General features: G+C 38.7%; 11 protein-coding genes and 3 pseudogenes across 14 annotated transcripts in view; 8 read left to right on the top strand and 6 right to left on the bottom strand.

Moving 5' to 3' along the window:
* Positions 1 to 954, bottom strand: part of LOC108866471 — a 4,442-nt gene extending 3,488 nt beyond the window's left edge. The window contains exons 1-3 of the mRNA XM_048566378.1: positions 767 to 954; positions 537 to 604; positions 137 to 200 (exon numbers count right to left, since the gene is read on the bottom strand). Of these exons, the coding sequence (XP_048422335.1) occupies positions 137 to 173 (37 nt within the window). The 5' untranslated portion in view covers positions 174 to 200; positions 537 to 604; positions 767 to 954. The remainder of the gene's footprint in view (positions 1 to 136; positions 201 to 536; positions 605 to 766) is intronic.
* Positions 955 to 8,666: 7,712 nt separating this feature from the next.
* Positions 8,667 to 9,464, bottom strand: LOC125469228. Its single transcript, XM_048566318.1, has 2 exons — positions 9,192 to 9,464; positions 8,667 to 8,837 (listed from the first exon to the last, which is right to left on the bottom strand). The coding sequence occupies exons 1-2, from the start codon at positions 9,462 to 9,464 to the stop codon at positions 8,667 to 8,669; spliced, it is 444 nt and encodes a 147-aa protein (XP_048422275.1).
* Positions 9,465 to 11,272: 1,808 nt separating this feature from the next.
* On the top strand, positions 11,273 to 14,824 carry LOC103933884 (protein DJ-1 homolog D). Its single transcript, XM_048566526.1, has 4 exons — positions 11,273 to 11,557; positions 12,227 to 12,667; positions 13,581 to 13,943; positions 14,475 to 14,824. Exons 1-4 carry the CDS (start codon positions 11,372 to 11,374, stop codon positions 14,661 to 14,663), a joined length of 1,179 nt encoding a protein of 392 aa, XP_048422483.1. The 5' UTR covers positions 11,273 to 11,371; the 3' UTR covers positions 14,664 to 14,824.
* Positions 14,825 to 30,681: 15,857 nt separating this feature from the next.
* On the top strand, positions 30,682 to 35,350 carry LOC103933886 (protein DJ-1 homolog D). The gene is made up of 4 exons (XM_009343588.3): positions 30,682 to 30,996; positions 31,848 to 32,288; positions 33,436 to 33,798; positions 34,984 to 35,350. Exons 1-4 carry the CDS (start codon positions 30,820 to 30,822, stop codon positions 35,170 to 35,172), a joined length of 1,170 nt encoding a protein of 389 aa, XP_009341863.2. The 5' UTR covers positions 30,682 to 30,819; the 3' UTR covers positions 35,173 to 35,350.
* Positions 35,351 to 36,027: 677 nt separating this feature from the next.
* On the top strand, positions 36,028 to 61,913 carry LOC103933893 (annotated as a pseudogene).
* A 1,280-nt stretch (positions 61,914 to 63,193) lies between these two features.
* On the bottom strand, positions 63,194 to 70,662 carry LOC103933885 (cold-responsive protein kinase 1). 3 transcript variants are annotated; one of them, XM_009343587.3, is made up of 7 exons: positions 70,190 to 70,662; positions 65,643 to 66,052; positions 65,271 to 65,521; positions 64,651 to 64,864; positions 64,265 to 64,496; positions 63,881 to 64,031; positions 63,194 to 63,760 (listed from the first exon to the last, which is right to left on the bottom strand). In XM_009343587.3, the coding sequence occupies exons 1-7, from the start codon at positions 70,588 to 70,590 to the stop codon at positions 63,446 to 63,448; spliced, it is 1,974 nt and encodes a 657-aa protein (XP_009341862.2). In that variant the 5' UTR covers positions 70,591 to 70,662; the 3' UTR covers positions 63,194 to 63,445. The 3 variants fall into 3 exon arrangements, with proteins under 3 accessions (XP_009341862.2, XP_048422451.1, XP_048422452.1); XM_048566494.1 differs by having other exon boundaries at positions 65,721 to 66,052; XM_048566495.1 differs by having other exon boundaries at positions 65,739 to 66,052.
* A 10,144-nt stretch (positions 70,663 to 80,806) lies between these two features.
* LOC103933887 (psbQ-like protein 3, chloroplastic) lies at positions 80,807 to 81,726 on the bottom strand. The gene is made up of 2 exons (XM_009343589.3): positions 81,167 to 81,726; positions 80,807 to 80,920 (listed from the first exon to the last, which is right to left on the bottom strand). The coding sequence occupies exons 1-2, from the start codon at positions 81,629 to 81,631 to the stop codon at positions 80,825 to 80,827; spliced, it is 561 nt and encodes a 186-aa protein (XP_009341864.2). The 5' UTR covers positions 81,632 to 81,726; the 3' UTR covers positions 80,807 to 80,824.
* A 3,588-nt stretch (positions 81,727 to 85,314) lies between these two features.
* LOC103933889 (auxin response factor 8) lies at positions 85,315 to 96,518 on the top strand. 2 transcript variants are annotated; one of them, XM_048566407.1, is made up of 13 exons: positions 85,315 to 85,894; positions 86,062 to 86,285; positions 86,416 to 86,472; positions 86,573 to 86,728; positions 86,838 to 86,922; positions 90,259 to 90,349; positions 90,435 to 90,599; positions 90,676 to 90,798; positions 91,190 to 91,265; positions 92,106 to 92,253; positions 94,299 to 95,290; positions 95,387 to 95,577; positions 95,988 to 96,518. In XM_048566407.1, the coding sequence occupies exons 1-13, from the start codon at positions 85,852 to 85,854 to the stop codon at positions 96,160 to 96,162; spliced, it is 2,526 nt and encodes an 841-aa protein (XP_048422364.1). In that variant the 5' UTR covers positions 85,315 to 85,851; the 3' UTR covers positions 96,163 to 96,518. The 2 variants fall into 2 exon arrangements, with proteins under 2 accessions (XP_048422364.1, XP_048422363.1); XM_048566406.1 differs by having other exon boundaries at positions 85,316 to 85,894; positions 86,053 to 86,285.
* A 1,159-nt stretch (positions 96,519 to 97,677) lies between these two features.
* LOC103933894 lies at positions 97,678 to 110,365 on the top strand (annotated as a pseudogene).
* A 749-nt stretch (positions 110,366 to 111,114) lies between these two features.
* On the top strand, positions 111,115 to 115,997 carry LOC125469227 (annotated as a pseudogene).
* A 540-nt stretch (positions 115,998 to 116,537) lies between these two features.
* LOC125469221 (geraniol 8-hydroxylase-like) lies at positions 116,538 to 118,960 on the top strand. Its single transcript, XM_048566308.1, has 3 exons — positions 116,538 to 117,047; positions 117,717 to 118,172; positions 118,346 to 118,960. The coding sequence occupies exons 1-3, from the start codon at positions 116,580 to 116,582 to the stop codon at positions 118,958 to 118,960; spliced, it is 1,539 nt and encodes a 512-aa protein (XP_048422265.1). The 5' UTR covers positions 116,538 to 116,579.
* A 3,802-nt stretch (positions 118,961 to 122,762) lies between these two features.
* LOC125469301 lies at positions 122,763 to 123,691 on the bottom strand. The gene has a single exon (XM_048566496.1). The coding sequence runs from the start codon at positions 123,637 to 123,639 to the stop codon at positions 123,025 to 123,027; it is 615 nt and encodes a 204-aa protein (XP_048422453.1). The 5' UTR covers positions 123,640 to 123,691; the 3' UTR covers positions 122,763 to 123,024.
* A 7,361-nt stretch (positions 123,692 to 131,052) lies between these two features.
* On the top strand, positions 131,053 to 133,227 carry LOC125469292. Its single transcript, XM_048566467.1, has 2 exons — positions 131,053 to 131,288; positions 132,991 to 133,227. The coding sequence occupies exons 1-2, from the start codon at positions 131,064 to 131,066 to the stop codon at positions 133,057 to 133,059; spliced, it is 294 nt and encodes a 97-aa protein (XP_048422424.1). The 5' UTR covers positions 131,053 to 131,063; the 3' UTR covers positions 133,060 to 133,227.
* Positions 133,228 to 133,379: 152 nt separating this feature from the next.
* Positions 133,380 to 135,749, bottom strand: LOC125469291 (protein LEAD-SENSITIVE 1-like). The gene is made up of 2 exons (XM_048566466.1): positions 135,495 to 135,749; positions 133,380 to 134,230 (listed from the first exon to the last, which is right to left on the bottom strand). Exons 1-2 carry the CDS (start codon positions 135,586 to 135,588, stop codon positions 133,560 to 133,562), a joined length of 765 nt encoding a protein of 254 aa, XP_048422423.1. The 5' UTR covers positions 135,589 to 135,749; the 3' UTR covers positions 133,380 to 133,559.
* Positions 135,750 to 143,716: the final 7,967 nt, after the last annotated feature.

The raw sequence follows: 143,716 nt of genomic DNA, 5'->3' as shown, positions 1-143,716 counted from the left end.
CTATCTATCTTTGTGCAAACCCTAAACCAAATCTCCTAAATCCTATCTCGGACACCCCAAAAATAGCCAAGAAGCCAAAGATATTAAAGCAATCTCTACATAATTCTTTGGAACAATGAAGCAAACAGGTACTTACTTGTTCCTTGTCCAAAATTATTGGTGGCGCCGTACATTGTTATCAATTGTGGGTTTATCAAATCCTTCATGGCTTAGACTGCATGAAGAATTAGAAACAAAAAGATGAATATATGCTGTAAAATATCATATAAATGTAACTGCATTTAAAAAAAAAGAAGGGAATGAAAAAATCGAATTCTATTTCAACAGTATGTAACTGCATGAAAAGTTACATTGAATGCAGACTCAATCAATTTCCCCAAAGTCATTGTTAACCGAAAATCAATACCAAACCCATAATTACCACCACTGAATTTGGCAAAACCCAAAAACAAAATACAAAAATTTACTCATATAATCACAGAAAAACATGAAATTTGAGCACCCATTTGGCCAAGTTAAAGGATAAAGGCACTCACATCATCGAAGTACTGTTTGAGAAGACCTTCTAATACTGGTTCTTCCTTTTTCGTGCTCTTCCTCAGAACTGCCATAAAAATAAAAAACTGGAGAAGCATACAAATTCAGAAAAGGAAAGGTCCAAAACTGCCATAAAAAATCCAGAAAGCATACAAATTTATCAGAAAGAAAAGCTCAAATTACAAAAACCAACTGATGTGAGTGAGTAGTGAGAGGTTGTGTTAGGCACCTGAGACACGTTTTGGTTTCAATTGAGAGGGCCATAGCCTTGCATGTGAGGAAGATGACTCTAGGATTCCAGAGACAGGGAAAGGAGGAGTAAGACGACGGAGGCGAGAGGAGGATAGGACGGAGGCGAGACCGTCTGTGTCGTGGGTCTGCGAGACGGAGGAGGCAAGGAGGATTTGAGAAGCAGGTGGAAAAGGCCGGCTTTACAGTCGTTCTTCCCATCCCGCGATCATCAACACGAGTGCATCAAGATCAGCGGCAGAGATAGCCTGTGGCAGACTCGTAAATAAAAATTGAGCCACTGAAATCAGCCCTGTGGCAAACTCGTAAATAAAGTGAAATTGAGGCAAAATTGCACAGTGCCGTTCCCACTCCTAATTCAGTCTAAAGTAATGTATCCGTAAAAATAAGAACTTTAATATAAAAGATAAGAACTTTAATACTATAAGTACTTTAATATGACATAACATTGAGTTTTAAATGGACATGCGTAAATCAGATTTACAAACCATTCATGTTAGAATCTAAAAGATATCTTATTTAAGTTCTAAAATCTAGATATTTTCCCTTTTTCATTAGTGTAGATAATATCGTTTATTCAAAAGATCTAAATACTCCATGTTTTTTAACTAGAGCCCAAAGTTTAAGGGTTTGTATTAAAGAGAAGTAAAGAACTTGTGAAAAGGATGTTGAAAGTCCGAAATAACCCTAGACACAAGTCATGTGCTAGGCATATGATTTATATTGGATGAAAAACTTAACGGAGTTAAAGTAAAATGACAAATTAATGATTTCGAAAAGTTGATACGACAATTGCTTAATGACAAATTAAAAAAAAAATGTAAAATTTCACATAACATTTCTAAAAGTTTTTCATTAAGATTACAGTGTGATAACAAAGTAGAATAAACAAGTATGATCTAACATCCAATTTTTGTGATTGGCTTATTAATTGATTTGCCCTACAAAACTGTCATTTAGTCTAATTTTACCAAAAAATACTTGTGCATAGCATAACTTGCCACTAGATATACCGAGTAGCAATATTATCCACTCAAAGCTTGCCACGTTATGAGTTGTAAGTATAATTTTCACCTTTTCTTTTATATTCAAATTTATCATAATTAATTTTCATCCTATTTAATATAGACCATCAGATTAATCTAACGGCTTTATTTCCTCTCCCCTTTTTCTTCTCAAACTTTCCCTACGGTATGAAAGTGGACATCTCAACTTTAGCTTTTCAAGCATGCTTCCAGATGCAAGTATTTGTGGTATTTGTCAGAGGAAATTAGTGTTAACCAAAATAAAGTGAAAGATAACAAATAGATTGTGAAATTTAACTTCATAATCTCGAGTGAGTATGTACGTTTATATTTATATAGAGACTTTTAGAGTTTACAATTAAAATTCTATGCCTTGTAGGATAAAGATTAACACACAAACTACTAGTCATAAATATATTAGGTGATGAGTCAATTTCATATTGTATATTTTACCTTATTCTTAGTATATTTTGGTAGAGTTTTGATACTTTGTTTTATATTTTTAATATAGGACATTCGACTTCCTCTAGAGCAAAAAGTAGTCAAACGGATGAATTTTGAAGTGATTCTAATTGGAGGAAGTTCGTATGTTCCTTAGCTTGTTCCTATCAAAGTTTCATAATTTTCCACCAAGCGGTTTATTTATGGCGATGAAATAAAGGAGCAGCGTGCAGTGCTGTCAAACTGATGTTTTGAGCTTCTTTGGGCTTTTTGGTGTCCAAAATAATATATTTTGGGTTCGAGGCCTTTTGCAATTATGTTTGGGACATCTCAAGCTTTAATTCAAGTCATTATGGGTCTGTTTTGGAGCCCTGGAAGTCCAAAAACGTGGCTGATTTGTGGCTGGGTAGATTTCTCATATTTCATTAGGATTATGTTTCTTAATTTATTTTAATTTATTTGGTTTCCTAGTATTATTCTAAGACCTTTTCTAGGTAGGGTTTTATTTTCTAGTAGTATAAATAAGGTTTTTTATCCATTAGGGTTTTTAGAGAAAAGGGGGAGAAAACGCACTACTTTGTATTTTCAAGGTGTTTTCTATCTATGTTTTTAATAATATTTTATTTTATGATTAATCGTAACTAGTTTTCGTTTACTAGGGCGAGGCCACGAACCTTAACAAGAATATGTAGTTTCTTTTTAATTTGGTTATGATATTATGCATGCAAATTTTGAATTATTAATCACCGGTTTAAACTATCTAATTTTCTTGATGATTGGCCACCATTAGGATATTTAGAAAAGTAATTTGATGCAATTTTGACGGAGGGTTGTCCCTGAAATTGGCGTTAGCTTCTTGTGGTTAATATGTTTAACTTCTCAGTATGGACGACACGTCTTAAGGGTTATATGGTTTTTCAAAAGGTTTTCACAAAATTAATGAGTCCTGCATGTTCACATTCAATCTGGACGCCACGGATGGGTCGCACGTTAGATATACATTATATGTTGGAGGTTCCAAGTAGGGCATACTTTGGGAAAACCTAACCTTCAAAATATGCATATGTAATTCATAAGTAATTGGAAGAACTACATAGGATTGTTAAGGTGACGGCGGAACTCTAGTGCTCAAATTTATTTTCAAAACTATTTTCTTTTGTTTCTTTACTTTCTTGATCTATTTAATTGATTTTAATTAAATTCGTTTTTAATATTTTAGGTAATAAAATCAATCTTTTTCAAACTTTATTTTCAAATAATTAATTAAGATTTGGTATTTACATAAATTATTCATTCAATCCCTGTAGAGAACGACATTGCTTGAGTTGCTATAATGCGATAATCTTGTACTCTTGCAAGTATTTTTAAGTGTTTTTATCGCTACTTTTGCAGATGGTAAAAATCCCTATCCTTAGGATTGCAACTTCTTATCGATTCTGGATTGGACAGCAAGAAGAGTTGTGCTAGGCATCGACGTATTGACATTCCAGGCAATAAAGATTGTCGGTTTATTACAAAAAAACCAACAATTATAAAATTTTTATTTGTTTTCCCTGTTTCTCGTGAAGAAACTCAAGAAATAATGTGGGTGAGCGAAGAATGCATACGGAAATTTGACCAAAAAAAAAAAAAAAAATCAGCCCTTAGATGAATCTGTGGTGTGTACTTATCAGAAAGAAAATTAATTATGACAAATTCAATAATAGAAGAATGGAACGAAAAAAATATATAATTAAAGCTAGCCACATAGCAAGCTTTGAGTGGATGATAGTGTCACTAAGCAAGATCTAGTTGCAGGTTAAGCTCCACACAAGTTTTTCTCCATTTTCCCCCTGTAACTTGGTTTGTCTCACTTTGCCTTCTGAATATTGTCATTTTCATCTCATTTAGTTAGGTTACCCAACTTTTGTAAATTCCATCAAATAAGCCTTAAATTAAAGGATAGTATGGACATTAGATCGATTTAATTCAAGGATTGAATTTGAAACTCTAAATTCACTTCTCCTCGTTCACTTAACCCTAATTTGTTTCCCCAACTTTTCTCCTCACAAATCACATCGGCTTGGTAAATATGGGGCCTTCAACCAAAGTTTTCACATAAGTTGCATGTCATCAAGCATGGGGCTTATCTCTGCCTGCGTAAAAAATAAAATTTCTTAATTACTTTTTAACTTAACGATTATTTAACAGAATGGACAAAAATAAGATGAACTAAAACTAAATGAAAAGATAATGACACATCAATTAATAAGCCTTTTTTTAGAGAACGTTAATGAAAAGTTATGAATACTGTTACTTTAATAAAAAAATTATATTTTTACACTAAAATGTGAATCCTGGTATTATGCATTTTACCCTTTATTTTATCTTTATATTTAAAACTCAAAGTTTTCAAACATTTTTCATTAGTTTTCCTTTTATTTTATAGATTGACCAAAGTTGAGAAAATGCTTATGGACATGTGTTGTTTCCTTATATTTGAGCAACGAAACTTGTGCATTACTACTTTCGAATATTTTATTTGGCTCAAAATTCAAAATGCAAAAAGATATAAATATTTAAATAGATAGTTCCCCTTATAAGTTGTTATTAGAATTCCAAAAAAATTATTATGCAATCATATATTTAATTCTTGGTGCTGGTAAATTACACAATAGTGATCAAATGGAGGTTGAAATACCTATACGGGTCTTTTTGGTTCCTAAAATGAAGGACTATCGTGGCGAAGTCACCAGCTAATTCTCTTTTATAAATAAATAAATAAATAAAACATTTCCTTTTATAAATTGTTATTAGAATTTAAAAAAAAAAAAAAAAAAAGTTATCATGTAATCCATTCTTTGCTTTATTTTCTTTTCACTATGAGTTGTTTAAAAATGTCCCGCTTCTCTTCAATTGAATAACTCTTTTCAAAAAGGTCTTCGGTACTCATGTTACATGGACATGGTACCCACAAATACAATTGATCTTGAAAAGCAATAATAATATATTTTGGAGACATTTAGATTTGGGTCAAAAAATCAACATGCTATTAGGTTAAGTTCAACATTACCTTTTCTTCACTTTTATTTTTTACACTCATTCTACGTTTATTAATATTAGAGATAATTAAAATCTTCTAGTTTTATTTTATGCATCTTTTTGTTTGTGCTTTTGAATTTTGAATATTTGAAAAGTGGTTTAATTTTAGGAAATATTTATTAGCACTTCAAAAATCTCATTTCGCACTCCAAACTTTCTATAATTAGAAACAAAAATACACTTGGAGCAACTCCACCGTTGCAAAGGCCCCCCTATGCTATTCACTATTTAATCCACCCAGTGAACAGTAATTGTCATTAATGAATAGTAACTACCTTTTGCATCTCCACCCCTACACTGAATAACCCTTGGGCTTCCATCTCCACTTGAGTAGTTCCCAACCGTTGGATTTGCCGTTGGAAATGCAATTCCATCCCTTGAATATCTCCTTGCAGGTATTGTCATACCTCGGAGGGGAATCCGGGTCGTGGATCCATTTTCCGTCGGAGTAGTCACACGACCCGCCTCGATGACTCGGGTTGGATCTGTCAATCTTTTGGAATTCGAAGCTCATGTTATGCGGACGCGGAGGAACGGAGGTCTTTTGAATGAAGGAGAGGACGACGAAGATGGAGACAAAGCAGACGAAGGAGAGGAGAGGGAATATTGGGACTTTCCTTGTCTAGTTTTGCTGTTAAGAGTGTTGCTCTCTAGAGGCCATGCTTTCACTCTCGCCCTCCGTCTCTGAGATATCGGTGTCAACATCGTCAAGATCGACCTCCACGAAGAGCTGTCTAGGCCCGTCCACCACCGCATCAGGGTGTTGCCGTTCTTCGACTCTGTCCAGGCCCGTCCACAACATGGTTGACATCACCCAGACGTCAGCCTTGCATCATATGCCATTCGGGCTCTCGGGCTGGCAACTCTTGCCGGGGGTACTGCCTTTGGTAATTGAAATTGATTTGAAAAGTTTTGTTTCACTCACTCACATTTTCTATTTTTGCACCCCTCCAAGTTCTAGCAACAGAGTTTCGTATCGACGAGGATTCGTGACATTTTTCAGTACATATGTCTTCTTGTTATGGTATAATCATTATCTTACCTTACTGTTCTATACATATGCTCTGTATCACGCGTGAAATGGGTTCAGACCGGCTCATCGCGTACTCGTGTACTTAAGCACTTTTAGGTTTTAATTTATTCACATTTTATACAGTATCACACTTTATGGCTTCGTCACGTTCTAGGTGTCAGTTAGCACTATTCAATTCGGGGTCCTAATGGACATTCCGGGTCGGGTTGTGTCATCGTAAATGTGAAATGTTTGGCTGATGCCCAAACACAAGTTATACTGATGCATATTGGTGGTTGACTATAGTCTTAATCGAACCAATGATGCAGCATGTAAGATGGTATGTTCCCGTGCAGAAACTGGCAATTTTGTTTTCATGAGCAGAGTGCGAGCTATTAACTGAAGCCGCTTGATCAATGCTTCTAAACCATTTTGAGTATGGACATGAGGAACGAGGTGTTTAACATCAATGCCTAATGTCATGTAGTAATCATCAAAAGTTTGAGACGTAAATTCACCAACGTTATCAAGTCAAATTGACTTAATGGGGTAATCTGGGAACTATACTCGCAACTTAATTATATAAGCAAAAAGTCTTGCAAAAGCTACATTCCAAGTAGACAACAGACAAACATGTGACCATCGGACAGATGCATCAATCAAAACCATAATATATCGAAATGGTCCACAAGATGGTTGAATAGGCCCACAAATATCCCTTTGAATTCTTTGTAGAAATGATGGGGATTCAACATCAACATTTAATTGTGATGGTCTAATTACCAACTTCCCTTGAGAACAAGCCTTGCAAGGGTTATCATTTGAGATAGCAATGTGTCTGCTCAATAATGGATGTCCATTAGAGTTGGTAATGATTCTACGCATCATGATAGATCCTGGGTGACCCAGACAGTCATGCCAAAACATGTAAGCTTTTGAATCAATGAACTTCTGGTTCATAACAGTATGTGATTCAACTGTCTTTATATATGTATAATACAATCCACTCATCAAATCACGCAACGTCTCCAATATACGCTTCTAGGTATCATTGGAGGTAATGCATAGATACTCCACATTTTCTGCACTTTTTGTTTCAATGTGGTATCTATTTAAAACTCAACAAATTTCGAGTAGATCGAGTAGCGTACAACGCATTCTGTATAGACAATATTGTTCCATTTGGTAACATAATCTGGGCCTTCCCTGATCCTTTAATCACATCTGATTGCCCTGATATTGTTGTTACCCTTACTTTTGTAAGCATCAATCTTGAGAAATACTTTCGATCTTGAAGTATTGTATGCGTGGTTACGTTGTCTGCAAGACAAATATCTCTGCTATTTCTCATGTTTTGAGAATGACTATAGTTTTTATCCATGCTCTCTGAATAAGGGAACCACAGTTTAAAGTAAGTTATAACAGGAAATTTAAATGTCACTTTTATTGAATCTAAAATGCTAGTTTTGAACTACAAGTTCAGTACATCAAACATAAACGCTTTAGTAGGACCGATATACTTCATTCTCCTTTTCCATAATGAAGTTCGAGACATCTAGGTGGGTTGTGTTCAACTGCCCTGATAAGTCACACACTAGAGGTATATCCATTGGTTTAGCCTGGTCGAGAAAATTGGTCTCGACACCCTTCTCCTTGAGGAAGACTTGATATAGATCCACCAGATATTTTGGGGTATGACAAGTATGTGCTCAGTGCCTATTGTCATCACACATATGGCAGGCTCTTTCAGGATTTCTGGAAGCATTATTCATATGAGCTCTGCCTTGGTGGTGATTTACATTTTTGAAGCTTGGGCCTGAATTAAGCCTTGGAATCTGGTTGTGGAACTGAATACCATGATTCTTTCCTTTCCCGTTCCATCGTCCTCGCTTGTGGCCAAGTCCTCGTTTATGATTATTGCCACTAGAGGATGTGGCGTTCATTTCGAGGGAAGCAACATTCATTTATGGGAATGGTGCAGATCCAGTAGGTCGGGAATGATGATTTTTCAGCAGAAGTTCATTGTTTTGTTCAGCAACCAGGAGCACAGAGATTAGTTGGTTATATTCAGTGAAATCTCGCGCTCTATATTGCTGCTGCAGGAGCACGTTAAAGGCATGAAAGGTGCTGAAAGTCTTTTCTAGCATATCTTCCTCAATGATGGTTTCCCCACAGAGTTTCATCTAGGAACTAATTCTGAACATCGCAGAATTGTACTCAACCATTGACTTGAAATTCTGGATCCTTAGGTGAGTCTACTCATAATGAACTCTTGGAAAAATCATTGATTTCTAGTGATTGTATCTATTTCTTAATGCCTTCTAGAGAGCTAACAGATCTTCAACCGTTAGGTACTCACTTTTTAGTCTTTCATCAAGGTGGCGACGGATAGGGATCATGGCATTCGCCCGATCTTGAGAAGATGCATTGTTCTCCTCCTTGATTGTTTCTGCAAGATTCTCTGCCTCCAGATGAATATTGACATCCACTACCTAGGTAAGGTAGTTTTTCCCAGTAATGTCCATGGCAACAAAATCAAGCTTTGCCAAGTTCACCATTTTCTTTTCTGACAGAAAATTGAGATGTGTAAGAACTTGCAATAATATGTAATCTGGGGATGTAGTGTTAGAACTTCTGGTTCTTACAAATTCTTCATTTTGATCTTCATGCAAAAATGATAAGCACTCGAAACTTTTGGCTTGAGATTTACATGATGAATGAGGAGGGCGATTGTACCGCACCATTCTCATAACATAAGAAGTGCGATTATTCCGCACCACTCTAGTAGTAGGAAAATTTTGGATCCTTAGGTGAGTCTACTCATAATGAGCTCTTGGAAGAATCACCATTTTCTGGTGATTGTATTTGTTTCTTAATGCCTTTAAGAGAGCTAACGGATCCTCAACCGTTAGGTACTCGCTTTTTAGTCTTTTATCAAGGTGGCGACAGATAAGGATCATGGCCTTCGCCCGATCTTGAGAAGATGCATTATTCTCCTCCTTGATTGTTTTTACAAGATTCCCTGCCTCCAGATGAATATCGACATCCACTACCCAAGTGAGGTAGTTTTTTCCAGTAATGTCCAGGACAACAAAATCAAGCTTTGCCAAGTTCACCATTTTCTTTTCTGACAGAAAACTGAGATGTGTAAGAACTTACAATAATATGTAATCTGTGAGATGTAGTGTTAGAATTTCTGGTTCTTACAAATTCTTCATTTTGATCTTCAGGCCAAAATGATATGTACTCGAAACTTTTGACTCGAGATTTACATGATGAATGAGGAGGGCGATTGTACCGCACTATTCTCATGACATAGAATGTGCGATTATTCCGCACCATTCTATTAGCAGGAAAATTGAAATACGCAGAGCAGGTTGGGCAATTATACCGCACCACCTGAAATTGCAATGAAATTAAACAGCAGATAAATTTAAATATGCAGGGTAGGGTAGGTGATTATACCGCTCCACCTAAAATTTGCAGTAAAATTAGATATGCAGTCCAAGATAGGCGATGATGCCGCACCATCTTGGATTGCAGTAAGATTAAATTTGTAGTTCAAGATAGGTGATTGTACCGCACCATCTTGGATTGCAGTAAAATTAACATAAATAAACACTGGGTTAGTAATCAAGATCTACACCAAACAATAAATCAAAGATATATGTAACTGTTAGGTTGAGAACTAAAAACAGGCATGGTGCAAACAGTTATTCGCGATGGTATATTCAGCAGTTGAGGCAAATGAAGAATATGAACAGTAAAATCCTTAAAGGAAACTTTTTTTTTTTTGTTCGGCGAAAAGGAATGATTTCTTTCGGTGAAGAGAAATGAGAAATAGTTATATTTAGAGAGTCGTGCTGATAACGTGTTATAAATAGGTCAAAGTTAGAGAGATAACCTTCACTAGTGATAAGAGTGAAGTAGGGGTAAAATATTACACTGTAACTATAGCACAAGAAGATGACAAATAAAAGAGGTAGGAATAGATAATGATGTTATTGATCTTTCCTTTCTCACTCTGTATGTTGATAGTATACGGAGTGCTCTATTTATAGAGTAACTCCAACACACAACTTTTGAAAAATACGATCTCCTCATTTTCAAAGTCCACATTACTATGTGGGTATTGAAAAACCTACCAATGTTTTCAATATCACTGTGGGCATTCATTAACCCACCAGTATTTTCAACAATGATGGATTTGTATTTGTTGTGAAGTAAATTGTTGTCCCAATGTATCAACTTGTGACCGTTTATAAAAGGGCACAATAACGGAAACCAGACAACTCTTTTTTATCTTTGTAAAAACAATAAATAAGTGTGTTTGTCGTGTTCGTGAAATATGCGTTATCTTAACGGTCGTATCATATCAAATCTATTATCTTAACGAGTTCTTAACATGTGACATAATGGCAACCTAGTTTGTTAATGGGTCGTGTAGTTTCGTCTTGGATTAACGAGTCATGCAAAAATTTGTCATGCCAAATGCCTAAATTTGGTAAACATTAGGTTCTTAGTAATGACCCAATAGCGACTCGACTCATTAATAAATTCTTCATAGGTGACTCAATAACAATCCGACTTATTAATAAGTTCAGGGCTAAAGTAGCTCAAATGCCTAGGAATAAGATCATATTTGTGAGAATTTTGGAGATCACTTTATCGTGTCTGTTCATCTGTTATCTTGCGGTCAGATATCATTTTAAATTTTTTTATTTAAATTTGAATATAAACAATATCTGACAAAAAATAATTGTACGATAAATAGACTCGATGAATGATCCTCAAGATCCTCGTAAAAAGAATCCAAAGAGGATCTCATCCAAATACCCGAACCGGCAAACCCGGGTCGATTCATGCGATGCCAGCAATTTCAGGCCGTCAACAAACGAATAGAAAAAGATACAGTCTAGTCCACTCTAATTTTTATTTATGTTTCAGGACGAATACCTCTCTCTCTCTCTCTCTCTCTCTCTCTCACAACCAAGAATAAGAAAGAAAGGAGTGAAACTTGCAAGAAATGGCGAATGGAGAAGGTGGACGCAGGGTGCTGTTACTATGTGGGGACTACATGGAAGACTACGAGGCCATGGTCCCATTCCAAGCCCTGCAGGCCTACGGAGTCACCGTCGACGCCGTCTGTCCTGCCAAGAAAGCCGGCGACATCTGCCCCACCGCCGTTGAACAATACTCTCCTGTTCACCAGGTGATCAGCTGAACTCAACTAACTCTGCGAACTTTTAAATTCATACACTCAAGTTTTGGTTTAGCCATTTTACATACTTTGATTAGTTGATTGAATCAATTTTTTAGGATTGCTAATCTGTTTTACCGATTATTTCTATTAGTAATCAAAACTTAAATCATCAATGTAATTAAATAGATAATCAATCTGGATAGAGCTTCCCTTTCTACACCCAAGTTCCAGTGCCCCCTTCCCGTAGTTTAGATGAATTTAGTGGAGATTATAGGAAAAGAAAAACTGGATAAAGCACCTCATCTCCCATGATCTTCTAGATTCATGATTCATGTCTTACAAAGACAAGTTTTATACTTTGTAATTGACTAACAATCAATCAGAAGGTGGTTATAATAGTTATAACTAAATAATTGAATGGTACTTCACTTGAATTTTTCCACTCTTACAATGTGCCCTTTCGAAGTTCAGGATCTGTTTTCGGCACTGGAAATCAGTTGCTAATCAATATTTAAGAGTGCCCTCATTGATTGGAGATACTCTAATAATGGACAAGCTTGGTTTTCTGAATCATGATCTGTGTTTCATTTGTACTGTATGCATATTCAACTATTGAGAGCTATGTTCATGTGTTTTAATCCGTTTTGTTTTTGTTATTTGTATTTTTTCCGGTTACAGACTTTTTCTGAATCACGGGGTCACAATTTCATGCTCAATGCAACATTTGACGATGTTGAATTTGAGAAATATGATGGATTAGTAATACCAGGAGGACGAGCTCCTGAATATCTTGCTATGGATGCATCGGTTGTGGAATTGGTGAGAAAATTTTCCGACTCCGGAAAGCCAATTGCTGCTATTTGCCATGGTCCGTTGGTCCTAGCAGCTGCAGACTCAGTTAGAGGGCGCAAGTGTACAGCGTACCCAACTCTGGGACCTGTACTTGCTGCTGCAGGTGCATACTGGGTAAAACCTGAGACCATGTCGGGGTGTGCTGCTGATGGGAATTTAATTACTGGAGCTACATTTGAAGGTCATGCTGAGTACATTGGGCTTTTCGTAAAGGCACTAGGGGGTAACATAACTGGTTCAGATAGGAGGATCCTGTTCCTCTGTGGAGTAAGTGTTCTTTTCCTTTACAATGCAATGAGAAGTATAATATAGTGATTCCCATAAGTATATATAAGATATTAATAATCACTATACTGAAGAAACCCAGCATACACAAATATGTGTAAGGGTGAAAATGGTCTATGAGCCCATGAACCCTTCTTCGCGAACAGATGAATAGTTTATACACTTGGAACACAATACACGCAATGCAATTGTAAAGAATTTTTGTTTGTCCACTGTAGATGCATGAATTGGAATTATAATAATAAACTTAAAAACAAAAGAATTAATGAAGATCGTCCCTTCGAATAAATCACTCTGAAATTTTCTCCCTTGATTTTCTGTTCACCGTTTAATTCTTCTATTTGTTCACCCAACTAAATCTCAAAAACACCAAAGATTTCTCATATGTTAATTTATTAGTTTGCTCTCTAAAGTCCCAACACTGTCCCAAATCGATAAATTAGTTATTGTCAGATTTCATTCAACCTAAATTAAGAATCAAACCAGCACTTTATGTTCCCTTTAAAACCTAATCCTTTGAAGCTTATCTAAACTCGTTTCTCTACACTGCCAAATGTTAACAGTACAAGATGAAAAGCCGTAAATCCTTCCGTACAAGTTTTGTTACCTAGCAGGTTTGTTGGTTATGCTATCCCACGTCAAAATACTTCTTGTACATCTTGTACTGGAGCAAATTTGTTGTTGAACAACAGTGATACGATGGTCAATTAATAAAAAATTGGCTGCTATGTTTGGTTCAGTGCAAATCAAGTAACCTGTTAACAAAAAATTGAATAGGGCTTGTCATATATGTTTGTTAGCTAAGTTTTATCTGCATACAATTTTAGTCCATGCCCAAAATGTTTATGTCACAGTTACTAAGCATCATTCTCTTTCTCTACCTCAAAATTTCTAGGACTTCATGGAAGATTATGAGATAGGCGTGCCTTTTCAAGCCCTTCAAGCCCTAGGATGCCATGTTGATGCAGTTTGTCCGAAGAAGAAAGCTGGTGATATCTGTGCAACTGCTGTCCATGATTTTGAAGGTGATCAAACCTACAGTGAGAAGCTGGGCCATAATTTCACTTTAACAGCTGACTTTGATGCACTTGATATCTCAAGCTACGATGCTCTTGTAATCCCTGGAGGCCGAGCTCCAGAATATTTAGCTTTGGATGAGAAAGTTATTGCAATAGTGAAGCAGATTGTGGATGCTAATAAACCAGTCGCATCCATCTGCCATGGACAGCAAATTTTAGCTGCTGCTGGTGTTCTGCAGGTAAGGCTATTAACATAGTTATTTAAAAGCTGTTTTCAACTTAGTGCCTTTCTTTATAATCTCCTATGCCTGACTACACATCAGGAAAAGCTAAACCAAACCCTCTGTCGCAATGCCTCGTACCAGAAAAAGCTAGATCCTAAAAAAAAAATATAAGGTTATTTTGGGTATTAAAGTACACAAGATGGAAAAGCAATATCCTATGCTAACATTTGAAAACAGAACGTCATCAGATTTTAGTTAGGCAAAGAACTTAACCCTGCGTAAAAGAATGTTATTGTACTATAAGCTGTAAAATAAAATGTTCGTATAAATGTTTGCTGAATTGACAACATTTAACATCCCATTTAGGATTAGGGTGTGCTTAAGGAACATGACTAGAGGTAAGGCTATTATAACTGTTGCAACCACCGGGAAGTTCTAGTCTGTTTGTTTTGCTTCTAATTCTTGTGAATGGTAGGCAAATGACTTATTTGCACTTTAGGAACATTTCACAATGTCCTAATGGTTTTAAACTTGCTACATTTGTAGGGAAAAAAATGTACTGCATACCCAGCAGTGAAGCTTAATGTGGTTTTGGCGGGAGCAACGTGGCTGGAACCTGATCCCATACATCGTTGCTTCACTGATGGAAATTTGGTTACCGGAGCAGCTTGGCCAGGCCACCCAGAGTTCATTTCTCAACTGATGGCATTGCTTGATGTTCGAGTATCATTCTAGTTGCTTCTTACCTGGTCGCACGCTTGCTTGTCATATGTGTAATTCAATAAAGAAAACGGCATGTATGTTAAGGTGACTTGTGTTTTGATGAGGGACCAAGTGATACTTTAATTTTGAACTGCATATGCCATGTTCTATGCAAGTTTTGGTTGCAGATGAAACTCGGTACTGTTAATATAGTTGGTATTGGAAGGACGAATTGACATCGATAGAAGACATCGCCAAAACCTAAATCTAGGGCTAACTTTAACTTTGCAGGGAAATGTGATCTGCCCAGCAAAATTAAATAGCGGATTTCACATGCATGAAAGCTTGGGTAGGAAAACGAGATATGTAAAACCATTCTCTGCATTTTTATCGAGAGAGCGAGCAAAAGAGAGTGAGATTGAGCGAGGAAATGCTGGAAAAGGCGCTTATAAAAGGGGACTTTTCGGTCTTTTCATTCCATAAAAAATTCTATATTAGCTAAGACCATTTTCAACTGGCCGTTTACGATGGTTTAGTGGTATTCCTCTTCACTTGAAAGTGAGAGGTTTTACGTTCGATCCTTGTCAAGGGAGAATTTTCTCAGTGTGAGGCTTAACCCACTCCTTCACCTCTTAGATAATATTGTTTGTTAAAAAAAAATTTAAAAAATAAACATCTCTAAAAAGAAAAAAAAAAAAAAAAAAAAAAAAATCTCTAACTGAAGATTCAATTCCAAGGTGGAGAGTTAAAATAGTTAAAACTAAATAGTATCATTATGATTGCTATTGCTTTCTTAATTTTTCACTAGAAAAGAGGACACACTTTGTGTGTGTAAACAATTTTTCTTAATAAATGCATTTTTTTTTAATATTACATAATTACTGTTTTGTTTTTCTTATGTAAATATTGTGTATCAAAAGTGAGGGTAAAAGTGGAAAAATAAGTATATGATTGTCATTTTCTAAAAAAAATAGAGTAAAATAGGAAAAATAGGGATACGATTGTTATTTTGTCAAAATATTTTGCCCTCCTTTTGTCAATAGTGTGTATCAAAAGTGAGGTCAAAATAGGAAAAAAGGGAAAAAAAAAAGTTGACAAAGAGAGTTTTCTTAATAGAATACATAGATAATCAAATAATATAATTTTTTGCATACTAGGTGGAGAAGAAGAGTAATACATATTTAATGTCAAATTGAAATGTCATCCTCAAAATTAATTTGACAATTTCTTTCGAGATGCTCTAAATAGCTTAAGTTTTTTTATTTTGGCACCACGTCTTTGAAATCGTTCTACAACAACTAATTTTAACTTGTTCTTTTCACAACCATCCTATAGCTGTAAAATAAGGGCCACATCATATGAGATCTTTTTTTCGTTGGATTGACAATATGTAATGCCACGAACAAAACTAGAATTGATAACTGTTGACCCTGAAAATTACAAAACCTACGTGGCGCGCAGGCCGAGTAACTAGTAAGCTAACTACGTCATTCGGTTGAATGCGGGGCGTGCCAACTCGTCGGCCGAGCTCGGCCGAGGAGTAAAATTTGATGATGTCGCTTGGAGTGCGCCGTTGACTTCTCTATCTTGCGATTGCGACCGAGGAAGGAACGCTCTCGGTCTCTGAGTTCTACAGCCTGAAGACAAGGCTGCTAATTCTGCGGAGTTCAATAATCGTCGGAGCCCGATTCGGTCACCGTGATTATATTCGTAAGAGTATAAGCACGTCGAATCGAGACCAAACTGTATGGGCACAGGTACTCGAACGTGATGTATGTCTTGATGGTAAACGTAGTTCGGCCGTCGGAATGCCGAACCCTGAAACCTACTTGCGAGTATCCAATCATATAATAACTCGGCGTCCTGTACACCGAGCAATGCGATTCGTAACACCTGACTATGCCGAAAAGGCTAGCAAGGTGACCTCTGCCAATAAAGGTTCGAAAACCCTTCTCGGCTGAGACTTAGATAGATAACCGGTCGACCTCGACGCAGTGCTGTTTATCCAAACTGAAGGTGCTTCTCGGTCGGCTGATTCTGCGGCAGCAGTGCTGTTTATCCAAACTGAAGATGCTCGCCGGGTGCTTCCACAGTGCTGTTTATCCAAACTGAAGGTGTGTCGGCGGGGAAAAGAAAAGGAAAAATCTCAAGGTGTTTGAGAGGTTTTGCACAGGGCAATTGTATGCTGATTGTGAAGGTCCTTTCTGTTTGCATGATTTCTTGTATTTATAGTGCCCCATTCCTTGAAACCGACTCCGATTTGGATTGGGAGTCCTTGTCCCATTTCGCTTCTTCCTCGAACAAACCTACTCCTACTAGGATTCTGAATTTTCCTTCTTTTCGGGACTTCATTCCTTGCTGGTCGAGAATCCTAGTTGCACCAGGACTTCCTCGACCTTTCTATTTATCTGGACTACTTATGATAGGATTTAGCCGACCCTGTTAGCTGGCCCGGGCCCTATTATTCGGCCCATAGTATTTATCATCTCCTTGGGCCGAGCACATCCTGCTGCTCGGCCCAGCAATAATATTTTGGGCCCAAACATTGCCCCCTCGCTTCTGAGGTCGCCGACCATTAACTCTTGGTTGGGCCTCGACCTTGAAGAAGCGAAAACGTTTATTGCTTTTTTGAACTTTACTTAATGACCGTTATTCCTGCGCATTTATGAGGCATGATTGCACTTTTCTCGTTGCCCCCAAAGCGTGGCCACGTGTCGATCCTCCGCCGCTCTTAAAACTTTCAATCGTGGGCCTCGAAACCGTGCACTAACTGGAACGTCTTATCCTCATTAATGCCTTAAAACTGGCGTCGCACGTAATCGTGCGTCCTGGATTTTCGACTCCTTGATCCCCTCTTCGCAGGTTCCCAAAATATCCGAAATGATTGAGCCTTTCCCGGTTAAATTTCCCCCCAATTTGAACCAATACTTTTCGAATCCCAGACGTTTGATATTCATCCTGAAAGGCCTATAAATACCCATATTTCTGCCATTCGCCTTTTACGCTTTCAGAAATTCTAAAATCTCAATTCCCTCATCCTTGTTCGTTCAAATCAAACCTTCCAGTTCTTCCTTCTGCAATACCTTTTTTTTTCCAGAAACATCTCTTCTCCACAAATGGCCTCCTTCATTTCAAAGCTCTCTGATGAGATCAACAAGTGCAAGGATTTCATCGATCGGAGCGCCGTCAAGACGCTACGATTTGAAGAAGACATGGCCACGACCCACCAAATTCTGGGTCCCCTCTTCAGAGACGCAGTGCCGTCGTCTGTCACTAACCTGCTCAAGGAGCAGTGCTTAACACCCCTGCTGCAGGGGTTCGACTGGTCGAAATGGACTCTGGCGCGGCTTCAGGGAGCCTGGCCCTCGACTACTGCGGCTTGGGCTGCCTGGGTCGACCGAATGAGCACCTTCTTCTCTAAGGAATGAAAGGCTCTCGGTATCTATGATGCCATTGTTCTATCAACCATGGAGATTGCCATGGATAAGGAGTTGCTCCTGGCGGCCCTGAGTTTATGGTGTTCGGCCACCAACACCATGGTCCTGCCTTTCGGCCCCCTCGGCCCCACTATCCTCGACATTTCGGCCATCCTTGGGACTTCCCCGGCCGGCCTTCCTATTGACGCCGCCCTTTCCGGATACCCTTCTCCTCTTGACCTGAAGATACTATTCGACGAAAGGGCCGTCGAGACGCTAAGCCGAGGCGATCGGGAGCCTTCAAGGGAAGAAGTTCAGAAGCTCCACAAGAACTTCTTCAACTACAACACGCTCATCCTTTATTTCGCCGGCCGAGGCGAGGAAGGCCTTAGGAAAGGCGAGCACGAGGCTTTCCTCTTCTACTGGTATAACAAGTTCATCTGTTGTACCAGGTCAAACAAGTGCCTGGTGGAGAACATGCCGGTGGCCCAGGCATTGGCCAATGGTCGCTTGCTGGCGCTCAGTCCAGCCATACTCGCCAACCTCTACCGTTGCCTGGCTGAGGCGACCATTGGCAAAATTGACCCGCACCAGAACGGACCCCTCTGGGTGTTCCAACTCTGGTTGCAGGTCTACTTCTCCACCCTTCGACCGGAGGTTCCTGCCTTTGAACGAACGGCCGCCTTCGGCCTTCAACTGGCTTCTCGACCGGCACCACCTCACCGAGCCGATGAGGTCTTTAAACACTTCCTCAGCCTCGACGTCCTCTCGGATGATGAGTTCCTGGTGTGCCGGCGCCAGAAACACCTTTCCTCGCTCAGGCTTCCCACGGCAGCATGGGCCGAGTCCGAGGATGCGGACATCCGTCGGTGCTGGGGGTCGTTTGTTCTGGCCCGCGACTTTCCTTTGGGTTGCGATGCCCGCCGAGCCGGCTGGGAGGTCTATCACCCCCACTTCCTCGCTAGACAGCTTGGCTATCTTCAAGGCTGTCCCGTCCCTCTGCTTGCCTCTCGGTCTCTCCTGAGTCGGGGGCGTCTTACCGGTTCCTCCGAAAGGGAATGTAAGACGTCGGACCAGGAGTTCCAAGAGAAATGCAGGAAGTTTCGGCTTCGGCCGACGGTTCCTGAATCTCTGGGAACCGATACCTTCGGGGACTGGTGGGAGGAGTATACCGACGACTTCTTTGGCGCCCCGGCCGAAGATCTGGTGAGGAAGATCTTTGGCAACCGTCCCAGGTCAACATCCTCGACTCAACCCAAGGAGTCGGCCCAAGGTATTCTCTCCGTTTTTCACCTCTTTTTGTTTTATTTATTCTCTGTTATTAATTACTTCACTCTTCAGGGGGTCGTGGGTCGAAGACGGTCGAAGTGGTCGCCGCGGTGGCCAGGACGAAGAAGCTGGTGCCCAAGAAGAGGACCCTTGTCACCGAGCGGACGGTCCCTTCCAAGCGCCCCCATCGAGAGGCCGAGCGGGAGGATGATGCCCCTCGCCCTTCTAAGCGCGTCAAGAAATTGGCGAAGAAGGGCGACCGGGAGATTCATATCGTTCCTAGTGATACCACTGGGACCCTGCTCCTGCCGGCTCTCCTTCTGAGACCACGGCCAATCTCATCGCCGCACCAGCCCCTGCTTCGGAGCCGGTCGTGGCGCCTGAAATGGGGAAGTCGGCTGCACCTGCCGAAGCACCCTCGACTCCAACGGTCGTCTTGGAGGTATAATTCGGCTCCACTTATTTCTTTAGGTCTCTGGTCGTAATGCTGACTTTTCTCTTTTTTGTTCAGGATGTCGAGAGCGAGAGTGACGAAGTCCCGCTGCAACGCCGCCGTCGACCAGTCAACTCTCCTCCCGTCCATCCTCCTGTAGTCGAAGCGACCGCTCGACCACGTCCTACTGCGACGGATAGTGGTAAGAGACCCATGGTCGATCTTGAGGCCACGGCCGAGTCACCGATCCACCCGCAGGACGAAGACCCTCCCATTCCTCCACAGGAAGTCTCTTCGGCCTTTGTAAGTCTCGCTTTTTGTTGTGTTGATTTTTTTTGTTACATGTTTTTCTTAAAAAAAAAACTATTAAATGTCAGGTGCCCGAACATTCATTTCACCGGCAGTTTTATGCGCCGAGGGGCGTTGTCTATATTTCCTGCCCGCCGTCGTGGCCATCAAATGTAGATAACCTCCATCGGCCGCGTGAATTGCGTAGCGGTCTAAGGCACTGGGCTCGGCCATTAAGCTCCCTGGGTTCGAGCAATGACCCAGAGGGCATGGCCGAAGTCTCCTCTCAGCAGGTCTAAAACAATCCCTTTTTTCTTTATGCACTATATCACGTCTTACTTTCCCTCACAGTTTTCCTTTTATGTACACAGCCATCGTGGGAAGTGGAGCTCGACGCTCTTCTTCAGAGCACGACCGGTGAGGTCGGCTCCTCTGCAGCTCCGGCCGAATCGGCGGGAGCCACGCCCGCCGAAGTCTTCGTGAAGCTGCACGAAGTCCTGTCTCTGACTGCTTCCCAAGCTCTCCGGTGCAAGGGCCTTGACTCTGTTGGAGAGTGTCTCAATGACCTCGCCAGCGGTGGTCACCTGAGCCCGGATGGCATCTCTTTCCTAACCGACCTCCTGGAGCGGACTCGGCAACACTTTCTTATCTTTGAGCGTGCCCTACAGGCCGAGGACGATTTGAAGGTGGCCAGGGTCGCGCATGAGGCTGGCCGAGTAGAGATAGAGGCTTTCAAGGCAAAGAAAGCAAAGCTGACCGAGTTTGATCTCCAGATCTCTGACTTCCAGCGTCAGATTTCTGACCTTCAACGTCAAAGGTCGGCTGCTGCTTTCGAGCTTGAGAAGGATTTTGAGGCTAACAAGGCTCGGCTGACGGCCTTCGCTGCCGGCACACGGCGTATCCAGCAACTGCAGTGCAACAAGAAGACGCGGCAGGCTGAGATAACTTTGAGCGAGGCGAAGTGGCTGGAGCTGAAAGCTGCCCTTGAGACTTTCCTCCCCTCGACCCCTTAGGAATTTAATCATTGTATTTGTTCTGTTGTAATGATTCTTTTGTTATCAATACAATGGTTATTTTGCTATCAGTACAATGGTCGTTTTGCTGTCAGTATAATGGACTTATTCTTGCATTTCCCATGTAATTGGGTAGTACTTCTTTAAAAACTTTCCATTAATCGGCAATTTGTGAACTGAACCCGTCCGATCTCGTAAATGATATGCCCCCTTGCCGAGTATTTTGTGAACGATGAATGGCCCTTCCCAATTTGGCGACCATTTACCAAATCTGGGGTCTTTAATCCCAACAGGCAACACAGTTTGCCAAACCAATTCTCCTTCGCCGAACGTTTTTTGTCTTACACGCTGATTATACGCTCGCTCGGCAATTTTCTTTTGTGCTATTAACAAATTAACTGCATCGATTCGACTTTCTTCTAAGTCTTCTAACTCTTGTCGCATCGCTTGACTATATTCAATACTGTACAAATCACTCTGCTCGATTACTCGCAACGAATTTATACTCAATTTGACCGGTAACATGGCGTCGTGTCCATAAGTTAGCGCGTAAGGAGTGGTTCCAGTGGCCGACCAAGGTGAAGTTCGGTATGCCCATAATGCTTCACTTAACTTCAAATGCCACAAACCAGGTTTCTCTTTTACCATTTTTTCAAGGATGCCGATCAACACTTTGTTGCTTGCCTCGGTTTGTCCGTTTGCCTGTGGGTAGTACGGCGTAGATTGCTCGAGTCGGATATTCAAACTTACCGCGTATTCCCTAAACCTATCGGCCGTAAATATAGTGCCATTATCAGTTATGATCGTTTCTGGCACGCCGAATCTGGTCACAATATTCTCCTCTACGAAGTTGCATACCTCTTTAGCCGTTAATTCGGCGTATGACCTTGCCTCGACCCACTTAGTTAAATAGTCAGTTGCTACAATTATCCATGCGTGTTTCGCTGCCCCCGATGATGGCGTAATTTTGCCAATTACATCCATTGCCCAACCCCTGAACGGCCACGGTTTAGTAACCGAGTGTAGCAATTCGGCCGGGGCTCTCTGAACGGGTCCATGAATCTGGCATGATACGCATCTCCGCGCATATTCGATGCAATCCTTTAATATATTGGGCCAAAAATAACCGTGTCGTCGGAGCAACCAGCGCATCTTTCGTCCAGATTGGTGCGCTCCGCAAATTCCTTCATGTACCTCGGCCATTACTTGGGCAGCCTCGTGTGGGCCGAGGCACAATAGTAGTAAACCATCTTCGCCCTTGCGATATAATTCATTTTGATACGACACGTAATTCGTCGCGAGCACCTTCGTTCTTCGGTCGTGTTTCCCATTGGGGTTATTGAGGTACCGTAACATCGTCTTTCTCCAATCATCCGGTTCTACTTCGACGGCACATACTTCTATGGGATCTCCTCATTCTAATAGGGATGGGAGCGACATCACCCTTGTACGTATTACGTGTGCGCGTTGGAGAGTTTGCTGATTAATCAAAACGGGGTACGAGCGTTGACCCGTGTTCGCAATTTCCACAATTCGACTTAGTTTGCCCCTCATGAGTTGTGCTCCGGAGGCGATCTGGGCGAGTTCGTCGGCGTCAGTATTGTGGATACGTGAAATGTGTTCAAATGTGATTTGGTCGAACGACTCGGCCAGGTAAGTGGCGACCATGTGATAGGGAGCTAAAGTACAACTCATGCAACGAAACACGCCGTTCAGTTGGTTAATCACAAGTTCGGAATCACCAAGGACGAGAACGCGGGGGGCCCGCAGATCATGTAAAACATGGAGGCCGATAATGAGGGCTTCATACTCGGCCTGATTATTGGTGCAGCTGAAATCTAACTTGAGAGAAAAATACCATCGGTAGTGGTCAGGCGACTGAATTGCGATACCGACACCTGCCGAGGTCGAAGTACTGGAACCATCAAAATGCATAGTCCAATGGTTATCGCGTGTGGTGACGAAACCGATGTCGACGTCGCCCCCCTCAAGACCATAAGGGGATGGGTGTTGTGCCAGGAAGTCGGCGAGGGCTTGCCCCTTGAAGGCCTTTTGTGGTACATACTGAAGGCTGAACTCGGATAAGGCGAGTGTCCATTTCCCAATTCGGCCTTTGACCATAGGCCGAGTTAGCATGTAACGAATTACGTCGGTTTGGGTGATGACCTGCGTAACTGTGGGGAGCATGTAATGCCGAAGCTTGGATGCGGCGAAAAACAACGCTAAGCAAAGTTTTTCGACAGGGGAATAATTAAGTTCTGGTGAATTCAGGTTTCGGCTAAGGTAAAAGATAGCTTGTTCGCGGCCGACGTTGTTATCTTGTGCGAGTAGGCACCCAATGGATTCAGCAGCTGCCGAAATGTACAATTTAAGGGGTTTGTTGCGACAAGGTGGAACGAGCACAGGTGGGGTGGAAAGAGCCACCTTGATTTGCGTAAATGCAGCTTGATGCTCTTCGCGCCATTCAAATCGGTCGGTCTCCTTCAGTTTAAGGAGTGTAGAGAATGCTTTCATTTTACCGGCCGAATTGGCGATGAAACGACGGAGGAAATTGATCTGCCCGAGTAACGACTGGAGCTGTTTCTTTGTCGTCGGCGGTGGGGCGCTAATGATGGCGCGGGCTTTATTTTCGTCGACATCGATGCCGCGATGGTGCACCAAAAATCCTAAGAAATTACCGGCCGAAACACCGAAAGCACACTTGGCCGGGTTCATCTTGAGGTTGTTTTTGCGCATGCGAAGGAACGCTTGCCTCAGGTCGTCCAGGTGTGTTTGACGACGTTTGGATTTTACGACCACATCATCGATATAAACTTCGACGATTGTACCGATTAAGTCGTGGAAGATCATATTCATGGCTCGTTGGTATGTGGCGCCATCATTCTTGAGGCCGAAAGGCATGACTACCCATTCGTAGGTACCAAGTGCCCCCGGGCAACGGAAAGCCGTCTTGTGGACGTCAGCTTCGGCGATGAAAATCTGGTTATAACCCGCATGACCGTCCATAAAAGATAGCAATTCATGATTAGCTGCGGCATCAATTAATAAATCTGAGATCGGCATCGTATATTCATCCTTGGGAGTAGCCAGATTTAGATTACGGAAATCGATGCAAATGCGAAGGGCACCGTTTTTCTTTAATACGGGGACGATATTGGCCAACCATTCGACATACCGAGCGGTCCTAATAAACCCGGCTTTTAGAAGCCCAACTAATTCTTCCTTAATGCCGAGTTGTACTTCGTTTGAAAATCGGCGAGGAGGCTGTCGAAAAGGCTTACACCCCTCCTTGATGCGTAGCTCATGCTCTACAAGGTTTCGGTCGAGGCCTGGCATTTCATGATAACTCCACGCAAAGCAATCTTTAAATTCGTGGAGTAGTTTACGGAGTTCGACCTTCATGGACGGTGGGAGTAACGCACTAATAAGCAGTGTTCGAGGATCCTCGGCCGTACCGACGTTCACTTCCTCTAACGGGTCCTTGACTTGAGGTCGATGGTCTTCGAGTTCGGCCAGCGCAGCCTGAACTTTATCGAAAGATAGAAAAGGGCCGTTATCTGCTTCGGCCAGAAATTCGATTAAATTGACGCCAGAATGTGGTTGCTTGGTAATGGCGTACCAATGGGCCAGCAGACGTTCCATTGTAGATGAAACCGCGGCCTGACGCCGTTCTTGTGTGGTGTGCTCAATCATCGGCATTGATAACCAAGTTCGCCAAGCCAAGTCTCGCCAAATCCTGTTGGACAGTCTCGGCGCCGACCTCAATCACTTTTTGTACTGAAATTCTCGTCGGCCGTCCATCCTCATTAAGGCCTTGGAGGGTGATGTAGCCGACGTGATCATCATAATAGCGAGCCTGAATCATGTTGGTTTCAAATGGTTGGTTATCGGCCGGGTGAACTACGACCGATTTGCCATCCCAAAAGATGAGGACTTGGTATAATGATGAAGGAATGCAACTGGTTTGGTGGATCCAGTCGCGGCCAAGTAATGCGTTATAATCCGTCTTGGAATCAATGACAAAGAATGCCGTCATGTGTTGACGACCGGCAATGCTAACTTCCAACGGGAGCACCCCTTTGGTCTGAGATTTGTCACCAACAAAGCTGCTCATAGTGATCCCTGACGGAATGAGTTCATTATCAGAACGGCGTAAAGCCTTCATGACGGATATTGGCATAATGTTGACTGTGGCTCCACAGTCGACAAATACTTTAGAAATGGGAAATCCTTCGATGTGAGCCGTGACGTACAACGGCTTCAGGTGTTGGAGATTAACCGAGGAGGAGCGGGGAAATAGTTCGGCCAAAGCTACCTTGAGGTTATCTCCGCTCTGGTTTTCTCGGTCGTCGTCGTTTGCGACGAAGTCTACTTGTGTGGCTTCCTCGGCAACTACGTCCCCATCCAAGAAACTTGACTGGTGGGTACTCGGTTGGAATTCAGCTGGTAAAACGTGTACCATACTAATCTCCATCTGTTCGAGGACCAAGGGGCCCATTGGGTCATGGTCATCGTCTTCCGGAGAACTATCCTCTGTAGCAGTCGTCGGAAAATCCTCGATCAAACTTTTGAGTTCCTCAGTAAGAGCCGGTATCCGAGACGTGGGAACCAAATTGAGTGCGGGTGAGCCATTTCCTTCGACGATGTGGACTGCCGAAGATTTACGTTGGTCCTTTGTTACACGGGCTTGTTCTTCATATGCAATACGGGCGTTCCTCGTGTCCAGATAGGTATCCAATCGTGCTATCCGTTTTTCCTCGTCGGCCGTGAGGCCGAAGAGCGATACAGCCGAGAAGACTTCGAAATGATAGTGTAAATGCTGAAGGTCTTCGAGCGAAAAGGGTAATTCGGCGGCGTCGATATCTGTATAAGGATCGACCTCAAAACCAAGGACCCGAGCCTCCCGTATATGTTGAAACCTAGCTTTAATGGCTGGATCAGAAGTTTTCTGGATAATTTGCTCGGCATCAGGGCAAGTTAGCGCTAAGTCGAGGGCTTCCTGACATGCCTTGGGGAGTCCGTACAAGTCATTTGCGGAGTATTTCTTACGAAATTCTCGCATGTATTCCATGGATGCACCAAGGAATGGAGGGTGTAAGTTGCGCCGTATTTTGATAAACGGCTCGCGCGGTGGTAACGGAGAAAGTTTCCTTTCGGCCTCTTGTGTAAAGTACTCAAGACGAGCTCTCGTTTCCCCAGGCCGGAGAAGGACCTTAATACGTTTCTCAGCCTCCTCAATGGTGGTTTCGAAATCAGCATCCGCTACTTTCTTCCCTTCGGCTAACTCGGTCATGATAGTCGGGGTTGGCCGTTCGCTAATATCTTCCATGGCCTTTTTTGGTTGCCATTGGTTGGCCGGGCTAGCCTGCGTTTCTCGTCGCCGAGCCATGCAATCTATCCGTTGGCGGCGATGTTTTTGAGATTTAGATAGCGCCGTATACAAGCCAGTTGGAGAGTTGTAACTGTACCAGCGTTGATCCGATGTCCTGAGTGGCTTGAAAGTTTTGCGATCAACTGGCGAGCCCGAACTGTTGGTATTGCGCGAATAATAATCCTCATTATAGAATGGCGCGTCGAAGTCAAGACGCCGCCTGACCGAGGTCTGTTCTTTCGGCTTTACTTGTGGGCCGAGTCGGTCGAACACTTGACGTCGTGGACCTAATCCCTTTGATGACGCCGTAGGGGCCGTTGGTGGTGTTGAAGATTTCTTCCCAGGTTCAACTGGTGTTTTACAATGGTCACATAAAACCTTCGATCCACAAGTTTCGTCGGAATTTGACCTCGTCATCGGCTCATCGGCGGGTCGCACCGATTGTTCCGTTGGTGGTGCATTTGAAAATATATCAAGCTTTAGTCTTGTTTGACCATTCCGTTTACGGATATGCTGCACCGGGACATATTCGGCCTTCCCTTTGTTTCTGGGAAGGTGAGCATCCACCATACCAATCGTTGTTGAAGGGAAAGGATTAACATCGACCTCCATCTTTTCCGGAAATTTCAACTTTCCTTTTTCGATCCAACTTTGAATTGTGTCCCGGAACACAACACAATTATTGGTTGCATGCTTATTAGAATTATGATACTTGCAGTATATCTTTCCTTTTAATTCATCGGCCTTAGGGATAATATGTCCCGGCCGAAGCTTGATGATTTTTGCTGCCAATAATTGATCGAAAATTGCATCAGCTTTGGTGATATCAAAAGTGTATACTTTTGATGACTTACTCGTTTCCTCGGCGGCCAAACGGGTTTTGGCGTCTTTGGTATTTACTTGCGCCAAAGCCTTGCAAACATAGGGTTTGTCTATTACTATCTCGGCCGCATCCACACTAGCATACTGAGGTTCTTCACCTTCGGCCGATGCATAGCTAACCGTGGGGTTCTTATACAACGTCCCTCGGGATGGTGACTTTGATATTTTTTCTTCTCGGAGTAGATAATCATATTGTTCGACATGTTGAGCAAGTTCGTACATATCTCGAATATTTGCCCCCAGGAACTTCTTTTTGTACTCCACGTCTAATCCGTTGAGGGCGATCCTGACGAATTCCACTTCGGGGAGTGGCACTCGGCACCAATTCCTGGCCGATTTAAACCTTGTTAGGTATTCCATTGGAGATTCGTCAGATGCTTGAGCCATCCTGGCCAACGATAATACGGACATCTCCATCCCTAGCCGATAAAATTGTTCATGGAACTTTTCGACCAACTCTTCCCAACTCTGCACGGAGTTGGGTGGAAGATTAATGTACCAGGCGAAAGCTGAGCCTGTCAGTGAAAAATTAAACAGCCGTAGTTTGTAGAAATCGCTATTGACGTCCCCACACTGCGCTGTGAACCGAGCCACATGTTCTAGTGAGGATAAAGATGATTCCCCGGCGAAGAGGCTGAAATCGGGGATCTTAAATCCTCGTGGGTATTCAAACCTTTCCACATAGGCCGGGTATGGGTGAATGAATTTTGGAAACTTCGGCCCTTTTTTTAGGGCCGAATCTATCATTCTTTGGACTTCGGTCACGTTTATGGAAGCGACTTCTTCTCCCTGGCTTGGTCCCTCGGCTCTATTTCCTGGTCCTCTTCTTTCCAAGGGGACTGGTTGCGGCCGAGCGGACCCTCTCTAGGCTGGTATAGGCACATTCGTCGGGAGCTGCCGAGGCTGGCCGACCTGGCCATCTTCAAAGGCTTTACTAACCAATAGTTCAAGCATTCTGGTATGTGTATCGCTGTTACTACGTATTGCGTCTAGCAAATCATTCATCTTCTGACCAATCGACTGCTCGACCTGACGATATTGTTCATCCAGTCGTCTCCGAAGGAATGTCCTAGTTGGTGGATCGGAACCTTCCCCACCATCGTCATCACAATCTTCCACAATCCCTTCCATGAACATTCCAGCTGTTTGATTCGGGACTGCGGGGTTGTAAAGTTGCCCGCCGAGACAGACTTCGTTCTCTCGGCGTGTTACACTTGTGGCCTCGGGCGGCGCAATTATGATCGGATTTTTTGTAGGGTGCAAATCCTGCCCAAGGCCTTGCACTGGCAAGTCAGTCGTTGACTTTCCCATGGTTGTTTTCTGCTTCGTAGACCGTGTCTCAATGGTTATGAACTCCGAAGGTTTAGCACAAATGGTCCCACTGGGCGTGCCAAAATGTTGACCCTGAAAATTACAAAACCTACGTGGCGCGCAGGCCGAGTAACTAGTAAGCTAACTACGTCCTTCGGTTGAATGCGGGGCGTGCCAACTCGTCGGCCGAGCTCGGCCGAGGAGTAAAATTTGCTGATGTCGCTTGGAGTGCGTCGTTGACTTCTCTATCTTGCGATTGCGACCGAGGAAGGAACGCTCTCGGTCTCTGAGTTCTACAGCCTGAAGACAAGGCTGCTAATTCTGCGGAGTTCAATAATCGTCGGAGCCCGATTCGGTCACCGTGATTATATTCGTAAGAGTATAAACACGTCGAATCGAGACCAAACTGTATGGGCACAGGTACTCGAACGTGATGTATGTCTTGATGGTAAACGTAGTTCGGCCGTCGGAATGCCGAACCCTGAAACCTACTTGCGAGTATCCAATCATAAAATAACTCGGCGTCCTGTACGCCGAGCAATGCGATTCGTAACACCTGACTATGCCGAAAAGGCTAGCAAGGTGACCTCTGCCAATAAAGGTTCGAAAACCCTTCTCGGCCGAGACTTAGATAGATAACCGGTCGACCTCGACGCAGTGCTGTTTATCCAAACTGAATGTGCTTCTCGGTCGGCTGATTCTGCGGCAGCAGTGCTGTTTATCCAAACTGAAGATGCTCGCCGGGTGCTTCCACAGTGCTGTTTATCCAAACTGAAGGTGTGTCGGCGGGGAAAAGAAAAGGAAAAATCTCAAGGTGTTTGAGAGGTTTTGCGCAGGGCAATTGTATGCTGATTGTGAAGGTCCTTTCTGTTTGCATGATTTCTTGTATTTATAGTGCCCTATTCCTTGAAACCGACTCCGATTTGGATTGGGAGTCATTGTCCCATTTCGCTTCTTCCTCGAACAAACCTACTCCTACTAGGATTCTGAATTTTCCTTATTTTCGGGACTTCATTCCTTGCTGGTCGAGAATCCTAGTTGCACCAGGACTTCCTCGACCTTTCTATTTATCTGGACTACTTATGATAGGATTTAGCCGACCCTGTTAGCTGGCCCGGGCCCTATTATTCGGCCCATAGTATTTATCATCTCCTTGGGCCGAGCACATCTTGCTGCTCGGCCCAGCAATAATATTTTGGGCCCAAACAATAACACAACACAAACAACCGTTTTGTAACCATTTCGTTTAGTCTTTATCTTTCATATTTTTTGCTATATATAGAGGAATATATGAGAGAAATTAGATATGAAGAAAGGTGGAGGTAATTTGTTCGCCATTGTACTTCATTACAAATTTAGTAGTATTATTCTCATTTATTAGTCATGACATATCATTTGTTTGCTAATACAAATAATGCAAAAGTAAATAGATTCAACGTTGAAATTATTTTAGCTAGAAAAAGATGGAAAATTTTCGTCTTTCTCAAAACACGAGGGACATTGCACAGAAGCAAGTTGAGCTAATTTTCATACTTCCAATTAATTTTATGATATAACTTCAACTTTTTTTAAAAAAAAAAAAAAAAACAAGCATTCCAATGCCAATCCAAAAAAGAATTGGAATCAAATGTTAGTTGTAATTTCGGAATTTGGATCATTGGAATTTATCAAAAATTTCAGAGTCAATATTATTTTAGAATTTTCGAAACATAATTTGAATCTCCTACATTTTGCTAGACTTTTAAAATTTTACAATTTTTATGTATCCACCATTCAATTTTTTTTTTATTTGAATTATTGGGACATTTAATATATAATAGTATAATTAAATATACAAAATAAAATATCTAAACATAATAAATTTCAAATCGAGTAGATAGATACATTTTAATTGTTGGCTAAATCTTTCGACAATTTTTTAAATAAAAAAAGTTGGGGCTCGGGGATTTTTTGGTCCGGGCAGGAATTTTCAATCCAACTTGCACCCTATCAAAAACAAAAAACAATGGGAAATTGCCACGATAACCAAAGGACAACGCGGTCTTGTCGTAGATCTCAGTCCAGAAGTTTCCAAGAACTCTTCGGTCTGCGTCTGCCGAAGCCATGGGATTTTTGGGTTTCATTATCTACTTTCACAATTTAGTCCACCCAGCTTCACCTCTCTCTCTCCCTCTCTCTCTGAAAAACCAAGAAAAAGAGAAAAGAAATGGCGAAGGAGCGCAGAGTGCTGATGGTATTGGGTGACTACGTCGAAGACTATGAGGCGATGGTCCCCTTTCAAGCTTTGCAGGCATTCGGAGTCTCCGTCGACGCCGTCTGTCCTGCCAAGAAATCCGGTGATATCTGCCGCACTGCCATTCATGAACTATCTCCTGCTCACCAGGTGACCTCACCTCTCTGCTTTTCATAGTCAATTAGTCATACTACACTCTCAATTCCCGATTGGTCCCTTTCTACTTTGTAATCAAAGCACGATCAATTAGGTGAAAGATTTTATTGTATTGTTTCTGTTTTGATACAACTTGTATGGGGAGGGGGGACCGTACTCGGGACCTCGGGGGCAATGGTTGAAAGTTATGAACCAACTGAGCTACAAGTTGCTTGCTTTAGATGGAATGATTACGTAACTTGAATTTGTAAAACCCAAACAAGGTATTTGCCCCAAAGATTGGAATGGTTACAACTCTCGCATTAATTTGGTTTGGAATGGTTACAACTCTCGCATTAATTTGGTTTTGTCAACCAATGAATTGTAGCCCTAATTTATAGACAATAGGGAGAAAGTTTACTATTCAGTAGATTCACTCTATCAGGTTGACAAATTTCAAGATGTAGCATTTATATTTGGTTGCATAATTTCTGATACCGAATTTATTTGGTGTGGTAGAAATGAAATGCAAACATCTACTCAGTTGAGATTGTGGAATTCTCACTAACAACTTGATGCTAGTTTGTGTGGAAGGGAACAAAAGCCAGGAGGTTTATTAGAGTGTTTGCTCGCTTGATATGAGCTCCATAACTGACCTGTAAATAGGTCGTGTTCAGGGGACAGATAGCCTGAACAAATTCTTGGCGCGATCACTTGCTACACTTGTACCTAGGTTTTCTGAATCATGATATGCTTTTCACTTGTACTGTATGCACAATTACAAATCTTAAAAGCTATATATATTTCTATACCCTTTGTTTTAATATGCTTTTTGGGGGTAAATGTGTTTTTGCTCTTGGTTGCAGACTTATTCTGAATCACGGGGTCACAATTTTACACTCAATGCTTCATTTGATGACATTGAGTTTAACAAGTATGATGGATTAATAATACCAGGAGGACGGGCACCTGAATATCTAGCTTTGGATGCGTCAGTTGTAGAATTGGTGAAACAATTTGCTGACTCTGGAAAGCCAATTGCCTCTATTTGCCACGGGCAACTGATCCTAGCAGCGGCAGGCTTAGTTAAAGGTCGGAAGTGTACAGCGTTCCCTCCTGTCAAACCAGTACTCGTTGCTGCAGGTGCTTACTGGGTGGAGCCTGAGACCATGTCCGCTTGTGTTGTTGATGGTAATATAATTACCGGGGCCACATACGATGCCCACCCTGAGTTCATTAGGCTATTTGTTAAGGCATTGGGAGGAATCATAACTGGTTCAGATAGGAGGATCCTTTTTCTCTGTGGAGTAAGTTCTATTTTCATTTGAAATGCAATGAGAAATATAAGTCTGTGATTGCATATAAATATATAAGAACGTGAAATTGACTATACAGTATTTATGTTTTGACGTACTTTGTTTATGACAAATGTTACGGTGAAGTCAAATCTTAAGCTGAAACAAAATAATTTACGAACATGAATAGGTGGAATGGTGTATGTTCTCTTGAAAGTGTGAAACTGATTAATTTCTTTGTTTGTGCATATACATGAATGGGAATAACGATAAACTTAAAATATGATAATTGATGGAACCATCCCTTGACAATTTATTTCGAAAAAGAAAGGGGAGAAACCTGGGTAGGCTTTACCACATTGTCCACAATTTTGGTGTCAGGTTTCATCAAGCATTCCTATGTGTATAATGTATGCAGCGTTGCCTGTTGCCTGTATGCTTCAGTGCTCTGCCTATTTGGGTTGTGCTTCACATTAGAACACTAGTGTTTTGCAGGTCAATGTGTGAATTGTGAAAGTAAAACCAAACATGTATACCAACCACTTTTCAGGTCATTTGCATGAATTGTGTGAGTTATGGATATGGAACACGTTAGGTAGAGAACTCCTTTTACTTTAGTTAAGAGACTACTCCAGAATTTCAAAGTTTATTTTTCATCCCCTCTTCGTCACTGAAATCCCAGACTTGTCCCATATCCTGAGACAGTAATTGGCTCTTCAAATTCCAGACGCGACCCAATTTGTTGCTGTCAAATGTCATGCAACCAAATCTCTTGAAACCAGTCCTTTAATTATCCTTTTAAAACAAATCTTTCACTTTCAGAGCCTACCTAAACTTTTCCACTTACAATGCCAATAGTTAGAATGCAACAAAACATACCTTAGCCCACCATGTATGCTTTAATAGGCTGGTTTTCTAACCTCTCCTGCATCAAATTATTTCTTTTACTTGTTATTTGGAATCAAACTTACTGATTGTTTAACAGTGATAAGATGGTCAATAAATCAGGATTGACTCCTTTACATTTGCGTTTTGAAAAGAAATTAAAGGGGTTTGTCATTTTTTTATGAGCTAATTCTTATGTATGTATTGTTCTAGGCAATGATCAAAATGTTAGATTTCTCAGTTACTAATCACTTTCTCTCTTCAATATTTGTAGGACTTTATGGAGGATTATGAGGTAACTGTGCCCTTTCAGTCCCTTCAAGCTCTTGGATGCCATGTTGATGCAGTTTGCCCGAAGAAGAAAGCTAGTGATATCTGTGCAACTGCTGTCCATGATTTTGAAGGTGACCAAACCTACAGTGAGAAACCGGGCCATAATTTTACTTTAACAGCTGATTTTGAAGCTCTAGACGTCTCAAGTTACGATGCGCTTGTAATCCCTGGAGGTCGAGCTCCTGAATATTTGGCATTGGATGAGAAAGTTATTGCATTAGTGAAGCAAATTTTTGAAGCCAGGAAACCAGTTGCGTCCATCTGCCATGGGCAGCAGATTTTAGCTGCTGCTGGTGTTCTGCAGGTATGGTTACTGACATAATCATTTAAGAGAAATTCCCAATTAGTACCTCTCTTCCTTTCAGCAAGGCGCCTTTTTCCTTAAGTTTGATCCAAATTTCATTTTGGTTCATATTTTTTAAGTTTTTCAATCAAATTCGATTATTTCCTTATCTGATTAATTCATGTGAGGCTGTCAACCATAGTAATGTTTTTGCTACAACTTTCACGGATATTCGGTCAATCCTTATGATGCAACCAAAGGAGTTCCTCCAATAATTTGGTTCAACTGGAAACAAAGTGAAGCTGTAATCCCAGTTTAGGTAGCTTTATTATTTTATTGCTTCTGCGGCTCATTTTCTAATATGGGATATGGGTTTTCGGGGATGAGTTCCAGGCTGTTTTATTGGGATCAGTCCCATTACCGAATACGAAAGCAATAACATAAAGTTTCACAAACAATGACGCAAAAATCTTTAAGAATCCAGAATCAATTTTAAGCATATTAAAATTGTAGATTTTAAAATTTCAAATTAAAAAGTAGATGTACAAATACAGTGTGTATTTCTGTGTTTAGCTTAGCTTTTTCCTTTTTCTGAAAAATAAAAGTTTAAGTTCTAGTCTCCTGTTAGATATGTCAGGTATACATATAAGTGTACATAATATTGTGTTTTATAAGATAAAAAACAAAATATCATAGTTCTAAGACAAATGTGTTAAGACATGTATACACAGTATATAAATATATACTTATGGGCAATTGGGCATAGATAATGTTTATGTCAATGCTTAATGAAAAAGAAAAAGTAGATATTCTGTACTTGTGGTCGTGTACATTTACATTGTAGAAGGTAACGGAAACTATTATGCCCAAAACAGATTAGAGTTCAGATCTCTAGATCAGTATCTTAAAAGACGTTCATGAACTGTACCCAAAGTGGGCCTTGAGGCAGCAGCAAAACACCGTAGGTTTAGTTTAGCAAAACAAATTATCTGGGAATATTTTTTTTGCTTTAGCATCGATTTGAATTCTAGAACCTATCATCTGCCTAGTTCATCCTGAATGAATGAATGTTCTGACTTCTGATGGATGTGCCGATGTGATTAAGCTAGGGAGTTTCGTGTTTTTGCTTTTTGTTTGTGAGGTAACTGTGCCCTTTCAATCACTTTTTGGGCACATCGTAAGTGTTTATAAATGGCTATGTTTCAGGGAAAGAAATGTACTGCATACCCTGCGGTGAAGCTTAATGTGGTTCTTTCGGGAGGCACATGGCTGGAACCTGATCCAATAGATCGTTGCTTCACGGATGGAAATTTGGTTACTGGAGCAGCGTGGCCAGGCCACCCAGAGTTCATTTCTCAGTTGATGACATTACTTGGTGTTCAAGTATCATTCTAGCTGCATTTACCAGGTCAACCGCTTGTGTGAGTTATGTTTAACTATTATTGTGAAATAATAAGAGATGTATGCCATGTTCGACCAGAGAAGGGCGACATGTAAGTTCTGTCTAAGTTGATGTCTGTATCTACGAGGGCGTACTCTTGCTTTGATCTATGTATGCCGTATTTCCATGTAACTTCTTTCCTTCGATGGTTGCACATCTAACTGTGAAAAAAGCTCAGCCGCTCAATCTGTTGGTCCTATTGTCAAGCATATATATGTGTATATGTATAAAATACTCTCTGGCACAGTTAACCTCACTTTGGCCGATTGCCCAGTATCCCCAAGTGCGGTTTACCGAACCATAGAAAACGTCGATATGTACGTATATGTGTGGGTGTATTATGGTCGAAGACTCTGGAAGCACTAACTGGAGTGGACTGGACATGCAAAGAAAATTAGCACTGTTGTAACCTCAAATGGTCAATCTGTCGTTTGTGTAGACTGGAGATTAAGGAAGGAAATCCAGAGCCATGATGTCGACCAAACACTACGCCTTTGGCATGACCTATGTTATACTTTCTCTTTCAACTTTGATTTTTCGACAACGCATTGAGCTCCAAGCACCAACAACGAAGTTTTCTCTAAGACGTCAAATTTAATGGTAAGAAAACAGAGTAAAGATGCACGATGAACGTGTTATGCTATTTGTTAGTAAAGCAGTAGCAGCTCAAGCGTATATACCGTATACGAGTTTCCATTTCTTCTTCAATCATCCTCCATACCCCTTTACACCCTCGGAGTTGAATCCACCGAATTCGTTTGTATTTCTCTCTGGAAAAGAAAAACCAAGCAAGAAAAGTAAGAAACTAAAACGGAGGGAACGGAAAGGGAGAGGGGAGGAGGGTTGTGTTGCTGTGCGGCGACTGCATGGAAGAGTATGATGCGGTGGTCCGGTATCAAGCATTGCAGGCGTTTGGAGTGTCCGTAGACGCGGTCTGCCCTGGCAAGAAATCTGGTGACATCTGCCCCACCGCCATTCATCAACATTCTACTTCTCAGTTCTCACCAGGTCAATCAACCTCCTCTGTTCTGCAGCCTTTACTTCTATTAATTCATTTATTTGGATGAAAGAAACTGAGTGCTAGTTTTCCCGCTCTTTTAGGAAAACAATTAGCAAAAATTACTATGTATTTTTGCAATTTCACGCTGAATGCAACATTTGATGACACAGATTTTAAAAACTACGATGGACTCGTAATATCAGGATGGTGATCTCCTGAGTATCTTTCTGTGGATGCATACGTTGTAGAATCGGTGAGAAAGTTTTCTGACTCCAAAAAGCCAATTGCCGCTACTTGTCATGGCAGCTGCGGGCTCGATTAGAGGGGCGGAAGTGCACAGGGTTTCCGCCTTTGAGACCTGTATTGGTTGCTGCTGGGGCTCAATAGGTAGAACCCGTGGTCATGTCGTCTGTTGTTGACGGTGATATAGTTTCTGGGGTTACGTATGAGGTAATCCCGATTTCATTAGGCTTTTTGTGAAGGTACTAGGAGGCAAATAACTGGTTCGGATAGAAGGATCCTGTTTCTCTGTGGGGTAAGTTGTGCTTTCATTTGTTAATCTTTAACGTCCTAAGTTAAAACCGTAACGTTATGCTTCACGTTATTTGTATGTAGGACTTCGGGGAAACCAGTTGCATCCCTATGCCATGGCCCGCAGATTTTAGCTGCGGCTGGTGTTTCTGCAGTTATGGTTATTGACATAAGCTTTTGTTTAAAAAGCTGTTTATGCCTAACTTTGCACTATCGGCCCGTGTAATCATTCTTGAGCTTAATATTTTTCCTAGATATTACTACCAGTCTTAATTATTCTTAATTATTGTAGTAATTGTCTTGGAGAAATATATTATGAGCTTAGAGATGAGAACAAAACCGAGAGGAGTTGTTCAATAAGAAAGATTAATCGTCAGCAAAACTTCTCACAAACTTTCTGTGAAACACTAATTGCTTGACTAATCATCAGCACGAATCATGTCTGGTTAGACGGTGGGGTTGGCAGTTGACGGACGACGACTGTCTAGTTAGACGGGGAGTCTCTCAAGTTTGACTGGCTATCTATCTTTAAGTCTCAGCCGGCAAAGAATCCTTGATTCTTTCACCGAAAGAGGTCCCTTCATCAGCTTTCTTGGCTAAGTGGAGTGTTCTACGATCAGATATTCCAGGTTACATTCAAAATTTGGCATTCAGACGACTAAACTACTTTTACAGTGCATTTTGATACTGAGTCGATGAAGCTATGTTTTCACGAATATAGTTGAGGCTGTCGAACCTGGGGCAAAAGGCCCAGAACTTCATTCTAATATGCATAACCTTGTCTTCAGGTTATAGAACCCAAGGCGGAGAGTGTTCCTTCCTCGGCCGAAGTCACTTGTTATAGTAATCAACAGCGCATTTCACCACACTACCACATTCAAAGGTATTCGCCCAACTATGCTTGGTAGAAAATTGGCACGCCCACATCAGCGATCAAGCCACCGAAGCACATAGATAACTCTTAATTGATAGTCCTGCTCGCCATGTAAATTATGTAATTTATAGGACTCCACAACCTCCTTTGCTACCTGTCCTTGATCCAAGTCATCTTCAGGTAATTTTACGTATTGATTCTTCGTTTTCTAGTATTGTGGAATCTTCTCATAATCATGTTACGCAAACAAGGTTGAAGACTGGGTCTATTTATAGGCAAGATTGTTCTGCTTATTTGACTGCATGTTCCTTGCCTAATAATTTTTTATTGAACCTTCAGAACTATAATCTCTATTTATTACTGACAATGATATCAGTTATTCTGGTTATACATTCTTGACTAATATCACTGATGTGGAGGAACCGAGGACCTTTAGGGCTGCCTAGATCCTTGGTGGCAACAAGAAGTGAAGGAAGAGTTTGATGCTCTAAAAACTCAAGGAACTTGGGTTCTGGTTCCACCTCAAGTTGATAGATCAGTTGTAGGAAGTAAATGAGTTTATAAAATAAAGAGAAACTCTGATGGTACAATTGCTAGGTATAAAGCAAGACTGGTTGCTTAGGGTTTTACATAGGAGCAAGGAATTGATTACTTAGAAAATTTTAGTCCTGTTGTTAGGCATTCTATTGTGAGATTTATTTTGGCTCTTGCTACTTCTCATAAATGGTCTCTCAGACATTAAACATTAAGAATGCCTTTCTTCATGGAGATTTGCTAGAGAAAGTTTATATGCGTCAACCTCAAGGTTTTGTGGATCCTACTAATTTATCACATGATTGTAGTTTAGTCAAGTCCTTATATGGTCTTAAGCAGGCCCTTAGAGCATGACATTCCAAGTTTACAAGAGTACTACCTTCTCTGGGATTCAAAGTTTCCTCTTCTGATGCTAGCTTGTTTGTCAGATTAACATGATGGGGGTCAATATGATCTTGTTATTATATGTGGGTGATATAATCATTAGATGTTCTGATGCTAATTAGGTTCAATCAATCATTGGTAAACTTGGTGAACTTATTAATTTTAAGGACATGGGTGTTCTTACCTATTTTCATGGGCTTCAAATTAGTATCAATACAATGGAGACTTGTTTGTTAATCAATCTAAGTATACCAAAAAGTTAATTAAAAAGGCAGGTATTGAAAATTGCAAGCCTGCACCAACTCCATCCAAACCTCATTCTCAAATTTGCATCACAGAAGGCATTCCATTGGCTGATCCTACCTTATATAGGAGTCTAACAGGTGCACTTCAATATCTTACATTTACTAGACCTGATATATCACATGCTGTCAATGTTGTGTGTCAATATAAGAGTCAACCTACATAGTCTCATTTTTTTCTCGGTGAAAAGAATTCTCAGATGCCTTCAAGGTTCTTTACATTGTGGCTTGAGATATAAGCTGTTTCTAGTACTACTCTCTCAACATATGTTGATTCAGACTGATTGCTTAACATGTAAGCTGAATGTTAGCTCAGTTGTTAAACTAAGATTGGCAAGCTATAAATAGATTTTCTGTAAAATAGTATGGGTGGTTAATGAAAAGTTTTAAGTTCAGCAATTCTCTTTTCTTCTTCTTCAAGAACTCAACTAAGCTATTCCATTTCTTGTTTCAGAAAACCGTAGATTTCAATATAGTTAATAAGCCAGAGGAATATATACTAGTAGCTCTCCACAAAACGCATATTCTCGACACTCTTAATATGCTATCTTCTCCACTGCATTATATGAACCCTTCCATGTAAATAATATAGCTTTTATAGCTACAAACATGAATAATAAACAAACGTGCTTTACATGACAACCAAGTGTGAACATAAAACAGAAATTTCTGAAGCTATATTATTTGAAGAAGATAAACATCGTATCGCTGTTTGCTAAGTATGAATACGATCTAGTTCGGTATAGCTTACTCCAATGTAGTCTAGTACACCTCCACTAGACCGTGCCAAACAAGACGACTAGTCATTATTAATTTTTCAAACACAAATAGGAGCATAATCATGTCTCTGAATTCTTTTATTTATTTTACCTTGTAAACATCTCCGAAACCTCCTTCTCCTAGTTTGTTTTCTTCACTAAAATTTTTTGTTGCTGATTTCAAATCTTTATATTTGTAATTCACTGGTCCTTGCAACTCCGTTGCTCCCAATATGTCGCCTCTATGATCCGCCCTGGACTTTCTTGAGAGTTTAAAATAGAGAAGAATTCCAACAATGAGAAGAAGAATAAGACCTTCACCTCCAACTGCCACTCCAATGATTATGCCTTTCTTTCTTGAATTACCTCCTACAAGTATTGTTAGCATTATCGAGTTTGTTCGATTAAGGAATGAGCGCTGACATGTCATTTGGTGAACAAATTTGACAACCCTAGTAATATTGAAATACACATAGAAAGAGTGTTCTTCCTGCCTTTTAAGAAGTGCGCGATGTTCGTAGTCTGGTTATCAGACAAGAAAGAAGTACTAGAGTACCGCATGAAACAACCTGCGTCAACTGCCCTACCATCGGTATCTGGAAGGCAGCTCTGTACGTTGTTGTATGCCACATTCAAGCAATCTTGGCAACCGATCTTGCTAATTGTCTCGGCGCATTGTGCCACGCCGTAGACGGTTGCATTTCCATTACCTCCACTACTAACAACTTCGTTCTTAGTTGCTGCAAAGAAACCGTTGATTTTGGGTGTTGCAAGCTGAAGATCTACTAGCAGTGACCCAGCAGCTGCAGTGAATGTAGTGGCCTGTGATCTGTGTTGAGATTCCATGTAATCCACTTGAGCTCTTTGAGTGTTTTTGCCTGAAACTTATAGCTGTCGGAGAGTTTTATCCATCCTTCGAATTAGTGTCCTTGATCATGATAATTTGTTAAACCCTTTCCAATATAAGCAAAGAATTTTAGCGGTTTCAGGCCAAATCATATGAGTTTTGACGTTAACATGTTTTGTAACACTACTTTCCACGTAATCCAGAAGATGAAAACACGGAGAATCTGTATATTATGGTTAAATATTATGAATAAGTTTCGACATTCCAAAAGATTGCTGCATATTCATTTCGGAATTTCATAGCCTTTCTTCTCAGTAAAATGAATTAACCAAGATTGTTTTTTCTTTGTTATTTGGTCCATTTGGTAATTGTTGAGTGACTAAGTATTGCTTACCAATTGCAACAGATCATTGCACTTTCAATTACTGGAGGTCTGAATGCTGTGTTATGGTGCATATATCTCTATAATCATCAGGTAAGAATGGTTGTCATGAAATTAATGCTTTTTAAGAAAGCTTTCATTTCGGCATAGAAAAATGAATTAATTCATTTGCAGAATGAAGATGGGGGATGGCGTCTGCATATTGAGGGGCCAAATACCATGTTTGTGGACTGTTTTGGTTCTTTATTGAACATTAGGATGTAAATAAATTTTGATATGGATGAGAATATATTTTAATATATTTTACACATTCAACATAGTTTTAAAACTCGTAGCATCGCGCGGGTTCAATTTCTGGTAATTTACTAAACTTCTAAGAATATCCTACTTTTACTTTATGTGATTTTATTTTTCTTTGGATACTTTTTGTTTTGCTTTCTATTTTTTGAATGTATGAAGCAATTTGTTTGCTTTAGTAGTCTTGAAGTTCAGATAAGCATAGTAAAGTGAAATTCAATAGTCATGAAGTTCATTAGTCGTTGTTTGCTAAATTTGAAGTGCCACGTAGAATTTCTTGGTAGAGTTATCAACTTAGTTTTTAAATTTGGGACCTTCATTTCACTATCTAAATCTAAAGACTCTTCAACCCACTCTTCAATTCCATTACTTGTTAAAATCTTTGTCTCTCTCTCTCTCTCTCCTCCATATGCATCCAACTTGATAATAATCTCCCTCCACTCCATTAAATGAATAAAATTTTGTTTTTTAGTGAAATAAAATATTGAAAGTTGTAGAATTTGTTGGAATGTAAAATTGTGAAATAGTAAATTTTAGTCTTCAAATTGTCACGCATGTCAAACAATATGTATTTGAAGAGTCGCATGTGTATAAGCAATTAGAGATGCACTAACTTAGTGCTCATAAGATAAAGTTATATATTTGTCTAGTCATAACTCGTTATTGGGTTGCATTATTATAAGTCAACAATGATCCCCACACCAACACCACATACAAACTAGTCAATTTGATCATTAAAACTTGTTTTGGTCAGCCACCATTGCACCAATTTTTTGTTAACCATATTGGGTCATTTGCGCCAATAATTGCCTTTTGAAATTTAATTCCACTAATACATATTATCTGAATGAAATGATATTTTTTCTTTCACACAAGTTCTAGCTATTTAATTGAATAAATTAAATAGAAAGAACGACTAAAATGAATGATAAATGCGTGAGATCAGCAAGTAATTGTGTATTTATTATTTTCCTATTTTAATTATCCTAGTTCAAGTGGTACTTATGTGCTCATTAAAAATGTGGCCGGCAGCAGCTTGGAATATAAAACCAGGGCATGGATTTTATTAGTTTTTTTCTTTCTAAATTCTATGAATCTTAACTATGACATGGATTGCCAGTCGGCAATGATGCATGCATGGAAATTTTAGTTGAAGATTCCAGAAAGAATATATACCTGGGCGTTATTAGGAGTAGTTGGAATCTTGAAAATGACACACCCCGACCGAAATCAAGGCATGTTGCCCGTCACGTGAGAGTGATGTAATCATGTGCACAGTGCAGAAGCAAAATGATAAAGAGAAATACGAATAAATAAAAACCAAACTACTAACAATACTAGCTAAGATAACATGCTAGTGCGAGATTAAGTGTGAAATACACATCCAGAGCATAAATAGCCTAAGTGCAGTATGACTGGACAAGTACTAATTAAATAACACCCAAAGGTGATCCTAAATTTGTGAAATCTGTCAGAACCACCACAGGAATCCTCGTATGCCACCAACGAATACTCCTACCTAGAACCTAGAGGGGCGCAAAACAGAAAGTGTGAGTGGGCAAAAACAAAGCTTTTCAAAATCATTTCATATCTCAAAAGTTCTAACCCCTCACCGTAAAATCTGTATAATTTCCCAAAAAATATAATATATATCTATATATACCACAAGCATGCTCGGAATAGCAAAATTCACCAATATGCCAAGTCAAATATCTCAGCATAAAATATATGTAAGCCAAGTGATATAAATCAATGCAAATGATATGTCAGCTAGAGTCACCTAACGTGACCTGTACGGCTCAAATCCACATCTCAACAAATATACCTGCACACGAGTCAGAACCACCTAAAGTGGTATGTACGACAGGACTGGGTGTAAATAAATATGCTTAAATGCTACGATCACATGAAGACTATGCGAATAATCGTGAGTCACCTACGAGTCAGAACCATCTATAGTGGTCTGTACGACAGGACTGTGCACCTAACTTGGATCTAAGATGAGTGTATGGTGCGGGAGGTGAACATCACGTGAAGGACTGTGCCCTAACTCTGAGCGGGAGCACTAACACCGGGGTGCAGGTTTATGAGCTCTCAACACATCTCACATAATCATCAATCTCACAACCATAATCTATAAACTTACCTGGCACTTACCTGTGCGTCTGCAGCACCAATCATAAATATTTGCAACTACTAATGCATGAGTAAAATAGGCAGATACTTTGCATGGCATTTCAAGACGTATAATCATTCAAACTCATTTTCTAGGAAAAATACCAAGCATATAGGTATATACTGAAAACCAAAAGCCCACTCACTAGTATGTGGAAGGGTCGTAGACCCCGAGCCTCGATTGACTGGGCTCGTCCTGAGGATAGGTCTCACCTATATGCGAAACAACTATATAAACGTCAATTTAAAGCACATAAACAAAACTAGCTAATAACTTCTTATACATTGCTCAAATGGGGTGTTTGAATATACCAACGTGATCTACTCAACACCACGAACATCCCCATATTTTTCAAATAAATTTCCGACTTCTCACCTGCCGCCCACGCGCAGGCACGTGCCTGGCACACGAGCGGAAACCCTAACGGCGTTAGGGAATATTCCGTCCAAAAATGGAATATACTGTTATATATATACCTGACGCCGTTAGTATATTCCGTCAAAGTTGACGAAATATTCTTCGTCTTCTCCGGTGAGTCTTGCCGGTCGCCGCCGTCCGCTGTCGTCTGCAACTTGAATTTTCGCTGGTTTTTGGAAAAACTTCAAAACTTCATATCTTCTTCAATTCTTAACCAAATTCCATGAAATTTGTACCAAAATGAAGCTTACAATGAGTAGAACAAACCTTACCACTTAGGGGACCTAAAATCAATGGAAATGAGCCTGAAAAACCTTCGATATCTGGCCAAACCTGCAACTCGCTAAACGTGGGTTTCCCGACGTCCAAATCACTTCGTTTTTCTTCTCCGAGCTTCGTGAAGACATTCTAAAGCTTCCTATAACCTTAAAACTCCCTGAAAATTCCACGATCACGATTGCATGAACAATACCCAAATCGGAGCTCGCGAGAAACTAGGGTTTTTGAAGGTTCCATGTCCAACCAAAAGTATGGATCGACTCTTAAGCTTGCAAGGAGTCCAAAAACACCAACCATGATCACGATCTGCTACTGGAATGGTTGGTTTGAGGTTTGTCCATACGGGTTGTATGGAAATGGCAAGAAAATCCGAAATAGAGGAGAGAGAGAAGGGTCAACGGGAAAGGTATGGGTGTGTGTGAGTGTGTGATGTCCAGCTGAGTCACCAACCAAAAAAAACAAATCACTCATGACACCAACTAACATCTAAGGGCAAAATCGTCATTTCACGCAATCTATAATATAATTCGGGATGGGATGTCACAACCTACCCCCTTTAAGAAAATTTCGTCCTGAAATTCACATAACAAATACAACCCACTAGTAATCATAAAACAACATTAGATACATATCCCTCATCCAGTCCTCTATCTTCCAAGTGGCCTCCTCAACTGAGTGATTCCTCCACAAAACTTTCACTAATCTCACAGTTATGTTCCTCAGAACCGTTTCTTTCCAATCCAGAATAGTCAATGGCTCCTCGTCATAAGTCAAAACCGGATTTATTTCTAATGGTTAAGGAGGTATCACTTGTGACAGATCCGAAACATAGTGACGAAACATGGACACATGAAAAACATTATGCACTTTAGACAACTCTGAAGGCAACTCAAGCCTGTACGCAACTTCACTAACTCATTTGGTGATCATATTAGGTCCGATGTACCTAGGACTTAGTTTGCCTTTCTTCCTGAACCGTACCACACCTCTCCACGGTGATAATTTCATAAACACTCAATCGCCAACTTTGTACACCCTGTTAGTGGCATGTTTATCTGCTAAGCTCTTCTGTCGATCCTGGGCCGCTTTCAGGTCAGACTTAATCACTTGAATATTCTGAGTAGTCTCCTCCACTATCTCAGGGCCCTCCAAAACTCTTTCACCAACCTCTGACCAACATAAAGGTGTACGACAAGATTTGCCATAAAGTGCCTCAAATGGTGCCATACCAATACTCGAATAAAAGTTGTTGTTGTAGGCAAATTCCATCAAATCCAACTGCTTGTGCCAAGCATCACCAAATTGCAATATTGAAGATCTCAACATATCCTCCAACGTTTGAATGGTCATCTCTGATTGTCCATCTGTCTGAGGATAATATGATGTACTATAAAGTAACCTCGATCCTAAAACCTCTTGAAATGCCACCCACAACTTAGAAGTAAATCTGGGATCACGATCCGAGACAATACTAACAGGAACTCCATGATACTTCATAATCTTTGATATAAATAATTCAGCAAGTCGGCTTGAAGAATACTTCTCCTTCACTGGAATAAAATGTGTTGACTTAGTAAGCCGATCAACTACTACCCAAATGCTGTCATAACCATTATGTGTACATGGAAGCTTGTACACAAAATCCATAGTAATGTTTTCCCATTTCCACTGTGGAACGGGAAACGGCTGCATTAACCCAAAAGGCTTCTTCCTTTCTGCCTTGACTTGCTGACAAATGGCACACCTACTCACATACTCATCAATTTCTCTTTTCATACCTAGCCAATAATAAAATGGTTGAATGGTATGATACATTTTAGTACCTCCGGGATGCATCACATAAGCCGAACAGTGCGCTTCATCAAGAATTGCTTTCTTTAATTCCAAATTATTCGGCACATACATTCTACTCTCTTGCATAAGCATGCCATCAGTTTCTCGAGCTCTGAGATCTTTCTTTTTCCCTTGACTTCTGGCTTCAATTAACTCCTGGACTTCCTCATCATCCATCTGGGCTTCAAGCACTCGATCAATTAAAATTGGTCTAACTTGGAAATTAGAAAGTAAGGCTTCCTCCCGATCTTCTCCCCTAACTTCACTCCAGTTGATCTCAAGTCTGCCAGAAGAGGAACCTGACAAGCATACAAAGCGTTAATACGGCCTTGAGATTTTCTGCTAAGCGCATCAGCTACCATATTTGCACGACCATGGTGATAATCAATCGTGCAATCATAATCAATAAGCAGTTCCAACCATCTCCGTTATCGAAGATTAAGATCCCTCTGAGTGAAGAGATATGGAAGACTCTTAGGTTCCGTAAAAATCTTACATTTTTCTCTATAAAGATAATGTCTCCAAATCTTCAGGGCAAAAATAATGGCTGCTAACTCCAAATCATGTGTAGGGTAATTCTTCTCATGAGGCTTTAATTGTTGTGAAGCATAAGCAATCACCTTACCATGTTGCATCAGCACACATCCCAGACCATTCAAGGAAGCATCACTGTAGATTTCGAAATTACCACTATCATTTGGGAATGCTAAAACAAGTGCATCAGTGAGATAATACTTCAAATACTGGAAACTCTATTCACAATTATCATCTCACTCAAATTTAACCTTTTTTCTAGTCAATCTTGTCAGTGGCAAAGCAACGACCGAAAAATCTTTAACAAACCGTTTGTAGTATCCTGCTAAGCCAAGAAAACTCTGTACCTCAGTGACGGTTTGAGGTTGCTCCCAATTCTCCCCCGTTGCTACCTTTTGAGGATCCACCTGAATACCTTGAGCATATATGACGTATCCCAAAAATACCTTTATCAACTAATTCTTGCAACTGGATTTTCAATTCCCTCAATTTAGCAGGAGCAATTCGATAAGGAGTCAAAGACATAGGATCCGTACCTATAAGCAAATCAATAGTGAACTCCACATCTCGGTCTGGCAGCAATCGAGGTAAATCATCAGGGAATACGTCAGGAAATTGCCTGACTACTCACACATCCTCCACACTACTAGGAGCAACATCATGCAACACCACATGAGCTAAATATCCCTGGCAACCTTTTGATAATAATCTTTTTGCTCTCACGGCAGAAATAAAACAATGCCTCACCCCACTCTGCTCACCCATAAAAGTAACCACAGGTAATCCAGGATGATGGAAAGTAACTGTTTTCCCGTAGCAATCTATATTGGCACTATTATAATGCAACCAATCTGTGCCCAAAATCACATCAAAATCAACAATATCCAACGGGATAAGGTTAGCTGGCATAACTATATCATCCACCATCACTGGACATCCTGGATATACACAATCAACATAACATTTCTCCCTTCTAGGCATAGTAAACTCTAAACCATACCCTAGAGGTATAGGATGAGGTTGCGTCACTTGAGCAAATCTATGAGAAATGACAGAATGTGTAGCATCACAATCAATTAACACTTTAGCAAAGTGACCAAGAATATTTAACGTACCCATGATCAAGTCTAGTTTATTTTGAGCATCCTGCAGCGTGATGTTGTGGATATGCCCCTGGGTCTGCTGTTATCCACCACGACCTCTGTTAGTCTGACCACCTCGACCCTGCACACATCACCCCTGACTAGGCTGACCAGACTGCCTTGAAGATCCTGCACTACTGGAAGTAATCTCTCCTTGTTGGGGCTGTCCTCCCTGATACCACTGAGGTCCACTAGCTGGAATAAGAGGATACGGTGTATAACCTCTAGAATACTGAGGATACCCACTCTAATAATAAGGATTTTGGGAATACTGATATGGTCCTGGAACATAAGGAACTGGGTAACCCTGATAATGGTAAGCACCACCACGACCCATCTGACCATAACTTCCAGAACCTGGAACTTGCTGGATTGGCGCTAATGGTGGCAAGGAAGACTGCTAAGGCCTCTGCTAATTCTGAGGACAACTTAAAGCTCTATGTCTCATCTGTCCACATGTAAAGCATCCACTGCTGCCTCGTCTACACTCTCCAAAATGCCTATTGTTACATCTACGGCATAACGGAGCCCTTCCTCTACTAGCATCCCCCTGTCTCTGGAATCTAGGACCCCCAAAAAATCTACCACCTCTTCCCTGACTAGTGGCACTAAAACCACCGCTGGAAGAACTAGAACTAGCTCCACTTCGCTTAAAGCTCTGAGTCTTGCGAGGTTTTTGAGATGCTTGACCTTTACCTTTATCATCTTTCTTCTAATTGCCGTCATTTTCTTCTTCCTCACTCTCACTAGGCATATTCTCTGAATCCTCAATCCTCAACAAAATCTCATAAAACTTCTGGTGAGAAACACAAGGAGTGGTGGTTGCCATAGAACTCCATTTCTTCTACGTACCCAATCTAAAATAACGAAGCATCTCAACCAGATTAGCAGCAACTTCTAGATCATAGCGAGACAAATCAGTGAATCTCCTGTAATACTCATTCGCCGTCACCTTCCCCTGTCTCAATTGAGTAAATTCTTGCTTCTTGCGATCAATATACTCAGGGGGAATAAACCTTTTCTAAAACAATTGTTTAAACACTTCCCAGTCAACTGCTTCCTCTGGTGTTATCAGATAAGCCTCGTGTTTCCACCAAGATGCTGGTTCTTTACCTAAGAACTATGTAGTCATCTCGACCCATCTTTCATAGGGAAGATTCCCTTGACTCTGCAACACTCGGAAAGTCTTTTCAAGATGGTCGAGCCACCGCTCTACCCATTCATGACCTTCATTACCCTCAAACTTATCCAACTTTAAATTATACATAGTCTCCAAGGGTGTCTTTTAATGAGGGTGGAGTGCATACTGAATAGCAGTAGCAATAGCTTCCCCTAACTGAGCTATATCGGGGAAACTAGGCTCAGCTAAATGACGTGGCTCTCTACGAGGCGACATAGTTCTCACAGAAGACACCAAAATAATTAGAATAATCACAAAATATGCAGGACTACCAAACCTAGGCTCTGATACCAACTAACACACCTCGACCTAAATCAAGGCGTGCTGGCCGTTACGTGAGAGTGACGTAACCATGTGCATAGTGCGGAAGCAAAATGATAAAGAGAAATACAAATAAATAAAAACCAAACTACTAACAGTACTAGCTAAGATAGCATGCTAGTGTGGGAGTAAGTGTGAAATACACATCCAGAGGATAAATAGCCTAAGTGCAGTCTGACTGGACAAGTACTAATTAAACAACACCCAAAGGTGATCCTACATTTGTAAAATCTGTCAGAACCACCACAGGAATCCTCGTATGCCACCATTGCATACTCCTACCTAGAACCTGGAAGGGCGCAAAACAGAAAGTGTGAGTGGACAAAAACAAAGCTTTTCAAAATCATTTCATATCTCAAAAGTTATAACCCCTCGCCGTAAAACTTGTATAATTTCCCAGAAAATATAACATATATCTATATATACCACAAGCATGCTCAGAATAGCAAAATTCACCAATATGCCATGTTAAATATCTCAGCATAAAATATATGTAAGTCAGGTGATATAAATCAATGCAAATGATATGTCAGCCAGAGTCACCTAACGTGACCTGTATGGCTGAATCTAGAGCTCATCCCTCTAGTCGGAGTCACCTAACGTAACCTGTACAGCTCAAATCCACATCTCAACAAATATACCTACATACAAGTCGGAACCACCTAAAGTGGTCTGTACGACAGGACTGTGCACCTAACTTGGATCCAAGATGAGCATATGGTGCGAGAGATGAACATCACGTGAAGGACTGTGCCCTAACTCTGGGTGGGAGCACTAACACTGGGGTGCAGGTTTATGAGCTCTCAACACATCTCACATAATCATCAATCTCACAACCATAATCTATAAACTTACCTGGCACTTACCTATGCGTCTACAGCACCAATCATAAATATTTGTAACTACTAATGCATGAGTAAAATAGGCAGATACTTTGCATGGCATTTCAAGACGCTCATTCAAATTCATTTTCTGGGAAAAATACCAAGCATATAGGTATATACTGAAAACCAAAAGCCTACTCACTGGTATGTGAAAGGGTCGTAGCCCCGAACCTCGATTGACTGCGCTCGTCCTAAGGATAGGTCTCAGCTATATGTGAAACAGCTATATAAACGTCAATTTAAAGCACATAAACAAAACTAGCTAATAACTTCTCATACATTGCTCAAATAGGGTGTTTGAATATACCAACGTGATATACTCAACACCACGAACATCCCCATATTTTTCAATTAAATTTCCGACCTCTCATGCGCCGCCACGTGTCGGCCATGGGCAGGCATGTGCCTGGCACACGGACGGAAACCCTAACGGCGTTAGGGAATATTCTGTCCAAAAATGGAATATACCATTATATATATATAACTGACACCGTCTGCAACTTGAATTTTCGCCAGTTTCTGGAAAAACTTCAAAACTTCATATGTTCTTCAATTCTTAATCAAATTCCATGAAATTTGCACTAAAATGAAGCTTACAATGAGTAGAACAAAACCTTACCACTTTGGGGACCTCAAAACCAACGGAAAGTAGCCTGAAAAACCTTCCATATTCCTGCCAAACCTTTAACTCGTTGACGTCCAAATCACTTCGTTTTTCTTCTCCAAGCTTCGTGAAGACGTTCTAAAGCTTCCTATAACCTTAAAACTCACTGAAAATTCCATGATCACGATTGCATGAACAGTACCCAAATCGAAGCTCGTGAGAAACTAGGGTTTTCGAAGGTTCTACGTCCAACCAAAAGTATGGATCGACTCTTGAGCTTGTACGGAGTCCAAAAACACCAACCACAATCACGATTTGCTACTGGAAGGGTTTGAGGTTTGTCTGTACGGGTTGTATGGAAATGGCAAGAAAATCCGAGAGAAAGGAGTGAGAGAGAGAGAGAGAGGTCAACGGGAAAGGTATGGGTGTGTGTGAGTGTGTGATGTCCAACTGAGTCACCAACCAAAAAAAACAAATCACTCATGACACCAACTAACGTCCAAGGGCAAAATCGATAACATAATTTGGGACGGGCTATCATAGAAAATCATCTTCAAATTTAGGACTGTGAACTTTAATATTTATTTAACCAACATGATGTACAAGACTAAATACAATATGTACTAATATTTGTTTGCTCGAAAAACATGTACTAATTAATATGTTATTTGATGGGCAATTATTCATTGGCAGTTTTGAGATTAAATACTACACTAATGTTTTGCTTTACGTACATGTTAAAATGTCAACCCTAACAGAAATTTAAGAAAGAATGTGTTGGAGTTAATGATACAAACGCCCCTCTATGCTAAACAATTGCTTAGCTCCCAGTTTATAATGTTACCAAGTGTCCCAAATAAAGTAATGGCCTAAAACAAACAATAATACCCAATACAAATTATCATATGTTTTTTTTTTTTGGATCACGATCAAATATATATGGTCACTAATTATTATTAGATTCAATATTAAGGATGGAGAACAAATGGACGTAGTTTTAATATTTTAATTTCAACTCATATCAAATTTAGGAAATTTTTTTGGTCAAACGATAGATTTGTTAGATTAGGTAGTTGATGGGATTCGAACCTACGTCGTGGTGTAAAGACAACACTTCTCTTCACCACTATAGTAGAGGACCACTTGCATATGAAATTTAAGAATTGCGTGATCATGAATTCTTAGTCTCACAAGGTGACCAACAATATAACAAATCAAATAAGTAGAAGAATTTGTTTTAAATTTTAATTTAAGAGAGATTTTGGTTTAAGAAACTCACAAATAATCAGAGTTAGCAGGTATGAGTCTTAAGATTTAATAATTATTGTAATAGTTTAAAATTCTCTCCCCTTCCTTTAATTAAAACAAAAAATTTAACAAAAAAAAATCTATGACTCTTAAGACTTGATTTAATATTCGGAGTTAGGATTTTGTTTTGATGAGTCACAAGGGCATAACACACTCAAACAAACAAAAAAAAAAAAACATTTTAAAGTGCTCACAATTACCGGTGGCTTGTGTTAGAGTTTAATTTAGATTTGGTTGGTTTGGTTGGAAACCACATAGGCGCAAAGAAAGTTCAAAGTAGTCACAGTTGCCGGTGGCTTGTTCTAGAGATTTTTGTGACGACATTAGTACTGTGTTTACTTTTTTGTCACCAAGTAAAGTTTACCTGAGGAAGCAACCGTCGTAGATGACACGACCACCGTTGGCAGCGGAGCAGTTGCGAATTTGAGACACAGCAGCGGTGAAGCAAGCAGCACAGTCAGCAGTGGAGAGGTAGTTCCTGCAGTGCACTATAGCGTAAACAAGGTCGGAACCCCTGGCCTGCTGTGCCATCGCAAAGCGGCTCCTGTTGTGCATCAGTTGCGTTATGAGGTCGGAAAATGTGGCGTTGAGGTTTGTATAGAAGTCGGACGCGTTGGTGTCATTGTACTGGCTGCAGCCCTTGTTTAATGGATTGATCTGTGGGTCTGCATCAACGGCTGTGATGATCAGACAACTCTACGGCCACCATAGGGTTGTAATTGTTGCTGTTAATAGCATAAACGTCTGATGTATCTTTCTGTTCATCTTCAATAATCTTATACCTTAACTATCAACGATTGAGGGCACAGGATGGTTGTTATTTCGTTAGATATATACATTATATGAAGACTGGCAGGTGAGCTTATATATATATATATATATATATATATATATATATATTGAGACGGAATGGAAGTTGCTGGTTGGATTATTACTTAACCATTGGTAAACGTGTCATTTTTCTATTGATGACACATAATTTTGTCTACAAATTTAATTTCCCTAATATTACTCATTTATATATATATATTGAGACGGAATGGAAGTTGCTGGTTGGATTATTACTTAACCATTGGTAAACGTGTCATTTTTCTATTGATGACACATAATTTTGTCTACAAATTTAATTTCCCTAATATTACTCATATATATAATTATACATCATCAACATCCATGACGCAATGCATTGTATCTCTATGACGCAATGCATTTGCGATCTCTCTCCACTGCACATAAGCACACAAAAATTGGCCCTCATTGGATTAGAGGAAGAAACTTACATGTATACTGTTAGGATTGACTCGTATATTTGTTATCTATATGTGTCATGTGTTACAACAATTGAAGTTCAACTTGTATTGGTGGTGTGGCGTGGAGTTCTTCAAAGAGAAGATATGATTTGGCTGCCACAAGCATGGTTGAAAGCAGGTCTTGACTTTGTGGATTTGCAGAGAAAATTTTTCACATGATCTATTAATTCAGTTCGAAACAACACGAAATAACGCATTCGGATCAACACATTAGCTAATTTGATCATTATTGGGGTTCTTAACAAGTTTACGCGCAGGTAACTTGTTTCAAAGAAAAAAGTTAGTTTGTTAAGTTTAAACTACTAAAAAAACCTTACTACAATACCCATAGTGTTTAATCTCACTTATAAATTAAAATATTTCAAAGCACATACAAAATACCAAAGTAATTTAAAAACACCAAAGCACATTAAAAAATTCATAATAATTAATTTACAAGTGTGAAAAATGTGAAAAAAAAAATACAAACGCTTGTGTTCGCATCCTCTACGTTTTGATGATGGATACATCATCATTTGAATTTTTAAAACCCTACAAACCGTCATGAACAGACTACTAAAATAGTTTCAAAGAGAATGGAAATAAAGTACTTGATCTTCCTAGAAAAAAAGAATTGAATCCTGTAGGCTCTGATCAATGGAGGAGTTGCCTTATCGTGTACCCATTTGTTTAAAGAAGGCGAACTTGCGGCAGGATAACATGTTTAGGTCATAAGGCGGAATTGCATTGAGGAAAGCTCTTTCCAAGCATGCCAATTTGACAGAGGCACGCAGTTGCAATTGCAAATGTTTTAAAGGAATGAATCAGCTCCTTCGAGAATTTAATAAGAAAGCTATTTGGGAAATTTGGACACATAACCAAAATTTGAATCCCATATAGAATTAAAGCCACCCTTTTAAGTTTATGATAATTATAACAAAAATTTGATATGAAAGTATTATATACGCCTAAAAGGTTTTCCAAAAAAAATTGAACTTGACTTCTTTCTCCTCCTCCTCCATAGTCCACCATAGATCTCTTCATTTTCTAATTTGGTACTTCTGTTCTGCTCATACAATCAGACCCAAAGAAATTGACGTTTTTGTTGTTTGCTTTTGAAGTCACAAGTCTGGAGGATACACTTGGAAAGAAACAAAATTGATTTGGGGATGGGCTTTCATCGCGTCCCACTTCATTTTCTTTCTGGTTTTCTCTATGATGCCGTGATATCCAAGCTTTTTTCACCTTTAGATAATCCCTTACCAAGTAAACATGAGCAAACTATATTTGGTACATAATTGTAGACTTGGCTTTTGGGTTTCATTTGAATTCTTAGAGATTGCCAGCAAATCTATGCTGAAGGGGCAGTTTGCCCCCCATAAACATGATATAAAGGAACAGGATTTCAGTTTTTGGCAGAAATGAAGCTTTCTAGGATGCCACAATTTGTGAGAAGCTAAGGGTTATCTAATTCACGATTTAGCCATGTCCAAAGAGAAGCCAATCAAGTGGCCCATCGACTTGCACGAGCTGGAATTGGATCGCAATAGGAGGTGATTGGGTTTGAGGAACCTCCGGATTTAGTTGTAGATGCCTTGTTAGAGGATAGTGCTACATAGCTTTCTTTCGAGTATTTGATGTATTCGGTGGCCCCTTCTTTCCTTGATTTCGGGTTGGTAAACTCGACAAGGCCTTTTCAAGGGTCACTCTCTTTTATTCTACTATCCTCTTGTCATGGCTCCTTATTCTCAATAATATCATATCTTTTATCAAAAAAAAAAAAAGTTTTAATTGTATTCGGGAGGTGTATATTATTACCTAAAGATGAAAGCATAGAAGTTTTGCTTTTTGGTTTTTCTAGAAAACATTTTAAGGGTGCATGTATTCGTACTTTCATATCAACTTTTGGTTATAATTATTATAAACTTTAAAAGGTGGTTATAATTCTAGTAAAAGGATCCCCGCCGGATCCTTTTCCTAAGGATCTTAGGGATTCCGTGATTGCAACCGTTCATCATACATCATCTGGTCAGTTTTTGTTAGGTACTATTTATATTTAATTTTAATTTTTAAATTTAAAAAAGATATCTAACCGCACGATGCACGACGATCCAGATGTGACGACCTATCCCTGATTTTCCATGTAATTTCATTCCCGAGTGTGTAAAATGACGTTTATGCCCTTATTCGCAAAGTGGAACCTGATGTGGACGTAGTTATTCGGCTTTTAATTTATTTTTCTTGTTATCGTAATTAAATAGTACTCGTTGTTACGAATGCGTGAGCGTGAGTTAGGCCCGAATCGGATTTGTAATGAAGAAGTTACGTTTAATTAAAGTGCGTTAACAACAGGTAGAATTGTATACGTGTGCTTATTATTTAGTGTAGGAAATACTATTTTTGATAAGGAGATAGATTTCGTGTACCTTGAATTATACAAAAATCTAATCACTTTCTCTCTTTAAAAAAGCGGTCCTGTGACCTTATCTCACCAATCAATTATTTCACTTCCTACACTTTCTCCCTTAATCAAACACCCCCTCTCTTTTTGTCCAATTAGAAGTCTTCTCTCTCTCTCCCTCTCTTCTTCTCATTCTCTCTCTATCACCCCGTGTGTCTCTCATCTCTGCAACACAAAGACCCATCATCAAACCTCATAGATCGGACCTTAAACCACTACCATCGTACTCTCCACATCACCATGAGTCCATCCGTACAAACCAATTCTAAAATGATTGAGTTTTGAGCGTCCAACTCGGAGCAACTCGGTGCTCCGACTCGGGTGAGAATTCTCCAACAATTTTCTGTTCGAGTTGCAAGGTTTTAGGAAGTTTGGAAACATCTACACAACTCCTTGGAGCATTAGCCTAAGTTTGAAGTGGAGTCAATGTGAAAACACACGATTTTGAGACGACGAAAATGGGTCCGAGACTTTTGAGGCTTTTTCAGTCCATTTCCATCCACTTTTTGGACTTTTGAAAGGTACATTCTTGTTCTTGTCTTCCTAAGCTTCATTTCCATATAAAGTATGTCGAAAATGGTTGAGAAATGAAGAAGTTATGAAGTTCCAAAGTTTTTACAAAATTCGGCTAAGTTTTTCCAGAATCCGGCGAACCAGACGGTGGCAGACGACAGAGGACAATAGGAGAAGAAGGGGAATATTCTGACGCCGTTAGGTAAAGTTGTTAGACTTAACGGAATATTCTGTCAAGAATTTTTAGAGATTTTGCTTCATGTGGAAGATTCCGAAAATGGCCCTGATGATGATGATGAATATGATAATAGTAATATTCAGAAGAATAACAACAGTGGGCAGTCATCATTTGGTCCTCGAAATACTCAAAATTTCAAGAGAAACAGTAACAGTTTTAGATCGTCTAGCGGACGTTCAAATTCCAATACAACTCGAAGGGGCGGCAGATCCACTGGCAATTCAGGTTTTTCAGAATCAAAATAACTTCAACAATTTCGGTGCACAGTTCTGTCACATGTGAAATAATTGCCACTACGGTGAATGTAAGAGGGGAAATAATGAATGTTACACATGCGGTCAAATGGGGCACAACTCTAGTCAATGTCCTCAGAATCAGAAAAATCAGCCTCGTACACTAGCACCTACAGTTCCTCTACAGCAGATTCCAGACCTAGTACCTACCAGCAGACAGGTTATGATGGTGTTTTTCACTGATAGGGCGATATATTTAAGTATCCGGGAGCAGTGTATCATTACCCAACTGACGTTCCATATAACCAGGGCGACTATCAGCAATACCAGGGAGGTTATACTGGAGGACGATATCAGAATCTTGATGTAGCTTCTAGCAGTGGCAGCTCGGACTAACCAAATCAACTAGGGTCGAAGTAATCAAGGACGTGGCAATCAGAATCAGGCAAACAAAAGTCATGGAGGCAGATAACAAGTGTAGGGTCGTGTCAACAACATCATCATACAGGATGCTTAGAGTAATCTCGACTTAATCATGGGTAAGTTGAATGCTCTAGGCCACTTTGCTAGAATTTTAATTAACTCGGGTGCTACTCACTCGGTTATTTGCCATATGTTTGATCAAAAGACTCATCCTCACCCCACTCCCCTTGGTTATGATTTGGAGTTCTCGATGCCTAGGGGTGAAATTTGCTATGTTAGTTGGGAGTATTGAGGATGTCCCGTTCTAATCAAGGATGTAGTAATGCCAGCTAATCTTGTTCTTTTGGATATCGTTGATTTCGAAGTTATCTTGGGCACGGATTGGTTAGATTACAATTAGGCCATGTTGAATTGTCGCCAGAAAATTGTTACCTTTCATCAACCAGTCATGCCTATTGTAACTTTTGTTGGCAAATGTAGTGGTATGAAACACAGAGTTATCTCTGCCATGAGGGTGAAGCTAATGTTGAGAAAGGGTTGTCAAGGCTACTTAGCTCACGTAGTGATGACTGAAAAGACTCATGCTCGTGTGGAAGACGTTTGGGTAGTCAGACACTTTCCTGATGCTTTTCCTGATGATTGACCTAGCCTACCACCTAATCGTGATGTGGAGTTCACCATCGACCTAATTTTAGGTACATACACCATTTCTCTAACTCCTTATCATATGGTTCCTATGGAGTTGAGAGAATTAAAAAATCAGTTGCAAGAACTTGTTGATAAGGGGTTTATCCAGCCGAGCACTTCCCTTTAGGGAGCTTCAGTCTTGTTCGTGAGGAAGAAAGACAAAACATTGAGGCTATTTATCGATTACAGACAATTGAATCGAGTGATGATTAAAAACCGTTATCCAATGCCTCGTATCGATGATATTTTTATTAGCTTCGTGGTGCTTATGTTTTCTCGAAAATTGATTTAAGGTCCGATTATTATTAGTTGAAGATTATAAGTGATGATGTTCCGAAAACAACCTTCTGAACTCGATATGGTCATTATGAGTTTCTTGTGATGCCATTCAGATTAACCAATGCTCCAACAGCTTTTATAGACCAGATGAATCGAGTATTCCGTTCGTACCTTGACAGGTTCGTAATTATCTTCATCGATGACATTCTGCTGTATTCCAAGAGCAAGGCTGACCATGCTAAACATTTGCATTTGGTCTTAAAGAAGCTAAGGGAGAATCAACTATATGCTAAATTCAGTAAATACCAGTTTTGGCTGAATCAGGTGTCATGCTTGGGACACGTGATATCAGCTCAGGGTATTCTTGTAAATCCTTAGAAAATAGCAGCAGTGAAAATTTGGGAGCAACCATAGATTGTCACTGAAGTACAGATTTTTCTTGGTCTTGCTGGTTACTATCGACGCTTTGTGAAAGATTTCTCAGCCATAGCACTGCCTCTGACAAGGTTGACCAGGAAAGGAGTTAGATTCGAATTGAATGATGATTGTGAACGGAATTTTCAATAGTTGAAGTATTGTTTCTGTCATGCACCTGTGTTGGCACTTCCCGATGACAGTGGGAAATTCAAGATCTACAATGACGCTCTTTGAATGGTTTGGGTTGTGTGCTGATTCAATATGGAAAAGTGATCACATATGCTTCATGACAATTAAAGCCCTATGAAATGAACTACTCTACTCATGATCTTGAATTGGCAGATATTGTTTTCGCTCTAAAAGTTTGGTGGCACTATCTTTATGAGGAAACGTGTCAAATCTTCACTGACCATAAAAGCCTCAAGTATATCTTTACTAAAAAAGAACTTAATCTTCGGCAGCGTGAATGGATGGAATTGATCAGCGATTATGACTGCACTATTGAATATCACCCTAGCAGTACGAATACTGTACCAAATGCTCTCAGCAGGAAATCTCACAGTCGACTCAATACTCTTTATGCATGTCATGTTCCTCTTCTGATCGATCTAAGATCTAATGGAACTGTTTTGGGTGTGAATCACCAAGAAGCCCTACTAGCCAACTTTCAAGTCAGACCATTTTTATTAGATCGTGTTCTCGAAGTTCAAATGAATGACTCAGAATCCCAGGAGTTAAAGCAAGCAGTTTTGAATGGCAATATAGGAGATCTTAGAATTCGGAGACGTGATGGCATGTACCGAATGTATGTAACGAATGTGGAAGAATTGAAGAAAGAAATTCTCGATGAAGCACATATCTCAGTTTATGCAATGCACCCCAGGAGTACTAAAATGTATTATACACTCCGACCTTTCTACTACTGGCTAGGAATGAAAAGAGAAATTGCTGCGTACGTGAGTCTCGATTTGTCAGCAAGTCAAAGCGGAAAGAAAGAAACCATTCGGGCTACTACAACCACTTCCTATACCCCAGTGGAAATGGGAAGATATCACGATGAATTTCGTGTACAAGTTGCCTTGTACGTGTAATGGCTATGACGATATCTGGGTAATTGTTGACCAGCTTACCAAGTCAGCGTATTTCTTACCTGTTCGTGAAAACTACTCGCTAAGTTCGTTGGCCGAACTTTTCGTCTCTGAAATTACCAAGTATCATGATGTTCTAGTTAGTATTATTTCTGATTAGGACCCCAAATTTACTTCAAAATTTTGGGTAGCTTTTCAAGAAGCTCTAGGTTCGAAATTACTCTACAGTATCGCCTATTATCCCCAGATCGACGGACAATTCCAGAGAACTATCCAAATGCTAGAAGACATACTGAGATCTTCAGTCTTGCAATTCGAAGACGAATGGCACAAGCGCTTACCTTTGATAGAATTCGCCTACAACAATAGCTTTCACTCCAGCATTGGTATGTCACCATTTAAGGTGCTATATGGGAAACCTTGTCGTACACCACTGTGTTGGTCCGAAGTCGACGAAAGGGTTTTGGTGGGCCCTGAAATTGTAGATGAGACGACATAGAATATCCAAATGATAAAGGGCAATCTGAAGGCAGCACAGGATCCACAAAAGAGTATAGCAGACAAACATTCGACACACAGGGTATATGCGGTGGGAGATTGGGTATTCTTAAAGTTGTCACCATGGAAGGGTGTTGTACGTTTCGAGAAGAAAAGAAAGCTAAGCCCCTATTACATTGGGCCATATCAGATCATTGAACGAGTCGGTGAAGTTACTTACCAACTTGATCTACCTCCAGAATTGTCAAGAGTGCATAATGTGTTCCACGTGTCCATGCTACGGAGATACGTCTCTGATCCGTCACATATGATTCCTCTTCAGCCGTTAGAGATTAACCCAGATTTGACTTGTGATGAAGTTCCAGTGACGATTATTGACTGGAAAGAGAAAGTTCCCATTAACAAAACCGTTCGTATTGTAAAAGTCTTATGGAGAAACTACTCTGTTGAGGAAGCTACCTGGGAGACAGAGGGGCGTATGCGAGATCTTTATCCATGTTTGTTCTTTAATTATGATCTTCAATAGTGTTGAAATTTCAGGGACGAAATTTTCTTAAAGAGGGTAGGTTGTGACAACTCATCCCTAATTTTCCATGTAATTTCATTCCTGAGTGTGTAAAATGATGTTTATGCCCTTATTGGCAAAGTGGAACCTGACGTGGACGTAGTTCATTTATTTGGAATAAATAAACTACTTGCTAGTTTTCCCGCTCTTTTTGGAAAACAATTAGCCAAAATTACTATGAATTTTTGTAAGTTTTTGGTTGCAGAATAATACTGAATCACGTGGTTATAATTTCACGCTGAATGCATCGTTTGATGACATTGATTTTAACAACTACGATGGACTAGTAATACTAAGAGGGCGATCTCCTGAGTATCTTGCTATGGATGCATCGGTTGTAGAATTGGTGAGAAAGTTTTCTAACTCCAAAAAGCCAGTTGCTGCTACTTGTCATGGTTTATTGGTCCTAGCAGCTGCAGACTCGATTAGAGGGCGGAAGTGCACAGGGTTTCCGCCTGTGAGACTTGTATTGGTTGCTGCTGAGGCTCACAGGGTAGAAACTAAGGACACGTCGTCATGTGTTTCTGGGGTTACATATGAAGGTAATCCCGAGTTCATTAGCCATTTTGTGAAGGCACTGGGGGTCAACATAACTGGTTCGGATAGAAGGATCTTGTTTCTCTGTAGGGTAAGTTGTGTTTTCATTTATTAATCTTTAACGTCATAAATTAAGACCGTAACATTATGCTTCACGTTATTTAACTTATTTATATGTAGGACTTCATGAAAGATTATGAGATAACTGTGCCTTTTCAATCCCTTTAAGCTCTGGGATGCGATGTCAATGCAGTTTGCCCCAAAAGGAAGCCAGTGATATCTGCGCCACTGCTGTCCATGATTTTGAAGGGGACCAAACCTAAAGTGAGAAACCAGGCCATATTTCATTTTAACAACTGACCTTTGACGCTCTAGATGTCTCAAGTTATGATGCTCTTGTAATCCATGGAGGTCAAGCTCCAAAGTATTTGGCACTGAATGAGAATATCATTGCGGTAGTGAAACAAATTATGGAAGCCGGGAAGCCAGTTGCATCCCTCAGTCATTACGGTGGTGAAATAGATTTTAGTTGCTACTGGTGTTTTGCAGGTGTGGTTATTGACATAAGCTTTCATTTAAAATGCAATTTCCGCATTAGCAGCCAGACTTTTGTTTCCTGAAATTCGATCGAAATTTCCGTTCTTTTGATTAGTGGTTAATATACTTAATTTCACGCTCTATTAGCATGTCATAAATGTTTTAGTTGGCCACATTTCAGGGAAAGAAATGTACTGCATACCCAGTAGTGAAGCTCAATGTGATTCTGTCGGGTGCGACATAGTTGGAACCTAATCCCATAGATAGCTGCTTCACTGACGGAAATCTGGTCGCAGCAACTGGGTGGCATCATTCTACGTCCAGTTCCACTGTCCTAGGTTAGTTGTCATGTAATATATGTAAAATGCGTCACAAATGTTTAAGGTGCCTTCATCATCCCCCACCTTTTAATGAATCAGGATTTTTCACTTGAGCCACTGGAAGAGGAGTTTAATTTAGCAAAAGGAATATTGTTTGGACCTAAAATTATTGGGTTAGGCCGAGTATGGAATTGTTATCGGCCCAGAAGCTCTGTTCGAGGATTTCTACAAACCAGCCTATTCATCGGCCGCCTAACTAAAAGTCGGCCAAGCCCCGTTTGGAAAAGAATATTCCAGATGAATAGGAAGTAGGTGGGCCCTATTGCGAAGTAGATGAATGAAGTGGTTAAGTCCTGATGCAGTAACGATTCTCACCAGATAAGGATATCGAAAAGTGGAAATGAATGTGGCCTAGTAAGAGGTTAAATTCAAAATCCTAATAGAAGTGGGATTGGCCGAGATAAGATGGATTGGGGTAAGGAGTCCTAGTTCGAGTACGGTTAGGATTGGGTTTTGCTGCTATAAATAGAGAAATGAGGGTGCAATTCAAGGACCTCTAATTCAACACACAACTGCCCTGCGCAAAACCTCTCAAACATCTTGAGATTTTTTTATTTTCTTTTTTCCCGCCGACACATCTTTAGTTTGGATAAACAGCACTGTGAAGGCAACCGGCGAACACCTTCAGTTTAGATAAACAACACTGTTGCTGTAGAATCAGCCGACCGAGGAGCACCTTCAGTTTGGATAAACAGCACTATGTCAAGGCCGACTGGTTACCTATCCAAGTCTCGGTTGAGAAGGGTTTCCGAATCCTTATTGGCAGAGGTCATCTTATTAGCCTTTTCGACGAAGTAAGGTGTTACGAGTTACGACATTCGGCACATTAAACGCCGAGTGGTTTTATGATTGGATACTCCCAAGTGAGTTTCAGAATTCGGCATTATGAGGGCCGAACCACATTTACCATCAAGACACACATTACCTTTGAATACTTGTGTCCATATAGTTTGGTGTCGATTCGACATGCTTATACTCTCACGAATATAATCATCGTGACTGAATCCGACGCCGACAATTCATGAACTTCGCAGAACTAGCAGCCTTGTCTTCAGGCTCGAGAATCCAAAGGCTGAGATTTGTTCTTTCCTCAGCCGCAGTCGCAAGATAAAAAAGTCAGCAACGCGCTCAACGCAAGATCAACAAACTTTACTCCTCTGCGCGCCACGTAGGCTTTGTAATTTTTAGGGTCAACAAATATATACTTGTTGGTAGTAGCTCTCCCCGACATTCTCCACTTCACTTTTATGTAAATAATATAGTTTTATTAGTTATAAACATGAAGAACAAACAAACGTGCTCTACAAGACAACCAAGTGTGAACATAAAACATAAACTCCTGAAGCTATGTATCTTAAAAACTTCATAGTATTGAAGAGAAACAAATTACAAAATCAAAGCCCGAAACACCAAATAAAGTAAAAATCGAAGAAAACTTTCAAATTTTTATGTACAAGAGTTGCAATATTGGACTCCATTCCCAATAGGTTAGCATTTAACGACCTGAAAGTTGAGAAGTAGATGCAGTGGCATTCGATGTGGAAGAACCATTAGAGGTTGATGTCTCTCCCTGGACTTTCTTATCAGAATCGATAAATACCGGCCTAGTAAGCGACCTATTTTCCAAATAGTTTGTGCCTTTGAGTAAAACAACAATTTCAGACATTGTAGGCCTCAGAGCAGGTGATGATTGAGTGCACATCAAAGCAATCTCTATGATTTTTTTCACATCTTCTGTTTTATAATCATTTGGGTCCAGGGTTGCATCGACCAACTCCACGTGCGAGCCATTCTCATACAGTTTCCATGCCTAGTCAATAAATTGTGAAAAAAAGTAAAAAATTTACTAAACAGATGTAAGCAACACGTGATCCATTTCTGAATCTCAATGGAATCTGAGAGAAGATATAATATAGAGTTTGGAAGTTACCTTTTCAAGTAGAAATTCACCCATAGCATCGGATTTAACTTCACTGCTCCTTTGGCCACTTATGATTTCAAGGACAACCACGCCGTAGCTATAGGTATCCGCCTTTTCTGACAATTGGCCATGAATTGCATATTCAGGTGCCGTGTATCCCCTGTCACACAAGATGGAATTGTTAAGTTGCTCTAGTGTACCGGCCCTACATAGTAGATTCATAACATTTCTGTTTATGGACAGAAAATGTGAGTAGGTTAATAGACCGGTATCAATATGGGTGTAACTTGCAGAAGAATCCCGAATTAGCATAGTGCCAAAGGCGGAAAAATGAGGTTCAATAATCCCAAAACCTGCAGGGTTTGATGCTTGGTGGGAAGTGAAGTAACTTACAATGTTCCTGCAAATCTGGTACTGAGATGAGTCTTATCATCTGGTAAAAGCCTTGCCAGCCCAAAATCTGCAATTCTTGGCTGGAAACTATCATCCAAAAGGATGTTGCTGGTTTTTATATCTCGATGTATGATGCATACATGGAACTCCTCATGTAAATAGGCGAGACCCCGAGCTGTGCCGATGATTATATCAGTTCTTTGTTTCCAGTTGAGAGAGCCTTTTCTTGGACCTATTTCCCATACAGAATTATGTCTTTAAATGAACTGCTTAAAATAAAATTCATATATGTTGGGAGTATATATGTGTATGCATATCTATACATGCATTTATGCAGTTCCTTATCATAAATTTAGAGCTAGCTGGGCTAAAAGGCCTAAAATTACCAAATAGGAATCTGTCGAGGCTGCTGTTTGCCATGTATTCATATATGAGAAGTAACTCTGGTCCTTTGCTACAACATCCAAGAAGACGAATAAGATTGCGGTGATGAACATTGCTTATAAGCGTGACTTCGTTTTGGAAATTCGCCTTTGCCCTGTCGGATTGAAGTACAGCTAGTTTTTTCACTGCAACTATTTTACCATTGTTTAGAGTTCCCTGTCAAAAGATTAGGTAACATTGAGATTATGTTTTTAGAGGGTGTAATTAGAGAATACTCTATGGAAAACATTCGTGCAGGATCAAAGACTTAACATTACGGATTTCCCTTTTTACGAAAACTTTATGCATGTTTGTATCCGAGGAGAACGGACTGTATTAGACTATACACTGGACTGGACATAGTAGCTGTATTAAACTAGATTGTAGTGTTATTTGAAGACATTTCGAGGTCTTTAGCAGAAGTTAAACATTGTATAGCTCTTTGCTAAGTACGAATGCAATCTAGTTCTAGACAGTGCCAAACAAAGACGACTAGTCTTTATTAACTTCACAAACACAAATACTAACTTGATATACGAGCATAATCATGTCTCTGAATTCTGTATTTTGCTATTTATTTTACCTTGTAAACATCTCCGAATCCTCCTTCTCCTAGTTTGTTTTCTTCACTAAAGTTTTTCGTTGCTGACTTCAAATCTTTGTATTTATAATTCACTGGTCCTTGCAACTCGGTTGCTCCCAATATGTCACCTCTATGATCCGCCATGGGCTTTCTTGAGAGTTTAAAATAGAGAAGAAATCCAACAATGAGAAGAAGACCTCCACCTCCAGCTGCCACTCCAATGATGATGCCTTTCTTTCTTGAATTACCTCCTGCATGTGTTGTTAGGATTATCGAGTTAGTTTGATGAAGGAATGAGTACTGACATGTCATTTGGTGAACAAATTTGACAACCCTAGTAATATTGACATACATATGGAAGGGTGTTCTTACCGCCTTTTAAGAAGGGCGCGATGTTCATAGTCTGATTATCAGAGAAGAAAGAAGTACTAGAGTACCGCAAGAAACAACCTGCGTCAACCGCCCTACCATCGGTATCTGGAAGGCAGCTTTGTAGGTTATTGTATGCCACTTTCAAGCAATCTTGGCAACCGATCTTGCTAACTGTCTCGGCACATTGTGCCACACCGTAGACGGTTACATTTCCGCTACCACCACTACTAACAACTTTGTTCCTAGTTGCTGCAAAGAAACCGTTGATTTTAGGTGTTGCAAGCTGAAGATCTACTAGCAGTGACCCAGCAGCTGCAGTGAATGTAGTGACCTGTGATGCAGTTATATTTCCACAAAGCCCTACATTACCAGGAAGGGTGGTCTGGTCATAGAACCCTGCGCTCTCGTACCTAAACCAAAGCATGTATCAAACTTTAAAATATTTTGTTTGGATAGTCAACATTTAAACCTTAAAACAACAGTCATGGTGGAAATGGTGGTAACCCATCTTTCTAACGTAGGACAAGTATAGGGGTTTCGAGGAAACAAGGATGGAACATGGGAATCATTTAATCAGGACAACGGAATCATTCACGTAGTAATTGTGAATTACTCACATGACAAAGCCAAACACTTAATTTTAGAAAGTTGAAAGTACTCACTCACTTCAATTGCACAAAGAAAATATAATTTTTTTAATTAATCAAGCATGTCTTAAACATATATATTGAGTCCTTTAAATAGAAAGATTACAATATATTGGTAAGATAGATATTTAATAATAGGATTATAGTTACTAGGCACCTAATAAAACATAACTTTGAAATATGAAAAGCCACAGACAATCAAATTTAATATACAAATATTTATTGACGTGCACTTCATCACATTTGATCTGAATCCAACAGTAGAGTACAAATACAACAACAAAAGTTAATTGATCACCCATCATTGGATTAAAACCGAACGGTTGGTGACGACCATTTCTTTGGACCATGAGGTCTAGGAGAACAAGATTGTAAAACAAGTGTATCTGGCCCCTTAAACCCATTGGTCTAGTTTGGTTGGTATATAGGATTTGATTGGGATAGATAACTATTTTTAAGATATGAAAGAAGAAACAAAAAATTTATAGTCAACTTGGAGGTAGGAGATCATTCAATAAGAAAAGTTATCCATTTATCTAATCCTGTTCTAATCTCCTCAAACATTAAAACAAGTGTATCGGCACCTTAAACCCTTTTTGTTTGTTAAGGCATGAGTCTTAAGAGCTAATATATATATATTTTCTGACGCTTATGGTAAACTTTTCTCACCACATGGCTAACCACGAACATTACGAATATTGTTTTCAATTTAATCATTTATTACTAGGTGTGAAAATTGAAATGGTTATCAAACAAACTATTAGTATTAGGTGCATTAATGGAAGGGACTCCTACATTTTTTTTTTCTAAGAATTGTATGAATATTGAACGATTACAAACTATTAGTATTGGAAGCTTTAATGGAAATGACTCTTACAATTTTTTTTTTAACCAAAAGCATTTTAATAATTTTATTTAATAAAAATGACAAAAAAATAAATACAAATGGACTAAGCATAATAAAACCCACTCTTTAGATTTATGTAGGTGTAAAGCATCTCCAAAACATTAACATACACTACTTTTTGCTAAATTTGAAGTGCTACTTAAATATTTTTAGAAAAACTAATAAAAATGGTTTGAAAATTTTGAGTTTTAACGAAAATGACAAAAATAAAGAGTAAAATATATAGTATAATGATTAACTTTTTAATATAAAAATATAATTTTTCATTAAAGTGAATAGTACCAAAAGCTTTTTATTAAAATTCTCAAATTTCTTTGGTCCAACAAAGTTAACAAACTTAATCTTCAAATTTGAGACCTTCGTTTTATTATCTAAATCTAGATACTCTTCAACTCACTTTTCAATTCCATTATTAAAACCTCTCTCTCCTTCATATGTAAAAAAAAAAAAATATATATATCTTCTTTCAAATCTCTCTCTCTCTCCCCTCCATTAAAAGAATAAAATATTGGAATTTTGTTTATTAGTAAAATAAAATATTAAAATTTGTAGAACCTATTGGGATGCAAAACTGTGTAGGAAGTTCCGGTAGGAAAAGGCTCTTTTTTGTGGGATTCGAGAAATCAATCAATTATAATCGTTCATAATACACCGTGCACTCAATTTTCGTTATATATTATTTATATTCAATTTTAAATTTTAGATAATTTCTGACTGTATGATGTACAATGAACGATTGTAATTGATTGATCATCTGGATTCCCACAAAGAGAATTTGGAGAAGATCTTTTTCCGTTCCAGTATTCAAATTGCCACACAGGTCAATAAATATAAATGCAGATGGTCTAAATTATAAGAGTGTTCATAAAAAATGTTATACATCTGTCTAGTCCTAACTCATAATTAGGTTGCATTATTTTAAGTTAATAATGATCCCCACCCCCTTGTACAAACAGAGATGGATTGTCTGTCCTTCCCTTTCCATACCCTCCTTATGCCCTCTTGTTTTGTGCGGTCACGATTAAGCCACGTCAACATTTTATTTTAATTGTTTTTATGAAAATAATAAGATCAAAAGTAAATATTGACGTGGGTTAACCGTGACCGCACAAAATAAGAGGGCATGAGGAAGGCATGGGGTGGGGAGGGCAGACAATCCATCTCTTATACAAACTGGTCAATAACTAAGGACATAGATCCTCTTCAGATCCATGCATCTTAATTTTAAGGATTCATCAATTCAGGTCATTGAAATTCGATCTAACGGCTAAAGTTATTATAACTTTTTAAAATAGGTCTTCTATTTATAGTCATTGCATCAAATTTCAATGGTCTAGATTGATAGATCCCTAAAATTAGAATGCAAGGATTCGGAGAGGATCCATGTAAAATAATTGAAACTTGTTTTGGTCAACCACCATCATTCCAACTTTTTGTTAACCCGATTGGACCAGTTGCGGTAATAGTTGCCCTTTGAAATTTAATTCAACTAAATATATAGTATCTGAATCATATGATATTTTTAACTATTTAGAGCTTGTTTAAAAGTATTTTAAAATGATTGAAAGTGTTTTTAGAAGAAATATTTTTTGGAATTCATCATTAATAAAAATGTAAATAAATCAAGACACAACCTGACACACTCCCACCAAAATCAAGATGTGATTGTAAGATCCCACATCACCCATGGATGTGGATCTTGTCAACCTTATATGTATATTCTCATCTCTAACTAGCACGAGGCCTTTTGGGAGCTCACTGGCTTCAAGTTCCATCGGAACTCCGAAGTTAAGCGAGTTTACACGAGAATAATCCTATGATGGGTGATCCACTGAGAATTTCTCATGTGAGTTCCCAGAAACAAAATCGTGAATGCGTGGTCGGGATCCAAAGCGGACAATATTGTGTTATGATGAAGTTAAGCCTGGAATGTGGTGGGGGCTCAGACCGGGATGTGACACAACCTAATTCACTATAAACATTTCCAAACGAGCCTTTAATTAAACAAATTAACTAGAAAATGCGACTAAATTTATCACAAATATCTGAAATAAGAAAAATAAGTGTGTTTGGTATTTGACTACCTTAGTTCAAGTGGGATGTGTGTGCGCATTAAAAATGTGGGCGCCAGCAGTTTTGGAGTATAAAACCAGGCTGCCAAGACAACGACTATATATTCTCCATCTTATGGACTTTTTTTTCCTTTCTAAAGTCAATGAATCTTATCTATATATAGAGGCGTTATTAGAAGAATCGACAATATTTATTTAAGCAACATGATGTTTAGGACTAAATACAATATGTACTAATATTTCTTTGCTCGAAAAACATGTAATAATATGTTACTTGGTAAGCAATTATTCATTGGTAATTTTAAGATTAAATACTAATACTAATGTTTTGATTTAGGTACGTGTTATAATGTCAACCCTAATAGAAATTTAAGAGAATGGTGTGGAAGTCAACGATACAAACGCCCCTCTATGCTAAACAATTATTTAGACCCTAGTTTATAGTGTTACCAAGTGCCCCAAATAAGGTAATGGCCTAAAACAAACAATAATACCCCTTATACTGTAACTAATTAATATTGGATTCAATATTAAGGATGGAGAAGAAATGGACGTATTTTTAATATTTTAATTCAACTCGTATCAGATTTAAAAATTATGTAACTATTAGTTCTTTGTCGCACTATGTGACCAAGAGAATGACAAACCAAATAAATAGAATAATTTATTATAAAATTTATTTTAAGAGATATTTTGGTTCTAGAAACTCTTAAATAACAGAGTTAGCAGGTATATTAGACTTAAGACTTGATTTAATATTTGGAGTTCGTGTTTCTGTTGATAATTGAATTATTACTCAAGTGTTTATTTCTTGATTGTGACACATAATTTGATTTGCAAATTTAATTTAAAATTTTGATCTTCATACCTTTATCATATTACTAATTGGAATGTTTACTTTTTGTGACAAGTAAAGTGTACCTGAGGAAGCAACCATCATAGATGACACGACCACCGTTGGCAGCGGAGCAGTTGCGAATTTGAGACACGGCAGCAGTGAAGCAAGCAACGCAGTCAGCAGCGGAGAGGTAGTTCCTACACTGCACCATAGCGTAAACAGGGTTGGAACCCCTGACCTGCTGTGCCGTCGCAAAGTGGCTGCCGTTTTCCATCAGTTGCGTTCTGAGGTCCGAAAATGTGGCGTTGAGGTTGGTATAGAACTCGGACGCGTTGGTGGCATTGTATTGGCTGCAGCCCTTGTTTAATAGATTGATCTGTGGGTCTGCATCAACGGCTGTGATGATCAGGCAAGTCCATGGCCACCATAGGGTTGTAATAGTTGCTGCTAATAGCATACACAGCTGATGTATCCTTCTGTTCATCTTCAATAATCTCTGATTATGCCTTACTCTACGATTAAGGACAAAGGATGGCTTCGTTCATCAAAACATAGATATACATAATATGAAGACTGGCGGGTGAGCTAAAGTATATATTAGGGTCAATGGAAGCAAGGACATGCTAAAAGAAAATAAATAAACTGATATATATATATATATATATATATATATATATTTATATCTTATCATCATCATCCATGACTCAATGCATTTGTATCTCTCTCCACTCACTCCACATAAGCGGGCCCTCATCGGATTAGAGGAAGGAACTTACATGTATACTAGTAGGTGCACTTTTCTCACAATTTTTTTATGCTTGCAACTTATTTATCATCGTTAGATGAGTTTAAATTTTAAAATTTATGTCTATCAGCTACATAGTGATGCCCTTCTTACAAGCCTACTATAAGACTTTGTAAAATAATATAAGAATTTACAATATTGGGGTATCACAATAATAATTTCAATTATGCCGGCGAGCAAACTAGACACCAACGAAGGGAGGAGCTGAGTCGGGTCCAAAATATAAAACATATGAGAAAGTGAGTGGCAGATGTACAAGTAATGACATTTATGTAATTTTTATTTAATTTAGATGCATTCGGGTCCTAATTTTTTTGTCAAAATTAGGATAAATTTGCTCTGTATTCCTAAAGTTTGCTCCTTTTTTCGTAACTTCCCAACAGCATTTGCACATCATTGAAAGCAATTCTATTCATAACACATAAGATTAACAATTTCTGTTTATTCACAGTCCAGTCCGGTCCAATGCTGCACAACAAACACAAGATAGAATTCTCACAGTTCAAACTTTAGTCCATAGCTTTGTTTAATCCATGGTGCCAGTATGCCTTTCTTTTTATTTTCTTCTTGTCCAAGTTTCCTTCTTATATGATGTATGTGTATACTGTATATTTAATAATTATGGTGATTTAATTGGGCGTGAACTATGACGAAGGACTACAATATGAGGCGAAGCTACTGTGCCTTGTCCAACAAAGGTGGCAACATCCTTGTGGGCAGCTACTGTGCCTTGTCTTTGTGGGCAGCCAATTGCTGGCAAAAGCTACTGTGCCTTGTCTTTGTGGGCAGCCAATTGCTGGCAAAAGCTACTGTGCCTTGTCCTTGTGGGCACACAAAGACTACTCCTCAGATCATCTCCAATCGAAGGAGGACCAAAGGGTTAGTTTTAACCCTATAACCCTTCAAGAAATTAATAGTTTAATGAACAGTGTCAGACCATATTTCTTACCATCTCTAACCTAGAGGTCAAAGGGTCATTGGCCAAACTTAATCCTGTGACAAAAAACATGTCCAACCGAGAGGGCCAAAGGACCATAGGCCAAACATGATTTATTATTTTAATTGAATTAATATGCTTACTTAATTTAAACTACCTCAATAATTTTTCGAGATGTAATCTTAATAATTTTTCGGATAGGATTTCGAGTGACACGTGTTGATAAGTGAGTAACTTTGCAGATTTCTTGTCGATATAGAATCTCAATAATTTTACGTCTTGGATTTCAAGTGTCACATGTAGAGATGTAATTGGTTGTAGGAATTTTAGAAAGGATTTTTATCTGCATGACTTCTTATCTTCAGCTTCCAATGTCCATAAATAGGGTGGATATTAGGCTGTAATTCAGTCTCTTTCAATTCAACCTCTTTCAATACAAGTTTGCATTGAATTCCAACGTTGGATCCTCTTCAGATTCCAACTGGGGGTCCTCAGCCAATTCCGAATTGGAAGAAAAATGGGCACAGATGAGCCAAGAAGATGAGGAGTCTACTAAAGAAGATGAAGCATGACGCAAAAGAAGCATAAAGTAGACATTTAAGCTTTATGTTGTTAAATTTTTTTTTAATGTTGTTTAAGTTTTAACGTTGTTTAATATTGTTTAATGTTGTTTAATGGCTTAGGTAGTTATAGGGAAGAAAAATTAGAAATTTTAATTTATTTTTTTTTAAATTGTAAAAAAAAAAAAAAAAAAAATCTAATTTAATGGTTAGCTGCCGTTAGCATGACGTCAGCTAGTAGTCGTTAGGCTTCAAATTTTTGGACCAGCCCGGGCTGGCTGGTTTTGGCCAGCTGGTTGGCCCGATTATGCAATTGTGGCCCGGTAAGGCGCACGAACCCTTTAGCCTAGCCTTCAGTTAGAGATGGTTTTCATGTCATTTCAGGTTAATTATCGACCCTCTGGCCGGATCGGCTGGAGATGGCCTCAGTTTCCTAAGCAATGTACAAGAACAAGGCGTTTGATGAATAGTCCCACCTAGGTGAAAGCCTTGAGGCGAGAGGTGAAGCCTCATGAGACTTAATTTTTATACTATATATTATATATTATATATATGTATATATTATAATACTTTGTAAAACAAACATTCATTGTCATTCAAAAGTGCACAAGTTATAAACAAGTATAATTAACTCACATGACCAAGTTTAATCAAGCAATTAAAATAATCAATATTCAAGCATCTACTTGAGTAATGCTTTTATAAATATATATATATATATATATATATATATTATATAACGAGAAAAAGATAAATAAGGATAAATATAAGGGACGTTTTGATATAGGCGCCTCGTTTTTTAATTTTTTAAACTAAACATATACTCTTTTTGAAAATTTGATCAAACATTTTCCTAAAATTTTGGTTATTAATTTCAGTTTTTCACATAAGTTCAATTTTGTTTAGAATTTTAGTTTTTCATGACTTTTCCTAGACATTTCGTTTTCTTTTTCTTTTCTTTTCCTCTTATCCCCATATTTATGCATTTATTATCCATCTCTATGCTTTTTTTTTTATTGTTTGTTATAATTTTACTTTTTTTTTTTTGTGAATATAGTAGAATATTTATAAAAAAAAATTGTCAGATTTTATTATTTAGAAGACCCAACACATAATAAAGATTTGTTTGATTATATATCTATTTCTAGGTACCTATAATATGGACAAATTTAGTTTTATAGTGGATTTAATTTTTTGTATTTCTTGGTACATTTGAAATGTAAATATACCAAAAGGGTTATCTGATAGAGACATTTGGTTTTGTGGTACATTTGTGATTTTTTGTTCATTTGGTCTTTTGGTACATTAGGAATTTAAACGTACCAAAATGGTTACCTGACAATGGGCACATTTGGTTTTATGGTACATTTGAAATTTTGGTACATTTGGTTTCTCTGTACATTTGAAATCTAAATGTACCAAAAAGTACATTTGGTTTTTGGTACATATGGTTGCTCGGTACATTTGAAATCTAAACGTATCAAAAGTCGATACTTTTGTTCTCAAATGTACCATAAGTTTTAAGTATATTTTTTATATATCTATACGTGAAAAAATATGTATTGAAGACTATTATTGAGACATTTTTAATAGAAAGAGATTTTTTTTTTTTTTAAATACTGATAATAAGGTAATGAGGAATTAGTTAATTAATTTTTTATTTTATTTTATTTAAAAAATGTCATTTAATGCATAGAAGGGGATTGACGAAATTAAATTCCTATATTATAGGCAATTAGTTGCTAAGCTACCTTATGCCTCTATATAAATGCATTTAAATTAATGACATGGAAATTAAATAAATAGAAAATTATTGAGGTGACAATTGATCAAAGCATCTTAATCAAATCTTTAAAAGGGATGAATGTTTAATCTAACAACTATATAAAAGATGAAGGGCATTCTAATTTTCCCTAAATATAAAAGACTTAAAAAATATATATAATATAACATTAAAAAATATAATAGAAAGATGTTTTTTCTAGCGGCTAATCATAAGCATATTTAGGAAAATAATAATAATAAAACAGTTATCTAATACTAGCATGCACAAAGTGTGTGAGAAAATTTTTTATTTTTGTTTTTGAAATAGAAGAAGAGAGGAAGCGAGTGATAGAGAATGTGGGAGTGGGAATTTTTTTTTTGTTTTTAATTAGAGATATGTTAGAATTACATGTAGGTGATGTTTTGAAAAAAAAAAAAGCAAAATTTGGTTGTGTGAAATTACACTTCTGCCCCATATTTCTTATTCATGTTTTGTTTTAATTAGAGGGTTAAACTACTAATTTCATAAAGTTTTGGTTGACAATGAGTGTTTTATTAATTAGTAGAGATGTATCTTGTATATGAGGAAATAAATATTAAAAACAAAAATTGAAGAGTAAGGAGATGGTGAGTAATAAATGTCAGTAAGTGAATATAGTGGGGTAATAAATATTAACAAAGTGGGGTAGTTAAAGCTTTAAAGACAAAAATTAAAAATTAAAAGACAAACTCAGCTTAAAAAACCCTAGTTGTCGTCTTCGTCTCATTCATCTCCTTCGATGGTTTCTTGGTCTACAACTCAAAAACAGCCTTGCAACTAAAAGAAATCCAAATTTCTGCAACCTAAAAATGAAAAAAGACGCCCAGTTAACGCCTCAGGCGCCGAGGCGCGCCCCGATGAGCCTAGGCGAGTATTTCGCCCATTCCCAAAAAACAGAGGCGAAAATGGTGCAGCCCCACCTCCAAAGTCACCTAGGCATGCCTATGAGTTTTTTAAAACACTGAGATGTACTCAGTGTTTAGGCAAAGATTTCTCTGGAGAATGATCCTTGGACCTCAGCACAACTCTCCAAGCGATTGGCACTTTGGATGTGTAGTCGGGTTCTTGCTTGCTGATTTACTTCGAGAAAAGGACAGAGTTAGTTCTGAAAGATGCCTTTGTGGGGCCTTAGATGTAGGCCTTGAGGCTCGCAATCAAAACTAACTAAGTGTTAGGCATGTCACTGCTATCTCAGTATAGCAGATATAGAACAAGTAAAGCTCGCAATCAAAACTAACATGTGTCATCATAGGTTATGTTGCCAAGTAATCACCTTCCATTGTGGTAGGTGATCATGTTTAGGACAAAGCATGGCAAATAGAACAAATGTCATGTTTACATAGAAGTTGCTAGGTTCAGGTAAGTCTTTCTTCTTGCCCATAATGTGATCTATAAATTCATCTAACCAGGCTTGTGCTTCTTTTGGCAACATCAGCTCAGGCAACCTTTCTTCCCGAGTTATGCCAAAGTTCTGTGCCTGCACTAGGTTTTTACAAAGAGTATTAACCAGCAACGGTGAAGGCATTCATCTCTTGGGCAAGATAGTTCCAAAACATATTGGCTCCAGGCTCCGTCTTGGTGTTGGTATCATTACCATCTCCTTTTGAGCTCTCCTTAGGATTATGTACTTCCCAGGATGAGGGCTCTGTGGCATATGGTATCCTTCCCCCTCAGTCTTGTTATTTGTCTTTTCTACCTCCTTTTTGCTTCTCCAATAAAGTTAATTTCTTCCCCTATGAGGTACTTTCTCAAACTTCACATTTTCAGAGGTTTCCGAGTTAGTGGGGACTTTTAATAAGTTCATGTGGGCTTTGTGTTGCCTCTGAACTCTTCTGATCATAAGGCTCCTATTTCTTTGACAGGCCTCCCATCTTTTCCTACTACGTACCATTTCCGCCTAAGTCAGGCAGAATCTTTCTTGGTTAATGGGGATATAATGCTCTTTGTTCTTCCCTTCATTCTGACATCATTGTAACTTGGTTGGGGAAGCCTTACATCCACCCATTTTGGTATTTTGGCTTCTCTGTCCTCCACCTCTTCAGAGGCTTCATAATTTCTGAATACCTCTGATAAGCCCTTTGGTTAAAAATCTTCTCCCAATCTTTAGAAAACATTTTTGGAGGTCTCTTTCTCAACTGCCAGCATGATACTTCTGCGAACTTCTTATTCTTCTTTCTCCTTTCTTTTGATCAATAATGGCTCCTGATGCTGGTACTTTTAACTCACATTCGCCCTGGCACTTACTACACAACACTAGTCCTTTAACTATGATTGCTTTAGGTTTCTCGGGCAGCTTGATAGTTCCTTCTGTTGGTTTGTCAACTTGCCTCATTTCTGTTTTCACTTCCCAATTGGCTTTCCTTTTCCCTTTTTCCACCCAAGTCAAGTTGATCATGTTTATTGGGGTTTCTGGAAAGGGATCTGTGTCAATCATCATATTGGCTTATGGTTTTTCCAACAACAATTTTCCCTTCACTATTAGGTCTTGTATCCAATCCCTGAATTGGACACAGTTGGTTATGGAGTGATTGAAGTTATAGTGCAGTTTGCAATACTTCTTTCCTCTTAGGTTTTCTGGTTTAAGCATCTTTTTGGTGCTGTCAGGCACAATCATTCTTACCCGTACCAACATTTCATAGATCTCTGAGGCCTTGGTTAGGTCAAAAGAATAACTCTGGTATTAAGGGAGCTTCATATGGACAAATCCACCATCATTCATCACCACTTTCTGATCCTTGACTGGTTGAACTAAACCCTTCACTATTAAAGGTTTGAAGGGGGTAGTCATCTCTGCTGCACACATGTCCATCCCTTATCTTCCATAACCATCATTTTGTTCTGGCTCAGCTCATTCATACACCACTTGGTGAATTGCAGCTTTATTTTTGTAGAAAGAATGAGCCTTAGATGAGTGCTTCACTTGATGTTCCTAAAGCAACAGCTTTTCATACTTTGTGGCAGCAATTACCAACTCTTGTAACTCATTGAACTGTACATCATAAAACTTTTTCCTCAAAGGCAGCCTTAAAGCCTTCTGAGCAATGGATATGAGTTGGGCATGATTGATAGGGAATTGGCACCTCATTCTTGTCCTTCTAAACCTCATCACGAAGTCTTCTATAGACTCATGTTCGTATTGTTTCATCTTCACTAGGTCATTGATAGACATATCGGGCTCCATCCTATAGAATTGCTTATGGAAAGCTATCTCCATTTGCCCCCAGTTAGCAATAGAATTAGGGGGCAATAGAGAATATCATTGAGATGCTAGGCCAACCAACGAGTTCCCAAACAATCTTAACTTATAATTTGAATTGTCTTCAAATGCCATGTAATGATTGGAGAACTTGAAGATGTGATCTCTAGAGGATACACTGCCATTTTCCCCACTAAAAGTGGAAAACGCGGGCATCTTGAAGTTGAGTAGAAAAGGATTCTGCTCATCAATATACTCCGGGTATAGCTTTTGGTAAGTGATCCTAAACAACGGGCAAGCATAAGGTTGAGCATTCTGGGCCACCATCCTTCTTAACTCAGCTAACTCATCTCTGAGCTGTTGGTTAGCTGTATTATTGTATGGGGTATATGGGGCTCCCCATTTCAGGCTGCAATCATTGCCTGATAAGGTTTCCTTCTTTGGGTCGGGTTGTCTCCACTTGGCATCCCCTTCATTTCTGGCCAATGGTGGGGGCCTATAAAGAGGATGCTTGTCTGCCTTGGTCCGCTCGCCTTTTCCACTAGATTCTCTGATTAACTGGGGCATCTCATACTTCTTTCTTTCTTGCCCGCTCTGCCCCCTACTACCTAATGAAAATAATAGGGGGTAGGGCAACTCTGTTTCCAAGATCTCCTTTAATACTGGCTAACTAGCTCCAGATCCTTCCTTGTTTTTTCCTTTATCCCTATTTTCCTCAAGCATAGGAAATATGGGGATAACTGGTTTTTTCTCAGGGCTGTATTCCTTCATCATTTCCCTGGCATAACCATTCTTTGGAGTAGAGTACTTCATATCTAATCTTCTTTACATACTCCCTGTTAAGGAACAAAGTCTGCTTACTTCTCCTCTGGTTTTCAGAATGATATTCTCTATACTTTTTAGCATTTGTACCATGGTGGCTTGCAAATCTTCATTGGTTACTTTCCCTCATGACTTCTCAGATGAAGTTGGGCTTTCTAAAATAGCTAGTCCTTGCAGGGAAGGAAAATCTTCTGGACGATTTGTCATGCTCAATCTTGGTAAACACTGGGGTGGCCCGTATTATGTGTTATGCTTGAAGGTTTTCTCCTTCCTTCTTTTTCTTGGCATACAAGACTATGAATGTCTAACTGGGTGTGCCAAAACTATGTTTGGGCGAAGATTTCTCTGGAGAAGGATCATCGGACCTCAGTACAGTTCCCCAAGGGATTGGCACTTTGGATGTGTAGTCGGGCTCTTGCTTGTTGAGGTACTTCAAGAAGAGGACATTGTTAGTTCTGAAATGTGTCTTTATGGGGCCTTAGGTGTAGGTCTTGAGTCTCGCAATCAAAACTAACTAAGTGTAAGGCTGCCATTGCTATCTTAGTATAGCAGATGTAGAACAAGTATGTTTTTAGTCGATTACTTATGCCCCAAGTTACTCGAACTTCTTGTTATCAAAGGATTGTCGTGGATAAGTTAAGTCTACATTAAGTTCTTGTTCTTGCCTTGTAAACAAGGACTTGTAGTTCATGGTCTCATATGTTCGAATGAAGGGAGTCCAGAGCCCCTTAAGTAATTTGTTTTGTCCTAGATTGCTTTTAATGAAGACATGTCCATTAAACTAACCAGATCCAGATACAAATAAGACTTTTAAGTAAGAAAACATGTGGATATGACTTGAATACATACTGGAGAATGCATTAAGTAATAGATCTATTAACTTTGAAAACAAACAAAAAGCTTCGGACAAGATTTCACCTTGTATGGCAAGGTTGAACTTCTTGCAGTTGCTTTTCTTTGAATTAACAGGGGTTTATATGCTAAAAAAAGATGGATGGTAAATAAGTTTACACAAGGGAATCGATACTACGCCACTTAAGGAGATAATAGAACTTTAAACTGGACAAGAGATAATTTGTGACTAAAAAGGACTGAATCTCGGTTGATTTCAGCTTTTGGATGCAAATCTGGCTTGAGAGCAGAGTTTGTATGCTTGTTTGTTTGATTGGTTGAGTGTCTTTGTCTCTGGGGCCTCTTCCTTCTTTTATAGGTAAATTAGCCCGACTACTGTGACTTTGCTTTTGCCCGAAAGCATCTGAATGGTAGTGAGTCATCAACTTTTTACTTGGAATGCCACTAGAAAGTGTTCTTTGGCTGGTAGTAGGTTAGTCTTCATCACTTGTCACTTCAGTGGTAAGCACTTGGCTTGTATCTTGGCTGAGAAGGCTTCACTTTGCCTTTGGGCTTGGTGCTGGGCTTTGAGCAAGTCCCCTTTTAGTTGGCATCCTTGGGCTTTCCTTCATCTAGGTCCAATGTTCAAATATTAGCCCAAACACTCAGGGTAGAAGTTTGTAGGCAGACAATTACTGGCAACATCCTTGTGGGCAGCTATTGTGCCTTGTCCGACAAAGGTGGCTTGGTAAGAACATGTCTCATTCCGTCTGTATTTTCTGAGGGACTACCAGTATTATGTTCCGTAACCCTAACTTAGACAATGCTCGGTGCAGGTTCATCCACATTCATCAGTTGAGGACTTGGATGAACTTTCAACACTTCTTCAGGTACCTCTAGTTGAACCGTGGTAGTGAAGTAATAGAAGCCGGCATGGTTGTGAATGACTGGACGACATTCTATGGGTTAGACACCACTGCCACGGAACTCTCAATCATCGAAAATCATCGAAAAAGTTTCAAGTTAAGGGAGGAAATCACTGTTTGATAGCTTTATTTGAGTGACAATCTATCTGCTAGCAATCTCATGAGTAGTTATCTCTTCTCTGGGGTGTCTATTATTTGGAAATCGTTTCAAAATTCTTATATTTCATTCTTTTTGAAGTCTTATTTGTAAGAGCTCAAATTTTACCTGGTGTGTGATTAAGAAGAAGAGTGAAATTTGTTCATGGAAAATGTGTAGTACACCTCAAAAGTATAATTTGATCCCTGCAGTCTCAGTTGTCGCGATATAAACCTTGCAGTTTACTAATTTTGCACTTCAAGGATGTTTATTTACTCATGTCACTCGTGAGCTAATTATGCAGTGAAAAAATTGTTTAAATCAAGTTAGTGCCCTTAAATTGCTACAATCAGTCTTGTAGGGTAATTAAAAATCGGCAATTGAAACTAAAGGCGGAACTTCGCTCAAATTGCAGGAATTAAATTCGGCAACTGAAACTAACGGGGGAACTCCGCTCAAATTACGCTAAGAACGTCATGCATTTTTCATCGAAACAAATGGAACCTTACGGAAAGGGTGTGTTTTTGGCAAAGTGATTTAATTTTTTCATTAAGCCTACAAGCTTACTCGTAATCAAAAGTGCTCGATGTTAACAGACCGGCTTAAGAAGCTCTACTACTTGCGATTTCCTCTACAAGCCATCATTTGATGCACAACAAAAATGCAGGAAGGAAATAAGGAAGGAAAGAATTACTTGATAGTTATATTCTTGATAAAATTTGATCCAGAACTACAACAATGTTGTCATAGCATTGTCGGATATACGACGCGTCTTTGTTCCTAGCTGCGTAATCAAGCTGCAAATTCACAAAAACATGGTCAAGTCACTGAATCCATTTTTTGCACCAGACTAAGAGCATTCACCCCCCGAAGACCCGAGTTTAATTCACCCGTCCCATAATATCGCTTGTAAAGAGAAAAGAAAGACCCAAGTTTTCACAATGCACTCACACCACAGTACCACGACAAAGCTACGTCATCACTTTATATTCTTTGTAATTATCTTATCGTTTGTCAAAAGAAAAACGAATGGGGTTACTTACTCTGGTAACATTGTTGAAGAGGTCGGTATAAAGCTTCCTGAGTTGGGGCCTCTCACTTGCTGGTTTCCCTTGAATTATGGTGTAAAAATCTTGCTTCAACAACGATGAGCTCTTCCTCAGAGCTGCCTGTAATTCTCTCCACGACTCGAACTCTATCAGATCCTTCACTTCCAACAAAGCTTGTGCGTGCCCTCTGATTTCGTCCTCTGCTTCTGCAACCGTCTGATCAGGCGCTACAAGTGGCAACTCGAACCCATAAGCAGCTTCTGTGAAAAGTGCTTCTTTTGCCAGCAGTGCCACCCAGCTTATTGCTGCCATTGCTCCTATTCTTCTTCTCTTGACATGGAACTCAAAACCCTTCAGTGGCAGTGGCTTCTCTCTCGACTGCTGAAACTCAGAGGGTTGTTTCAGACAGCAAGAAATTGAAGGATTCATGTGTTGCAGTATGGCTGGTTTAAATGCCATTGTTGTTCTTCTGCACAAGAATACAGAGCAAACAGACAGTGGATATGGATAGAGAGAAATGCCTGCCTGTGGGATTATGGGAAGTGGGTGGGGGTGGAGGGTTGGGCTGGGCTGGTGTTGGATTAGGCCTGGGCTAAAAATATAACATTGTCACTCTACAGAACAAACAAACAAACACACAATTGAATTTTCGTCACATTTTGTTCGAGTTTTTTTTTATTTTTATATACAACATTTCTTTTTTTTTTTTTTAATTCTACAACTTTTGTTCTCAATATTCACGTTTATTTTTTGAGTTGTCTTTCTTTGGCCATCAATTATAGTGTCTTATATATGGTGTTTTTAATAAATAAAAAAATCTAATATTCCAAAAAAAAAATTTGTTGACAAAACTGAATAATTTTAAAGAGGTTGTTAGTACTCTACAATTTACTAGCCAATTATCATGCGCTCGATCATGGCACCAATTTAAATTTTTTGGTATTGGTACGGAGCTTTGTAATAATAAATATTGAATTTATAGTCCTCTTACGGCTGGTTTGGTACACATGATTGAATCGAAATAGATAACCAAAGTATGTTGAAGGTGGAAGTGAATGGTTATTCATTTGGAGGAGATTAGAAGAGGATTAGCTATGAAAGAAATCCATCCCTTTTAATTTTACCATATTAAGGAGGATTTAAATGGATAATTATTCGTCATGAATAATCTATTTATTATTCTCTAGGTGGTCATAATTTTATAATTCCTTTTTTTAACGCATGTTTAATTTAATAAGTTATCCATTTCAATCCAATTATGTGTTTTAAATGAATTCTTATTACAATATAAAAACTTCGTTTCATAGGCTTGCGTACACAGAAGAGGATAAATAGTTACCTAAGAATATCTCCAATGCTTATCCTTGTATCTGTTCTCACCACCGTATGTCCTTAAATTTAAGAACTTTGTGGCTTCCAATGTGCTAGAATTCCCAGCCCCAAAAAATTCCTCACAATTGTGGACTGCGTAGGTACTCTCAAATGTGGTGGGGCCCAAGTTTATTTTGAGTAAGGTGAAATTCCAAGCATATGATGGAACTCTCAGAATGCTGTGCAGCTTTCAATGGGCGGGTCCCGCAACTTTTTCTTTTATTTATTGGTGGGATATCAACGACTATGACAGTTTTGTTTTTTAGTTTTTTGTAATTTTACTAATTAGACTAACGGCTACAAAATAAACAATGATGTTTTAATCATTTAGAATGTGCTTGTTGCAACAAATTATTATAGATTAGATTAAATTTAATAACTAAATTAGACGATATTAATGAAGTATTTAGTACAATGTAGAACTCAAAAACTTGATAACTAACAAACTAAATTGTTTTATTATTTAATTCATATTTATTAATATTTAATTATTAGTTTATCTTTTTCTTTTTTCTAGAATACTCTCTCTCTCTATCTAAACTTATCCCTCTTTATCCTGTGCCACTTTCTCCCTCTTCCTTTCACTATTTTCCTCCGTTTCAACTATTTTTTTTTTTAATGCAATCCTCTTCATTTCAAATTTTCTATAGAATCCTCCCCCCTCTTCCCTCACCGCCCTTTTTTCCCTCTGCCACTCTCTCCCTCACCTCTCCCCCGTTTCCTTGTGCTGAGTGTTCGTCGGAGCTCTCCACCTAACGCCTCTTCTGACTTTTTTTTTCTTCGGAAAATATCGGGATTTTGTGGAAATTTTACTTTTTTGTTCTGAATTTGTGTGGAGGATTCGTCTGTCGGTGCTTCTGGGGGTTTTATTGTTTTTGTTTCGAATTTTTTGGGTTGAATTTTGAGATTTAGGTCGTGGGTGGGGGTGGTTTCAGATCTAGGCATAGGTGTGGGAGTAGGAGGTGCAGACGACAAAGGCGTGCAAACGATGTTGGAAACAGGATTAGCAATCTCATGCTTTTTGGTGGGTTTATCTAAGTTGATGCCCTTAGTCGGAGCGCGTCTGGCTTAATTCATTGTCTGTGCTCTCACCAAACACGGATTAATAAGCTTAGCTACCCCAATCGAGTCTAGTGAAACTTAACAAGGGCAAATTTGTTTAACCTTCTTAAGTGGGAGTGGACTCGCTAGGACTACTATCCCATGTTTGTTATGTCTGAGGACTAAGTTAAATGAGACTAGCAAATTAGTCTCCCGCTGAACCATGGGATTGCTAAAAGACCTAACCAAACGCCTATTTCCCATGAACTGGTGAGAGCAACCCTTGCTTAGCTTTGTTTCCTTCCTTCTCTCCAAAATCCCAATCAATCTATAAATCTCGCTACAAATCTGAACCACAAAATCTTGATTTCACTGATTCCCTCCAAAAACCCTTTTCTTATTTTCCACTGAATCCCCATCAAACCCGCCTACATTCACATTAATCCGTAAGCTTTAATTTCCATAGGGTTTTCAGAGTTCTGTAACTGTGGAGATAGAAAGTAGGTAGTCGTCAAAATGCTAGGTGGGTTGTACAGAGACCTTTCTCCGCCCTATTCAACGAAGAAAGAGAAGCCCGGCAACGACACGGTGTGGTCGAGCAGCACGAAGATGGCGTCGCAGACGATTCTGAAGGCACAGAATAAGCCCAGATCGTCAAATGCGCTGCAACCGAAAATTACAACATCAACGACGGTTGCATTGTCACCGACAGTGATATACGGTGACGTTGATAGAGAGACTCGGTGAAAGATTTAGTTGCAAAGAAGAAGAAAGACTTGGTGAAAGGTTTAGTTCAAGTACTTTGTGAGGATTCAGTTTCATTTTTTACTAAAGATCGGTTCCAAATACATTTTCACAGAAAAACTATTTTTAGTTATTTTAAAAGCAATTCTAAATGAACCATAATCCAGTCTAGCTTAATCGTTGAAATTCAATCCGAAATAATCTAGTGCAACAAACGCACCTTTAGTCCCTAGATTTAAGGTTTATACTGACAGTTCCATTAGAGCTAATATTCTTTTAGAGACACGTATATTTTTTTTAAGTCCCTAAAATATGGACTCCCGTTAGAGATGCTCTTATCACTCACTTTGTCATGCTGCAACATTCTTTGAATTTCACTTCCATAACATCAAATGCTACGATAGTTTTGTCTTCGCAAATCCCCTATACATTGAAATCACTTTGTAAGGTTTCACCACTCACCATTCTAAATAAAAGGTTCGCTCATCTTCTATTCTATGGCCTGTTTGAAAATGCTATCAAAATCGCATGTAGATCTCTAAAAGAATTTCTAAACAATGTTTGATAATTACATATTTTTACTAAAAATCTCGACTCACTAATAATAAAAGCGCTTACAAGCGGAATTATTTCACATGCAAATTGCATATGACGCTAACGCCATACGTTGTCCCTGCGTGTGATGTGTGAATGCAGAGCGTGATGATAGTTCATAGCATGAATGAATAATACGGTCATGGGAACTTGTCTTGAAAAATACTTACGTAAACAACTTTTATTAAAGTAAGACATAGTCCGTACTCTGACAAGGACCACTGAAGTATGGTGGCACATGGATACTGTCACATCAGTCCCATATTGAACGGTCAAGATTTACAGGTACGGATCCCTGGACGGCGATGATGAGAGGTTCCCGTATCGCTCCCAGACTCTCTTGTGGTCTGAGGTCCAGCTCGGTCGGGACCCTTATAAGAAGGGAAAGAGTGAAGACCCTTACTCTTTCCTTTCCCTTTCCCTCTCTCTCCTCTCTCTCCTCTGTTCGGCACTCTGAGTTGCAACTTTCAAGGCAAAATCTCTCTCTCTCTCTCTCTCTCTCTCCCTACTTTTCTCTCTCTTTGGCTTTTGGGGGGTTTGAATCGAATGGACGGTGATAGACCGGAAAAGGAGGAGGAAAAAGCTTTTTGAGTAACAAATATCAGCTTCGAGCTTCTGCTTCTTCTTCTTCTTCTTCTTCTTCTTCTGCTTCCATGGCGATCTCTTAGAGGAGAGCGTGATGCTTCCATGGAGGGAGGGGAGGGGTTTCCAGTTTCCTCCGTTTGGGGCTTCAAATTGTAGAAAAGGATGGTAATTTCGTGGAGAAGGATGGATAAATTGGATAGCTTGAAGTAGTAGTAGTAGTCAGGAACTCCATCTTCTTTCTTCTGTTGGTGAGGGTGGTTTTGCAGATTAGGGTTTTTCTATGTGTGAATTTTTAAATATAATTAGGGCAAGGTTTAGGTTGATATTTATATATATTTAGTGATATGAAGCTTTCGACATCAGGGTTGGGTCAGCAGGATCATGAAGGTAAAAACCATATTTTTGAATAATTTTTTTTGCTTTTAGTTTATTATATTTCTGATATTTTAGTTTTAGGTGTAGCTTTCTGAAATTTCTGTAATTGATTACTATTATTGTTGCTGTCAATGTTAGTGTTTTTTGTTTATTGAACTGAAAAATGGCAGGAGGGGCAGGAGGAGGAGGATTGGAAAAGAAGTGCTTGAATTCGGAGCTTTGGCATGCGTGCGCGGGACCTCTGGTGTCCCTGCCGACACCTGGGACTCGTGTGGTCTACTTTCCGCAGGGCCACAGCGACCAGGTTGCTGCCACTACCAACAAGCAAGTTGATGCCCACATACCAAACTACCCGAACTTGCCACCCCAGTTGATCTGTCAGCTCCACAATGTGACCATGCATGTGGGTTCCCTTTGCCTTTTTTGAATTTTGATTCAGCTGCCTCACTTTCAGTTGCTTATTTCTTATAGAAGAAAGAACGCAAGTTAAAAATTGAAACCCAAACTGGAATTGATTAAGCTTTGGATTTCAGGCAGATGTGGAGACAGATGAAGTATATGCCCAAATGACACTGCAGCCTTTGACGCCGGTAAATGCTTATGTTTTTTTCGGTTTTATTTGTTGAAGTATTTTTAGCATTACCGTAATAAGTTGTAATGTTATTTGAAACCACACCCGTTCTCACACAGCAAGAACAAAAGGAAACATTTCTTCCAATGGAGTTAGGGCTTCCAAGCAAGCAACCGACAAACTACTTTTGCAAGACATTGACGGCGAGTGATACTAGTACACACGGAGGCTTCTCTGTTCCTCGTCGTGCTGCCGAGAAAGTTTTTCCTCCACTGGTACTTCCCTCCTCAAACTGTTATTGTCTATTTGTTTCTTCTTTATTTGACTCTAGTTGGTTAGTGCTGCTTTTTATTTAAACCCCATTATTTTTATAATGTCTTGCAGGATTTTTCGCTACAACCTCCAGCTCAGGAACTAATTGCTAGGGATCTCCATGATGTTGAGTGGAAGTTTAGGCATATTTTTCGAGGTATGATTTGGACTTGGAGCATTTCTTTCTTGTGTTGCATTTTAGGGTATTTTATATCTCAGTTTATCATCTATTTTGCTTTAACAAATAATTTCTTCTGTAACCGAAAAAATAATTTCTTCATTAATATACTTGAAACTTAAAATTATTTTAAATGCTAGTATTCTTCTAATTGTTGGCAACATAAAACTATTGTTCATCAGACATAATTCGTGCGAGGAAAGCACAAATGTGCAGTTTCTCTTTCTTCTTCTGTTATTCAAGCAATGGAAGAAATTTTAGGTTAGAATCATTCATGCAGCTGCAGGATTGATTAGTTTGTCAGGTTATTGTATTTTGGGGGATTTGATCTGCTTTCCATATAGACATTTATATGGAAAGCTAAATATGGTCGCATCAATTGATTGTTTACTTAAAACCCTGGTTCAGTGGATGCCCAGTTAACTTCTTGATGGTACTGTAATTTTAAGTTTTAAAATTATGCTCATGCTGCCTTAATGATTATAATTCAGGTATTAAGCATATTTTCAATAGTAGGTACACTTCTAGGGTAGGACTTTTGTCTGTTCAAATCATTAATGTATAACACATGCAGGTGTTATACATATATGATCACTCAGTGGACTAATCCACTTATTTGTCATGTATCCTTTATGTTGACGGTGTCATTAAATTTTTCTGATGGACGTTGTTTAGCTATCAATGTATAACCCTGGCGATGAGGAACAAGAAGTTTTAAGGATTTATTGCTGGAAGAGTTAAAATGAGAATACTATCCAAATCCTTTTAGGATTGGATTAAAACTTTCAGGGCTGGGTTTCATTATTAGTTTCCTAGTTTTCTTTAAAGTTTCCCGTTTCTAGAAGGATTTGGCTAATTTCCTATTCTATTTTGGATTAAGATTTCTTAGGTATAATGCTCTTTTCAAACTCCCTTTTGTACCTCATAGAGGACAGATAAGTTTATGATAAGTTAAATTCTTGAGTTAAATTTCCTGCTATAGGAGTTTATTTGGGGTGATTTCAAATTTCAATTCTTGGTGCAAAGGACAAGAACAGGTGAGAGGCCCATGGTGCGATTCCAATTATCTTTTTACTATTGTTTTACCTTATGTTTTCTGTGTTTTCACTTCGTCTAAACTATCTAATTTCTGCTGCCCTACTCTGTCCTACACCACTTGGCATGGTATACATAATCGTTTCTATAACCCTTCCACTGATGCCACTGAATATTGAAGTCCCAAGTTCCTAATGTGAACAAGACATTTTGATAAGACGCAATTATTAATGCATGAATAGGGAATTGCTTCCGAGGGACTCAAAATCTCAAACATGGAGACTTGATGTAAGCAACCCTTTGTCGTATGAATATGTTAAGGATCACAAGACTTGCCACTATGATGAAAAGTGGACTTGAATCATCATGGAACAATATTTTTGTCAATGGGGTGTTGTTTGAACAGATTTTATCTACCTGGTGTGATCCTTCACACTGAGTTAGTCACCTGAATTAGTGAAGAGACAACCATTCATTGTTTTAAGGTGTGTAGCAATATCAAGGTATTACAAATTAGTAATGAACATTGTTGTGGATAAGAGTAAATGTAATCCATGCTGAAGCTCTTTTAAGGAAAGGGTTGCTAATGTTGGCTGTAAGATGTGGATGAAGCTGAATTATATGGATGATCGATAAAACAATGGAGCTGTGTTTTAATAAGTTTGACCTGCTGTTCCCGCTATTTGCTTGACACACAATGCTGGTCCATTCATTAACGACTTAAGCTTTTGAGCTCTACTGGTTGCCAGCTCCAAGTGCTTTAAGTTTGTTTTCTTTTCTTTGTATTCTTTAGTTCTCGTATTTCTACACAGCCAGGTTCCCTGATAGATTTATGGCACTTAGATAACACATATCTTCTGCTATGTGGTTGCTTTTCATCTTTTGATTCATGTTGGATGAGCTGTTTGACAATCACTACTGTGCTCAATTAGATTAGCTCTTTCTGAGACCTGTGGTGCCCTTGTTTGTTGGAGCAGTTCCGTGATAGTCAGTGCATGAGGCCAAGCAACAGAACTTCTGCTGTTTTGTGGGGGAGTGCTGCAATGTTTCCAGATGACAGAACCAGGAAACAGAGGATATTCTTCCTCTGATTCTTATGATGTCTCTTATTCTTGGGGAAAGAAACTACTTATGATTAGATTGTGGCATGCATAAAATACACAGTTTATGCAGTGGTTTGTGCACGTGTGGTGGATCCAACGTGGCTAATTACTAGGTTTTGTTGAATAGGTGATGCCTGGAATGGTTGCAAAAAAGGATGATTTGAATTTGGGATTTGATAGATGCTCTGGCACCAAATTGATGTGTAACAGGAAGTACAGAGAGAATAGAAGAACCTGGAGAGTAAGAGAGAAATAGGGGGTAGAGGCTTAAGGAAAAAAAGGGATCAAGGAGAGAGAGGCAAAGTAGGATAAACTCAATTCTTTATTGTCAAATCAAAGAATGTGATCCATTGAGAAAATACTAGGCTATCCGAAACCTTTTTGGTGGTTTCCGTAATCTTCATTTTAGCTTATTTATATTTATTTATCTTAACCCACAGTTAGATCTTTTTGTATAGAAATCTCATACAATAAAATATCCTAGATTACTGTAAACAAGGCCAAATAACTAATGAATTATTAATTATAGTAAATAAAATATAACAAAAATAAGCTTACTTTGTAAATTTGTGTGCCTAAGATAAAGATAATTTTTTTTTCCAGCTTCCACTGTCAATGCCTACAGTGTTATGTGATTGTACAAAAACTAAATTTTCAAAAGTAAACTTTTTAAGATTTTTCAAGATTTATGCTTTATAGTTTATAAAGCAGGCTACTCTATTCTCAAAACTTGCCTCTTAAGCGAGTGTTAAGATGGCGGTGATGGTATTGCTTAGTGGAATATGAGCAAAGATACAATCAAATAAAATCTTTTTAAAGTTAGGGAGGGCCAAAGGAGGATGAAATACATGAGCGGAACAGTTTTAAATCTAATATATTTAAATGTTGTTACTTGTTCCTTTATTAGTTTTTTTTGTTGTTATTTTTAAGTGGAACAGTTTTAAATGTAATATCTTCAAATTATTCCTTGATGGATAAACTACGCTTTAGTTTTCTGCATCCTCCCTTTCTTGCCTTCTTCTAATAATTAAACAAGCTGGAATCTTTATTGCTGAAACCACTGTAAAGAAAAAATGCTCTGGACTGCTGACTGGATGATGCTGTCTTGGTGGTCGCCTCATACTGATTAAGGGAATTCTTGAAAACTGACCTGTTCCATCCCTTGCTCTTCTTGCAGGACAGCCGAAACGACATCTTCTTACTACAGGCTGGAGTGTGTTTGTTAGTGCCAAAAGACTTGTTGCTGGAGATTCTGTTCTTTTTATTTGGTATGTCTTTCGTCTCTCTTTTCCTGTGACTTCTCTATATGCATGTAAAATCATGCGTTGATATCCTGGGTACATCCTATAATAGGAATGAAAAGAATCAGCTTCTTTTGGGGATTCGTCATGCCACTCGACCACAAACTGTGATGCCGTCTTCTGTTTTGTCAAGCGATAGCATGCATATTGGACTTCTTGCAGCTGCGGCTCATGCAGCTTCAACTAATAGCTGTTTTACAGTTTTTTATAATCCAAGGTGGCAAAGAGTCCAGATATTTGTTTCCTTGCAATGCTTTTACCACCCCACCTGCTTATATGTTTATGATGTCCAGGGCTAGTCCATCTGAGTTTGTCATACCCCTATCAAAATACATTAAAGCAGTATTTCACACACGTGTTTCAGTTGGGATGCGATTCCGGATGCTATTTGAGACTGAAGAGTCTAGTGTCAGAAGGTATTGTTATTCATGGTCAAGTACAATATTCATATTGTTAACCTAATGATCACCTATGTCATTTGTACAGTTTTTCTTGCAACCATATAATAATTTATTGTTTGGTTATAACTTAAGAGAATGAACAACTTGTATTGATTTTGGCACTAAGTTCTCTAGAATTGAAACACCCAAAAGATCATTAATCATGATGCTTGGGCATTATTTCGAGACTGCATTGTATGGAGGGTTAGGTGGCATATTTGTGTATTTTACTCATACCGAATAAACTAGTTTAGAGCAGAAAATGGACATTTGTTCCTTAATAGTGTTCACCAACTGATTTTTTTCTGTGTTGCATTGATATACTTAAATGTACACAATTGACATGCTTAATGTTTGGCTTGTCAAGGTACATGGGTACGATAACTGGCATAAGTGACTTGGATCCTGTTCGGTGGCCAAATTCTCATTGGCGATCTGTCAAGGTAATGATGCATAATTTGTGTACTGTAGTTATACAATTGCATTTTCTTGTGATTTTACGCCCTGGACTCCTTTTATAATTCTATATAATGTGGTGGGTAAGAATTATATATCTAATGCTGTTTAATGAAAGATTAAGACCTCTGATAGGAAGAACAAATCTCCATCTACTTCCCTATGTTTGTGCCTGTAATACAATGACACAACTTGTCTATGGGACCAATTTTTTTTTAATTTTTTTTTTTAATAGTTTACGGAAATTTAGTTCAATCACAATTGAGCACATCAAAACTGAGTTTCTATCAAAAGACCAGATTGTATTTTTCGTGGTTTCTTTTGTAAGTGTAAATTGTGCTAACCTCATCTCAGCTTGAAAGTTCAAGGACCTCCCTCATGCATTTGAGACGAATCCAAATATCTCAACATTCATCTGTATCTGTCCACTCTGATTGTTAATCACAGCAAAATTCTACAAAGAATTATGCTATTTCAAAGCCATTATCAAGAGTTTTCACTTTTTCTTTCTTTTTTAAAAGCTCAAAATAGGCCCTTAAGCAGTCTCCATCTCTTTCACCACTAAATGGTCAATGTGGTAAATAGTAGACAAAATATTTGATTTGGAAAATGAAATATGAAAGAAGAAATGAAAAGTTAGACAAAAAAGGAATTCAGATTTCACACCTTGAAACCACCTAAACCCTTCTTCATAATCTTTTTCCACATACCGTAATTTTTTACTGGTGCACTTTCTAGACTCGTACCATGATTTACGAGTTTGGACCATTTTGTTTCTGCCTTGCATAAAGTTTTGTTCTTAACAGTTTGTTCTTTTCTTTGTGTAGGTTGGTTGGGATGAGTCAACTTCAGGTGAGAGGCAGCCAAGGGTATCGTTATGGGAGATTGAGCCTTTGACAACTTTCCCCATGTACCCATCACTGTTTCCCCTTCGACTGAAACGTCCTTGGATTCCTGGGGCCTCTTCTTTGCATGGTAAAGTCTATATGTTCAAATGTGGTTTTATTATTTGGTGCCTTTATCTTCAGAAAAATTCAATGCGATTTTCAATTTTTTCTTTTTTCCTTTTGGCATTGAGTTGATAAAATTTGATACACTTTTGTTTGATAGGCTAATTCTGAGTGATATCGATGAGCTCAAGTAAATTTCTGTATGGAGAAGTGTAGATTTGGAATTTGAAAATGGTCCAGTAAAATACTTTTCTTTATGTATGATATAAGCTGTTTAATGTTGGTAATGTTATGGAGGAGCTTTTCTCCTCGGATCTACTTCATGACATTCTATCTCTCTCTATGACGCCAAAGTGATTGAGGAGAGGTCTTGAGTCGGTTGAATACGATTTTAGCACGAAACTGACTTAAGGAACAAAAGATTGGGTGTTGAGAATGCATAAAGAAAATGAGAGTTGTACCTAGGTGAAGTCATAAGGGAAGGTTTAAGAAATTGAGTAATACTGAGAGAGACAATAAGACAGTTCCAAGGCTGTTGAGATTAGGACCCAAATGGAGGATACATGACACTCGAGTTAAACTTTTTGTTACATTTCTTCACTATTAGTTGCCAAAGGTAACATTTCCTGTATGCCTAAGAGCTTCTCCAAGGGTTGAGGTATAGTTTTGAGGCAAAGGTGTACAAATTTTAACAACCTAGGTGGCAGCAGTATAGGAAGGTTCAGGAAACATGACCCAGCTGACAATAGTACTGAGAGAGACAATAAGCCAGACCCCAGGGCTGTTGAGCATTGCACCCAAAAGGACACGTTAAGCAAAACCGCATTGCTAAATTCAGTTTTTCATTATTAGTTGCAAAAAGTAACATTTCCTTATGCCTTAGAGCATCTCCAAGGGGTGAGGTATAATTTTGAGGCAAAATTGAAGTTTAACAACCTAGTTGAAGTATAATAACATTTCACCAAGGGGTGCAGTATAATACCATTTCTTCATTACTTGCAAAAAGTGACATTTCCTTTATTCTTACCCATTTACCTTATCAATATTTTGCCCCCCAGCAAGTGATGAGGCACGGTAGAAACCATTATTATAAATTTGTGTGGATGGTGGAAAGTAGGAACAAGTAGAGTCACGAAATATATTGTATACTGGCAACTAGGAACAAGTAGGAGCATGTTGAGTCACTAAATATTTCTTTTATTCCTACCCATTTACCTTATCAATATTTTGCCCCCCAGCAAGTGATGAGGCACGGTAGAAACCATTATTATAAATTTGTGTGGATGGTGGAAAGTAGGAACAAGTAGAGTCACGAAATATATTGTATACTGGAAACTAGGAACAAGTAGGAGCATGTTGAGTCACTAAATATTTCTTTTATTCCTACCCATTTACCTCATGCTTTTCAACAAGGTATATTTGCCTTATGTGAGGGATGAGGTAAAGTTACCTTAATACTAACTAATTCCTCGGAGACCCAAAATGGCGGTGTGGCAAGGTGCCTCATGGGATACCTAGCCCCTTTGGAGATGCTCTAAAGGACCTCTGTACTCTGATGAAAGAAAAAAGTGTTATTACTGGAGTCTTCAGCCATAGGGGTATTGATTTCTATTTTTATTAGGCCTTGCATATTTAGACTTAAACCTCTGGTGTATTATGGGGCTTTGGACCTTATGAAATTCACTACAAAGTTCCTAAGTTGCTCTTGCCTTCTAAATTGTAATAATACTAATGTCATTGCCTTTAAATTGTTAATACTCATGTTAAGAATCGGTGAATCATTTATATACATCATATTGGTTTTGTTTATGTCAACATAACATGCAAAAGGTTCCGTTTTCCATTGAGACAGCATGACCCATTTAAAATTCTACTTTCCATGCTTTCAGTCGAGACCATGGAATTTGTATTGTTCTGGTCAAGACTCGAAATCATGGTATTTCATTGCATACTATATAATTCACTATAAAGGCAGACGTAATGTTTCCTTTACCCACAAAAACTCGCTTCGTAGGGGCATTAGAAAGTCCAAATAGCTTAATTGTTCTTCTTGGTTCATTGTTACTGCAGATAATAGAGATGAAGCTAATAGCTTAATGTGGCTAAGGGGGGGAGCTGGGGAGCAAGGTCTTCAGTCAATGAACTTTCAAAATGTTGGTATGTTTCCATGGATGCAACAGAGATTGGATTCGACATTGATTGGAAATGATCACAATCAGCAGTACCAGTCCATGTTGGCTGCTGGTTTGCAGAATCTAGGAAGTGGGGATCAACTAAGACAACAGATGATGCACTTTCAGCAGCCTTTTCAATATGTTCAGCAGCCGGGTAGCCACAATCCGATGCTGCAGTTGCAACAGCAAGCAATTCAGCAGTCAATCCCTCATAATATCCTGCAGGGACAGCCACAAGTTTCGATGGAGAATATGCCTCAGCAACTTCTCCAGCAACAATTTAACAATCAAACTGATGTGCAGGTGCAGCAACAGCAAAACGCCTATCAGGATGCACTCAAGGTTCAAAATGAACAGCTCCATCAGAGTCATGTGCCATCTCCATCATTTACAAAATCAGACTTCAGTGATTCAAGCACAAAGTTCTCCGCATCTACTACTCCTAGACAGAACATGCTTGGTACACTGTGTCCTGAGGGGAGCGGAAATCTTTTGAGCATGTCCAGTGCTGGTCATTCAATGCCAACTGAGCAGTCACCTCAACAATCCTGGGCTTCTAAGTATGCACATGGACAAGCCAATGCTTTTTCCAACTCAATGTCATTTCCACCATTTAACGAGAAAGACAACGCAGTCGAGCAAGAGAATTTAAATTCAGATACCCATAATCCTACTCTGTTTGGTGTTAATATTGAATCTTCTGGACTTCTATTCCCAAACACTGCACCCAGTTTTGCGACTTCGTCAAATGATGCTGACATTTCAATGCCTTTAGGGAACTCAGGATTTCAGAGCTCTCTGTATGGTTGCATGCAAGACTCATCTGAGTTGTTGCACGGTGCAGGGCAAGTTGATCCACCAACCCCCAACAATTGTACATTTGTCAAGGTGTGAGCTGAAAGTAATTAGGTGTTTTTGCTTTTCAATTTTATTGCTTTCATCTTTAAAAATTGGTGGACAGATGATACTGTGTTGCTAGTGCAGGTTTACAAGTCAGGGTCGGTTGGCCGCTCAATTGACATCTCCCGGTTCAGCAGCTATCATGAGCTGCGAGAAGAGCTGGGACAGATGTTTGGAATTGAGGGGAAGTTGGAATATCGTCTTAGATCAGGCTGGCAGCTTGTATTCGTTGACAGGGAGGATGATGTGCTTCTCCTTGGAGACGATCCATGGGAGTAAGTTCTCAGATCATTTACATATTACTCTGTTTACCATTAGATTACCTGTATACTAATTTAATTCTTTGACTAGTTAAACTACTGGATATTGTATAGAAAAAAAAATAAAATAAAAAGGAATATGGTTTACATTTTTGGGGAACAAGCAAATGTTATCATGGTATCAGAGTGAGAGGTTTTAAGTTGAATTATTGAAGTGTTAAATGTGAATGCATGATACGAGGTGTTTTATTATTGAAAATAATATCGAAAAGGCATTTTGACCCGTAAGGAATAGTTTCTTTAGTCTTCTCTTGAACATTTCCTTTTAGGCAGTTACTGAAGTATATTTAACCATGCATTATATGAGGGAGCAACAAGTAATAAGACATTTTTGAGGTCTCACTAATATATGAAATCATATTCAGGTCATTTGTGAACAATGTTTGGTATATCAAGATACTTTCTCCCGAGGATGTGCACAAAATGGGGCACCGAGCAGTTGAATCCTTTAGCCCAAATACGGGTCAAAGGTTGAACAGCAGTGGCTGTGAAGGGCAAGATGTTTCAGGGCTACCGTCTCTTGGCTCACTTGAATATTGAAACTTGTTGGTTGTGTGAAACCGTTCCATGTTTTGCTTCTAGTCCTCTTACTATGGGAGACACTTCCAGTTGAATGCATTAGCATGCGATATGAAGCTCAATCTGGTGTTCTCTCTCCTGCCCCCTCTTTTGGCGTGCATTTTCATGGGTATTGTATGGCTTATCTTTTAGAGACCGTTAAGCTCTGATGAAAAAGATGTTTATGGTTAAATATATTTGAAGTTTGGGAAAATCATTCAACGTTAAAGACTTGTAGCATTGTATCCTTAGAAGGATTTTTCTTGTTTCCAGCAGCCAATTTAGCATCCAGAAATTATTGATTATGAAGTGCACTTTTTGTGGGTGCAGCAGCATTATTCTTGCTCTTCCATTTCTGAACGATTATGTGATGCATATATACATATATATACATACATACATATGTATATGTGTGTGTGTGTGTGTGTGATTATGAAGTGCACTTTTTGTGGGTGCAGCAGCATTATTCTTGCTCTACCATTTCTTAACGATTATGTGATGCATACATACGTGTGTGTGTGTGTGTGTGTGTGTACGCGCTCTACCATTTCTTAACGATTATGTGATGCATGCATACGTGTGTGTGTGTGTGTGTGTGTTTCTTTTAGTTGTAGTGTAATCCTATCATTCCAGGGAAGCCTCGTCTCGCAGTTACATGTAAATGCTCGGAGGTACTGAGCCTTGAACTTGTAAAGAATTGAACCAAAAAGTTCACCAAGGTCCTTAGTCGAACGTGGAATCAAACATCCTCAAGGACTCATCAATTTGACCCATTGAGTTTGCATTGGCGCTTGTAAGTTTGGTGGGGCGAGAAACTGAGATGACCTTAGGGTTTGAAGTTTATGTCAAGTAGGGTTGACCTCTTGGACCTCATCTTATTAAACAAAGGAAAAGACGATGTCTCATCCGATGTAAACGTCTCAAGTCTTCATCCGAGTATAGAAGTTTGGGGACAAAGTAGGCCCAATCTCACATGTGAGGTTTATAAATTATATCAATTTGTGAGGGCTTGAGATTCCTTTGTGAACAAATTCACCACTTCCTCCATCCCCTCTACCCTTCCAAGGGCAATTAATATGGAATGGGTTTTCAGTTATAATGATTTTTCAATTTAATAATACATTATCATGTGGCTAAAAACTTACAAATGACAATGCATTAGTGAACCAGGAGGTCAACGCCTACATCCCAAGTTCAAAACTCATCATCCCTTAAATTAATGTAACAGTTTTGAATCCTCCTCCTCCCCCACCGCTTAATAAAATAAATCAAAAAATAAAAAAAGAAAAACCGGAAGGTTACGTAGCGATGAACCACGCAAGTCCTCCTAGGTGTCCAGAAGCACTTAATTGCATGCATATTGTAAACTTGTCATGACCACCACAATTTCTACCAAAAGATAGCATGCATCGGACAACTGTACAAAGAAAGATGCTTTGTTTGTTTGTTTGTTTTGCAATAAGAGGACCTAGTGAGAGAAAAAAAAACGTAGCAAAAATGGAAGCCTTCCCTCTTTGCATGATCATTGCTTTGTTATCAGTTGCTGAATATTTTTTCATCACTCGTCTCGTCCACCGCGGCAAATATGAGAATTGGAAAAACTCCCCGCCAGGACCTGTTGGATGGCCGATACTCGGCAACCTTCTTCAACTCAACAGCAGCGAAATACATGAACACTTGTTTAAGCTATCCAAAATTCATGGCCCGCTCTTTAGCCTGAAATTGGGTCCAAAGCCGGTCATTGTGGCAGCTTCGCCAGAAATGGCACGCCTTATCCTCAAGGAACAGGAGGCTGCTTTCTCCAGTCATATCGCCAACAAGATCGCCCAAGTCGTGTCATATGATGACACCTCTCTTGTATATTCTCCCATGGGTACACGATGGAGAGTGTTCAGAAGAATATTTAATAAAAATATCTGTTAATTTGATAAGAGGTACATACATGCCAGACTGGTTTTTTTTTTTTTTCGATTCTATTTCAAATGATTGGGGCTGTTGACAAGTGATTTTGAAATGACTAAGAGCTCATTTGAAAGTGCTTTTAAAATGACTAAAAGTGCTTTTGTTGAAATTAATTTTAGGGTCATTTTAGTTTCAGCCCTAAGACTAAAACCTTATTTGTTATATTTTGATTAAGGTCCTTAGCCTCATTTAAGAAATTTAACTCATGCATTTAATGTCCCACAAATTATGAAATTCAGACAAATTCAAATAATACTTTTTAAATATAAATAAATACTTAAAAATCAATTTTGGCATAATATTGTTCTTCACAAAAATTATAGCAAAACAATAATGTACCCACATAAATATTAACATATTTAATGTGTGTGTGTATATATATATATATAATTAGCATGGGTACATTTTGCAAAATATGGATACAAATACAAATAAAGTTTAAAAATATAGGCACAGAAAAGAATTAATAAAGGGGTTGCAAATTTAAAAAAAGGGTTGCAAATTAAAAATGAGTACAAAGTAAAAATAAAAATATATGATAAAAATATTTAGCCATAAATATAAATATACCAAATATAACGTTTTGAACACTAAATGAATTATTTAGAAATAAAAAATATTTTATTATTGAAATAATTAATGACATTTATTAAAATCTAAGGACTTTGATCAAAAATTGAAAAGCAATAAGGAAATCAAGAGAAAGAAAAATAGGGATGGGACCCTAACTTTTCCTTAATTTTAGGTTCCAAAAGCACTTTTAAGTGCTTTTTGGAAGAAGCACTTTAGTGCTTTTCTAGGATCCCCTTGAATTTTTACGAAGAATTGGTTTAAAAAACATTTTCATTAAAAGCGTTTTTAGTTATTTTAAAAGCACTTTTGAATGAGCCCTAAGAACACTTCCAGAAGACCAAATGCACTTTGACTATATTTAGCAGAAAAAGTTAAAATACTTCAAAAAATGGCAAGCATTTAAATTTTTATGTGCTTCCGGTAAAAACACTTACAAAAAGAATTCTTCTTTAAGAAACCATTGAACGCTTTTGGCACGAAATTTTTTATTTGGGCAATTTCATTGTTGCGTTTTGATACTAATCTACGTGCTATAATTAATAATAGTGAAATATATGACTATATTAGTGACACCGCTTAACTAGATTGTGAGTTTAGTTCATTCTTATAATAAAATCCTCTCCTATACATTGAGGATATGCTTAAGTATTTGGGAAAATTGTCAAACTTAATACACACATGAAATATCGGAGAATTTTTTTTTTTCAGATATTGAAAAAGAAATTTTCATTTTTATATTGATATTGATACTCGCAGAAAATTAGAAATCTGAATATGGTTTATTCTTTCAATTGTTTATAGGTCCATGGATTACTGAAGCAGCTCTATTCAGCTTCTTCGGCAAAGAATCCGAGGGTTTTCATCACCATAGCCAACATTACAAGTAACCTTGCATGCAGTAAGAGCCTTTTTGAATACACAACAAAGGAAGGGAGAGAAATGAAACAATCATTAAGAGAATTAGTAAAAGCTCTCGGCTTGGGCAATGTTGCTGATTTCTTCTCATTATTCAAGCCTTTTGATCCTCAAGGGCTCAAGAGGAGAACATTGGCGATCTTTCGGAAACTTTTCATTCACAACTAGAGGTGTTGCAACAGGCTTGCAACCAACCATTTTGAATTTTTCTAGAAGTGTTTTTGCATATTTCTTTTGAGTAATAAAGATACCGTCATTTGATTGAATGATACTAATTTCCAAAAAATAATGCAACATGCCTAGATCACTCATCTCATTTTTCCTCATCATGTCATTCTTGAAATTCAAGATCATTTTATCACTACTTCCAGTATAAACCAAATCATCAACATATAAGGAAACAATAAGGATATCTTAAATACCTTCAGTTTTGACATAGATGGCATGTTCATTCTCACTTCTTTGAAATCCCCTTTCATTGAAATATGAGTTGATCTCTCCATACCATGCTCTCAGAGCTTGTTTCAGGCCATAAAGTGTCTTATTAAGCTTGTACACCTTGTGCTCTTGTCCATTAAGAACAAATCCTTGAGGTTGATCAACGAATGCCTCTTCTTTTAGGACCCCATTTAGGAAAGCAGACTTGACGTCAAGTTGGTGTAGAAACCACCCCTTATGAGCAGCTTCAGAAATAAGGCCTCTAATTGTTTCATGCCTAGCTACCGATGCAAAGGTTTCTTGGAAGTCAATCCCAAGTTTTTGAGAATAACCATTTGCTACCAATCTAGTTTTGTTCCTTTGAATGGAACCATCTTGATCAAGCTTAGTCTTATAAATCCATTTCACTCCAATGACGGAGTTGTCACAAGGTTTGTCCACTAGTTCCCATGTCTTGTTTTTCACAATGACATTAATCTCCTCTTGCATTGCAGCCTTCCATGTATCTTTTTTCACTATATCATCAAAGTTTTTCGGTTCTACAACACAGAAATTGCACCTTTCATAGACTTCATTTAAGCTCCTTAACTGAACCAGTGTTGAACTTGGACTCGAAGGTGTGGGAGAGTGAACTTGAGGATTGTTTTCAGGTGACAATTTTGGAATTTCCGGCTCAATTTCCTCTTCATTTGGCTAATTTTCTTCTTCAATTTTGATTAGTGCAAATTCCTCTCGGATGGCTGCTTGATTCCAATCCCACGAAGATTTCTCACTAAAGGGAACATCTTTACAAACCACAACTTTCTTCTTTTTTAAGTTATAGAGTCTATACCCTTTTGTGCGTGAAGATAGCCTATGAAAATGCATCTTTCACTTGACTCATCAAGTTTTTGTCTTAGTTCTTTCGGAACATAAGCAAAGCAGATTGACCCAAACATTCTCAAGTGATTCACGGAAGGTTTTGTTCCACTACATGCCTTAAATGGTGTCTTGCCTTCAACCGCCACTATCGAATGCCTATTCATCAAGTAGACCACTGTATTAACTGCCTCACCCCACAAATATTGAGGCATTCCCTTGTCATGCAACATTGCCTTAGCCATTTTGACTATGGTTCTGTTTTTTCACTTAGCTACTCCATTTTGTTATGGAGTGTAGCTGATAGTAAGCTGCCTTTCCAAGTCAATATCTTGACAAAATTTATCAAATTCCGTGCATGTGTACTCTGACACTTCGAATAGCTTTGATTAGATAACCAGATTGTCACTTAACCATAGCTTGAAACTTCTTGAAGATTGAGAATACTTCTAATTTATGTCTTAGAAAGTATACCCAAGTCATTCTGGAATAATCATCCATGAAGATTAGGAAATACTTGCTTCCCACTTGAGTAGAGGTCTTCATGGGTCTACAAACATCTGTATGAATCAATTCCAATAGAGTTTTTGCTCTCCTAGATTTACCATGTGGAAATGAATCTCTATAATGCTTCCCAAGTGCACAACCTTCATAGATTTCTTCATTTTCTTGGATACTCGGCAACCCATGCACCATTTCTTTTTCTTGTAGCTTCTTGAGACTTTGAAAATTCAAGTGGCCAAGCCTTTTATGCCATAGCTTTGAATCTTCTTGCACTTCCATCTTGAGTATAGATTGAGTTGCATACTCAATTGTAAGAGAAAAGCTTCTACTCTTCCTCATCTCAATCTTAGCCAAGAGTTGTTCACGATTCCTCCCATCATATATCTTGCAAGTATTGTCTCCAAAATACAAGTAGTAGCCATGCTCAATGAGTTGTCCAAGACTTAGCAAATTTTGCTTCAAATCAGGTACTAACATGACATCCTTGATGAACATCTTTCCATTCTTCGTATGCACGAAAATAGTACCTCTTCCCAATGTATCAAATAGCTGCCCATTTCCCATCTTCACTCGGGTTGGGTTTGTAGTGTCAATATTATGGAGAATGTTCTTGTTCACCGTCATTTGATTGCTATAGCTGCCGTCCACAAACCAAACTTTAGCTTTTCCTTGGACAATTGTATCATGACCAACATAAAACATATTGGTATCTTCACCTTCTGCTTTGGTGTAGTGAGCTAGCTGATTATCTTTGTAGGTACAATCCTTTGGCATATGCCGGAATCTACTACACTTGTGGCATTTCACTTTTCCCTTGAACTAACATTCACCAGAATGAGCTTTGTCACAAATTTTGCATTTCAAAACATACAAACTCTTCTCAACCTTTTTCTTCTCTTCAAATTACCCTTTCCTTCCCACACTTTGTTTTTGCCTTTCCAATTCTTGTTGGACTTGGCTTTGCTTTAACTTGAACTAGCTTCAGTTTTTGGATTCACTGTAAGTGTTTGGAAAACATTTTCTACATCATTATTGTCATGCCTGGATAGTCTCTGAGCAAAACCCTTAAGTGCACCAATCAATTCTTCAACACTCAAAGTTGACAAATCCCTAGTCTCCTCTATGATTGAAACTATGTTGTCATACTTTCTTGGCAAGTTAATTAGATACTTCTGAACTATTCTCTCATCAGACAAGGTTTCACCATAACTTTTCATTTGATTAATAATCTTAGACAATCTACTCAGGTAATCATCTAACAATTCATCATCTTTCATTCTTTTGTACTCAAAATCTCTTCTCAAAGATTGGAGTTTGACTGCCCTTACCTTAGTAGAGCCTCTGTAAACTGTCTCCAACACATCCCAAGCTGATTTGGCATTTGTCTCGTTCAAAATTCTCGGAAATATTTCATCTGAGATAGCACTTTGGATGACCCCCAATTGTTTTTGCATCTCTCTTGATGTTTAAATTCAGTTTCCTTGTTTGAGAGTCTATCAAAACCACATTACTTAGAGTTACCACATAGCCATCTTCAATCAAGCTCTACAAATCATGAGATACAAAAATTGTTCTCAACTTTGTCCTCCAGAAGTCATAATTCTCTCCACTGAAGATAGGAGTTCGAATCACTCCACTGATACTTGAACCAACCATGAATTTGAAATTTTTTATTCTAGGGTTTCACTTAGAATTTTTCCCCTTTTGAGAATAAAAAAAGGCCCCACTTTTTTATCAGATTAGCTCTGATACCATGTTGATATTCAAACAATCTTTCATCTCAATAAACTAAACACAGGCTAGAAAGATGAAGCAACATATGACAAATACGAGCAGCAGCTTGTTGTGGGAAAACAGAGGGCAAAGAGCAAACGGGGAAACAGAGGGCAGAGAGCTTTTTTCACAAAGAGAGATTTTTTTGATATTCATTGAATGTCCTAGTACATTGGACAGCTAATAAGGCAAATGGTTAGCCTTTTTACAAAAGATCTATGCCATACATGTGGCAATAGATTAGAGATCCAAAACATTTCAAATTATAAATAAAAGGATTAACTTTAATACTTTCGGTAAGTCAATGTATAAAATTGATATATATTGTTGGCCCATTGTTTAAATTAGTTTTAGATTTTGAGTCCGGTAGCTGTTAGGCTTTTAGGACTAGTGATCGTTTAACAAATCAAACCTATTTGAAATCGATTCATTTTGAGAAATTAAGAATTGTCTTGATTTTGATTTTGCAGGACATGTTCATTGCAAGCACGAAGACAAGCACAAGCACTGTCGAGTGGGGAATGGCAGAGATCCTAAAAAACCCTGATGTACACAAGAAAATAATTATGGAATTGGATGAAGTTGTTGGAAAGGACAGGTTCATCGAAGAAAGCGACATTGCGAATTTGCCTTACCTTCAAGCAGCAGTGAAAGAAGTTTTCTGACTCCACCCATCAGTCCCACTCATTACTCTTTGCTCATATGAGGCTTGTGAGGTTTCAATTGAAAAGGCCAAGAGTGTCATTACCATCCCTAAACCTAGACTCTCAACTTCTGTTTACCTGTAATGTTCTGTGATACCTAGTGTTGGAAATAATAAGATCAATATAACAATTGTTATTCAACAGATATGCCTATTATCTAGTGCTAGAAGCTTCGCCAGAAGCAAGCAAGATTATAATACATGACTTATCTTAGTTCGATCTGATACCTCTCGATTCAGAGAAGATGGTCGTAGATCATTGCATTTTTTTAGTGAAAGGGGTTCCGGGGTGAAAGGTGAAAATGGGAGTAAGTATCCGTTCAAGCACAAAGCCTCGCTTTGCTGCTTCTTTATAGCATTTGTGTAGTGAATGCTACTATAATTTAGAGAATGGATGGTGTACGTTTTTATTTTATTTTATTTTTTTAAATCACGCGATCTTATCTACATGAAGGGTGGGGGAGTGGAATAAGCTCATAATCTAACCATAATAATTTGGTTCGAATTTGTCTTTGGTGAGAATGAATGTTATGGGTGGATCAATTACAACTAATATATATACTTTGGTCTCTTTTCTCAGGTCTGTGTGGTCCTCTCTAGAAAGGAACTCTTCCCATTGAGTGTTCTTTGATCAAATCTGTAACCAAGAGAGGAGAAGACAAGTATTAGCATGGCTTTAACGTCTTCTACACCTAGTGAGTATACTTAATTAACTATGGTAACCTTAAGCATGGATATTTACTGTAATAAATGCAGTATGTAATAGTTCATGCATTATTGTCTTTAACATCATTTAGGTTTCAGTTGTGTTCAATCTATAATATGGCCAACATGTGGTACGTATCAGAGCCACACCAATTAAACCTTATACATATGATAGTTGATTATAATGTTCCGCGGTGCGAAATGATGTTGAATTCCATTGGCTTTGTGATTTTTTGTTTGCACATTTATTCATACGATATTCTCAAATTTTGATAGCATAATTATTCTCTTTACATATCTTACGTATCTTGCTGTTCTTATAATTGCTGCCACTCAATATCAAGTTTTCTAGGCAATTATTTGAAATATATGATGCTATCATCATTATTTCTCTTATGCTATTTTACTGATGTCTAAATTTGCAAGGAGTACATTAATGGATTATGGAATAACTGTAATTGATCTAGCGCTTAAGGCAGACTAATGGATTATGGAATAACTTTAGTATAACACCAAAAGTGTAGGACTAAATGTAATCTTTCAGAACCCCATAATGATCATTTTGGTAGTGGTTTACAAATATTAACAAGTAATATACTTCCAAAGAAGTGACTATGTTGGGTTCATTTATGTGATCATTGTATTGAGAGTGATGGAACACAGGCTATATTTGTACTCCAACTTACCCAGAGGTAATGTTATATAAATGGTTTTAGTGTCCTATGACTTGGCTAGCAAAAATTTTGGAATACATTATTATGTATGGACAGTTTCTTGCCCAAATTATAGGTGTGACTGAAACCATAATTTAAGTATGACAAGAAGTTTAGTATTCATTCTTGGTCATGTATTTATGACATTTTCCAAATTCTTTTCAAATTATGGTAGGTTTCAATATGATGAGTTCGGTAAATGTGAGAAGTTGAAGCAACAACTTCAAAACATGGAAGCAACAAATCAAAATGAATCATGGAATGTTGGAGTTCAACATAACATTCAAGGCTCCTCAACCTTCTGCATTAACAGATGAAAGAACTGCACAAGAGAGGGAATATTTTGCAAAGTGGGATAGGGCAAACCAAATGTCCCTACTCATCATGCAAAATTCCATGGATTAACATATCAGAAGAAGGAATCCTAGCTGTGATTTGGCCAAGAGTTACATGGACAAGGTTGAAGAAAAGTTTAAAAGGTCAAACAAAGCTGAGACTACAGGGGTTTATTTGTCAGCATTAATAAACACTAAACATGATGGTTCTAGCAGTGTTCAAGAGCATTTGTTGAAATTGGTTATCATGGCCAACAAATTGAGTGCAATGGACATTGGAATCAATGATCATTTCCTTGTTCATATAGCTTTTTACTCTTTGTCCAATGAATATGAGCAACTTAAGGTGAGTTACAATACTCAGAATGAGGTCTGGAGTATCAATGAACAAATAGCTATTTGTTACCAAGAGGAACGAATGAAATACCCTAAGTGGGGTCCCATGCAAATTTCGTAAAAATCAACACAAGGAATATTCTAGGAATATTCCTAAGAATATAACGGAGTATTCCATCTGGATCCAGGTCAAGTCAGAACAAGGTTTTGGATTCGGTTCTAGGTTGCGGGTCGGGTTGACTTGGTTTCAGGCCATGGATTGGCCGATCTCCACAAAGAAGAAAGTTAGAGCTTGGAGAGCTCCGTTCATCCCCAAATCTCATCTAAAACTAGTAATTCAATATATCAAATTGAAGCCCAAGGAACAAGGAAGAATATTAAATATTATACCCATCACGTGGTCGGAGTTGGTCAAAAAATGGTCTGCAACCCGCGGCATTCCTCGCTGGAAAATGGGTTTGTTACCCTAAGTTGATTTCATGCTAATCCTTCACCAAAATGAGTATACAGACTTAGCAATCGCACCAAACATCAATTTGAGACAGAGAAAAGTGACTATGAGGCTCACCTAATCAGAGATGGTGGAACTCGCCGGCTTCCATGGTGCCTAGGTCTCAATTGGAGCCTAGCACTCTATTTAAGGATCTTAAACTCGAGAAGGAATGAAGAATGAGTGGTGATGGTGGTATGTGATTGAGACTCATCTGGGACGATGATGGTGGTGTATGTGATATCCTTTGCATTTGCAAAGTGAGACAGGGAGGAGATATGAGAGAGCTAAGGGAAGAGAGTTACGGGGAAGGGAAGCCAGGAACAAGGGAACATGTGGCCCTCTAGTGGTTCACAACATGAAATTACTAATTGCGAGAAATATCACTCAATCGTGATGCTAACTATTAAAGATGGAAAAATTTAGCAATGCACTATTCTTTAACATCGATCAGCTTGATGTTTTAGTGTTTTCAAATAGCAAGAGGCAACGTCAGAGAGCTCATGAGTGCAATGTCTATGCCTACACCCGTGCTTAATTATTCCTTCTCTCACTTCTAAGGTTTATTAATTATATCAATTTGTGTGGGCTTGAGATTCTATTTGAATTTGGGGTTGAGGTTAAGTGTATGTCGTCAAGATTATTCCTTTGATCCAGGATGTTGAGGCTGTATCTGGCCAGGTTCTTTTGTGAACAAAATTCACATATATCACTTCCTCTATCCCCTCTAACATGGAACGCATTCACCGTCATTATGACATTTCAATTTAATAATGCATTGTCCACGTGGCTAAAAACTTACAAATGACAATGCATTATTTAACCGGGAGGTCAACCCATACATCCCAAGTTTAAAACTCATCATCCCTTAATTAATGTAACAATTTCGAATTTTTCCACTTTCCCACCCCTTAATAATCTAAATAAAACTTGATCATAGCCAAAAGGCCGATAAATGTATAAAATAATCTAAACTACATAATAATAGAACTAACTTTGTCAACAAAAAAAAAAACTAATGAAATTATAATTATAACCTTTAATACATAAAAAATGGGAGAAAATAAACAAAAGAGGGGCATTAAAGTAATTTAAAGCAAACAACTTTTTTTTTCTTTCTAAACCTCACAATCATGTCACCGTATCATAACCCTCTAAACTCTCTCTCTCTCTTTCTCTTTCACTCTCCATAACTATCAACACCTTTTTTTGTCTATGCCTGTGACATCCCACATCGCCCAGGGGAGTGATCCTTAAATGTATATTTCCATCCTTACCTAGCACGAGGCCTTTTGGGAGCTCACTGGCTTCGGGTTCCGTAGGAACTCCGAAGTTAAGCGAGAAAGGGGCTAGAGCAATCCCATGATGGGTGACCCACTGTGAAGTTGCTCGTGAGTTCCCAAAAACAAAACCGTGAGGGAATGGTAAGCCCAAAGCGGACAATATCGTGCTACGGTGGTGAAGCGGGCCCGGGAAGTGATCCGCCCCGGGCCGGGATGTGACAATGCCTACATAACTCCTACCAAAAAAAAAATTAATAAAAATTAAAACAATATTTGAGAAAAATAAAAATAAAAGTAATATTTCTCACACATGAAGTGTGTGACCTTTGCTAATCTTTATTAATTAATGAAACCCTCTTTGTCAACGAGAGTGACAAATATAATTTCACAGGTCCAATAATGTAATTTCACATGTCCAAATTTTACTGTTTTTTTATTGAAACCTCACAGGTGATGTTAAAAATTAAAATATCTCTAATATTTAAAATTAAAAATTAAAAAATAAAAACCAAAAACAAAAACCTCCCCACTCCCCCAACGTTCTCTCTCTCTCTCCCTCTCTCCTTCTCATTTTCTAAAAAAATGTGTTCATACACATAAATGTGTAGGCAAATGCTAGTAATAAATTAAAAAAATCAGGAGGTCACGTGGAGGTGAACCATGTAAGTCCTCCTAGGTGTAGGCTTCTACACCCTATTTGCCTTGTTTATCCAAAATCACTTTATTGCGTGCATACTGTAAACTTGTCATCACCAGCACAATTTCTACCTGAAGGCGTTACACGCATCAGAGAAAGAGAGCATGCATCGAACAACTGCACAAAGAAAGATGCTTCGTTTGTTTGTTTTTGTTTTGTTTTCTTTCCTTTTTGGGAGTTGATTGCAATAAGAGGACCTAGAGAGAACGAAAAAAACGTATAGCAAAAATGGAACCCTTCCCTCTCTGCTTGATCATTGCTTTGTTATCAGTTGCTGCATATTTTTCATCACCCATCTCGTCCACGGCGGCAAATATGAGAATTGGAAAAACTCACCTCCAGGACCTGTTGGATGGCCGATACTCGGCAACCTTCTTCAATTGAGCAGCAGCAAAATACATGAACACTTGTTTAAGCCATCCAAAATTCATGGCCCGCTCTTTAGCCTGAAATTGGGTCCAAAATCGGTCATTGTGCCAACTTCGCCAGAAATGGCACGCCTTATCCTCAAGGAACGGGAGGCTATTTTCTCCAGTCATATCGCCAACAAGATCACCCAAGTCATGTCATATGATGACACCTCTCTTGTATATTCTCCCATGGGTACACGATGGAGAGTGTTCACAGACGGAGCTACAAAAGGCCCAGGGGAGGCATCCGCCCCCACTCAGTTTTTTGGGTGAATGGAAAAAAATGTAATATGACAATTAAAAGTTTGAGTTTGGTTCCAAACATTCCACGTTTCCTAACCTAAACCAAGCTCAATCGTTGGGGGCTGGGGTGGGGGTGGTACATTGGCGATCTTTCAGAAATATGATGCTTTGTATGAGAAACTTATCGACGAGAGGTTGCAAGAGAGGGAAATCGGAATCAACAATACTACTAAGAAGGAGAAAGGGGACATGTTAGATGCATTATTGAACTATAGAAGTGATAAAGATGATGATCTGAGAACCCTTTCTAGAAACATGATCAAAAGCTTGATTTCCGTAAGTCAATACATGAGCTTGATATACATTGCTGGTCCATTGTTTTTAACAGTTTTAGCTTTTGGGTCCGGTGGCTGTTAGGCTTTTGGAACTAGTGATTGTGTAACAAATCAAACCAATTTGAAATCGATTCATTTTAAGAAATTAAGAATTGGTCTTGATTTTGATTTTGCAGGACATGCATGTTCATTGCAAGCACGGATACAACTACAAGCATTGTCGAGTGGGGAATGGCAGAGATCCTCAGAAATCCTGGTGTACATAAGAAAATAGTTCTGGAGCTGGACCAAGTTGTTGGAAAGGACATGTTTGTTGAAGAAGGCGACATTGCGAATTTGCCTTACCTTCAAGAGCAGTGAAAGAAGTTTTCCGACTCCACCCAGCAGCCCCACTCATTGGTCGTCGCCCAAACGAGGCTTGTGAGGTTGCTGGGTATCGTATTCCTAAGGATTGGGTTGCAGTGGTGAACATTTGGGGGATTGGTAGAGATCCAAGCATTTAGGAAGAACCTTGCAAATTTAAACCCGAAAGGTTTATTGGTTCGAAGTTTGATGTGAAAGGCCAAGACTTCAATCTACTGCCATTTGGGTGTGGGAAAAGGATCTGTGTAGGATGGCCGCTTGCTCATCTCACGGTGCACTTTTACTTGGCAGCATTTCTCCATGCCTTTGAGTGGGAATGCCCTCCAAGAGTCGTGGACAATATGGAAGAATTTGTTGGGACTACAATTCAAAAAGCCAAGAGTATCATCGCCGTCCCCAAACCTAGACTCTCAACTTCTGTTTACCTGTAATGTTCTGTGATACCTAGTGTTGGAAATAAGATCAATGTAACAACTGTTAATCAACAGATGTTATAGCGATTTTGTAGTGAATGTTACTCTAATTTAGAGAATAGATGGCGTACTTTTTTTTTTTTTTTTTAAATCACATGATATTATCTACATGAAGGTGGGGAGTGGGCTGGCTAGGCTTCACAATTGGTTAGCTATAATAATTTGGTTCAGATTCATCTTTGGTTAGAATGGATGATGTATTTAGAATTAAAACCAAGCAGAGTTTGGTCATGGGAAGCACTAGTTTTTTTTTTTTTTTTCCTCTCCCTTCTGAGAGTTTGATTGCAATAAGAGAGGAGAAAATACCTAGAGAGAGAAAAAAAAAAGTAGCAAAAATGGAAGCCTTCCCTCTCTGCATGATCATTGCTTTGTTAATTACTAGTTGCTGCATATTTTTTCATCTCTCGTCTGGTCCGTGGTTGCAAAAATGAAAGTTAGAAAAAACTCCAGGGCCCGTTGGATGGCGGATACTCGGCAACCTTCCTCAACTCAGAAACAGCGGCATAAATGAATTGAATTCTTGTTTAAGCTATCCAAAATCCGTGGCCCACTCTTTAGCCTGAAAATCGTTTCAAAGCCAGTCATTATGGCAACTACGCCCAAAATGGCACGCGTTATCCTTAAGCAACAAGAGCCTATTTTCTCCAATAATATCGCAACCGAGACCTCCTTAGTCGTGTCATATGAAGCCACCTCCATTACATTTTCTCCGATGGGTACAGTTTGGAGAGTGCTCAGAAGAATATTGAAGAATATATTGAAAATGGAATGGTGTGTGTTTTAAAGAGATTGAGGTACACAGAATCAAGAAAAAGAGTGACAAAAATGAAAGAGAAGCAGCAGAGAATGAAGAGAGAATTTCATAAAAGTTACAGAGGCTATGACTTAACTATTTCATTCAATCTTTCCCACCGAATACATTTGTGTGAATGAGCCAATCACTGGCTTTGTTCTCCAACGGTTACATAGAGAGAGAGAGAGAGAGAGAGAGAGAGAATCTCTTTATATCGTGCCATCCTAGCCATCTACCTAATCAGCCTACTATGTTTAGACATTTGCAGTTCTATTTAACTACTTAAACATGACAGATTTTCTACTACTTTGCATATAAGCCAAGGTATTGAACCAGAATCAATTCATTCAATTATAATTCAACACTCCCCTTTAATTGATGAACTAATTTCACTCCAAATATCTCTCTGAGCTTGTTGAACTGACCCTTTGCCAAAGCCTTGGTAAAAATGTCTGCCAATTGCTCCTTGGTTGGATATTACTTTAAATCAATTGTCCCTTGCTGCAATGCTTCTTTGATGAAGTGATATCACATGTTAATGTGTTTGATTTTCTGGTGAAAGATGGGATTCCTGGTGATTGCTAGTGCAGATGTATTATCACAATGCAGAGGAGTTGCTTATGTCTGAAACTCACCTAAGTCTTCCAGAATAAACTTTAACCATGTTGCATGTGCAGTGGCTTCTAAAGCACTAATGTACTCAACTTCAGTTGTGGATATTGATTCATTTCAGAGTTACATTTGATGAATCAATTAATTACAATTGATTCATTTCCCTATACAATTTACTAAATTTAACTTATTCTAGAGAATTGTGGAGTAATTACAATTAATTCATGTGTAATGTTTCGAATACCAAAATATTAAACCAAATGATGTATCACCAATAAGAAATAAGTACGTTAATTAACGCTTAAGTAATAATCCAATGATCAACAACCACATTAATCTAGAGATTTGTGGAAATGATAGGATTCCACTAACACAAACCCCCTGGAAAACTGGACAGCCTTGGGTGGACAAGTTTGGAGCAAAGTAAGTGATGACGCGGCTGATGAAAAGGCTTGGTGAGTACATCAGTTGGTTGGTAAATAGAGGGAACGAAACAGACATGGTGACTGCCTAATGCTACTTTTTCATGAACAAAGTGATAGTCAAGCTCAATATGGCGAGTACGAGCACATAAGACCGATTGGCGGCCATGTATGTAGCACTAAGATTATCACAGTAAAGAAACACCAAAAGTGGAGTGGGACTCCAAGCTCATAAAACAGATAAGACAACCATGTAGTCTCAGCACATGAGTGAGCTAAAAAGCGATATTCGAATTAAGCACTAGACCTTGCAATAATAGGTTGCTTTTTTTAGCACCAAGACATGAGATTTGAACCCAAATATATAAGATAACCACTGGTGGAACGGCGAGTATTCGGACAACCAGCTTAATCCGCATCGACATAGGCACAAAGGCGGGCAGAATGAGTTTGAGTACAGAAGACAAGGTCGTGATTAAGAGTGCCTTTTGTTGAATTATAAATCTATAGCTGATTAGTATTAGTGAAATAAGATGAGCTTATTTGTGTATTCACTTAAGTATATTACTGCCAAGTGTGAGGTCAAAAGATGTAAGGCATATAATGCCATGTGTAATGATCTTAGTAAATAGCTCAATGTATGGTTGAGATCATTTTGTGATGTAGGGCACTCTCTCTAACAGTCATGTCTATTGCACGATGTAAGTGTGATTGGATTAGAGTAAGAGAAATATATTCCTCTGCTACATTTCATGGCAGAGAAGAAAACATTCATAAAACCTCTTTCTTCTTCTCCATTTTTCATATAACCATTGAAAATCTAAGAAAACAGAAACACTAACACCTTAGACATACCTAAGAATATGCTTGGCTACAACAAGATGAGGAACCCAAGGTGAACTCATAAATTGGGCAACAGTACTTACAGCGTAGCTGATGTCTGGACAAGTTAAAGTCAGATATTAGAGACAGCCAACAATCTCGTAGAATTCAGTAGGAGAAGAAAGCAAGGAACCGGCTAACCGTGAAAGAAGGACTTTGGCAGCCAAGGGGGTCGATGCCGGTTTGCAGTGAAGGAGATTGTGTCTTTGTGACAAATCATGAGCATACTTCAACTGATTTATGTGCAAAGAACCACCATGGGAGAGAACATGTAAGCCCAAAAAATAGTGCACGGGGCTAAGAGCTTTAATGTCAAATCCACGACCAAGGGCATCAATGAAACTTTGGAGTAGCAAGAGTCAGTGCCAGTGACAGCAATATCATCAACATAAAGTAGGAGAAAAATGATTTTAGAGCCTTGATGAAAAATAAAGAGTCAGCGGAATCCTATCAACTTACTAAATTAACTTAATCTGGAGATAAATTTGTGGAGATGATAGGATCCTGCTACCACTTGTGCCGAATCCATAGAATTTTTTGTGCTGGTTTGGTTCCTTCAATTAAACATCCATTCACAACAGTTGAATGGTATAGAAAATTCTTAATAATTTTTCAGTGGATGCCAGTTCTTAATAGCAAATTCTTTGTGCTGGTTAATGAAGTGAGTGAAACAACAGCACAACTATAAGAAAAAGTAATTACCAAAAACGATGTGAATTTGTAAACACCAATGAGGATTTTATGACTTCATCGTAGAAATGACATTTAGAAGGTAACTAAGCCAAGGCTTCATTTGATATTGTCGTACTTTAATTCTTGTTTTGTATCCGCTCTTGTATCCGCTCTCCTTTCCTCATATATGGACTCTCTGTTCCTAACCCTGAAGCCTACAAGAAAACTATACTAAGGGAATTTTTTTTTTTTTAAATTTAGGAATTTAATGGTGTTATTGTGGTGAAAACTATCAATCATGTGTATTGAATATGAGATATGCGTGTAAATTTGATACTTACATCAAAATATATAGGGAGGTTTAACTAAAATCCCGCGGTACTGTTCATTTTACCGAAAAACCACATTTTACACTAAAAAATCAATCATGGTACTATTCACTTTACCCTTTATTTTGTCTTTATCGTTAAAACTCAAAGTTTTCAAGCTCTTTTCGTTTGTTTTCCTAAATATTATATATGGGAGGCTATATATTCAATATGCTCATATTCCTGGCTTTGGAAACACACATGCAGCTCACTCGTGCTCCTTGTTTTCAATTATGGGTTCTAAATTACTTAGGGAATATGAACCCTAGGGTTTTTATTACAAATGGTCCTTGAAATTTACTCTCACCATCAAGATGGTCCCTGAAATTGAAAATCAATCAATGTAGTCCTTGAAAATAGGTGTCACAAATCAATGTGGTCATTTCGTCACAATTCTATTAAAAATTCCGTTAAATGCTGATGTGGCACATAAATGAGCCCCATAAGATTTACGGGTTTTTATCACACATGGTCCCTGAAATTGACTCACACCACCAAGATGGTCCCTGAAATTGACCCGCTGCATCAAAATGGTCCTTAAAATTAAAAATCAATGAATGTAGTCCTTCAAAATAGGTGTCGCACATCAATATGATCATTCCACCATAATTCTGTAAAAAAATTTGTTATGTGCTATGTGGGTTTAATAATTAATTAAAAAAGTTGATTGCAAGACTGGGTTTTTGGTTTCACAACTTTTTATTAACTATTAAATTATTATATCTATTTGTAATTTTTTTTAATTTAATTAGACTTGTATGATCTATTTATGTGTCACATCAGCACATAACAGAATTTTTGATAGAATTGTGACGGAAGGACTACATTGTTTTGGGGCACTTACTTGCGAGACTACATTGATCGATTTTCAATTTCAGTGATCATTTTGATGTCTCGGGTCAATTTCAAGGAACACTTGTGAGAAAAAAGGATTTATGGGACCCATTTATGTGCCACATCAGCACTTAACAGAATTTTTAACATAATTGTGACGGAATAATTACATTGATTTGCAACACCTATTTTCAAGAACTACATTGATTGATTTTAAATTTCAAGGACCATCTTGATGGTGATAGTCAATTTCAGAGACCATTTGTGATAAAAACCTAAAATACTAATATGGTGAATTTTTTCAGATTAAGAAGAATATTTATATGTTTAATGTCCTCTAAGGTGCTTCTTGACTAATGAATTCACATTTAGTTATTACCTATATGTTCCATAAGGAAGATTGGAAGGGCTTTTAAGCAATATCTGACCCTCTTTCATATCGGTTTTGGTAATTTGCTTATGTTTCTTTTACAATTGTGCAGAGAATTTGCTGTCAAACTTGATGTAAATCAAATAATGTATGTTTAAATTTTTTCTCATGATTTGCAACATGCCATATTGGGCCTCTTCTATTCTGCTCTCTTAACTCTTGTGGTGGTTTTTCCCTGATGGAATAGATATATACAATCCTGATACTAACAATGCTATCTGCACTGGAGAGAAGAAGATTGTAAAGGAAGGACATAAAAACTTTCCTAGTGTAATACTTTAGTTTTACTTGCAGGTCTTGGTTTTCTTGCATGGCATTTGTCTTGGAAGATCAAAGTGTTTGGTCACAGACCTTCGCAAAGCTCTGCATTGTATTCCTTCCATTTCTATGTGCTGCTCTATTGGGAATCTCTCGTGTGGATGATTACTAGATCATTGGCAGGACGTCTTCGCTGGAGGTCTTATAGGAATTGTCATAGCTTCGACTTGTTAATTGCAGTCCTTCCCTCTCCTAAACCAGCGGGATGGGTGGGCACCTCAAGTGTATTTCCACATGCTGGGTGCAGAGAAGAATGTTGGCGTGTTCTTATCTCCGGCCACGAGGTTAAGCTCTCTCGTATGCGAAGAACAGATATTAAGATTCCAGATTCGAGTCCACAAGTCCACCAGTTACTGGAAGAAGGGAGAAGATCCTGAGTTTGAGTTTGTATGTCAAATAAAAATCATGCAGAAGGTATATATATTTTTTGTATACGCGATGGAGTACTTCATTTGATGACTTCATATCGTATGTGTAGCTCCTAACATCATTCTTTATTCAATGAAAATTTTATAAATTTAAAAAAAAAATAGTATGATTTTTGTTATGAATTGCTTTGTTGGTCTTGTTGGTAATGATGAATGTGATATGGTTTTTCGTTATCCGACTCTTGAGTCCAACACTACACCAATTATACTTTACTAATTTAGTCCAACTTAAGCTAATCTAAGCTGATCCAATTTAAACTTTTAAACTAATTCAGTCCGATATAGTATGGTGGAACAAACGCTCTTTTTGTCTTCTTTTTTTTATCCGAAATCACTTTATTGCATGCATATTGTAAACTTGTCATCACCACCACAATTTCTACCAGAAAGCGTGTCATGTATCAGAGAAAAACAGCATGCATCGGACAACTGTCCAAAGAAAGATGCATAGTTTGTTTGTTTTGTTCTCTCTTTTTGAGAGTTTGATTGCAACAAGAGGACCTAGAGAGAAAGAAAAAAAACGTAGCAAAAATGGAAGCCTTCCCTCTCTGCATGATCATTGCATTGTTATCAGTTGCTGCATATTTTTTCATCACTCGTCTTGTCCACGGCGGCAAATATGAGAATTGGAAGAACTCCCCGCCAGGACCTGTTGGATGGCCGATACTCGGAAACCTTCTTCAACTGAGCAGCAGCCAAATGCATGAACACTTGTTTAAGTTATCCAAAATTCATGGCCCGCTCTTTAGCCTGAAATTGGGTCCAAAGCCGGTCATTGTGGCAGCTTCGCCGGAAATGGCACGCATTATCCTCAAGGAACAGGAGGCTGTTTTCTCCAATCATGTCGCCAACGAAACCTCCCTAGTCATGTCATATGATGCCACCTCCCTTGTATATTCTCCGATGGGTACACGATGGAGAGTGCTCAGAAGAATATTGAATGAAAATGTCTTCTCTACTAGAGCCCTTGACAATTTTACACCACTTCGCAAGCAAAAGGTTCGTTAATTTCCGTCCTTTTTAACTTTTGCCGATGGATCATGTTAGATTACGTAATTGAAATAATTTGTAGGATCACATTTGAAATCATTCAAGCATCTCGGCATATCTTGATTTGATCAATAAGTCCATGAAGTAATTGCAGTAGTATCTGTAGATTTGATAAGAGATACACACTTACTAGACTGGGTTTTTTTTTTTTTTTTTTTTGGTCTCTAGATCGAGCTATTGAGAGTTTTAAGAAGTGCTTTTGAAATAACTAAGAATATTTTCAGAAGACCAAAAGTACTTTTGACTATATTTAGCAGAAAAAATTAAGGCAAGCATTAACATTTTTGATGTGCTTCCAGTAAAACCACTTATGAAAAGAACTGTTCTTTACATTGAACGCTGTTGGCAAGAAATTTTTTATTTAGGCAGTTTCATTGCCTGGTTTTGATACTAATTTATGTGCTATAATTAATAGTGGTGAAATACATGAGTGTATTAGTGACACCACGTAATGAGATTGTGAGTTCAGTTCATTCTTATAATAAAGTCCTCTCCTATATATTGAGGATATGTTCTTAAATATCGGAGAAAGAAATTTTCAAATATTGGAAAAAAGATTTTCATTTTTATATTGATATTGATACTCTAAATATGGTTTATTCTTTCAATTGTTTGTAGGTCCATGGATTACTGAAGCAACTCTACTCAGCTTCTTCGTCAAAGAATCCGGTGAACATTGGAGAGTGGGTTTTCATCACCGTAGCCAACATTACAAGCAACCTTACATGCAGTAAGAGCCTTTTTGAGTACACAACAATGGAAGGGAGAGAAATGAAAGAATCATTAAGAGAATTAATAAAACTTCTTGGCACGGGCAATGTTGCTGATTTCTTCCCATTATTCAAGCCTTTTGATCCTCAAGGGCTCAAACGGAGAACGTTGGCGATCTTTTGGAAATATGATGCTTTGTATGAGAAACTTATCGACGAGAGGTTGAAAGAGAGGGAAATTGGAATCAACAATACTACTAAGAAGGAGAAAGGGGACATGTTAGATGCATTGTTGAACTATAGAAGTGATAAAGATGATGACCTGAGAACGCTTTCTAGAAACATGATCAAAAGCTTGCTTTCGGTAAGTCAATATATAAGCTTGATATACATTGTTGGTCCATTGTTTAAAACAGTTTTAGCTTTTGACTCCGGTGGCTGTTAGGCTTTTGGGACTACTGATTGTGTAAAAATCAAACCTACTTGAAATAGATTCATTTTAAGAAATTAAGAATTGTCTTGATTTTGATTTTGCAGGACATGTTCATTGCAAGCACGGAGACAAGCACAAGCACTGTCGAGTGGGGAATGGCAGAGATCCTGAAAAACCCTGATGTACACAAGAAAATAGTTCTGGAATTGGACCAAGTTGTTGGAAAGGACAGGTTTGTTGAAGAAAGCGACATTGCGAATTTGCCTTACCTTCAAGCAGTAGTGAAAGAAGTTTTCCGACTCCACCCAGCAGTCCCACTCATTACTCGTCGCTCATACAAGGCTTGTGAGGTTTCTGGGTATCATTTTCCTAAGGATTGCGTTGCGGTGGTGAACATTTGGGGGATGGCTAGAGATCCAAGCATTTGGGAAGAGCCTTGCAAATTCAAACCAGAAAGGTTTATTGGTTTGAAGATTGATGTGAAAGGCCAAGACTTCAATCTACTGCCATTTGGGTGTGGGAAAAGGATCTGTGTAGGATGGCCACTTGCTCATCGCACGGTGCAATTTTACTTGGCAGCATTTCTCCATGCCTTTGAGTGGGAATGCCCTCCTGAAGTCGTGGACAATATGGAAGAATTTGTTGGGATTACAATTCAAAAGGCCAAGAGTATCATCGCCATTCCCAAACCTAGACTGTCAACTTCTGTTTACCTGTAATCTGTGAAAGCTAGTGTTGTATCATTAGCCTGTCAAATTAAATAAATGTTGTTGGACGTATAATGTTAGAAAAAAAATTTCAAAATAAACAAGGGATTTGACGAGTTCCAAGGCAGGGTGAAATTCCCCATAGCCTCTTCGGGGTTAGAAATGGGTGAATAACCGTGACTTGCCATCGGTTGTCCTTCTTTTTTAAAAATGAAAAAGAAGTTAAATTCAAGTGACTAGATATGTCCTTCTGAAAGTGATGCCTCTTAACAAAGGGTGACGATTTTGAAGGGTTGTTTAACCTCTTCAGAATGGGGCAATTAAACCTCTATAAATAGAGGACAAGCTTTAGAGTTTTTACTCACTTACTTCCCTCTAAAATCCTGTACAAGTGTTATAAGAAATAACCTTCTAATCTCTCCATCTTTTCATTGAAAAATAAAAGTGAATGTTAACCAAACATGGTTTGGTGATCGGGGCAACACTATCTGCAATGCAAATATAACATCTATAGGGTTCAGTTTATATCCCTCAACCTCAAGCAATAGACTGTGTCCTTGATTGTTAAAAATATGTTCACAGTTAATCGTCTTTGGTCAAAGTGTCTTCATGTGTCGTATATATTGTTAGTTTGTTAGTGTAAATTGTCAATACGTAGCAAAACACGAAGTAGTTGAGTTTGTGATTCTCTTATACTAGGATATACTTAGATAATGTTATCACTGAGCATAACGATTGTGTTTAAAAGATTCCTTAATTTACTTAATTAGGGCTTAAACCTTCGAAACGCATGCACCAGATAAAGACAACGGAGAAAAACTGTCAAACAAAAATGTAAGCACATACATGTGATGTTTGGTTTGTTTTTTTCCTTTCCCCGTTACGATTTTCAAGGAGAAAACGATAAACAATTATATACATATACTCAGAGAGGAGAAGAATCAGAGGAGATAGAGAAATAAGACCATGAATTACCTGCATTTTACTTCAATTTCAGCAGCAGCACCTTCAACCTTCCCTCTCTGCATTACCAACATTGCAGTACTACTTCTTGCAGCTATATCGTCGTCGGTTTTTGCATACGTAGAATTATCATAGAGACGGCAACACCCACTTCCAACAACACCGATACTGTCCCCAACTTATTAATCACCATCTGCACGATCCGTCAAGTATAGGGCTTTATCACAAAAGGCCTCAGTATTAGTTTGAGTGGGGTTAAGATATTTAAACTCTTATTTTCTCATAAAAGAGCGACATAGGATATTTCAACACGTTCCCTCACATGAAACCCAATTAGTGGGTCACACGTGGGAGATCCACACATCGGCAACCACTCAAAGCAAAGGGGACTTACCCATACACACGGGGCCAAGGGACCCACCATCATCACACAAGGCCAAAGGAGATTCACCCTACACGTAAGGCCAAGGGACCCACCATCATTGCACGAGGCCAATGAAACCCACTCATCACGTGGCAATACGACCCACTCCCTAGCTCTGATACCATGTAAAATTATATAATTATCAGAGAGATGGGCCAAATGCCTACTTCCAACAACATCGATATTGTTCTCAACTTGGTAATGAATTATCAAGTGCACAGTCCGTCAAGTGCGAGGTTTTATCACAAACGGCCTCAATGTTTGATGAAGTAGAGTTAGGATATTTAAACTCTTTTTTTCTTAGAGATACAGTCAATATGGGATACCATGTGGAGCCAAGGCGACTAACAAACGAAATATACTATGAATATTATTGATTAAACGAGACTGCCGAGACGGCTATAATTGAACAACTACATCTTGACAGCTTGTTCTAAGTAAATAACAGGCATTCTATTTATAATAAACTAAATCTTAATCTCTAACAAAACCTAATTCAAACGGGCTGAGTCTATTTCCAAATTTATTATTTTCCAACAATTCTTTCATCATCACTCATGCAGTCCATGGTTACGTTCATATGCGTATTGAGTGCTTGCAGTCGGATGGGTTTGGTGGATTCGGGACTGCAAGTCTTTGAAAGTATAACACTGATACGGCCCGAGGTACAGCACTGTGGTTGTTTGGTGGATTTACTAGGACAAGCTGGTATGCTAGAAGAGGCAAAGAAAGTAGAGAGGAAGATGCCGGTGGAACCAGACTCGTAAGTCTTGGTTGCATTGCTCAATGCCTGTGGAGTTCATGGATATGTTGAGTTATAAAAATAAATGGTCGAGCATTTGTCTGGGAAAAGTTTAGAGCAGGGTGGAGTGCATGTTCTTCTTCCAAACATGTACGCCTCCACCAACCAGTGGGACGATGTGGTTCGCAGTACTTGCTTTTATGCCTTTCCTTCTTACTTTCCTGAGCGAGGAAGGGAATCACTACTTCGGATGCGGCTGTCGGATAGGGCATCGGGAAGAACATATGGAAAAGAGAACCTGCGAGTGCCATTCAGTTAGGATGTGCCCCCCTGAAATTGTTAGATATTTGCCCTTATGACTTGTCTTCTTTTATAGGGTCTATCACAATGCTAAGTAAATGGAGGAGAAAATGGTGAGAAAGGTACCGGGATGTAGCTCAGTCGAAGCCTATGGCGATGTTTTTGAGTTTGTCGCTGGAGATAGGTCGCATGTGTTCATGGACGATATCATGTTGTTGTCGCTTCCGATTGATAAGCATTTGAAGTCTCATTGGTTTGATAGGGATGTGACACGAATTCATATCAGAAATATCACCTGGAAGAGTGAAACTCACGGACACCGTGATTACTTGCAAGAGGAAGGCTAACCGATTACACCAGTCTAGCTAACAAGTACCTTCCACAATCGTCGATTATTAGAGCTATCATCTGCCTTCACAACGGTCACAACTCAACCTCTCCAATTATAATTCACTTGCAACCCATAACCCATCTCTAATGACCCAACAATCTGTTGTTCATTCTCTCCGCCTTCATATTTCACATTCGACACCATAACCCAACTAACCCAACAACGATCTACCACATAACACCAATCAATTACCGTGTTCCAACCTATATAAGACTCTAATTTGTTCAATATTTGCTACAACTTAAATAACCCATAAGCATTCATAGTTACGAACCACCACCTCCCATTATTAAACTCCCTCACATCCTGTAACTCCCTAGTTCATTCTCTATCACTAAGTGAAGGCTCACTGCAAACACATTAAGATGCTCATCTATCGCCTACGAATTGATAAATCAAACAATCCAAGCTATTGCGGTAACATATTCTTCGCAATTTGAATTATGCTATCTGACTCAACCAGATCTTCCCAATCATAGTACTAACAACCACTAAATAACCCAGCCAGTTATAGATCATATGTTTCAAATATAATGTAATTTTTCATACGAAACAAAGACAGAAAACATAGCCGAGAAAGAAAATGCACATTTGCCACCAAAAACAAAGGCAAAAACCCAATCATGCAAGTTGTAACAACAAAATGCTCAAGAACAACTAAACTCATCACAGCAACTACCCAATGGGTATCAATAGAGAGAACCCACAACATTTACACCATGAAAAACAATTACACGGTGGTGTAGCAATATGAAGCTGAAGGAAAGACAATAAACCAGGAACACATTCATGGGTGGGAAATTGAAACTTAGGGACATCGCATAAAACCGACCATCCCCAATTCTTATGAAGAATGCCAATTCCGTAGAAGGCTAAAACAGTTAACAAAACCCCCTAGAATAAGTTATGTTCTAGCAGTAAGGGTTTAATGCTCAACATCTTCAGTGTATTTGCATTATGCATAAGCATGTTCAGTGTCCATCCATCGGCAGCATCAACACAATTGCTTGCGTATATAACGAATACGAAATACAACAACATTTCAAATGTGTCCTATCTGGATAAACTATATAGGAAAAGACTGAGAGGACAATAATTAAGTAGTAATTCGATAAATACAGACCACGGCGTACGATTTAAGCTTATTTTATCACCAAACCACAACACAGTCACAAACTTCTCATCATCCAAGGGGCACATTTGTTTAATTATAAGGTATTTATGGAATTACCAACTTGCCATCATCATGACGCTATTCACACTGCGGCGGCGGCGGCTTCCTTGACCGTAGACGGTGGTGGGGAAACGGAGTCAGCGGTCACCTCCGGAATCTTGACATAACCCACCTTCTTCGGGCTGAAGTCTTTGAAATCGTCATCGAAAGAGCTGGAGCCGCTGTCGTCGTGGCGACTGATGAAGACGGACCAAGCCAGGTACATAGTGGCGGCGGTGAGCGCGCCGCAGCCAACGCCGAAAAGCAGCGAAACGACGACGCTAAGGATGTCCTTGGTGCGATCGCGCAGGGAGCTGAGGTCGTAGGACGACGACGAAGAAGCCGTTCCGATGAAGGGAAAGAGCGGTGCCGTCTGAGTCCGCTTCTCGCTGTCGTGGTGGTGGTGGTGGTGGTGGTGTGGGACGAAGACGTCTTCTGAGCGGGCAGGGTGGATGTGTACAGGGCGGAGCTGGCCGATTTCGGTGACGACGGTGACGAAGCCGGAGGAGGAAGAGGAGGATGGGAGACGGCGGAGGGAGAAGGAGTAGGAGGAAACGAAGAGGGTTTTGCAGGGCCTTGATGCGGTGGCGGAGATGGCGAAGAGGGAGAGGGTGATGAGGGCGATGAGGAGGAGGGATCGTTGACTCGTTGACGCCATGGATTTACCTGCACAGAGGAAAAGGGAGAGCCTCTCGTTCGTTCAAGTTGCAACTGGCAATTTAGGGATTTTGAGCAGGTCTCTGTAGCACCAAATTACCTAACTTATATTGCCCTCAACAAGTCCAAATAATTACATCATATTAAAAATTTGATTAATTTCTTTTCAGTTACATATAAGTATTTTTCATTGCACATTTCCAAAAGCAACATAATAGTCACACCCCAAATGATGTCTGATCCTCTAAAATATTGAAATGTGTTGAAAAACTTACTTGTATCTGTTATGTTAAGTCTTTATCTATGAATAGAATTATGTGAGATTTCATCAAAAACATAATTATATTTTGGAGCCTGTTGATAGAGTTCTCAAAACTTGAAGAACATCGGAAACACAGTTTGGATGAAGTATGACAAAACAATTAATTAAAAAAAAAATTTCAAGTTTCTAACAAATTAGTTTGTAACACTTATATACTGAATCGTGTTCTCTTATAATGAAAAGTCTCTCCAAAACTTGAGTGTTTATGAAAATTCGCCTCGCGAGATATGCATTCAACAAATAAATTGAGACAAGAACCAATTGTAACAAATTTTGAGTCGCTTTCAACAAAAAAAAAAAAAAATAGGGGTACCTAGCTCTAGCAAAAATACCATTTTAGAAGATTATAATTGGATCTTTTGGTTTTATCAATCTTTCCCTCCTTTGAGATGAAATTTCAAGTTTTATTTGGCAAAAGTAAGAAGTTGTTAACATGTGTTACAAAGTCATGTTCGAGTTTGAATTTCTTCAGTCGATAGCTTAACAAGTTGATACAAGATAACATATTAAGATAACATATTAACACAAGCACGACTCGTTGAAAGGTTATATTATAGTAATTTGCATGAGTGTGATATTTGTATATGAATTAGTCAGATTGAGTTGATACTTATAACAATGCTACGCTAGTGTGATTTCAATATATTAGCATCACACTCAAGTGTTTTGGCTTACTCTAAAAGTGTGATTACTATATGCGTTTAATATACATAGAAGGCCTAACAAACTTGCAATAATAATATTAGGTTTTCCACAATGGTTCAAGTGAATGTGGTACCTATATATTAGAATCAGACTTCCTAAGTAACAGAAATGCTACATTAATGTGAGTTCAATATGTTGATACCACAATCATGAATTTGATATATTGAACTCATGAGTTCAATAAATTATATCACGTTCAAATTTGCCGACCCTCTGTAAAAATGTAATTTCCATTCAATGCATTGGTATAACACTAACTTTTTCCGAGATACTCTGAGAGCCTTATAGAAATCAAACTTAGGTTTAATATAATTTAGTGTAGAATGCCTTAATAAATTTAGTTATGTGGCAAAAATGTAAGAATTGTTGAAAAGTCTCATGGGCAATGAATGCCCACAGTTCCATTTGTAGAAAATGAAAGTCGAAAATGAATTGTGCTGTCAGAAGACGCGTTACAAATTTCAATATGCAGTTAATGCATCAATATGGAGTTGCTCTATAAATAGAGCACTCCATATGTTTTCGTGTAACAGAAAAGATAAAAGAGAAAAAAGAAAAAGAGCAGAGAAAGAAAGAGAGGAAGAGGAGAGGAGAGAATAAATAGAGTTATCTTTGTACTCTTATTATTCCAAATTATAATGAAAGCACTACTGCTGCCCGAGGACGTACTCCAGTCACACTGACTGTAGAGGAACCTCGTAAATTTTGTGTCTTATTCCACTGCACACACACTGTCGATTTTACAACACGTTATCAGCACGAAAAGCTCTCATGTCAGTGGAAAGCATAACACCATAAATCCGGTAAAGCACTATCCACCTCTCACCTCAGTCATCTAAAATCTCACAGAATAAAAGGTATGTCCATTTTTCGTCTCTCCCACTGCGCCAGAAGCGCCCCACCGAATTCCAGTGAGAATTGAAATTTACGACCTGAAGTCGTCACGAGATGAGAAAACTCGTACTTGACAACTGGTTTCCAGAGATCCAGAAGAATCTCATCAGACTTGGAAACCCAGATCACGTTGTTTTCGACGGATCTTGAGAACTCCCATGAATACTTGGTTGTTTGAGATGGTGATGGCAAGAATGAATCCACACAGACCTCCCTCTCTTGTGCCTCCGTCAACCCCACTGTCATCTATGTCTCTGTAAGGAGGTTCTTGCTTAACGATGTCATGTTCCCTGGGTCATGCAAGAACAACGCCAGTCTCTGAATTGAATTTGGGCAACCTCCATAACTACCCAGCTGGCCTTGTGTTTCGAGACTGGCAGAGACAGAGAAGGAAGAAAAATAATAGAAAAGGGGGATTGATGGAATGGCAAGGCACATGTGAAGAAGAAAAAAAGGAGATGTTAACTGCAACCTAAGAAAAAATATATAAAAAAAAAGGATTTGAATGGTGCATGGCACCATTTGGTCAACATAACATAAATAGGTTTCTGTTGGTGCACAGCACCATGTTGCAGGTTTTAATAAGTGCTGACAAAAAGAAAGAAAAATAATAAATAAAAGGAGGTATGATACTTCTTGTTATTTATGTGAATTGGTGTTGGTTTAAAACCCTTTCACAAGTTCTATTTCCTTTAAAGCAATTTATTTATCATGGACGGTTTTACCGCCTACTGCTTTAAGTTTTGATTTATGTGAATGGTGCTAAATTAAAGCCATTGTCACAAGCTTTATTTACTTAAATGCAATTTATTCATTATGGCTGGAATTACCGCCTATTGCTTTAATTTATTTATTGTACTTCTTTTTGTTACGATGAGTACATACTGGACCCGAAGTTCCTTGATCAGATCAGAACCTGCAGTTTCTTGATCCTCATAAAATAAAAATGATTGGACCTGAAGTTCCATCAAACAAAAAGATCAGGACATGAAGTTCCTTGATAAGTACCTTAAGTTTGAAGTGCCGCAGTGCCTCAACTTAATTGTAATAAAAGTCATAAGAGTCTCAGTCTGCAGACTATTAAATAAGGACCAGAAGTTCCTTATGTCCATACTCAAAAATGGTTTAGCAGAAGCATTTATTAAGCGGATGAAATTGATTACCCGCGTTCTGCTGATGAAAATAAAATTGCCAGTTTTTTACATGGGTACATGTCATTTTACATGATACATTATTGATTTGGTTGAGACCTGTTGATAACCATCAATACTTCTTAGTACAACTCGTGTTTGGGAACCAGCCAAACATTATACATTTACGAGTTTTTGGTTGTGTTATCTATGTGCCTATTGCACTGCCACAACATACTAAAATGAAGCATCATTGCGGATTAGGCATTGATGTTGGACATCATCTATCATTCAATATTTAAAACCCTTGACTGGGGATATATTTACCGCGTGGTTTGCGGACTGTCATTTTGATAAGACAATTTTCCTGCCGTTAGGGGGAGAAAATAACTTCGTTTTAGAAAAACGATGAACAAATATCATTCCAAAAGAATGATAAGAAAAAACCGTTCCAGAAGAACGAAGAGAATTTGTCTTATTTTGATTCATGAAGCAATCAATTTACAAACGAAGTGAGAATAATTGAATGATGCAACGATATGCAAATCAAATGCTAGATGCATTTAATGATGAAACGAAAGTGATAAAATCACATATGCTTGCTGCAAATGTGCCTACAAGAATTAATGTCCCTGTTGGACAAAATAATATGGCAGCAAATGATTTATCTGTTGCACGCCTGAAGCGTGGCAGACCCTCAGACTCAAAAGGTTCAGTCCTTCGAAAGAAGAAAAATATGGCACTACTGAACTATTGCATAACTGTCGCATGCCAGAAGCATGACAGTTGTTGCAAGGATACTTGTCCCGAAAAGGTCAATCCGCAGACATGAGAGTATTGATGTCTCATGCATGAAGCATGATAGACGTATAGGTTCTAATGACTCAACTCCCGAAGTGGAGATTAAAATCCAAGCTCTATAACGCTCAAAAGGAGGTTATGATCCGCATTCTCTAAATTATGACTATCCTAGAAGAGATAGTGTAATGCCCTTGAAGAAGCAATGGATATCCCAAAAGAAATGAAAAACTTTTATGCATGCGCATGCACATGAGAATGTGGGATCACAGATTGATGATAACCAATGGTAATTTTGGTTTTTACCAGTAGCTACTAAATTCATCAATGAGCTGTGGTGATATTGAGTCCCGTTTTTTTTCCATCAACAAAATTATGGGCTAAAAATGGATAAAGGCAAATCCATTATAATTTTGTAAGAACGTGGAAAAATATACCTATATACTTGGATACAATACAAATAGCCAAAAGATGTTGAACCTAGAAGGTTACATATGGGCATTTGTAATACCGTGAAATACACTCATATGATAAGACACAGGGTTGGAAACGAGTTCATATGAATGGAGAATTATATATGAAGGGTTATGAGTCGCCCACATAATATCTCCATAAATAAATCCTTCAAATATACATGGAAGCAAATTGCTCTGTATAAATTCTAGAGGAAAATGTGTCATGAAATGTAGAAAATCCCTGAAGGATTCAAATTGCTTGAAGAAAGCCCCGGAAGGGTAAAGCATAAATTATGTACTCAATACCAATGAATGGTATAAATTGCCTTAGTGAGTACTTCCATTATGGTATTGTTGCAACATACTAAAATCTCTTGCAAGAGTTGATGATATTAAATTGGGACTCCTGAAGAGTCAAGAAAGATTATAAAGTGTTGAGAGAAATATTGTCTCGAACTGCAGAATCGAACAATATGCCAACACGAATCTTATCCATGATGTTTACGACATTAAAGAATCATATGGATTGAAGATTATGAGTTGAATACTCAAATAATTAATACACTAAGAATGATCATTTATCTTCGCGAGGGGTAAAGATAAATTGATATTTGGTCCAGAAGTACCACATCTTAGTGAAATATATGCTTTATTGTATTTAACACAATACACTGAATGAAATAAAGCTTATATATTAATATCTCCGAGCAATTATATACACATGAGTTAAAACAAACAAACAAAAAGGAACCTTCACAAAGGTTACTCATGTGAAGCCTCAGTACTCGGAAGTACCCTAGAAGGGGAAGACACCAGAAGTTGATTATTTGGAGTCTCAATACTTGGTGAAACTCCAGACAGCTAAGACAATGGATGTCTTTGGAATAAAGACTCGAACCCCCGATTGTCATTTTGAGTCCGACCTTCGGATTCCAGTAGCTGGTCGAGCTTTCTTTTCATGCTCGTAGAGTAATTATTTGCAAGCATGTGTAACACTTTATTCTCATGCTTAAGCCCTCTAATCTCTTGTTTAAGACTTGCCACCTCAGCCATTAATGATTCAACTTGGTGAGTTCGAGCAAGTAAGCGCTGGCCCATATTGGATACAGAGCCCGCACATTGAACACTGAGAGCCAATGAGTCTTGAACGGCTGCCTCATCAGACCGGTTTGAAAGGATTCTGTTGTCCTTTGGAGTGAGAAGATTCCTGGCTACCACTGTAGCAGTTATGTTATCCTTCATCACAGAGTCCCCAACCGTAAGAGGACCATTAGAAGATGAGAAGGACGGGCGCCATATGTTATCCTGACGCTGCTCGCCTGTATCAATCCTGAGACTCAAATCTAAGCAAATGTTAGATGGGCAAGCCATTTTCAGAAATGATGAAGGAAGTCAGATAAAATCTCAGAAGTGCAAGAAAGGGAAATTTCTGCAGGCAACAATTTTCTGAGTGTTTCTGAACAAAATTGATATCTCTATAAAAGGAGGGGCAACATGACCACTTATTCAAAAATCGAAGAGACACCGATTTTCAAATTTCAAAAGCCGGATTTCTCTGCATGATGTTTGTCAACATTTTCTCAGACGCAATCTCAGCTCTTGGATATCACGTGCAACTTTGTCAAAGATCTCTGATAAAGTTGAAAACGCGTGAATCTTACTGTTCTAATTACACCACAGTTGCTGACAAGAGTAAAGGCACAGCACTACTACCTGCTATTGGGAAATCCATATATATTCAACCTCTGTCCTTCATGGCAAGGCATAACTGAAAAATATCTAACTCTTCCTCATCTCCGAGAATGCATATTTCACGAAGTATCTCGAAATACTCAGTTTTCTTCCTCTCCGAGAATACCTTTACAAACAAGTCATACCAGAGTAAGAGTATCTCATATCATCAGGGACGAGAGCAAGAGTATCTCATATCATGCAATCTCCCTGTCCTTTCCTTTGTCCTTGTTCTTACCTGCCAAGACAAGGACAGAGAAAGCAATATGTCGGAACCTCCACTCAAACTTGCGTTGCCACCAAGAAGTGATGGTCCATTCAAATACCAGGTTTGCATCCCACTCCTGTATCAGAGGACAAATACTACACGAGAAGATGCCAAACCTGCATAAGGAAAATACCACTTCTGCAAGGGGAGCAAGTAAGGCAAGTGAAAATGATACATTGAAGCATGTGGAGACAACCACAACAAACACATGTCAGTTCATCCCCGACAAAGTCTAAGATCACTTATCACATGAAGCTCTTCATGGTCCAATTTCATTCAAGATCAAGCCTAGACGGTCTTTGAAGAAATCATAAGTACGATTCAAGATCAAGTGTCCACCATCCTTGAATCAAATTCAGTTCCAAATAAAATAGGTAAATTCAGACCTTTGGAAGAAGTCTAGCAGAAGGCCCTCAAACCCAGTTCAAGAACAAGTCTGTGGAAAGTTAACAACAAGTGAAACACCTCATTCGGCAACTATCACCGCTAAATGACTAAAGCAGCAGGATTAATGATCAGCCTAAATAATTTGAAATCAGGGGGAGATACTCATCAAGGGGGAGCATCCAAAAATAGATCGAGATCTTAACGAGGCAACTCATGTTGATATGTGGGCATCCAAGGGGGAGTGTTGAAAAGTCTCATGGGCAATGAATGCCCACAGTTCCATTTGTAGAAAATGAAAGTCGAAAATGAATTGTGCTGTCAGAAGACGCGTTACAAATTTCAATATGCAGTTAATGCATCAATATGGAGTTGCTCTATAAATAGAGCACTCCATATGTTTTCGTGTAACAGAAAAGATAAAAGAGAAAAAAGAAAAAGAGCAGAGAAAGAAAGAGAGGAAGAGGAGAGGAGAGAATAAATAGAGTTATCTTTGTACTCTTATTATTCCAAATTATAATGAAAGCACTACTGCTGCCCGAGGACGTACTCCAGTCACACTGACTGTAGAGGAACCTCGTAAATTTTGTGTCTTATTCCACTGCACACACACTGTCGATTTTACAACAAGAATAAGCTAAATTTGCACATTGACTAATATTCTGTTTTACTTTTTATCTGAATCTGACTTTTCTGTATTTTTCTTTTATTAATTTAAAAGGAAACTGGACAAAATCAATGCCATCCTCGCGAACCCCTTTACTACCAACTACCAAGGTAAACGAAGGCACACGATACAGAGCCACCACTGCAACGATGGCGAAACGAGTCAGCAGCCGGAATTCGAACGAGGCCGCATTGACTGGGGGCGTCAAGTCGGTCTTTCGGTTCTTTCGATTCGCCGAGTTCGAAATCCTCTTTGTTCTTTTCTTCGTAATCGCTTTCATCATTTTCAAAGATCTCGTAAGTTCCCAATTCGTCTTTTTCTCAATTTTTCTTCTGATTCTTTCCTTGGATTCTTTATTTTTGGATTTTGATTTCCTAATTGTCATTATATTATGTTAATTTCGTTAATTATGCAATTTTAATTTTCTTGAAATTGATTCGGTTCATATAATTAATCACCTCATGTGATATGTTAATTTTAGGGACGAACAAATTATACAGATCCTTGAATTTTTTTAACTCTTGCTGATTGAATAGGGCAAAACTGTTCTGGATATTTGAATGTAAGAGCACATAATTATAGAACCGAAAACGTTTAAATTATTAACCAAGGGTTTGCTAGTAGTTTTTTATAATCAATAGGGATAGGGGTATTCGAATTTGGGACCTATTCGGAGAGAGAAGTGCTACTAAAGGGCAAGGGTTTGTATCTCAAAGTGGTTAAGAGCGTTTACCCTTGCACCTGAGATCCTATGTTCAAGTCCCCCTGCCCCGACATCGCTTGTATAACAGATTAAGTAACTTTTAAAAAGAAAGGTTCAGCTTTTGCTTATTTCTGCGGGACTTACCCCCGAATCAATCTTTTGACCCCCAGCACTCTTGTTTCGAGGGATTGCAGTCGCAGTCTGTTATATGGGGGTTATGTAGTTTAGAAATAGCAAGCCTCTCATGAATGTAGCTGAAATGAAGGTTTAACATAAGTAAGAAAGGAATCTAAGGTTTATGCATTTCTAGGAAGCTAAGTAGTAAAAGAAAGAACCAAAAAAATGGTTTTGGTTTAGTGCCAAAAGTTAATTGCAAGTGCATAGTCAAAGCAAAATACCCTGGTCAACCTGTCGAAACCTGTACCTAATACAGCTTAGCCAAAATCTGATTTGGTCATAGAATCATTGCAGTTAAATAGGAGTAAACAAAACCCAGAGAAGAATTCTCCATTCCGAAGTTCACACAACATACTCATTTACCCCTTCACGTTGTGGCGCAAAATGCCTTCTAGTTCCATTAGTTAACAAGTAGAAAGAAAGACCCTCCAAAGATAGAACTAAATATCAGTATATGCCAATTAGATTGCATTAATCTGAAACCAAGGATGCATTTAAGGCCCAAACATCCCATTGAATAGAAGCTTCATAACAAATTGATTTCTTTGTGGGTGGTTTTTTGTCTATTCATGCTAAGTCTAAGATTGTTTACGCTAATCACCTTTTTCTAGAAATTTGAAATTAATCCTTAATTTCAGCAATGGATGATGATTAAGCTGCTAGAGTAATTGATTGCAGTTGATGTTTGCTGGGTTACTACCTTGCATTATTTAGACAACATAAATAAACTTGGGGTGAGAAACCCTTGATAAAGACTATCACATACCAATAATATTATGATTTGATGATATAAAGATTCACTTTAGGCGATTTTCGGGTTAAGGGATTTCCAAGTTCCAAGGGATTGATGGGAAGTTATTAGTTGATCAAAAAAGTTGAATAGGAGGGACGACGGCATTACAAAAAACTCTCCATGACCATTACAAAGCCATGTGAGAGGGATTTGAAATCCCTACTTGGAAGGTGTCACTTGCAAATCCTTCTTATGTACCCATGTAATGATCTTGGAGTTCATTCCTTAATCTCTTCTATATTACACATTTCAAGAGGGCCTGGTAAATGTTCAATTTAAATGGTTAAAAGTTTTAGATCTTAACATTTGAATGTGTAAACTGCAGACATCGAGGCCGGAATACAGTCAGATTCTCGTAAAAAAGCCAGGCGGCGGTAGTATTTGGCCTTACTAGCTGGAGATTTCATTGTTGGATTAACATTTGGTATATCATTCAGTTTTTGGATGTTGATTGATTGTGTACTTTCTTGTAACACAACAGATTTTGTTGTCATCCCTGTATTTGTATCTGTACATGTAATTATATGATTAAATAACAGCTTACAATATTTGTCGACGGTAAGAGGTTGGTTGTGAAAGTTCTTAAGTTTGCTGCAAGAATAGCGAACTTGTTTCGTTTCTCGCATCAGTGATTTTCGCACCAAATTTACAGGGCATTTCATGGGCATGATATAAATGTAGCAAAAAACAGAGGGATGAACAAAGTACACCAAGTGAACAAATCAAAGCAAAATACATAAACCAACGAATGAATATATCATTCACCGTTATCGTCACAACCGCGAAAAATACAAGCAATTATAAACTACTAATACCAACACTCAACAATCAATGTATAATACAACCAAAATATTCGACTTTTGAAGCCATACGAATTCGGTTTATGCACACAAATTATTCTTTCTTGAGCACTTCAGTTGCAACCACTGACTCGTCTAGGGCACAGGGGGTAATCAGTCTCTCCACCGGTACTTTCTTAACATCTCGGCGTATTCCGATATCAGAAACAAATCTACTAATGCAATACATGCCACAGCCTACAACACCCAGACCAGTAAAACTGGTAGTCAAAAAGCGAAGCGGTGAAGAAACAACAGCTGTTGCGGCAGCTACAATGGAGGCTGCCTGTCCACTCCTGCCCACACTAATGCTAGTGAACACAAGCAAACCTGTTTTGCAATATATAGCAAAGTCTTCACAGTTGTTTTTGAAAATGTCATAACTACCAAAACCATTCTGCAGAAGGAAAGAAGCGCGATGAAGGACATCTTCGGGTGGGTCAGACCGGGCAAGGGTACAGGTACCCCCTCTAGGTTTGGCAATAAAGAAAACTGGATTGACACCATATTCAAAGAGGTAAAGATCACCACCTGATAGAAAACAATCTATGCAAGAAGAGATGACACCATCAAGTGTCGATTGGTCTCCGCAGTTTGGGCAGGGATTGTCCGAAGAATGGGATGGAGAGCTGCTTAGAAGGAAGCGATCTAACACAGTTCCGGTGCCAGTTTCCTGGCCAGCTCCTCGAGTGAAGTGAATAACCTTTCCTTCACCAACGTATATCCCTGAGATCACATAGCAGATAAACGATCAGCAATGCCATGCCTTCCAAGGTGAATTAAATGCAGGATTTAAAAGTAAAATACACAAAAGTTGTCCTCATACAATAACGAAAACTGATGGAAGTACAAAGAAGAAAAACTATGGATGAAAGAAAACTAAACTGCGCAAGTTTTCAAAAAAATCATCAAAACTACAGACACATAGGTAGAGAACTAAGATGTGAGGACTCCTTCAGTACATGCTCCAAATGGAATATATAACTTCAACAAAACCACTCAATTCTCCTAATTCGCCCTCTCAATCTAAATAATGGAATCATATTCCAAAAGTCCAACCCCAGAGTATTCTTGTGTATAAGTGTGTGCCAGAGGGAGACTGACCCAAAAAAAATAATGCATACCGTACGTCCACATTGATCAATAACATTCTTTTAATCACGACTCATACCAGCAATGCAATCAATTGACGATTAGAACTAGGGATTTCATAATCAGTAAAAGCCGCTGATCCACTGACAATTGAATAACTATACAAATTGCTCTACTGTAAACTCATTGCAGTCACCAATAACCAAAATAACTGCTTCCAAGTTAAAGAAAAATCATTTCGATCGACATTCTTCTAATCACAATTTCTAAGTAGTGGTGAATATGCTGATCCAGTGACTAACCGTGCAAATTGCTTGACTGTAAACTCAATGATGTCTCAAACCATTTCAGTCTGATAACAAAACTTAACTTCCTCAAGGTTAAAGAATCATTATTTTTTTTCTGTCCTTCGTTTTCGCCTGACTTGCTATTCGAATTTTCCTCTTCCACTTAAGCTGAATTTAAACCAATACCCCTACTTGAACAATACTTACTAGCAACATTCACATACAAATATATATAAACAGCAACCCATTGTCGCCTGCAGCCATGTCCACACGCACACAACAGTTTCCGCAAATTATACGATCCCACTAATTAACAACAACAAAAAGTAGTAGAAATGATTGAAATTTTCAGATAGTACTAGTAGGCTATTGAACTGTGGATTCAGGAACTAATCTTACTGTGATCACTGATCAGACAGAAAGATCTAGTACGAAAAACAGACCCAGAAACTAACAATAAAAATCCAATCTTTTGATACTTAAGTGAAGGAAAAACAGTCCCAGAAACAAAAAGCGGAAAAGCATCAACAAACAATTCCTGATATGCAAATAAATGAATAAACACATAAAAATTAAAATAATTAAAAGGAGAGAAAGGAGAAAAGGAGAACCGTGGTGGGAATAGAGGTACGCGTGGCGCCATGAATAGATGTGATCTCCAGGTTTCAGAAGATCCCTCTCAATCTTGTTCGACAGCACTCCCATTCCTTCTCTCTCGATCGATCGATACTGTAAAGATGTGGAACTGGATACGAAATGGCGAAAACTCAATTTATCCCCAATTCGGAAGAAGAAAACTGAAACGGCGAAGACCCAAGTCTTTTTTTTGGGAACTGTAATTGGCCTAATAACAATTCCCTTCCTTTTTCCGTTGATTTAATTCTCCCGACGTAATTATAAAGGCAATGTTGCGTTATTTTTCAGTTCTTTTTTTTTTTTCCAAACTTTTTTGTTTTCGGTTTTTTCGGTTTTTCTAGATTTCGATATCCTTTAGTATGTTTAAGTCATGAATACGCCGCTTTATACTACAGTTTATCGGTATTTTTTTTTTGGGAAAATTGGAATTTTTTACGTTTTTTCTATATCATTTAGATTAAACATTTATGTCTTTTTAAATTTTGATTAAAGCGTTTTAACCAATAGTCACATTTATTTTTTAAAATTAAAATAAATTTTGAATTTATCATTTTACCTGCAGGATGCACTTTTCCTTATTTAGTGGAGATTTTAGTAGTTAAACTATTTTTTCTCTTCTTAAAAATATGCTTTTTATGCAAACATTTAATATTATTTTTTTTTCAAATGGTTTTTTCTTTTTCAAATAGTTGGTGTGTCACATCCCGGCCCGGGGCCTGCTCCACCACCGTAGCACGATATTGTCCGCTTTGGGCCCCGACCACGCCCTCACGGTTTTGTTTTTGGGAACTCACGAGCAACTTCCCAGTGGGTCACCCATCATGGGATTGCTTAAGCCTCCTTCTCGCTCAACTTCGGAGTTCCTACGGAACCCGAAGCCAGTGAGCTCCCAAAAGGCCTCGTGCTAGGTAGGGATGGGAATATACATATAAGGATCACTCCCCTAGGCGATGTGGGATGTCACAATCCACCCCCTTTAGGGGCCCGGCGTCTTCGTCGGCACACACGCGGTCAGGGTTAGACTCTGATACCAATTGTCACGACCAGGGTTAGGCTCTGATACCAAATTGTCACATCCCGACCCGGGGGGGACCACTTCCCGGGCCCGCTCCACCACCGTAGCACGATATTGTCCGCTTTGGGCCCCGACCATGCCCTCACGGTTTTGTTTTTGGGAACTCACGAGCAACTTCCCAATGGGTCACCCATCCTGGGAGTGCTCTAGCCCCCTTCTCGCTTAACTTCGGAGTTCCTACGGAACCCGAAGCCAGTGAGCTCCCAAAAGGCCTCGTGCTAGGTAGGGATGAGAATATACATATAAGGATCACTCCCCTGGGCGATGTGGGATGTCACATGGTGATCAACATAAAAGCTCATGTAATTTTCAATTTTTTTGTGAAATTATGTATATATTTTTTTTGTTGTTTTTTTAAGTATAGTTGTTGACGAATTATTATTAGGTATAATATATTACGTATATATTATTTGCGGGTACGTTTGAATTTACAAAAATCATTAATTGGTACGTTTATTTGCGATTTTGGTACGTTTGATTTGATATATATTATTAATATTGGTACATTATTTTTATTTTGGTACATTTTATTTTGTACACATTGTGCATTGGTACATTTATACTATTTTCAATCCTATTTTCTCTTAACGTACGAAAAGAAAAACTCATTTCGGTACGTTTGATTTTGAGGGATTTAAAAATATTTTAAACTATTTTGGAAAGAAAATATCTTCAATAGTAGATAATTATTGTTAAATTGTAGCATTATTGTGAAAATAAATTGAATCTAACCAACTTTTTTTTTTTTTTTAACAATTATCTCTAATAAAGGAGAGTGTAATCAAAAGGCTAGATTATAGGAAATTTGTTACAATATAATGTGCATATAGCATGTGACAACCCGTTCCAAATTTTACGTTTTTATTTTATTTTAAAAGCGTGAATTTACGAAATTGCCCTAGAGGCAAGGACTTTGACTTCCGTTGACCATCGACTTGAGAGATGTGGGACTTATTCTTTAAGCATATCCTCGTAGTACTCTTTGGTACGAACGTATAGGCGAAATCCGTTTGCGAGTCCGGATTATAACGGTATACTTATGGACGTTTGAAATTGGTTATTTAAATATTTGAATTCCCACCTTGTGGGATTAGTGGACCAATTAAATTAAAGCGACAAGGAACCAATTAGAAAATAAAAGTGAAGCTTGCAGCCAATCAAAAAGAAAGAAAAAAAAAAAAAAAAAAAAAAAAAAAGGGGAAGAGAGCTTCCCGTGCACCCATACCCGCACCACCGCGAGTCCATCTTCCAAGGCCAATTCCGGCCAACTCCGGTGGATTTTTTCGATGCTACCACCACCATCTTGAAGCTCTCATTCCCCTCTACAAAACCCACCCAAGAACCACCTTGATTAACCATGGTATGGGGCGGTTTGAGGCCACGAAAGTTGACGAAAATCAATGGTGCTCCGGCCACCCTTTTCGATTTTCCGGCAAATCGGCAAAGCAATGGCCGATGCCACCACTTGGGCTTTGTAGCCCATCATCCCAGGAGCAAAACCCAACCAACCTTGACCCCGTTGGACCACCGTAGACGACGAATCGACGTCGGGAAGTTTTAGGCACCCGCCGGCTTCGTAGGCAAAATTGACCATCTTCCGTCCACTTTTGGACTTCGTGGCAGGTATGAAAGTTGCTCCACTCACTGAGATCTTCATTTCTGTGAAGTTTGAGAATTTTTGGAAATAGTTGGATTTTCCGGCAAGTCGGGACGGCCGACCGCCACCCGCGGCGGCGCGTGGCCAGTAAGCCGCCAATGCTATTTTTAGGCTATGTCGAATGTTTTGATTTCAGTTTTGTCATTTGAATGACGTAGGTTGATAGTTGGAACCTAAATTCGTTACGATACGTTACTTGATAAAAATGTGAATCGATGATCCGACCGTTGGATCGTCATCAAAATTGGATACATTATAATACGTAATATTTAAAGATCATAGGAATTTATGGATCGGGAATCCGACTTACGGATCTTCCTGAATTGGATTTGTAAGTTAGTAAAATAAATGTTCATGGCCACTTGTTTTAGGCAATTGGCGGAGATCTGACCGTTGGATCGTAATGAAATTTTAGTATGTTATTCTAGAAACATATTGTGGATCGTTGGGAGTTGTGGATTGGAAATCTGATATGCGGATCTTCCGGGTCAAGTTATACAGGGTTGTAAACCCTACCGTCGATCTTTGATCGACGGTTGACTTGTGGTCAATGGGTATCAAACTATTTTAGAATGTCGTTGAGGTTGTGTTTTATGTGAATTACGTATTCTTCAGATAAGAGTTCTGAGATGTGATTTGATAATTGGTCATAGGGACCAATCATTCAGGACGCCTCGATGTGTGCGCTAGAGAATCATAGCATGGACTCCAGGTAAGTGGATCTTTTCCTTTTTATCGTACATATTGTTGAGAGTTCTATCAACACTTTTAAATTGATTAGGTATATTACTTTCATATATAATTATTGTGAATGCTTGAAGTACCTATATGAACTACGAATGGCTTGATCCCTATTTAGGGTACGTAGGCAGTCTAACGAGACGTTAGATGCAGCCATAAAATATTTGAGACAAAAGCCTTGCTTGGGAAATTGAGTAAGGCGAAGGAAATTGGTAAAGGCAAGTTTTAGTTTTATGAATTAGTTAGCTAAATTAGTGTTAATTGGGTCGTCATGGATAATTATCCCTGAAAATAAGTAGTTTGGGAGTAGGGCGTTATTGATTGTACACTTCTCACTGTATTGTTTATAATTGAACATGCTACGACATGGTTGAGTATTAGATTGCATCATGGTATATCAATATGTATATTACTTGCATATAATTATTGGGAATGCTTTCAAGTGCAAAGGTGAACTTAGGACACCCAGGTAAGTTCAGGTGAGTTTATGGTACTAGTTGAATCGATTGCGTTATAGCATGACTACAGTTATGTGTTAGGCAACTTCGATACTGTCGTACTGGTTGCTATGAGTTGCACATGTTATATTGAGATGCATTGAGAGCTCATAAACCTGCACCCCGGTGTTAGTGCTCCCGCCCGTGGCCAGGGCACAGTCCTTCACGTGATGTTCACCTCCCGCACCTTACGCTCACCTTGGATCCAAGGTAGGTGCACAGCCCTGTCGCACAGACCACTTTAGGTGGTTCCGACTCGTAGGTGACCCGCGATTATTCGCCCAGTCTTCACGTGATCGTAGCACTTGAGCGTATTTATTTACACCCAGTCCTGTCGTACAGACCACTTTAGGTGGTTCCGACTCGTGTGCAGGTATACTTATTGAGCTATATGCTAGCCAGGATTGATGAGATATGGATAAGTCGTACAGGTCACTATAGGTGACTCCGACTTATATACTAGCCAGGATTGATGAGATATGGATAAGTCGTACAAGTTACTAGAGGTGACTCCGACTTATATGCTAGCCATGATTGATGAGATATGGATAAGTCGTACAGGTCACTAGAGGTGACTCCGACTTATATGCTAGCCAGGATTGATGAGATATGGATAAGTCGTACAGGTCACTAGAGGTGACTCCGACTTATATGCTAGCCATGATTGATGAGATACGGATAAGTTGTACATGTCATTTTAGATGACTCGGACTGATATATCACTTTGTATTGATTTAGTTCATTTGGCCTACTTATTAATGTATGGTAGAGTTAATGGCAAACCGTGGTTTTGGTCATTTCTGAGTATGGTTTGGATATATGTATATATGTTGTACTGTCTTATGGAAAACGATACGGGTTTTACATTTAGGGGCATTACTTTTAGAGAGGTAATAACTTTGGGAAGCTTGGTTTTATTGCTTACTCACACCTTCTGTTTGGTGCCCTCCAGGTTTTAGCTGCTGAGTTTGTATCGACAAGAATCTGTGGCGAATCTTAGTATTGATGGATATTTTTGAGGGTATGATTCTTACCCATACTACTATACCTTACTTATGCTCTGACATCGCGTGTGAAATGGGTTCACTCCCACTCGTAGCGCACTCTGGTACTTAGACACTTTTAGATTCAAATTTATTCACTTTTTGTACACTATCACATTTTATGGCTTCGTCACCTTCCAGGTGTCGGCCAGCACAGCTCGATTCAGGGTCCAAGTGGACTTTCTGGGTCGGGGTGTGTCATAGCACCAAAATTATGACAAAAAAAATTTAATCAAATCACTAAAAGGCATGGATGTTTGATCTAGAAAATTCAAAATTGAGACGTCTATATCAAAAGATCCATTTTTTGTACTGTGAGAGGTCTTAAGTTCGGTTTTCACTAAAGACGAATTTGAATCATTTTACAATGGTTAGCCTAGTGTGAGACTTAGTCTACTTTCACCCCTTAGTGTAGATAATATGTTTTGTACAACCAAAAAAGTTATGAATAAAACAATATCTCCTTATTTATAAAATAATATAAAAAAAAATCAATAATATTTTCAATAGTAGTAGCTTGGCAGACGCTAAAAGATACAAAAAAAAATTTAAAAATAAAGGATTTAACAATTATATATATAGGGAAGTATTATTATATATAGGGAAATATGTAAAAAAAAATTAATAATACAGGGAAGTTATTAGCACTCCAAAAATCTCATTCTACACTTCTTACAAGTGTAGAATGAGATTTTTGGAGTGCCAATAACAATTCCCTATATATATCAATTTAGAAATTAAAACGCACGTGGTATTGAGTGTAACATCCCACATCGTCTAGGGGAGTGGATCCTATAAGCCTTATATGTATATTCTCATCTCTACCTAGCACGAGGCCTTTTGGGAGTTCACTGGCTTGAAACTCCGAAGTTAACCGAGTTCGCGCGAAAGCAATCCTAGGATGGGTGACCTACTAGGAAGTTCTTATGTGAGTTCCCAAAAACAAAACTGTGAGGGCATGGTCGGGGCCCAAAGCGGACAATATTGTGCTACGATGAAGTCGAGCCCGGGATGTGGTGGGGGCTCGAGCTGGGATGTGACAATTTGGTATCAGAGCCAATCCCTGGCCGGATATGTGCCGACGAGGACGTCAGGCCTCAAAAGGGAGTGGATTGTAACATCCCACATCGCCCAGGGGAGTGGATCTTGTAAGCCTTATATGTATATTCCCATCTCTACCTAGCACGAGGCCTTTAGGAAGCTCATTGGCTTCGAAGTTCATCGGAACTCTAAAGTTAAGCGAGTTCGCGCGAGAGTAATCTCAGGATGGGTAACTCACTGGGAAGTTCTCGTGTGAGTTCCCAAAAATAAAACCGTGAGGGTGTGGTCGGGGCCCAAAGCAGACAATATCGTGCTACTGTAGAGTTGAGCCCAGGATGTGATGGGAGCCCGGACGAAGATGTGACATTAAGTGTTACGTAAAATTGAAGTTGGACACTACAAATTCAGATCATTGTTTCCCACAACTCAACAGCTCATGCAAACTCAAGCATGGGGAGTTAAAGTTTAGGCCACCTCCAGCTAAATGAAATAGATAAGAATTTTTTTTTGTGACAAGCCCTTTATGCAAAGGGGATTCTCATTTAAAACAAAGTTTAGTTATATTAGACCCTCTTTTTCTCTCTGTCTGAGGTTTCCTTCTCACCGATTGTGTATCTCCCATCTCGCCAGAATCCGGCGCCGCCGTCCCTAATGATTATGAATGTTAATTGAATATGATTGTGTTTCTGTATATGGTTTGGTTTTGAGAATTCATTTCTGATTGTCGATGCTTTGTGGAAAAAGAAAGGTGTGTGAAAATGAGTTGGCTTATTAAGAAAATTCATGAAAATTGGGGTAGTGGATAGGAACTTTTGTGTAGTTAAGCTTGACCCTTGGCTATTAGGATCCTCTCCTAATCCTCTTTATTAGGATCTCGGGAATATGCGAATCGTGTTCATTTATCGTACATCATACGGTTAGTTTTCGTCAAGTACTGTTTGTCTTCAATTTTAAATAATAAAAAATTAAAATGATTTCTGACCGCATGATGTATGAATGAACGACGAACGGACACAATTCGCAAATCTCTGGAATCCTTATAAAGAGGATCCAGAGAAGATCCGGATTTGACTCTTGGTGGCACCAAATCTCAGGTCAGTCGAATATGTACAGGATCTTTATCAAATAATTCAATACTAGCAACAAAGTGTCAAGCAAGACGACTAACAAAGTGTCAGATTAGCCCAAAGTGCGCATGCCTTTACAGGAGTTGGTTTATATAATAGAACTTCCATACCACCACTGTAGTGGTAAATGTATGGTATGAAACATACATGTCTTCGTGTTCTATCAAATGAACCAACAGGAATAGACGAGGTGTTTTACGTTGCATCCAAAAGTACTATGTGTTTTTAATTGTTTCCTTGATAATCGAATTTTGTCAATTACTTATTGTGATGGCCTAAAATCTGTACTGAGCTTTTTAAGCTCTCTCTAACTAAATTTTGCAGGTACACGAATTAGAGGATGGGCTGGAAGAAGTCAAATTAGATAAGAGGAAAATTGAGTGCAGTGGCGTTCTAAAATTCATACAACGACCTCTACTTAATGGAATAAGACTATGCTATCATTGTTTGAATATTTTTCAATTCAAAGACAAGTATTTGTAACTCCCTGACAAGTTTGTGTGAACTTATCTAATTGAGAATATTCTACGGAAATGTACATGCTTGAAAGAAAGAGATGGGTGTTTAGTCCTTTAGTTAATTTTACCAACTGCAAAATGCGAATAAAAAGGACAAACAAAATATTGTTGCTAACAACCATGGACCGCATTCAAACATTTTGGTTTTCAAGTTTTTATAAAGGAGATTTTCTATATTAGAGAAAAATTTACATAAAACTGATTTATGATTAAATATGGTATTTCAGTTTAATCACACACTATTATTATTTAATTATGCTTTCATATACCAACATATTATCGGACTAAATTGCTATATAATAGAGTTGAACTCATATTATCTAAACTATCTATTAATAAAATCTTTTTTATGAACAAAAACAGAGTGAGAAAACCAAATAAACTCTGTCAACAAAACTTTAAAAAAATAATCAAAATAAAAGTTATAAGCAACATAGAAAATAAATTGTCAAACACAAAATAATTTTACTTTTTTTATAAAGCTTTACCACCAAGCAA

The sequence above is a fragment of a genome, unplaced genomic scaffold (assembly GCF_019419815.1).
Source record: "Pyrus x bretschneideri cultivar Hongxiangsu unplaced genomic scaffold, Pyrus_bretschneideri_v1 Contig41, whole genome shotgun sequence".
Classification (NCBI taxonomy): Eukaryota; Viridiplantae; Streptophyta; class Magnoliopsida; order Rosales; family Rosaceae; genus Pyrus; species Pyrus x bretschneideri.
Note: the sequence above shows the minus strand (reverse complement) of the source record. Positions and strands in the feature narration are given on the sequence as shown.

Coding starts and splice junctions, on each gene's coding strand:
- LOC125469228 (XM_048566318.1), bottom strand. CDS start 9,464: ATGGTGAACTTGGCAAAGCTTGATTTTGTTGTCCTGGACATTACTGGA. Junction 8,838..9,191: donor AATACAATCACCAGAAAATG/GTGATTCTTCCA, acceptor TACCTTACCTAG/GTAGTGGATGTCAATATTCA.
- LOC103933884 (XM_048566526.1), top strand. CDS start 11,372: ATGGCGAATGGAGAAGGTGGACGCAGGGTGCTGTTACTATGTGGGGAC. Junction 12,668..13,580: donor GGATCCTGTTCCTCTGTGGA/GTAAGTGTTCTT, acceptor CAAAATTTCTAG/GACTTCATGGAAGATTATGA. Junction 13,944..14,474: donor CTGCTGCTGGTGTTCTGCAG/GTAAGGCTATTA, acceptor CTACATTTGTAG/GGAAAAAAATGTACTGCATA.
- LOC103933886 (XM_009343588.3), top strand. CDS start 30,820: ATGGCGAAGGAGCGCAGAGTGCTGATGGTATTGGGTGACTACGTCGAA. Junction 32,289..33,435: donor GGATCCTTTTTCTCTGTGGA/GTAAGTTCTATT, acceptor CAATATTTGTAG/GACTTTATGGAGGATTATGA. Junction 33,799..34,983: donor CTGCTGCTGGTGTTCTGCAG/GTATGGTTACTG, acceptor GCTATGTTTCAG/GGAAAGAAATGTACTGCATA.
- LOC103933885 (XM_009343587.3), bottom strand. CDS start 70,590: ATGAACAGAAGGATACATCAGCTGTGTATGCTATTAGCAGCAACTATT. Junction 64,497..64,650: donor CCTCGACAGATTCCTATTTG/GTAATTTTAGGC, acceptor TATGGGAAATAG/GTCCAAGAAAAGGCTCTCTC. Junction 64,032..64,264: donor ACCAGATTTGCAGGAACATT/GTAAGTTACTTC, acceptor CTTGTGTGACAG/GGGATACACGGCACCTGAAT.
- LOC103933887 (XM_009343589.3), bottom strand. CDS start 81,631: ATGGCATTTAAACCAGCCATACTGCAACACATGAATCCTTCAATTTCT. Junction 80,921..81,166: donor TCTTCAACAATGTTACCAGA/GTAAGTAACCCC, acceptor GTGAATTTGCAG/CTTGATTACGCAGCTAGGAA.
- LOC103933889 (XM_048566406.1), top strand. CDS start 85,852: ATGAAGCTTTCGACATCAGGGTTGGGTCAGCAGGATCATGAAG. Junction 86,473..86,572: donor CACTGCAGCCTTTGACGCCG/GTAAATGCTTAT, acceptor GTTCTCACACAG/CAAGAACAAAAGGAAACATT. Junction 91,266..92,105: donor CTCATTGGCGATCTGTCAAG/GTAATGATGCAT, acceptor TTCTTTGTGTAG/GTTGGTTGGGATGAGTCAAC.
- LOC125469221 (XM_048566308.1), top strand. CDS start 116,580: ATGGAAGCCTTCCCTCTCTGCATGATCATTGCATTGTTATCAGTTGCT. Junction 117,048..117,716: donor CACCACTTCGCAAGCAAAAG/GTTCGTTAATTT, acceptor AATTGTTTGTAG/GTCCATGGATTACTGAAGCA. Junction 118,173..118,345: donor TGATCAAAAGCTTGCTTTCG/GTAAGTCAATAT, acceptor TTGATTTTGCAG/GACATGTTCATTGCAAGCAC.
- LOC125469301 (XM_048566496.1), bottom strand. CDS start 123,639: ATGGCGTCAACGAGTCAACGATCCCTCCTCCTCATCGCCCTCATCACC.
- LOC125469292 (XM_048566467.1), top strand. CDS start 131,064: ATGCCATCCTCGCGAACCCCTTTACTACCAACTACCAAGGTAAACGAA. Junction 131,289..132,990: donor TCATCATTTTCAAAGATCTC/GTAAGTTCCCAA, acceptor TGTAAACTGCAG/ACATCGAGGCCGGAATACAG.
- LOC125469291 (XM_048566466.1), bottom strand. CDS start 135,588: ATGGGAGTGCTGTCGAACAAGATTGAGAGGGATCTTCTGAAACCTGGA. Junction 134,231..135,494: donor GTACCTCTATTCCCACCACG/GTTCTCCTTTTC, acceptor ATGTGATCTCAG/GGATATACGTTGGTGAAGGA.